The 121896-nt window shown below is 45.7% G+C and overlaps 1 protein-coding gene across 5 annotated transcripts; it reads right to left on the bottom strand.

Annotated features, from left to right (window-relative positions):
* Positions 1 to 497: 497 nt before the first annotated feature.
* Positions 498 to 114090, bottom strand: PCNT (pericentrin). 5 transcript variants are annotated; one of them, XM_044303371.1, is made up of 51 exons: positions 113944 to 114090; positions 110959 to 111132; positions 109682 to 109831; positions 108215 to 108364; positions 104327 to 104491; positions 102448 to 104217; positions 98380 to 98463; positions 98138 to 98287; positions 95570 to 97304; positions 94311 to 94372; positions 94119 to 94230; positions 93688 to 94016; positions 93385 to 93601; positions 78863 to 79044; positions 76840 to 77054; positions 69907 to 70576; positions 66164 to 66382; positions 65933 to 66082; positions 65696 to 65842; positions 62664 to 62815; positions 60511 to 60677; positions 59035 to 59249; positions 58753 to 58915; positions 58363 to 58569; positions 57709 to 57938; positions 56928 to 57041; positions 55274 to 55294; positions 54813 to 55049; positions 53943 to 54113; positions 51701 to 51853; positions 51482 to 51622; positions 50096 to 50959; positions 48690 to 48860; positions 46048 to 46476; positions 45761 to 45854; positions 45182 to 45294; positions 44003 to 44200; positions 43336 to 43500; positions 43006 to 43201; positions 37140 to 37374; positions 36636 to 36777; positions 18096 to 18812; positions 17494 to 17729; positions 16866 to 16959; positions 16314 to 16478; positions 14142 to 14297; positions 4616 to 4854; positions 4248 to 4321; positions 2326 to 2476; positions 2114 to 2241; positions 498 to 831 (listed from the first exon to the last, which is right to left on the bottom strand). In XM_044303371.1, the coding sequence occupies exons 1-51, from the start codon at positions 113998 to 114000 to the stop codon at positions 788 to 790; spliced, it is 13320 nt and encodes a 4439-aa protein (XP_044159306.1). In that variant the 5' UTR covers positions 114001 to 114090; the 3' UTR covers positions 498 to 787. The 5 variants fall into 5 exon arrangements, with proteins under 5 accessions (XP_044159306.1, XP_044159307.1, XP_044159308.1 ...); XM_044303372.1 differs by having other exon boundaries at positions 16314 to 16475; XM_044303373.1 differs by having other exon boundaries at positions 58363 to 58557.
* Positions 114091 to 121896: the final 7806 nt, after the last annotated feature.

Raw genomic sequence — 121896 nt, 5'->3', positions numbered from 1 at the left:
CTCATCTGAAGAGAAGAAATCACCTGCTAAGGCCTGTCTGGATTCTCTATCCTTGTCCTCCCCAGAAAAATCTGAATCAGAGTCCTTATTATAGGTAGACCTTTCTGGAGACCTTGGGCGACTCCGATGTTATGGAATTGGTATCCAGTATTGCAATACTTTTTCTTGGTATCGAAATCAAATTAAACTCCTGGTATTGTGACAACTGTACACTGTGGGAAGAGAGCCTTGTTGGATATGCTCAACCAGTCACACAAAAGCAGATAACATGGAGTTTCTATGTGCGATCAAAACATCTAGACAAAAACTTTTATATCCATTATGTGTATATGTGGAGTGTATGGCCTTGACAAGAAAACTTTGATGCATTTAATGGTCCATCATATCAGTGATCAAATGTTAATAGAAAGTTTTTTAATACTTAGAAACTTATCATTAATTGCACAAAAACAATTTTTTCTTTTTAAAAAAGGCAGGAAAAAAAAGTAACTACACAATATCAAATAAATGTGGATAAATGATTTATTTTTTACAAAATGACAAAAATATAACACATAAAAAGCATTGACCACCCAGTGATCACTCAAATTAAGGAGTCTCTCTGAACCGAGACTTAAGTGATTGTGCTCTCCTCCATATACAAACTTATTACATTAAAAAAACAAACAAACATACTTTATACAAAGTACTAAAATATTAAGTGTATAAATAGATTTATTGATAGTAGAAAAATACAAAATTAGTTTTTGCATATTAAAAATAAAAGCAGGAAAAAGGATCGATGGCCTCATTTCCAGGCATATTTACCATGAGTTTGTTCTAGTGAGGGACCTGTAGAGAAAGAATAAATGCTTTTAAACTTCAGGAGATTTCCCCTCTATGTATCTGTCGAAAGTTTCTGGATGCACAAAACGCAGCCACTAGAGAAAGCCACACATTCCTTATTGGATTTTATTTGCATTACACAAGTTTCTTTCTATGGGTTAAGTGAAAAGGAAAGTATCCGCTGTGATTTTTCCACAAATCAGTGGCAAAATCCACGAGTTACATTGCAAATCAAGTTGATATGGTATGGACTTTAGATCATATCAATTTCCAGGCAAATTTTTTATGCAGTATGCAGATGAGATTTAGTAAAATGTCATCCTTTTGACTGGTACTGTATGCTGTGGATTTTGAATAACCAATATTATTGCGGATCCGCAATTACGGTCGTGTGAATATACTCTTATACTGACATGATACCATCAGTGTAAGGCTACATGCACACGAACCAATTTAGTTTCTGTGTCCGTTCATTTTTTTTTTGGGGCGGATAGGATGCAGACCCATTCATTTCAATGGGTCAGCAAAAAATGCTGACAGCACACCGTGTGCTGTCCGCATCAGTATGTCCGTTCCGTAGCCCCGCCAAAAAAATAGAACATTTGAACTTTTCTTGTCCGTTTTAGGCATTGTTACGATGGATCTGCAAAAAAAATTATGGCATACGGATGTCATCCTTTTTTTTTTGCAGACCGAAAAAGACACATACGTTTGTGTGCATGTAGCCTAATTTTGCAGAAGTAAGATCATGCAGAGCATTATAAATCATTATAATGCCATGCGATCCTGTGAAAGGAACAGTGTTTTTAACAGGGAATCACGCTTCCACAGTGTGTTTTCTGCACTGGACACGCTTGTCTGAAAGAGGTCTTTCCCTATTGAGTGGGTAGGCAGAATTATTTGAAGAATGTTCTACAGCATACATCTATCTGCTCTCTTGCTAAATTAGGACTGTTAAAGACTAGTAAAAAGAATTTCACATAACTGTTTTTGCCATTATGAACAATGTATCAAATCAACAAAGAAAACTGGTGTACAAGTGCGGCAAAGTTCTGCGGTATCATGTGATAAAATTCGCAACTTTTAGGATTTTCACAGCTCACAGCACTTTTAGAAAAGTGGGCAGAGATTAGGGGGAAGGTAATAGAAACCCCTATCTCAAACCTGTCCCATTATTCTTTCATCAGTGTTTAAAAAGGGACTTACTTGCACAGATCTTTGTAATAGGAAACAATGTCTCATGTTCCAACCATCTTAAGTGCTGATGTTTAGTTTATTATAGACTTACCATTCTGAAGTCCGCCCAGTCTTCGTTGGACCAGCTCCAGATGGTGGATATACTCTGTAATAGATTGCTCAGGATCTTGAGAAGAGTGGCAAGATCTTTCAGTGGTTAAGGCTGGGGAGTGTCCGGCCCTGTATAAAACAAGAAAAACAAAATCACTATCACTTTAGTTCTTAAAAACAATTAAGAGAGATCATGAACCTTTTTTTACTAACCATTTTGGTGTCCACTGTGATGGCTTTACAGATATCGTACCGGTACTAGTATTCGGACTGCGAAAGATGCTAAATGGCAGGTCTCGGGTTGGAGGGGAGCTCAGTGTTGTACCACTCTGCTGTTGTAAAACATCCATTTTGTTCACTGGCACTTAAAAAAAAAAAAAAAAAAAAAAAAAAAGTATTGTAAAAATGTCACTGATGCAGGCCCTTATGGAATTTTGCATCAAAACCTAATGCTTAGCAATTCATGTCTGGTCAAAAGTCTCAGCAGAACCAGAGGTGCATAAAAACTTAAAAAAATAAATAAATAAATAAAGGTACCACTTATTCTTACATGTCTAGATCTTCACAAAAAAACATTAATGCTACCTGCATACATTATTTGCCGAAAAAAAAAAAAAACATGAAATCTGCACTATTAATCACGGTATTGCTGCATTTGCTGGTGCGGATTTCCTCTTAGATTTTAACAACCCCACTGACGTCTATGGGGAAACTCCTCTACAGACGGTATGGAATCGCACAAACTATTGATAAGATTTCAAAATCCGCCCGGCAGGTCAATTTCTGCACGGAAGACAAAAAGCAAAGTGTGCATGAGGTTTGCCAAATCTCATTCACTTTGCTGGTACTGTATTACACTGCTGTTTATCCGCACATAAATCGAAATTGTGCGCAGTTGTCATAAAGAGACCAAAATTTCCACAATCAAGATGCCAGTAAAAATCTGAGACACAAACGGGCACTGGTTTATGCAATGTCCCTTATTCCTACCACCCACAACTTTAGTGGAAACAAAAGCCCTCCTGAAGGCTTATTCAGACAACCGCGCTGCGTTTTGCGGTCTGAAAAACACAGATGCCGCCCGTGTGCGTTCTGCAATTTACGGAACGGAATGGGCAGCCCATTATAGAAATGCCTATTCTTGTCTGCAAAATTGACAAGAATAGGACATGTTATCTTTTTTGTGGGGCCACGGAAAGAATCAGCACATCGCGTGCATTTTTGGTGGCCCCACGGTTGTGTGAATGAGCCCTAAATGTGACAACACATACTCATTATCAAAGGGTAACGGTAGGTCTCATCAAAGCATAGCATGTGGATGTGCGATCTATGTTTTGCTCCTTTTTTTTTGATAATTCATTAGCGTCTTTCTTTCTCCCATGGTATCAGCACTCCTCCATTTGGCCCTGTGGATTCTAATTAGCAGACTGCATAAGGGTTAATAAATTCCTACCAATTCTCAGTTGGAGTTCCTGGTAAGGTGAGCTTTTGACATCTTTTCACATTGTGTGGTACTGCGTGGTCGCCATTGTTGCTCTGTGGCGCCATGCTGGCAGGGCCCAGTGCCAGGGTTGCTTTGACTAGCAGGGGTGCTGATGGACTGCTCGGTCCTACCGTCTGCTGTTGTGGTTCTGCAGAGTCGGTGGTAGCAACGTGGTGTGGCACCAAATTAGAGTAGGTTCCACTTAAGGGGGCAACCTTGGAGTGGCGAGTGGGCTTTTGCATTTTGATCAAAACGTATACCAATGCCTCATGTACAGTACGTAAATCAGGGGGCTGTATACTATTTTTTACACCGAGACGCGGTGTTCACACTTCAGCTATATGGTCAGTTATTTCCATCAGTGATTGTGAGCCAAAACCAGTAGCGAAACCTAGTCAAAGGTTTTTGACCCGCACCCGATCTTGGCTCACAATAAAAGGCCACTCAGACGACCGTAGTGCTTTGCAGATCCGCGAAACACGGGTACCTGCCGTGTGCGTTACGCAATTTGCGGACCACACATGGCAGCAACCATAATGGAAAATGCCTGTCCTTGTCCGTGATTGCGGACAGTAGGACAATCTTTTCCACAGAACGGAACCACATATAGGGACAGCACACGGGGTGGACAGGTACATTGTAGGATTCTTACCTTGCCGTGTCCCTGAATCTTCACCACCACTTTTACGATTTACTTTATGCCATTTCCTGACCAAGAACTTTAACCTGGAAAATATTTTTTTTTTTTAAAGCAAACACGAAAATGGTCATGATAAACTATGGAGTACAAGTCACAGGATACAGTATGCATTGTACACACACTTTTCTAGAAGCCTCACCAGACTTAATGTTTCTTACAGTGTCCATCACTAACTCAATCTGGTTTTCTGTCAGAATATCTATCTAGCAGTATAAATCTGTACACAGAGTCATGATTGACAGTCACATGAGCCAATAGCAATCCATCACTCAAATAAGCTTTAATAAAATAGGCTTCTGTAAACCAAAAATGATGTGTACCTAGAAATGGCAATGACCGCCCTCACAGCTGAACGAAATTTTCCGATGCCAGACTGGCATTTACTGGGAATCTGCAGATCCGCAGGAGAAGGATATACACCCATGCGTGCAATCAGAGACAGGGTTGCCTTTTCACATGCTTGAAAGCCCCCAAGGAGGAGGAGTAAATATTTCTTTTGGTAGACTAAGGCTTTGCGGAAACTTTCAGCTCTGAGGTATTTTCGGTAGAGACGCTGCATCTACGAAAAAAAAAAAAAAAGATTGAAGTGGATTTTAGAGGAAAGTATATGACCGCATTTTTCACGTTATAAGATGTACCGGATTATAAGACGCTCCATATTTAGAAACAGAAAGTTAGAAAAAAATATTTTCTAGGTCTATTTTCTTTGCACTGCTATACACACACACAGCCCTGATACACTCTTATCTTTAAAGGGGTTGGCCACTCTATTAGCACTTATTAAACTGTAATAAAAAAAATGGGAAATATTACACTTGGGCCTCATGCACACGAATGGATTTTGTTTCCGTGTCCGTTCCGTTTTTTTTGCGGATAGGATGCAGACCCATTCATTTCAATGTGTCCGCCAAAAATGCGGACAGCACACAGTGTGCTATCCGCATCCGAATGTCCGTTCCTCCGAAAAAAAAAATAGTGCCGCAAAAAAAAATTGTGCCATAGCCCCGCAAAAAAATAAAAAATAGAACATGTCCTAATCTTGTCCGTTTTAGGCATTGTTATAACCGATCCGCAAAACACATAAGGTAGTGTGCATGTAGCCTTACTGATATCTTCTTAAGCAGATCTACCTAGTTTCCTTGCTATTGGCAGCCACGCCCCCCTCCTCTCACCACGCCCCCCCTCTCCTGCTCTCACAGCTGCCTGTCTGGTCTATCCCTGCACCTACCATGGAAGAGCAACCTGGTCCATGCCTGAAGGAGTGCTGCTGTCTGGGTCCTAGAAGCACCCTGCTTGTATCAGAGGTGCCTTCTGCCTGTGCGGGGCTGGAGGGGCTTAGCAGGAAGATTCTTAAAAGCAGAAATAAGGAAATTTTTTGTGAAACTCACCTGTAAAATCCTTTTTCGTCTTTTCCATTGGGGGACACAGACCATGGGTATAGCCTAGGTCATTACTAGGAGGAGACAATATGCAAATAAAAAAAGAGAGCTCCTCCTCCCCGGGCTATACCCCCATGCGTGCAAAAGCAGTAGGAGGAGACCAAAGCAATAGAGACCAGAACAAAGGAATACCGCCATCGGACCGAAAACCTTCAGGACCCGAAGAACTAAACCAACCCTTCCTACAACATGCAAGAATGGGAGGGAGCTGTGTCCCCCAATGGAAAAGACTATAAAAAGATTTTACAGGTGAGTTTCACAAAAAATCTCCTTTTCTCGTACATTCCATTGGGGGACACAGACCATGGGACGTCCCAGAGCAGTCCATGGGGTGGGAAAAACCAGCACCTCCAGGGGGAACGCCCAGTGGTCAAACAGGAACCACCGCTTGCAATACCTTGCGCCCAAGGACAGCATCCGCCGATGCCAAAAAGTGCAATTGGTAAAACTTTGTAAAGGACCAGGTGGCCGCCTTACAAAGTTGAGATGCCGAGGCACGATTACACCTAGCCCAGGAGACCCCCACCGCCCTGGTGGAGTGCGCGGTAACCCCGGCCGGGGGAACCCTGCCACGGGCAAGATACTCTGTGGCAATAGCTGACCGAATCCACCGGGCTACTGAGACCATGGAAGCCGCCAGACCTTTGCGAGGCCCCTCCGGAATCAGGAAAAGGGAATCCGTAAGGCGGAAAGAGGCAGTAACCGACAGGTACACTCGCAAAGCCCGGACAACGTCCAGGGAATGGAGAAAGCGCTCCTTGCGGTTTGCTGGGGATGGACAAAAAGAGGGCAGGACTATATCTTCATTAAGGTGGAAGGCGGAGACCACCTTGGGCAAAAATAAAGGGACCGGGCGTAGCACCGCCTTATCCTGGTGGAAGACCAAAAAGGGCTCCCTACAGGAAAGCGCGGCCAGCTCAGATATCCCCCTGATCGAGGTGATCGCCACCAAAAAGACCACCTTCCAGGTGAGAAGATTCAAAGAAACCTCCGTCAGAGGTTCAAAGGGAGCTGCCTGGAGGGAAGACAGATCCAAATTTAGGTCCCAGGGGAGGAACATACGGAGGGACCGAATGCGAAATTCTGGTGAAAGAGCGGTCCTTGAGACAGTAGGTCCTCCCTGAGAGGAAGAGGCCACGGAACGTCTGCCAGCATCCGAGTGACGTCCGAGAACCAGGCACGGCGAGGGGGAAGCCTCACCACAGAGACACCAGCGCGTCCACCCCGTACGCCTCCGGATCCCAAGCACGGGCCAGAAACGTGGGAACCTTTTTGTTGAGCCTGGACGCCATCAGGTCGACGTCCGGGCGGCCCCACCGGCGACAGATGTCCTCGAAAACTTCTGGATTTAAGGACCGCTCTCCTGGATCCACAGTGTTGCGGCTGAGAAAGTCCACCTTCCAATTGTCGATCCCCGGGATGTACACTGCCGACAGTACTGGAACATGAGTCTCCGCCCACTGGAGGATCCTTTCCGCCTCCTGCATCACCGTCTGGCTGCGGTTCTCGCCCTGGTGGTTGACTTAAGCCACGGCTGTGGCATTGTCCGACTGGACCCTTACTGGGAGACCTGCCAGGAGAGGAGTCCAGTGAGAAAGGGAGAGGAAAATTGCTCTGAGCTCCAACACGTTGATCGGAAGGTGGGCCACCGCTGCCGACCAAACCCCCTGCACCATCCGGGTCTGAAGAACACCACCCCAACCTAGGAGGCGAGAGTCGGTGGTGACGACTGTCCAGGAGATCGGAAGAAAGGACCTCCCTGAAATCAGGTTTTGGGGGGACAGCCACCACTGGAGTTCCACCCGTACCTGAGGAGGCAGACGGACTCGAGAGTCCAGACCGCACGACGTCCTGTCCCAAAAAAGGACAGAATCGCCCGCTGTAGAGGCCGAGTGTGAAACTGGGCAAAGGGGACGGCCTCGAAGGAGGCCACCATCAGCCCCAGAACCCTCATGCACTCCCGGATGGAGAGTCGTTGAGAGCGCAGTAGGAGAGACTCCTGAATTCGAGAGGACTTGGAACCCGGAAGGAATATCCGAGCTGCCATGGTGTCCAGAACCATCCCTAGGAAGGTCAACCTCTGTGAGGGGTGAAGAGATTACTTCTGGACATTGATCAGCCAGCCGAACTGCTCCAGAGTCTGAACAGTAATCCGGACTCTGTCCCTGGCCTGGGGAAGGGAGGAAGCCTTTATCAGTATGTCATCCAGGTAGGGTAACAGAGATATGCCCCTGGTACGGAGGAGCGCCAAGTGTGGTGCCAAGATCTTTGTGAATACCCGAGGGGCCGTAGCCAGCCCAAAGGGCAGGGCGACAAACTGGTAATGCTGCCCGCTGACAGCGAAGCGCAGAAACCTGTGGTGAGATTCTGCTATAGGGACATGCAAATAGGCGTCTTGTATGTCCACCGACGCGAGGAATTCCCCTGGAAGAAGAGAAGCAATAACGGATCGGAGGGATTCCATCCGGAACCTCCGGACCCGCAGAGACCAGTTTAACAGCTTCAGGTCTAGAACAGGATGCACCGATCCCTCCTTTAGCACCACAAATTGGTTGGAGTAGAAAACTGCGCCTTGCACCTCCAAGTGGACTAGAACAATCACTCCCCTGTCCAAAAGGGAAGAGTCCGCCTGCAAAAGAGCCGAGGCCCGGACCGGATCCCCCGGAACCCAAGAAGAGAAGAAACGCTCCGGAGGCCTGGAAGCGAATTCTATTTTGTAACCAGATGTTACAATCTCCAGGGCCCAGGCGTCCTGGATATGCGCTCTCCAAACCTGTTAAAAGGAGAGCAATCGGCCCCCCACCGTAAGAGTTGGGGGCGCCCCTTCAGGCGGAGTACTGCTTGGGAGCCGCAGGGCGGGCTGATTGTGGCCACAGGCACCAGGAAGGCTGGTGCTTAAAGGCAGGCTTCTTACGGGAGTCCTGAGAGCCACCCAGGAAGGGGGCTGCCGCAGATCTGGAAGAGAAGCGACAAAAGGACTGGTTCCTAGAACCAGAGGACCGACCTCCAAAAGGTGCGCTTGGATCTAGATTGGTACTCTTGCCCCCCGTCACGTCCGAGATGATCTCGTCCAACTCAGCACCGAAAAGCCTGGAACCCGAAAAGGGGAGGTTAGTGAGGGAACGCTTAGAGGAAGCGTCAGCGTCCCAAACCTTCAACCAGACTTCTCTGCGCTGTGTGACCGAAATCCGCGCAAGGAGAATGCTAACATCAAAGGAAGCTTCGCAGAGAAACTTCGTCACCTGAGACATCTGGAGGATAAAGTTTAAAGGTGTCCGCAGAGGCATCCTGCTCCGCCAGGTCCTGATGGTGGCGCTGCAACCATTCGGAAAGCGCTCTGTATACCCAGGCCGAGGCGAAAGCGGGCCGCAGGCCAGTGCCTGCCAGAGTGAAGATGGCTTTGGACAGAGAATCCAAACGCCTGTCAACTGCATCCCGTAGAGACGAACCGTCCAAGACAGGAATGGCTGTATTCTTAGCCAATCTGGCAACCGGCGGGTCGACCTTAGGAGGAGAAGACCACTGTTGCACATTTTCTGCAGGAAATGGATAAAGAGTATCCATACGTTTCGTGGAAGAAAACTGGTGATTAGGGCGGTCCCAGGCCTTAGAGAGGACCTTGTCAAACTCGCTATGTATGGGGAATACAACCGTTTGAGGTTTCCTCGAGTGGAAAAGAGGGAATTCCTGGCTACCAGCCGAAGGAGATTCCCCCTGGATATCAAAAGTATCCCGGACCGCCGCCACCAAGTCTGCCACCATAGTGGACAGCTTGGGCGAGGGCTCCAGCTCTGTGTCCTCGTCAGAACTGGACCTTTACCCTTCCGATCTATGGTCCCTGCTAGGAGGGGAAGTGTCTGAACAGGCCTCCAGGCGAGGAGGGGAAGCAGTCATCCGAGGAAGGATGCTGCTGTGTACGCTGCCTCTTAGTGGCCGAGCGTCCTCTGTGGGAACCACTGGGAAGCGGTATGGTGTTAGCCGCAGGATCCGTGGACGCCATGCGTTCCATGAAGGCCATGGCAGCCCAAGAGACTTGGGCTAAATCAGCGGCCACTCTTGAAATGGCAGAGGCAAGCGGGTTCCGCGGGCTCCGACAGGGCGGAGGGAGGACTGGGCTGAGTGAGAGGGGGAGGAGGAGAGGACGATACTGTCCAGGGGCAAGGCAAAAGTCACAGGATCCCGTGACCGAAAGTGGCAAGCAGCAAATCATAGCCGCACTGGGGCCGACTTAAATTTTTGTGAGGCCCCTGCAAAGGAAGGGGTCAGGGTCTCCTACCGTTCCTGCAGCACGCAACCGCGACAGAGTAGAGCCGTGAGAAGCCGAGCGCTGAGCCGGAAGTGCGGAGCAGAAGAATAGGATGCCGCCCACAAATAGCGTCAGGTGGTGCGAAACCCGCACGTGCGCGGGAAATATGAAAAATAACAGACGCGGCTGTCGGAAGGGTAGGAGGGCCCGCCACCTAGACACCGCTGAGGGAGAGCAGAGGAAGTTGCCGCTTCTGTAGCGATGCCCCAGACAGGGATTCTTCCCTGTTACGAATAAGAACCTTTCGAAACGCGTAAACAGCCCACACCAGAGAGAATGTGAGTCCTGTATTGTCTATGCACAATTGTTTAATAAAGATGGAGAGCCTGACACTTCAAAAAATGAGTGCTGGAGCCTGAAATTTCTAAGTTTGTTGCTATACCTGAACAAGGGATTCTTCCCCCCTTCAAACCCCCCACCAAGCGGCCCAAAGTGTCACACCGGGAGACAGTGTACTTATCTGCGCCATGCAGTCTTCACCCCTCAAATCCACACCAGAGGAGGTCACCTCTCAGTCAGCTGGCACAAGGAGTGGCAGTGATCTGGAGGAGCTCAGGAAGGTGACCCCGAATCCGGTAGGCCGCCAGAGCTGCAGCTCGAGCCCGGTTCGACTTAACTTCTGGGGGAGGGTGGGAGGTAGTTGGGGACGTCAGTTCGACCCCGGCGCTTGCTCCACCGAGAGACCAGGGAAGCAGAATTGCGACCCTGCGTCCACTGCTGAAAAAATAATAAACAGGAGTAAAGTAGAAAATTTCACCTCCTTATCCAACAATAAGCAAAACTGGGGTCCTCCCGATGGAGCATGGGGGGTATAACCCGGGGAGGAGGAGCTCTCTTTTTTTATTTGCATAGTGTCTCCTCCTAGTAAAGACCTAGGCTATACCCACGATCTGTGTCCCCCTATGGAATGTACGAGAAAAATTAACTTTTGCAGGAGGAAGGAAGACTGTGAGGAGAAGCTGTATATTAAAGAATGGAGTACCGCACACTGTTTTGGGTCTTCCCGGTGCCAGCAAAGACCTGATGGTCATCCAACAGTAGTATAAATATGCGGCACACAGAATATTTTTTGCAATTTAAAGGTAATTTTATTTAGTGACTTTCACAATAAGAGGTTCATGATCCAGTTTATAGGAAATTAAATGCTGCGTAACCACTATTCATATATCAGCCGGACGTTTCGGTCCATAGGGACCTTCCTCAGCGGCTTAGGGTTTCTGTGGTCAGGGATGAAGGGATATCAGGATCCTGATATACAAATTACCATTAAATTGCAAAGAATATTTTATGTGGTGCATATTTATACTACTGTGAGGAGAAGCTGTGATAGGAGCTCACTGACTGCAGACTCCGCCCCCTGTCTCTCCTGTATTAAGAGGATCCTGCTGTATGTGAGAATGTAGCAGAGCCAGAAAGGTGCTGTGGACCACAAACTGTGAGCAATCCAAGTGTCTGTCCTGTTTATGGCCCCTCTGCTCTGTGATCACAGACATGTTTATTACAGCCAGACCAACAGACCTTCTGAGCAGTCAGTATGGCTGAGGTCAGTGATATCAGCAGCAGTCACTAGTCACCATCTGTAAATGTGTGCCCTATGCTTCCTGCACCCTATCCTTCCCCCCCCCCCCCCCCCCCCTCCCCTCATTTATAGAGATGTGTGCTCCCTACACTGGAGGGTCACATTATTATTATACAGTGTACAGGGAAGGGGGTGTCACACATCTCTATATACAGTGTACAGGTAGGACACATACAACTATATAGTTTATAATGTACCCTTGTACACAGTAATGTGTGATCCCCGCCACTGCATATAGAGATCTGTGACCCCCTGTATACTGTATATACAGATGTGTGACCCCCTGTACATTGTATATAGAGATGTTTAACTACACAGTTTTGCCTTTTTCCCCAGATGTAGGGTAGTCATATATTCATAGATGATTTCTAGGTTGTCAGCTGGGAATAAGTCGTGTGATGATAGGAGGCTCCTCGCTAAGTGAGCAGATTGATTTGTACAAATTTATTCATCCGAGTTCTTGTGCAACAAAGATCTGTCCCCCCCACCTCAACAGACCCCCCTCCTCCGGCAGTCCATGCAGAAATCTATGACCGGTCAGAGCTGCCATTGATTTCTGGCTTTATTAGAGTCAGAAAACTGGCAAAAATGCACAAATTTGTTGGGGCGACTGGTCACGTCCCCTCCCTGCCATGCCTTTCTTTTTTTAAAGGCACAGTTAAAAGGTCGCAAAAACACATAGGGCCAGATTTATCATTAGCTCAAGTCAGAATAATGGAGGGAAAAAGTCACCAGTTTTCTGAAAGTGGGCGTGTTTTCTTATGTAAATGACTCTCTAGACAGATTTACTATTGGGACTATTTAAAAAGTCGCAAAAAAGTCGCAATTTCACTCCAGTGAAGACCATGCTTATCTTATGAGACTTTTTAATAGAACATGCGACTTTTTCATAAAAACGTGCAACTCGTAAAGATGTGCGACTTTTGTAAAGCTGCTTACTGACGGATAAACTGCTACCGTCAAACCACATTTATTACAGTCTTAAAGGGCCGATCATAAATCTGACTTGGCTAAAACTGACTTTAGCCATATGTTAAAGTGGAGTGAGCTGTCAGAGTCATGATAAATCTGGCCCATAGTTTGCAACTTTTTAACGCCACTTTTCAGAAACAAAAAGAAATTATAAATCTCCCTCTCTAGCCATTCTGTTCATGGCTTCCATCCAGTGGCACATCTAGAAATAACTGGGCCCCACAGCAAATGAACAAGGCACCCACCACAGTAAAATCTGTATGATACATTAGCACTAGTGTTAATGGTCCGTGGTAGCGGAATCCATAACGCGATTCTTCGATAACCCGAACTTTAGACGCCGAACTTAAAACACAAGTTCGCTCATCACTAATTAGCACATTCCTGTGTGGGACGGGTAGTGGCCTCTCTCTACTGCTGGGACTGGGGCGTACTTTCTATTGCTATGTGTGTACAGGCGTCATTCACTGAAGACTGAGTTATTGGTAATGTCTGAGGGACTCTGGTGGGCAGGGATGTCATGTGACTGCTCCTCTGCTCCTGCTGCACTGCATGCTGGGATATTTGCTTTCACTTTGCAGCTGGTCTGAAGAGCTCCTCCAGGGAGGCGCGTCATGTGAACAGGTTAGAAAAATGATATATAGTCTGTACATTTATTAATACTTCATAGTTTTGGCTAGTGTTTGGGGCACTTTGGATTTTTGATACTTAAGGTGGCCAACCAATTTAATAAAAACTCACATTTCCCTGCACTAGTGCCAGCTGTAGAGTTCTTCTGTTCTGGCTCCTCCCATTGATGACATCAAAAGGTCCTTAAAGGGGTATTCCCATCTCAAACAATGGGGGCATATCACTAGGATATGCCCCCACTGTCTAATCGATGCAGGTCCCACTGCTGGGACCCGCACCTACAACGAGAACGGAACAGGGAGAGCTGTGGCTGGAGAACCCTGGAATTCCCAGGGTCCATCCACCACCAAGCACTGCTCTCATAGAAGTGAATGAGAGAGCACCGTGCACGCGCGGCCCCTGCTCCCATTCATCTCTATGGGGCAGACTGAAATAGCCAAGCCAGTGCTCGGCTATTTTCGGCAGCCCCGTAGAAATGAATGGAGGGTGGCTGAGCATGTGTAGTACGCCCTCCATTCATGGGACCCGCACCTATCAGACAATGAGGGCATATCCTAGCGATATGCCCCCATTGTCTGAGATGGGAAAACCCCTTTAAGCTGTACTTGGAGTTTACATTTCCTTTCAGTACAGCTGTAGGACCTTCCTCCCCATGTGCTGATCATACTGATCGGTGTCAGCATGGAGAGAGAAGAGAGTGCAGATGCACAGCTCTCTCACTGATTGGGCAAAGTGCTGTATTTGCGCTCTGCCGGATCATTAAGGAAGCAGTGAGGGGGTCTGCTCATGTGGGATCTCCCTACTGTTGTTTATAACAAGCAGGCACTTTTTAGCAATAATTTTTTGTGCGTCTTATAAAGCGAAAAATACGGTAAGTGTCTAGGCCACTTCTCGTGAAGTGCAGAAGCGGGGAAATTCACCTTGGAATTTGGAACATCTTGCAGGGGCCTGTTTTCCAGAGTTGCTTTCCCCAGTTCCGATTCTGCATGTTTCAATGCAATCTGTAGGAGGCGCTTTTCACGAAGCCACACAGCACGTTCTGCCTCCAGGACTGAGTCTACAACATCAGGATGCACCTAGTACGAAAATGTGCAATCAGTAATTCTTTATAGTTCGAGTCAAGGAGACCTACTTCAGACAATTGGCTATACAAAGTGGAGGTTGCCCTAAGACAGAGACTCATTATTTGGCTAAAACAACCCACAAGTCTATTCCTGTTAGGCAGACAGTAAGACCACAGCCAAGAGTAGGTAAACTGACACACCTGCGATGAACTGCACACAATGCACTTTTATAGGTTAGAATGTCACATGCTACTGGGCAGCTAACGTTCATGATCCATATTTGCTGTGTCTGCACCTAGAACCTGTCTAAAAAGTGTTGCAAATTGACGCAGTTAGGGTTTTGTGTAGCTACGCAGGGATGGGGCTTTAGGGTGGGTTCACATCATGTTTTATGCCTCCGTTTGACGTATACTTTAGGAAAAAAAGAACACAAAAATGCAGCACATCACGTTCTTGCATCCTGTCCAGTAAAAAAAAAACAAATTTTTATTTTTTTTGTTACAATGGAACTCTATGGTGAATGGATGCCACTGTTGGGCATCAGTCTGAGGCATCTGTTTAACGTATACGTTTTTTTTGTATATGCTAAAAGGATGGGAAAAATATGATTTTGATGATTGTGAGAATGGGGTGTAAACTATTACCGGTATGCGCCATTTTGCAACACAATTCTGATGTAAAAATCTGTCCTAAGGTATGCCAACCAATAGTCAGAGAAAGGTGTCTGTCCCTGCACCACATTTATCATTTAGAAAGCCTAAGTTCACACCATCTGTAGGTTTGGTAAATCTGCCCCTTGTCTAGTCCTTTACTAAAACATGCAATAAAACTGAAGAGCCGCTTAAAGGGTTTCTACCACTTCGGTTTAATTAGGTGTCAGACACTAGCGATCCGCTAGTGTCTGCTCTGCCAAACAATCCCAATATAATAGCTTTTGGGGCAGCTGTTTCGCTAAAAAAAAAGAACTTATATTGATATGCTAATGACCTAGGTGCTATGGGGCGTCATTAGCACCCAGAGGATCGGTCTGGGTGCTATGGGGGCGTCATTAGCACCCGGAATGCGATCAAGCGGACGACTTCTCGCGCATGCGCCGTGCCCGTCTGTATTCGGCGCATGCGCAGTGAATATCTGACCGCTTCCCTGCTCAGACATCTCCACTGCGCCGATGGAGCACTATGACGTCATCGGCGCAGTAGAGATGTCTGAGCAGGGAAGCGGTCGGATATTCACTTGATGTGCTTGATCGCATTCCGGAGGAGATGGGCGGGCTGGAGGGACGTGCTGGGCGGCGGCATCTTGTGAAGGTAGACCGATCCTCTAGGTCAGGGGTGCACAACCTGTGGCCCTCGATACCATTCTGTGCGGCCCCCAAACATCTGGTAAAAAAAGGCATGTAGGTCTATGTCTTATAGCTTCTTACATGTATCTTTCATGTATTCTTTTATTAGATGGGAGTCCTAGAACGGTAACTAGACATTTATAGTATATACTGTATGTTCAATATGCCAAAAATACAGTATTTTAGTTGGTAATACCCCTTTAAGTTTTACTTTCGGCCCTTGGAATTGGTTCAGGCTGACAATGTGGCCTCCAACCAGAAAAGGTTGTGCACCCCTGCTCTAGGTGCTAATGACGCCCCCATAGCACCTAGAGGGTCATTAACATATCAATATAAGTTCTTTTTTTAGCGAAACGGCTGCCCCAAAAGCTATTATATTGGGATTGTTTGGCAGAGCAGACACTAGCGGATCACTAGTGTCTGACACCTAATTATGTGAAACCGAAGTGGTAGAAACCCTTTAAAGGGGTTTTCCCCACAAAGGATATTTACAACCTACCCAGTCTCCGCTGGCCCTGTAGACATTGAATCGAGCAGCAGTCAACATGGAGGACTACCACTTTATTCAAGCTCCTCCTTACTCTGGATGTATAGTGAGTAGGAATGGAGTCTAGGGACCGCTGAGCCTCTGCTTGACCATCAGCATGTCCACATGGATTGTGTACTACTTTTTCTTTTTTATTTACCGGATCTTTTGTCTTCTGGAGCGATTGTTGTAGGCTCTTGGCAAGTTTGGATAGTTGACTTTTCAGCTCTATTTTCTCTTTTGTCAGCTGTGATACAGAGCTTGCAAGCTCCTCATTCTCACGTTTCAATACATCAATTACGCTGGATGGAGAATCTGAAAGCTGCTAAAGGAAGCAAAGGTTTATGAACATCCATGCATAGGTGTGGCATTAGATCACTGTACACTTGTACACAGCAATCCATAGATGTAAAAAAAGCTGCATCTTATAAGACATGCAATAAATTAATTCACTGGAACGATTTCACCCATGCATCAGGTCATCGAGTTAAATGTCACTGGTCACATGACCCATGTCAAACCAGATGTTGACGTGGGGAGACCCAGGACCTGCAGAGTCAGCGATGGAGCCGGAACCCAGCAGCAGGGATCAGGTACATATAATTATTACAACGGGTGTGGCCGTGCTGAGGGGCCTATGGAAAAAGGTCTTCCGAAGGGAGCAACCCCTTTAATGCTAGAAGAAATAAGTTTCCCATAATAAAACACTGACCTGTACATATCCTTTTTGCAGTTCAGACTTCAGCTCTGATAGAGAGTCCAGCAATGCTGTCACTTCAGCCTCATCAGGGAAGCCTCCATGTTTTCTGAAAAAATAAAAATAAAAATCTGTATATTAATGGACTACTAAACTCATAGCTCAAAGTTTACCGCCATCCTTACACAATCAACGCATTTAAGAGGGAGTGGAGGTTTTAAAGGAAATGTGTCATTTTTTTATGTCTTTACACTACACAAAGCAATGTGTTAAAAAAAAAAAAAAAAAAAAAAAAAAAAAAAGGCCTCAACATAGAAGCGGCGGTGGAGCCACCGAAGTTAAAACTACACTAGCTCCCTTGCTAGTGTAGATTTAGATAATTTTCTACTCCTAAAACAGGCATAGTAAACTATGAATGAGACGGGCCTACCGACTCGTGTGGGGAAAAGAACCTCTGTGCCGCAATCTGCGCCAGAAATACGCCTGATGTAGATGTATTTCTGTAAGTAAATGACCCCCATCCTCTATTACTGATTTCTACACAGGCATCTCTATCTTTGCAGCAGTCACGAGGAAAGAAACCTGAACTACTTTTCCCTAAATCTTACAGTATACACCACTCTTTACACCTAGTACTGCTTACCTGTCACTCTTGTTCTGCACCCATTTCTTCACTTGTGGCACAGTGTGAACCAACTGCTGCCATACTCTTTGCATGTTGGTGGTTAAGTAAGCAACGTTTTTAGGAGAGGTACTGCTGTCATTCCAGAGTCTGCTCTTTCGGGACGCTAGTGCACGTTCTTGTTCTTCTAGGTCTACAAGCATCTGCTGAAGTTCCTGAATACGACGTTTGTCTCGTTCATGTTGTAACTGTAAGTCCTATTTTAAGAACAGAGTTTATGAAACCAATATTTTGCCCTTTCCAAGCTGCATAATACACAATTCAGATTTTCCCATCAGTAGGTATTCAGTAACCTCCACAATTGAAGTCCAGATAACAAAGTTGAGAGAGCTCACATTACATTGTTTTGTGGAATTGGTGACAGGGGAAAATTTACAAAGTAAGATGTAACCGACTTCTATGAGCTCATACTTCGATTCTGTTGACACTGCAAAGCTAAACTGAAGTCTACAATATGTGTGAAAACAACACTTTGAAGAAAAGGTCATCTGCACATAAAGAAACAGGGAAAAGACTCACTATATAACATTAAATTGCCACAACTTGCAATGCTCAGGACTCACCATCATTTTACGATCCTGCTCCTCTTCTCGCACTTTGCTTGCTTCTACTTGTTTTAATTTTTTGGACTCTTGTTCAAGTTCTTTCACCCAAGTTCTTTCCTTTTCTTTAAGGATCAAAACTTTATCTTGGTACTGATCACGCTCCTTCTGCAGGCAAAGTTCACGTTCTCTCTGTTGCTCCAAAACACCGTCCAGTTGTTGCTTCTGACTCTGCAAGGACTCCAAGAGCGCTCGCAGCTTGACTCCAGCCTCTCGCTCTCTTTGCATTTCCTCACGACAGGCTTGTACTTCAAATTCTAGTTGTCGTTTGGCATGTACGGCCTGCTGTTGGGTCTTCTCTATCATGCCAGCAAGGTCCCTAGCACGCTTCCTCTCGTCTTCCAATTCACATTTTACTTTCAGTACCAAGTTGTGCTCCTGTTGCCTCTCCTCCTCTTTTTTGGAGAGTTCTCGGGTATGCTGCTGTCTGAGCTGTTGAAGATTTCCACGCTCAAGAGTCAAAGTATTTGAAAGACTTGATGTGTGCCGCTTCTCTTTCTCCAACTCTTTTGCTGCCTCTGACAGTTTGCTGTGCTCCTGAGCAAGAAGAGCTTTACAGCGAGACTGTTCTATTTCAAGTTCTTTTTTCAGATTGCTACACAATGTTTGTTCTTGAGCAAGAGCTGCTGACAGTTTGGCATTTAGCTTTTGGTGCTCCTCAAGAGATACTGAGGCTTCCTGACATGACAAGAAATAAGAATGTTAAACTGAGGAAACGAGCAAGAAAGGACTTTTAGACAATTTATGGGCCAATTATTGGGAACGAGCGTTAGGAATGCTTGGCCATGACAAGATGTGCTGCCAGTAATTAACAGAACTGGATGAGGGAGGAAGGGCTGTGGTACCAATCGTTACGAATACAGTTTGCATCTGCCTGTGTAATCTGGCTGGTGCAAACAAATGCTGATGGATGCGTTATCATTAATGAGTGCCGAAACATCAGTGTAATAGGGCCCTTCCACAGTTTTTCCCACTACTCACAGCTATTAGCCAACCCACTCCCTCATTCCCCACAATATTGTATGGAGAAAGACATATACATCAGTGCGGCAGAAACCTATTGGCTCATTTGTATTTTTAGCTTGTAAGGGTGGCCACCCAGGTCTATGCTTAAAGGGGTTCTCTGGAAATTAAGAAAAAGAAAATACCTAAATATTACTTCATTATAAATATATTCCCAAATACTTTACATTAGTTATAATGGCTCATTTTGTCTGGGGAGCAGTCATTAGGAAAAATAAAATGGCCGCTGTCCTATTAGCACACACAAAACCTGCCCTAATCACACAGCAGGAGAAGTTACTTCACAACACTGAGGTAAAAGAGTTACCTCATTCTCCTCTCCTGCTTGTCAGGGATTATCATCCTGAATACAGTTTAATATGGTCATCAGCTGAATCTCTGTAGGAATGGAGTTCATGAGCAGATGTGGCTAATGAGCAGCAGTACTTGTATGCAGTCTCCATTACCACAGCCCCTCATTACCACAGTCTGTCCTGTCCATCCTCTCTGTACTCCATTTCTGTCTTCAGCTGAAGATCTTCTCATCTGTATCCAGGATCATAATCCCTGACAAGTAGGAGAGGAGGCAGCTCTTTACCTCAGTGTTGTGAATTAACATGTCCTCCAGTGTGATTAGGACAGGCTTTGTGTGCACTAATAGAACAGCGGCAATTTTATTTCTCCTGATGATTGCTCCCTAGACAAAACCAGACATTATAACGAAAGGTATATGGGAATATAAGTAATATTTATATATTTTCATTTTCTTAATTCCTGGAGAACCCCTTTAATAAAATGGATCTTCTGCCATTTGGTGTCAGAATGGGAAGACTCAAATACCACTAAGAGTCAAGCCTTATCTACAAGTCAGTCTTTTGGTCAGTGATTTCCATCAGCGATTGTGAGCCAAAACCAGGATTGGATGCTACACAGAGATAAAGTAAAATGGAAAGATCTGCACCTGTTCTTTGTTTAGAGCCGCACCAAGTTTTGGCTCAAAATCACTGATGAAATCACAGACCGAACACCGACTTGTGAATAATGCTACTTTCACACTGGCGTTTCTGGGTCCGCCTGTGAGATCCATTTCAGGGCTCTCACAAGCGGCCCAAAACGGATCAGTTCAGCCCCAATGCATTCTGAATGGATAAGGATCCATTCAGAGTGCATCAGTTTGCACCCGTTCAGCCTCCATTCTGCTCTGGATGTTCATCTGACGAAACTGAGACAAACGGATCCGTCCTGACTTAAAATGTAAGTCAATGGGGACGGATCCGTTTTTACTAACACAATATGGTGCAATTGAAAACGGATCCGCCTCCCATTTATTCATTTTTTGTTCATGGTAATGCAAACGGATCCGTTCTGAACGGATACAAGCGTTTGCATTATAGGTGCGGATCCGTCTGTGCAGATACCAGACGGATCCGCACCTAAACGCAGGTGTGAAAGTAGCCTAAGGCATCAGGTCTTCTCATTCTTTTGCCCCTAGACTAAATTTTAAGATTTGAAGCACCGCAGACTAAATAGATCCCTTGTTAATTTATAAAACTTAATATATCAAGACACAGGTGTAACATATACGAACATTTTATAAATATTTTAAATAACTAGATTTTTGTACTTGCCGTAAAATCTGTTGTTCTTCCGTTCATTGGGGAACACAGGCTTTACCTTGGGTATAGCTGTTGCCACTAGGAGGCGAAACTAAGCACAAAAGTGTGAGCTCCTCCCTCCAGCTATACCCTTCCTACAGGGACTAAGCTAAAACAGTTTGGGAAAAAGAAGCAAAAAAAGCAAAAGGAACAGGAAAACCAATGTACAAACCCAGAATCACGCAGGCCACAACGAGGCCCGTAACCAGAGAGAATGGGTGGGAGCTGTGTCCCCCAATGAACGGAAGAGAAACAGATTTTACAGTAAGTACAAAAATCTAGTTCTCATCCATATCATTGGGGGACACAGGCTTGACCTTGGGACGTTACAGAGCAGTCCCAGGGGTGGGTCAAACAAAGAAGCCACTCGGCCAATCAGAGAACCGCTGTCTGCAAAACTCTACACCCCGGAGAAGAGTCAGAAGATGCAAAGGTGTGCACTCCGTAAAAAATTTGGAAAAGGTGTGCAAAGACGACCAGGTAGCAGCCATGCACACCTGAAGGGCCGAAGCACCATAACGTACTGCCCAAGTGGCCCCCACTGCCCAAGCAGAATGAGCAGTAACCCGGAAGGGTGGAGCCCGGTCACTAATGCGGTACCCTTCCACAATGGCCAAATGAATCTATCGGGAAATAGAAACTTTGGACGCAGCTAGCCCTCGTCTCTGTCCCTCTGGAATGACAAATAATGAATCAGTCTGTCGGAAAGAGGACGTCTGAGACAGAGATGAGAATGGCCTGAACCAAATCCATAGTGTGGAATATCTGCTCATGAGGATGAGATGGGGCCGGACAAAAGGAAGGGAGAATAATTTCTTCAAGATCGGTCCCTGCGACAAGGGGTCCTTCCGAAGGGGAAGACGCCAGAGTAGGGAGACTAGGGATGCATACTCTACGTGGCCAGTCCGGGGCCACGAGAATGACGGTTAGACCTTCGGACCTGATTTTCCAAAGACTCGGAATGAGCGGAAGAGGAGGGAACATGTAAGGAAACAAGTAAGGAAACAAACTGCGTCCATGGGATCACAAGGGCGTCCGACGCGACAAAGTTCTCTACCTTGCGGTTGAAGTGGGAGGCCATGAGATCCACATCCGGCCGACCCCATCGCTTGCAGATTGCGAGAGACTTGTGGGTGCAGAGCCTATTCGCCGGGATAGAGTCTCTCTCGGCTGAGACAGTCGGCGATCCAGTTGTCGCATCGGGGATATGAACTGCCGACAGAGCTGGAACATGGCTCTCCGTCCAGAAGAGGATGAGCGGTGCTTCCAATATGGCTGCGGAGCTCCGGGTGCCTCCCTGGCGATTTAGATATGAGACTCCTGTGAAGTTGTCGAATTGGACCTGAACTGAACCAGAGAGAGGCGAATCGCCCGCAATTCTAGAATATTGATCGGAAGGGAGCGTTCCTCGTGGGACCAGGTGCCCTGGACCGAGAGATTGTCGAGAACTCCCCCCCCCAGCCCCGGAGACTGGCGTCCATCGTCAACACTATCCAGGGAAGGGGGAGGAAGGCCCGATGTCAGCATCGGAGACATCAACCACCACCAAAGGTCTCAGCGCATTGGGGCAGGGAGACTGATGAGTCGATCCAGCAAGGCCGGGGGAACGGTCCCAAAAGGTCAGAATGTGTCGCTGAAGAGCCCTGGCATGGAACTGTGCGTAGGGCACTGCTTCGAAGGAAGAGAACATGTAGCCCAGAGCCCTCATGCTCTGGCAAAATGGTAAGAGGCTGAGGCCGCAACAACGTGTTATGCTTTTTCATAAGTGTATAAAAGATTTATCTAAATATCCTAGTTATAGTGGATTTAATTATATATACACACCTATAAGAGGCCATATGGTTATATGTTATGTATATATATATTTTTTTTCCAAAGATTTATTGGAATGTCTAGTAAGATGCACATACAGAGAATAATCTATACAGTAAATAATAATAAAGAACCATACAGGAACAATTTACAAAAAGATGGTACATTTGATTCTACAATGAAATGTTAACCTATCTGAGGAGTCGCGATTCAGATTAAAAATCATACTTTAAACTTTCTAAATTCTTCCCAATCCTTCCACTTAGCTTTAAACTTAGCATGTGTACGGCTTTCCCAGGATGCCATTTCATCAAATCTATATAAAGAATCAATCTGGTTAATCCAATGGTCAATTGAGGGAAGGTCTGATGATAACCAGCGTCAAGGTATCAAGAGGAGAGCTGCTAATAGTTTTTTAAATAAAAATGGGACTTTAGTCGCAAAGTCAGGAGGAGACAGGTGTAAGAGAGCTAATTGGGGAGATAACACAGATGATCTGCATATCCCATTGCTTCTCTCAAAAATTTCAGACCACCATTTTTTAACTGGTGGGCAATTCCACCAGACGTTATAGAAAGTACCTTCCTCCTCCCCACAGCGCCAGCATGCTTCTTTCTTGGTCCTATTGTATCTACAAGTAATGTCAGGGGTCCTATACCACCTCGTGAGCACTTTATAGCAGTTTTCCTGTATTCTCACACACCTTGAGGAGGTGTGAGGGCTTATGAGTATTCTGGATTGATCTTCAGGTGAGAATGAGGTCTCCAGGTCTTTTTTGCCATTGTGAGTTGTCCGAGTAATGTTTGTAAAGGAATGTGTTTAGTTATGTAAGAACGCCGGAAGGAGACCAAGCTGGGGTATAAGCGCGCTCCAGGAAGTGTTAAAGTAAGGGAATGGCCATCTCTCAATACCCCTTTCTCATCAAAATATGGAGAGAACAGGTAACTCAGATTTACATAGCGAGCTCAGGAGACTGTTTCAGCTCAATAGGAGCTAGGTCAATAAAGTCTCTCACCTGTATGAGGGGGAGGGCAGTAAAACCCCATGCTGAGCAGTGGAACCACCTCTATGTCTCAGTAGTAGCTTTAATTGTTGGGCATGTGGTTTGTGTGGTGATAGGGTTGTTTAGGGTCCCAACCAATAAACCTCTAAAAGATGAGTGCGAGATTGATGATTCAATTTCCACCCATGACCTGTGTGGCGTCTGTCTAAACCAATCTAGGGCCCTTGACAGCAAAATTGCTCTATTGAAAAGTAAGGGAACAGGGAGGCCCATACCCCCAAATGCCCTAGGTCTTTGTAGGGTAGCTAGTGCTATACGTGCTTTCTTCCCTCCCCATATGAAAGAGCGAATATTTTTAGCTAGTGTTTTGAAGTAAGAGTTAGGGATAGGAAGAGGCAGTACTTGTTGTAGATAAGTTATATGTTATGTATTTTAAAGATGGCCGAGAGAGGGTCATGGGAAGGGCACTGTTAATAAGATTTCTTCTCATGGATGTACCAGTCTGAAAAGAGGCCTTCTTGTCTCCTTATGGATTTATGGCCGAGATAAGGATATTCTCTGGACGCAGCTGGTGCTAATTACCTCTACAGTTTGGTATCTATTAATGAAGCAGAAAATCTGTAATATCTATATACACTTCTAATCAACCTTAGTTTTGTATAAGAAAATCGATAAGACATATGTATTGTTTTATATTGTTACGTATTAAGGACGTTTATGTATTTGTTATCTATATGATATTTCTCAATAGGAACGCATATATTCTTATTATATGATGAAAACAGTTTAAGTATGGACTTTGTTAATGAGTATCTGTAAAGATGTGTTCTTTTAACTAATAGTCAATCACCCGTTGGTGTAGCAGAGGAGGCACAGATATCTCTGAGAAAACAAGGCTCATCATAATCTTATCTGTAACATAAATTTGGGAGTATAGGAAACATTCAAATGGTGACTAAAAGTCTGTGCTTAATTAGTAGAAGTGTCAGAGTTAATCCCTCTAGCTTTGATTTAGGTTCCAGAGGTCATGTGTATAGAATGTGAGATAGTCATACTTGGATATTTAACCCCTAATAGAATGATACTAATAGCTTAGGTAATCGTGTCGCCTAGGGGTAAATGAGTAACATTACACCAACAGCAGAAGTGCATTTTGGGCAATACAATGACATAACAGTAATTATATGTACACGCCTAGCCGACAATGGAAAACTCCAAGCTAGGAAGATGTATCTAACTGATAAGTTTTTGGATAAGAAAGGACACATTAGAGTGAGGGGGGCCACAAGAACAAGAGAGAAAAAAGACAGGGAAACACAGAGAAAGATCCTAATGACCAGAACAGACTTTGGAGCCGACTTCCCTTAGTCTCTGCACATCATTTGCATTATCGGATAATGTATAACTTTATTCCGTGTAGTGTTGAGATAAATTCAGATATTTAGCAAAATCCCCGGTGTAGTGTGGATGTACAGGGAGTGCAGAATTATTAGGCAAGTTGTATTTTTGAGGATAAATTTTATTATTGAACAACAACCATGTTCTCAATGAACCCAAAAAACTCATTAATATCAAAGCTGAATATTTTTGGAAGTAGTTTTTAGTTTGTTTTTAGTTTTAGCTATTTTAGGGGGATATCTGTGTGTGCAGGTGACTATTACTGTACATAATTATTAGGCAACTTAACAAAAAACAAATATATACCCATTTCAATTATTTATTTTTACCAGTGAAACCAATATAACATCTCAACATTCACAAATATACATTTCTGACATTCAAAAACAAAACAAAAACAAATCAGTGACCAATATAGCCACCTTTCTTTGCAAGGACACTCAAAAGCCTGCCATCCATGGATTGTGTCAGTGTTTTGATCTGTTCACCATCAACATTGCGTGCAGCAGCAACCACAGCCTCCCAGACACTGTTCAGAGAGGTGTACTGTTTTCCCTCCTTGTAAATCTCACATTTGATGATGGACCACAGGTTCTCAATGGGGTTCAGATCAGGTGAACAAGGCGGCCATGTCATTAGATTTTCTTCTTTTATACCCTTTCTTGCCAGCCATGTTGTGGAGTACTTGGACGCGTGTGATGGAGCATTGTCCTGCATGAAAATCATGTTTTTCTTACCTTGCAGACTTCTTCCTGTACCACTGCTTGAAGAAGGTGTCTTCCAGAAACTGGCAGTAGGACTGGGAGTTGAGCTTGACTCCATCCTCAACCCAAAAAGGCCCCACAAGCTCATCTTTGATGATACCAGCCCAAACCAGTACTCCACCTCCACCTTGCTGGCGTCTGAGTCGGACTGGAGCTCTCTGCCCTTTACCAATCCAGCCATCTGGCCCATCAAGACTCACTCTCATTTCATCAGTCCATAAAACCTTAGAAAAATCAGTCTTGAGATATTTCTTGGCCCAGTCTTGACGTTTCAGCTTGTGTGTCTTGTTCAGTGGTGGTCGTCTTTCAGCCTTTCTTACCTTGGCCATGTCTCTGAGTATTGCACACCTTGTGCTTTTGGGCACTCCAGTGATGTTGCAGCTCTGAAATATGGCCAAACTGGTGGCAAGTGGCATCTTGGCAGCTGCACGCTTGACTTTTCTCAGTTCATGGGCAGTTATTTTGCGCCTTGGTTTTTCCACACGCTTCTTGCGACCCTGTTGGACTATTTTGAATGAAACGCTTGATTGTTCGATGATCACGCTTCAGAAGCTTTGCAATTTTAAGAGTGCTGCATCCCTCTGCAAGATACCTCACTATTTTTGACTTTTCTGAGCCTGTCAAATCCTTCTTTTGACCCATTTTGCCAAAGGAAAGGAAGTTGCCTAATAATTATGCACACCTGATATAGGGTGTTGATGTCATTAGACCACACCCCTTCTCATTACAGAGATGCACATCACCTAATATGCTTAATTGGTAGTAGGCTTTCGAGCCTATACAGCTTGGAGTAAGACAACATGCATAAAGAGGATGATGTGGTCAAAATACTCATTTGCCTAATAATTCTGAACGTAGTGTATAGTTGTTAAAAGCGCTACATCAATATTGTTAATATTCAGTAAAAATGCATATTAATGAACAAAAGACCTAAATATTGATTTTAGAGGTAACCCTCTGGTTGGAATAATTTCTTTCCATAGTTAATACCAGGCTTGATAATTGTTCGGCATTGCTACTCTATTATCAGAGATTTGTCATAGTTTGAGCAGAGCAAGGGTTCGTATCTTTTATTAACATTATTGAACTTATATCTAAAAATTGTGGTCGAGACGGATTATATTATATTCTTCTGTCTGAGAGGTACTGTGTATACGCTGGTATTTGTGTTGGTGCCATTTAGTGGCAAATTTTGGGTACTGCATATCACTGTATATCATTGCAGGTTATTGAGTTTCACATTGATTAATCTGACTTTTAATTATTGTATAATAAATAATTTATATTTTTGCATAGACGCTTGTACCAGGTTTTACTGATTGCACAAGATAATTAACCGATCAAACGCTTTTCGAGGTGTTTTATATGTCCCCCTTGAGGATCTTTGATCCTTTCTCTTAAATAAAGCCTTTTGCTTTATATCCCCGACAAAGGAAAGGATCCGATGATGGAGAGTGGAGAGTCTGTCTGGGGGCAAAAATATCTTGGCCCAATCGATGTTGAACCGCATGCCCAGAAACATCAGCTGTCGAGATGGGTGAAGACATGGCTTTGACAGGTTCAGAACCCACCCGAAGTGTTCCAAGGTGTCCCGGACAACGCGTAGGCTGTCCGCCATTGTCCGAAATCACGGACCCTTGATCAGGATATCATCCAAGTACAGAATCACCACTATCACCCTGGCATGAATCAGAACCATGACTGAGGCCAGAAGCTTGGTAAAGACTCTGGGAGCTGTGGCAAGACCGAACGGAAGGGCCACCAACTAGTAATGAAAAGGTCCCACTGCGAACCGAAGATATTTCTGGTGACTGACGCAGATGGGAACATGGAGATAAGCGTCCTTGATGTCTATTGAGGACAGATACTCCCCCGGTCTATTGATGCATTGACCGATCACAGGGACTCCATCCGGAAACGGCAGAGGCAAAGAAAGCAGTTGAGGGCTTTGAGGTCCAGGATGGGATGGACAGTACCCTCCTTTTTGGGGATTACAAAGAGATTGGAGTAGAATCCACGAAAACAGTCTTGAAGCAGAACCGGAACAATCACTCTCTGCCGCAGAAGGGTGAGAATGGCCTGAAAAAAGAAGTGGGCGGTGGAGGGAGAGGTCGGGACGAGTAAAAAAACCGGGGCGGAGGTGGAGCGATGCTGGCGAGGATGCCAGGGAGGGCGAGGCTTGAAAGATGGCTTGCGCTTATGCTCTGGGGCAGATTTGTCAGCTTGCCGCTTAGAGGAACTCTGAAAGGGCCGAAAAAAAATTGGATTTTTTGTACTCACCGTAAAATCCTTTTCTCGTAGTAGGCATTGGGGGACACAGCACCATGGGTATATGTCCAACTACCACTAGGAGGCACTAGACACAAAAAGTGTTGGCTCCTCCCAGGTGGGCTATACCCTCTCCACAGGCACGAGGCTATTCAGTTTGTACCAAAAGCAGTAGGAGAGAGAAGAAAAGCAAGGAACCAACAACTCCCGTACCGGGAAAGATCAAGAGACCAGCCCGGAGAAGCGGAAGTAAAAACATAGGGCGGGATCTGTGTCCCCCAATGCCTACTACGAGAAAAGGATTTTACGGTGAGTACAAAAAATCCAATTTTCTCGTGCATGGCATTGGGGGACACAGCACCATGGGACGTCCCAAAGCAGTCCCTGAGGGTGGGAAAAGAAGAGACGTGCCACCGGCTGGGCATACAGGTGCAGGAGAATGTGACCATGTGACCCAACAGGAAAAAACACGGAATGGGCAAGAGGTCTCATAACAAGGAAGAAACCTCAGAAGAAGCAGGGAAGACTGCCAGCACCCCAGGACAAATGTCTGGAAGAAAATCCCAAATGCAAGAAGGTGGCAAAAGGGAACACCAAGCGCAGCCAAGGGCTGGAGAAAAAAATTAGGACAGCACTGCGTGTTGGATCGACCCAACGCCCTACATTGTCTCAGACCCATAAACCTGTGGCCATCCCCTGAAAGGCCAGGGGAGAAAAGAAACAGGGAAGCACTGGAAACCAAACGAGTGAGGGAAGCCATAGCAAGGCTCACATGTGAAGGGAGAGGGACTCCCCTCACCGCAAGGCCAGGTGAAGAAGCCAAGCGCCCCATGTAAAGGCGAAAACCCAAGGCTGCTAGAGGAAACTGCCAACCCTTGGAGAAGGAGGGGGTTGTAGGTAAAAGCCAGGAACAAAGAACGATCGCTCCTGCGTCCCCAAAAACAGGAAACGAGGCACAAGCCTCCGAAAACAAGATAGCACTGTAAAGCGCAAGACCAGAGGAAACTCTGGGCATGTGAAGTATCATGGAAAAAAGGAACCAGAGACAGGCCCAGGCAACCTTGGCAGGAACACACTGGACTGACAGACATGGGAGTAGAAGAAGAGCACTCCAAACAGCCTAAGGAGGAAGGGGTCTACAACAGGAGGAGGTCCCTCCCGAAGGAGACCATACGGTGGAATTGCAAACCGTAGCACCAAACCACTCAATACCAGGTACTTTACGTGGGAGGATGGAAAAAAAAGACAAATCCCAAGAGGACCTCAAATGAACAGGGACAGGGACTCCAGAAAGGAGTACCCAGATGGGGTCACAAGGAACCAGGAGCTGAACCACCGGAAGACAACGCAAGCCAGCATATCCAGGAAAGGCGAAAAGAAACCGCCATAGGGGAAGGGACATTGGCCATGGACAACTAGCCGCACCAAAAACATTGACCAGCAAACCGTAAACATTGTCCCAGAGAGGGCAAGTACAGCAGCTCGGAGGTACCACAAAACGACAGACATCGATATGCATAAGGAATGCAGAAGTCGCCATGAAAAAACCGGGGTAGCCTACATAGAAATGTAGAAACCAGCTGCGACCGGCATACAGAAAACTTCCAGGGGGGAGAAAGTACCAGACAGGTGCAGACGACAGCAAGGTCCAAGAGGACTGCCCCTTCGCCATGTAGCACAACTAAGCAGAAAATACAAGGGAATACCGAAAACACCTGGACCCAGAAGGAACTACGGGGCCCTGTCCGATACCAGAGCAATCAGCTGAAAATTCAGACAGGTGTGTGTGGCGCTCAGAGGTCCTGTCCTTGACCCGTCAGGGAGGACGTCCAGCAATGATAAAAGCCGTGGACCCAGAAGGATACCGTGAGGCGGACATCCAGCGATGACCGAAAACCACTGCCGCGGCCGATGCTCACCAGCTACATGTCCAAACAAGGTAGAAGATCCAGTGGAGATCCTTGTACTACACCAGGAATGGCCCGCTCAGCAATAGGAAACAATGTGAGTACTCCCCTATAACATGGGGTAACGCGGAGCACAGCATACCGTAGGACCTTAAAGAGAAAGCAAGAGCAACTCTAGCACAAAGGCCAACAACCACCTGGCCATGGAGTAGGAGGTTGAAGGAGGACCACCCGCCGGACCAGACAGATCAGTCATATACTGGAGCTACCAGAAGCAGCACTAGACCGATAAGGTGGGGGATGGGCTGACCCACCCCTGCCAGATATGGTAACCATGCACATGCTGAACAAGGGTGACCTGGTGCTGACAGTGCCTTGAGCGGCACAAGGAGACCAATGAGGACGACAGTAACGGAGTGGCAGACGTACGGAAGAACCAAACGGATGGAACCAACATCTGCAGCACAGATTAGAACCCGTGGGCAGAAAACACCTAGTAAGAAAGAAACTGTCTGGGCCACAGATCGCACCACAGGGCCCAGCACTTGGGGTACTACAAACACACGCCTAAAATAAAGGTAAAGTGGCTGCATGTTGCCGACCAAGGAGAGTGGAAACATAGCCACAGCATCTGGGGATGCGACAGCATTCGAAGGGTACAGGTACACAACCTGTAAAGTAGAAATATGGCTGTGAAGAGGAACTTCATTTAAGATCGAAGCAATGTGGCCGCATGGTGCACCCCAGACCCAGAGAGGTGCAACAGCAACTGCGTTAACAATGGAACCCATAGGGCCGCACGGTACCACAAAGAACAAGACAGGTGCACACTACAATCAGGTAGGTGCAATGGCAACAGAAACAGGGCCGCATAGTACACCATAGAAGCCAGACAGGTGTAACGGCTGCAGCATCAAAGACGGTTCAGGAACTCTACCTATGAAGGAAGTAAGATGGCTGTTTGGTGCACACTATGATGAGGTAGGTGCAATGGCCACGGCAACTGGAGGAGGCCTCAAAATCTCGTCCTGTAAGGGAGAGAAAATGCCACATGGTACACCATAAAGCCGGACAGGAGGAACGGCTACCACATCCGGAGATGGTGCAGGTACTCTACCTGTTAAGGGATCAAGGTGGCAGGGAACAGACAGGTGTAACTGAACCGGACAGGGGCAACTCTATGGCAATAGAAAGTGGCCTCTATATCTCGCCCGTAGGGAGAAATGTTGCCGCCTGGAAGACAATAGAGCCCGCCAGGGGTATCGACCACAGCACCGGAGATGGCGTAGGTACTCTACCTATGAAGGGAGCAAAATGGCTGGGAATAGACAGGTGCAATTTCAACGGCAATTAAAGGCGGCCTGTAAATCTCGCCAGAAAGGGAGAAATAGTGCCGCACGGAACACCATAGCGCCAGCCAGGGGAATTGGCTACAGCATCAGGAGATGGCGTAGATACTCTACCTATGACGGGAGCAAAGTGGCTGGGAACAGACAGGTGCAATTGCAACGGCAATCGAAGCGGCCTGTACATCTCGCCCGGAAGGGAGAAATAGTGCTGTATGGAACACCCCAGAGCCAGCCAGGAGTAATGGCTTCAGCATCTGGAGTAGGTGTAGGTACACTACCTATGAAAAGGGGCAAGGCAGCTGTACAATTGCTCTTAACTCCCCAACCTACAGGAGGCGATAGCCGAGCTAACCGCTTGCCCAGAACAGGAACCCCCTGTAATGAGGTAGAGTGGCGAACACCACCACCAGGATGGGGACCCTGTGGAAACACTCTCAAATATGTAGAGGATAGCCCCTGGTATAGGGGAACCAGGAAGGCTTGTCAGGGACAGCCTATGGCAGTGGTGCAGGCATCCCCCTGTTAAGGAGAAGGCGTACGTATCAGAGACACCGCGTAGGTGACTCAGTATGCTAAACACGGGGACGGCTGCCTTACCTGTGCGGTTGAATACCTGTGTGGTCAGGGGAGCACCATCCGAAAATCCACTAGAGGGGATACCAACCCTGGGTAGGAAAGGTTCCTCCGTCCACATTCGTCTTGACCTCCCAGAGGGCTTCTGTATGGAGGAAGACCGCCTGATGCTCTGTTCCGAGGGAATCGGCGCAGAGGTGTCCCCAGAGGCAACGGATGGGGTGACAGGAAGGATTCGTCACCAGCCTCAGGCCTGTCCTGGGGGGGATCCGAGGATGCCGAGGAGGGGTGGTACCCCGTTGAGACCACCCGAGGGAGTACCGTGAGCTACCCCTAGCCGAACCCGGGTGCAGGTACCCCTAACTGAGCGTGCCCCATCTGCAGGGAGGACCCTGGGAGGGCAGAGGTGGCCGCAATTTGGATTGGTAGCGGCCAGCGACACCGCCAGGGAGAGGCGGTCAAGGTTCCCATGGCATTGACACGGAGGGAGCCCATTCATGGGGGACCGACACAAAGGGATTGTTCGGGGAAAGGATCTGGGAAGAGGTACTGCACCCAGCAGGGACAGGCTGACCGCACGGCAGCCATTGTTAGACCCAGAGAGGTGCAGACAGCGGACGCACGTGAAAACACGTGGCGACCGAGGAGAGGCTGGGAGAGGAGATGCTCAAAAAGCAGCCAGCAGAGGCTGTCTATCCTGACCCGGACGCCCTGTTCCCCCAAAGAGGCGCTGCAGCAGCTTGTCCCCCCAAAAGAGGTGGTCAGTAGGGCTGCAGGGGACATAAAGCAATTGAGGGGAGGGAAGGGGTTAACCACCCCCTTCAGCAGAAAAAACACGTTAGCCCAGGAAAGGGTGAAGAGATAGCCCCTCCCAAGGGCCGGGCGGGGCTCAGAAAAGCCCGGGAAGCAAGGAGGAGGGGCCGGGAAGATTGCGGCCTAGCAGGCCCAAAAGCCGGGGCCTCGATTTATTAAGGCGGCCGGGAATGGAGCGAGGGGGGCGGGGCGAACCGCGGCCGACAGAGGGCCCACCGAATCATAAAAATAGGTGAGGAGGGTAGGGGGGGAGAAGCGACACCTAGGGACAGGTGGATCAGGGCAAACGGAGCACCTGGGAGCCGGGAACGGGCCACAGAAGATGAGGCCTAGTCCCGGCAGAAGCCGGGGACTAAAGTAGCGGAGAAGCCAGGGAGAAGACTGTGTGGCCAGGGAGGAGAGAAAAGACCAACCAAGGGGGAAGAGAAGGGAGGGGAAACAAGAATATAACCCCCCCCAGAAAAAAGGGGGGGTTGGCTAGGGGGAAGATGGAGGCTCCCCAGGACCCCCAGCTAAGGTGGATCCCATCCCCCTGGCCACAGGAGGGAACCTAACCCTGGGGCAGGGACACAGGGGAGTATACTCACCATCAGATATACTCACCATCCGATGTCTTCGGGCGCAGCAGGGTCACCCCTTCGGCAGACTCAACACGGAAACCGTGGGAATGCCGGCAAGCCACTGCGGATGCAGTCCGTGGGGACTGGGTGACCGGCGATGGTACCGAAGTACGCGCCCGCAGGGGGGCAACTAAAGTGGAACACGATGGAGCCCCAGCCTGCAGCAGGTATAACGGTGGAGAACACCGAGACCTGCGGAAGAGAGAAAAAAGAAAAGAATAAAAATAAAAAACAGCAGAACCTGCAAAAAAGCAGGACAGGTCTGCCTCCTACGGACACTAGACTAAAACTGGGTAGCCTCGTGCCTGTGGAGAGGGTATAGCCCACCTGGGAGGAGCCAACACTTTTTGTGTCTAGTGCCTCCTAGTGGTAGTTGGACATATACCCATGGTGCTGTGTCCCCCAATGCCATGCACGAGAAAGGTCTGCGCTTTTTAGACCTGTTGTAGAGTGTCCTACTCTGCGGCAAATGGGTGCTTTTAGCCCCTGTAGCATCAGAGATAATCTCATCCAGACGCTTGCCGAAAAGCCTGCTACCTGCAAAGGGGAGGGACGTCAAGGCCCGTTTAGAAGCATTATCCACCGCCCAGCAAGATAGCCACAGGGTAAATATCCAAAAAAGGCTGAAGAGCGGGCCAAAACCGCGTCCAGAAAGGCCTCACAGATGTAAGAGCTAGCGTGGGAAAGTTGCACTGCAATATCCGAAAGTTCCTCCGAGGAGTCCCCCGAGCCGAGGCCCTGGCGTAGCTTCTTTACCCACTCGGTCATAGCCTTGCTGACCCATGTAGAGGCAAACACCGGGCGTAGGGCAGTGCCAGCTGCTTCAAAGGCAGATTTAGCCAAAGATTCCAATTTCTTATCCATAGGGTCCGAGAAGGAAACCCCATCCGCCATAGGCAAGGCGGTATTCTTAGCCAGGTGGAATACCAGAGGGTCAACAACAGGAGAGGAGGACCACTTCTTTGTCAAATCCTCTGAAAAAGGATATACTGTAAGACGTCTTAGGATTTTGACAAAGCAAAATGCCTGTCAGGGAAGTTCCATTCCTTGGAAAGGGAGGAATCAAACTCCGGGTGGTTGGGGAAAAACTTTTGGCGAGCAACAGGATCACCTGAAGGAAAAACTAGAACCAGCAGATGAGGGCGTAGGGTCCTCAACCTGTAAGGTTTTTATACAGGCTGCAATGAGATTGTCTACCATAGCGGACAGTTTGGAAGACTGGTCCTCCATTGAGACAGTCAGCGTCTGACAACTTATCCTTAGAACACGCCTCTTCCAATGAGGACGCGTCAGAGCGAGACCTCCTGGGAGGCGGCAGGAAGATTGAGGAAACTGGGGACGCATACGCCCTTCGAGGGGAGGGTGGTCTGGCCGGTTTTCCAGGACAGCCACAATGGGGAGTAGCCGAGGGGTCCCCAGAGTCTGACTGGTCAGAGGGTGGCTGCGCGGCCAAACGCCCCAGCATTTCCACAATGGCCCTGTTGGACTGGGAAACGTCCTGCCCCATCTTAGACAGAGAACGCACCCACTCCAGCTCTACCATGGGCTAGGCAGGGGGCGACTGGGACAGTGTCAGAGACACTTGGCGGTGGAGCAGAGAAAGAGGATCAGAGGGGATGCAACTGACCAGATGGGAATTTTGAGCGACAAGCACATGCAAAATGTCGCACGGAAGTGACCGCCGGCTTTGGGGCCTAGGATCTGGGTTCGGACATGGTGAGTACCTGTAGTGAAAAGGTAGGAGGGCTAAAGTTAGACCCTGTAGGAAAGGGGGGGGGGGGGGGGGGAGAAAGAGAGATTTTCCAGCCTGTGTCCCTTACTGCAGCCTTTCCTGAAAAAACCTGGAGTCCGCAGGGGTCCTCTCGAGCAGGAGATAGGCGGAGTTAGAGGACAAGCGCGAAGAATTCGCGCCAGGAAGCTAGATGAAGGGGGGAAACCGAGGTGAACTCATGCCCCCACCAATGGAGTCAGCTGCCTGCAATAATTAAAAGGAGCGCTGGCGCACCCACTGGAGGTCTTTCCTTCTCACTCCCCGTATAGCGGTGTTGACGAAAGGAGCCCCGGGGTTGTCGGCCGGGTGAGAAGTACCCGCGGCGAGCGGATCTTAAGTAGGCCGTAGTAGAAGCCGGGGCCTCAATTTACAAGCCGCCCCGGCGGAGGAGAGAGGAACAGGTGGGGGTGGGCGGACATGTGTCCCGGAAGGGAGGGGGATGTTGGTTGGCGTTGTCCGTGACAGAAAGAAGTTTGGCAAGCACAGAGGGCCCCCCTTCACCTCCCGCCCCCTACCCCCACAGAAGAGCTGGGGGTCATCCACAGCAAGTAACCTGAGAAGGGGGAGGGGGGGGGGGGGGGGTTGGAGCCAGAAATACTTACCTGTCTGGCATGTTCTGCCCCCCTGGTTCCAGCCAGGTCACCACCTTCGGTGTGCGGCCCCTTGGAAAGGAGTGCTACCCCGGAAACAGAGGGGACTTGTTGTGGGTGGCCGTGGTGACCCGAATGCTGGCGGAATGCAGAGGCTTTAGGAACCTCTGGTCCTCCTCGACTTCTGGAGACCGGGAAGGAGCAGCGGGTTTGGGGACCCCCTGGTCGCCCGTCTCCTAGGACTGCCTGTAATCCCGCTAGAAGAAAAGAAAAAAGGGAGAGAAAAAAAAAAATAAAAAAAAATCAGACCTGCAAAAGCAGGGAGGTCTGCCCCCTACGGACACTAAGCTAAAACGGTTTTAGCCTAGTTCCTGTAGGAAGGGTATAGCTGGAGGGAGGAGCTCACACTTTTGTGCTTAGTGTCGCCTCCTAATGGCAACAGCTATACCCAAGGTCAAGCCTGTGTCCCCCAATGATACGGATGAGAAATTTAGTTTCCCTAGGGTGTTTTATAATTTTTCTACATTGTACGACTGTTGGAATGGAGTCATCACATTTTCTATTTCGTGAGTTTGCAAGTGTGTTTCAATAAAAGTTTTCCATTTTCTAAATACTTGTGTTTTTTTTCTTTGTTATTTAATATATCTATTCTCTCCATACACATCATATATTTCATTTGCGATATTACTTCTGAAGTTGTTGCAGTTGTCTGGTGTATCCAAGAGTTCATGATACATCTTTTAGCTACTAATAGTACAGAATGTATTATTTGTGATGTTTGATTTTCTCCGTCCTGTTCTTTGTAATGAAAAGATATATGATATTGGGTCTAGTGGTATATTTATTTTCCAGCGTGAATCCCTTGTTTTAAGATGATACAAAAATTTTACCATGACATATTCATCACCTATACTGGGAATAGATGGAAAAACATTGACAGGGGGGAAACAAATATACATTTTTTTTAATGCCTTACCTGCCAGGATTTCTCCTTTGTTGCCAAACTTCTTTGAATAAAAGACTTCTCCTCAACAAATCTCTGTTTTTCCATCTGGCTTTCAGTTTGTATTGTCTTTATGTAATTAGACATAGTCATTTCTTTATGTTCCAGTTCATCTCTGAGGGGAGAAAAAGAAAACCTTTACCATGGAAAAATAAGGAACAATTTAAAGTTATAAGGAGATACTGTATGGCTCCAGTCAAAAGTTGTATTCCGGTTGACGTAATCCCCTATCCACAGGATAGGTGATAACTAACAGATCGGTGGGGATCCTAACGCGTTAGGACCCCCACAGAGCATGAGAACAGGGACCCCGTACCTCCTGCAGCTCCTTTAAAATAATCGGAGCAGCCAGTTACACATGCGCAGCCGCTCCATTTCTTTCTATGGGAGTTCTGGAAAAAGCAGAGCGCTATAAGCTTTAACCAACCGGAATACCCCTTTAAAGAAAGTTTAATGAAACTTGTTTTTAAATTATACCTCAGTTTGGAGGTTTCCACCTGAAGCTCTTTCTGCAGTTCCTTTTCAGATTTTTGTAGCCGCTCTATCTCCAGTGCTTTTTCCTCTAGCTCAGAGCGGAGATGAGAAATAGTTGCCTGTTCCTGGAGCAGGACTTTGTACTGTTCCGTCGCTCGTTCCTTCTCACGTAACAAAGATCCTTTTAAGTCTTCAGCAATGGAAGTTTCCTGCTGTAGTTTATACTCCAACAGTTCAACTAGAAAGAAATATATTCCATTTCAGCCATTTGAAATTACACAAATGTTAGACTACATTATTTAAAAAAGTACTGTCACCTCTCCTGCCATGCCTGTTTTTGTAACTACGGTACTTACATTCCCCATGCAATAAATTGTGAAGCATCTATTCTTATTCTTAGATTATGTTGTGAAATTCCTCTATCATTCCTGCTAGAAATTTATGAATAAAGGTACAACTGGGTGTTACAAGTTTGGGGTGTGTCCCTGCACACCCAGCTGTACCTTTCATAAACGTATAAGGCTACTTTCACACTAGCGTTCGATCGGATCCGTTCTGAACGGATCCGATCATAATAATGCAGACGGAGGCTCCGTTCAGAACGGATCCGTCTGCATTATTTTGGCATATAAAAGCTAAGTGTGAAAATAGCCTCGGACGGATCCGTCCAGACTTTCAATGTAAAGTCAATGGGGGACGGATCCGCTTGAAGATTGAGCCATATTGTGGCATCTTCAAACGGATCCGTCCCCATTGACTTACATTGTAAGTCTGGACGCCTCCGCACGGCCAGGCGGACACCCGAACGCTGCAAGCAGCGTTCAGCTGTCCGCCTGTCCGTGCGGAGGCGAGCGGAGCGGAGGCTGAACGCCGCCAGACTGATGCAGTCTGAGCGGATCCGCATCCATTCAGACTGCATCAGGGCTGGACGGAAGCGTTCGGGTCCGCTCGTGAGCCCCTTCAAACGGAGCTCACGAGCGGACCGACGAACGCTAGTGTGAAAGTAGCCTAACATGTATAATAGAGGAATGGTGCAACAAAGTGAAAAGATTAAGTACTTCAGAATTGTCATTACATGTGGAATACAGCTGTTTACTAAAAAATACATGTCAGGAGTGGCGACATGTTCTTTTTAACATGATCCATGAATTCTGAGCAATTATTTTTTGGGATAGGATAGAAAATTCTCCATCTGCATTCATCCGTATCAATGTGGCCATCATAGGGGCAGCTTGAGTATTTATTGGTGCGGTGAGGACTACATACCTTCTTTTTTTTTTTTTTTTTTTTTTAAGGGCATCTGTCAACCCCCAAAAGTCATTTTTAATTTTTGGGCTAATTAAAATCCATATATTGCGATTTTTCAATATATAGTGCTCTTAGGCTACTTTCACACTTAGAGTTGTTGCGATACCAAATTTTTGATTCGGTTTCGATACCATGAAAAAGTATTGCGATACTCGATACCATTCGATACCACGCGAAAAAAATAAACCAAAAAAGCCACGTGCATTCCACATGTTTAAAAATGGCGAATCGCGCAGTTTTTATTAATTTTTTTCTGTTCCGGCGTTCACCACCTAGATTTTTTTTTTATATTTTAATAGTTTGGACTTTTCTGACGTGGCGATATGTAATATGTTTATTATTTATATATTTTATATATGTGAAATTGGGAAAAGGGGGTCATTTATACTTCATATTTTGGTGGGGGTTTTTTTTACACTTTTTATTTAATAACTATTTCCCCCCTTAGGCTACTTTCACACTAGCGTTCGGGTGGTTCAAACGGGGCTCACAAGCGGCCCCGAACGCTTCCGTCCAGCCCCAATGCATTCTGAGTGGATGCGGATCCGCTCAGAATGCATCAGTCTGGCAGCGTTCAGCCTCCGCTCCGCTCAGCAGGCGGACACCTGAACGCTCCTTGCAGCGTTCGGGTGTCCGCCTGGCCGTGTGGAGGCGTGCGGATCCGTCCAGACTTACAATGTTTACAATGGAAGTCAATGGGGACGGATCCGTTTGAAGATGACACAATATGGCTCAATCTTCAAACGGATCCGTCCCCCATTGACTTTCAATGTAAAAGTCTGGACGGATCCGTCTGAAGCTACTTTCACACTTAGAATTTTTGTTAACAATATAATGCAGACGGATCCATTCTGAACGGAGCTACCGTCTGCATTATATGAGCGGATCCGCCTCAGACACAAGTGTGAAAGTAGTCTTAGTTTGAAGGAGCTAACGAGCCGAGCAGAACGCTTCCGTCCAGCCCTGATGCAGTCTGAATGGACGCGGATCCGCTCAGACTGCATCAGTCTGGCGGCGTTCAGCCTCCGCTCCGCTCGCCTCCGCACGGACAGGCGGACAGCTGAACGCTGCTTGCAGCGTTCAGCTGTCCACCTGGCCGTGCGGATCCGTCCAGACTTTTAATGGAAGTCAATGGGAACGGATCCGCTTGAAGATGTCACCATATGGCTCAATCTTCAAGCGGATCTGTCCCCCATTGACTTTACATTGAAAGTCTGAACGGATCCGCTCAGGCTACTTTCGCACTTATAAATTTTTCTAAGTTATTAATGCAGACGGATCCGTACTGAGCGGAGTCTCCGTCTGCATTAATATGATCGGATCCGTTCAAACGCAAGTGTGAAAGTAGCCTTAGATGGTACTTTGGGGGTCACTTACTATTAATGTGAGGCACATGGGGTCCATGCCAAAGACTCCAAAAGCATGCGCCCAGCCTGACATTAAAAATAAGTGACCCCCATCATGTTTAAAACATGGGTAGTGGCAAGATTGGGGTTAATGAGTCACATTAACCCCAAATCTTGCTGGCTGTCTTCCTTATAGATATGGTTTTTGCCTGCCTTTATTTTGAGGCAGGCTAATCATCACTCTTGCACTGGGTCTGGCTGTGGGCTAGGCTAGGTACCTGCTATGCTGGGCTGGCTGCTTTTCAGTCTCACTGACTCTGGGGCTCGGGCTGACGCTCACTCGTCTCAGTCAGACGGCGCAGCACACAAGACAAACGTGAGTGACTCAGTTAGGAGTCAGGATGGAGGAGGAGGCTGCTCCGCTGCCGCTGGTGCCGTTCGCTGAGCTCAGCGCTCACTCGTCTCAGAGTCAGACGGCGCAGCAGTTTATTACCTCCCCCGTCCCTCCTCCTCCTTTAATTAAACGCACAGTCATTGGTGGCAGTGATGCAGGCATCTTCAGAGCCCGCTTACTCCATTGGGCTCAGCGGCGGCAGCGTCATAGGAGGGAGGGAATCCCTCCCTCCTTCTCCCTCTCTCTCTCCCGCCTTCTCCACTGTCTTTCTGGCGGAGCGCCATGTTGTGTCATAGGAGATAATGGGCTGCGCAGCCCAGTATCGAAAAAGTGCAAATCACAGTACCGAATCGATACTTGTAAAAAAGTATCGATTGGGTATCGATTTTTCGATACCCGCAACAACCCTATTCACACTTGCGTTCGGAGCGGATCCGTCTGGTGTCTGCACAGACGGATCCGCTCCTATAATGCAGACGATGGGATCCGTTCAGAACGGATCCGTCTGCATTATATTTCAGAAAAAATTCTAAGTCTGGAAGTTAGTCAGATGGCTCCGTCCAGACTTTACATTGAAAGTCAATGGGGGACGGATCAGTTTGAAATTTAGCCATATGGTGTCAACTTTAAACGGATCCGTCCCCATTGACTTACATTGTAAGTCTGGACGGATCAGTTTGGCTCCGCACGGCCAGGCGGACACCAAATGGTGCCAGACTGAGGCATTCTGAGCGGATCCGCATCCACTCAGAATGCATTGGGGCCGTACGGATGCGTTCAGGGCCGCTTGCGAGAGCCTTCAAACGGAACTCACAAGCGGAACCCCGAATGCAAGTGTGAAAGTAGCCTTACCCTTTTCTGTTGTCTAATTCCGTTAAAAACCGCACTAATTCCGTTAAAAACCCTGAGGAAGGAGCAGCCGAGCGAGCGTCCTCCTCTCAGTGCGCCTGCGCCGACTGAAGACCGGTACGGCGCAGGCGCGAGATTTAGAACGCAGACAGGGCCAGCCAGAGGATGAGAGCGCTCGCTGGCCATGTCAATCAACAGGAGGAGGGGGCGTTTTTTTTTAAAGGAGGATGCGGTGGCTACCAGCAAGTAACCGCCCTACTTGCTGGTAGAGAGGTAATTAACATATTATAAAAGTGCGGTTTTTAAAGGAACTAGACAACAGAAAAGGGTAAGAGCACTATATATTGAAAGATTGCACTATAAGGATTGTAATTAGCCCCAAAATGACTTTTGGGGGGTGAGAGATGCCCTTTAACTATTTGGCCAACCCAAATAGAATCCACAGAGGAAAGAAAAAGGGGATGTGTGTCAATAGACAAACTGGGAAATGACAGTCACCCATATAAGGCTACTTTCACATATGCATTTTAGCTGGAATCGGCATGGACCAGCAAACACGCTTATGTCTAGATAATACAACCAGCAGAATCCGTTATGAACAGATCCGGTTGTATTATATTTAAAATAGCCATGACGGACCAGTCATTTAAACCATTAGAAGTCAGTGGGCGCCGGATTGGTTTTCTTTTCTGTCCGAGAAAATGGATCAGGCACCATACATTGAGTTTTATGCTGGATCTGTCTTGCTATGCACAGCATGCTGGACAGAAAAACTCTGCTTGCAGCAGTTTTCTGTCCGGCATGGGAACGCAACCAAACGAATTCTGGTGCATTCCATACAGTTCGGTTTTGTCCCCATTGAAAATGAAGGGGGACGAAATGAAAGTGTTTTCCTCAGCTATTTAGATCCTCTGCCAGATCTCAATAGTGGAAAGGAAAGACGCAGATGTAAAAGTAGCCTAAGCTCCTCCATAGGGCAGCGACTAGTCATAAGCCAACATCCCCCTCCCACAGCAACTGGCACAATACAGAAGAAAAAAGTTATATAGAGCATAACAGATAAGCTTAGTACTAAAGTAGTTGCAAGAAATGTACTTTCTGCTATGAAAGCCGAATAAGGCTAGAGAGACACGAGCAAGTTGAATGCAAGGAACTAGCAGTGTGTCTCCGTGAGAGGTCCTGTTCTGACCTCTGCTCCTCTGACAGGATCATGCAGTATTAGGCCTCATGCACACGACCGTTCAGTTTTTTGTGGTCCGCAAACCGCGGATCTGCAAAACACTGAAGCCGCCCGTGTGCCTTCCGCAATTTGCGGAACGGAACGGGCGGCCCATTGTGCGGGGCCTCAAAACGGAGCAACGGATGCGGACAGCACACGGAGTGCTGGCATCATCTTTTGCGGCCCTATTGAAGTGAATGGGTCCGCACCCGAAAAACGGTTGTGTGCATAAAGCCTTATACTGATTTTTAATGCTGTGTAAGGCCCCATGCACATGATCGTAGTTTCTGTCCACATCCGATCTGAATTTTTTGCAGATCAGATGCAGACCTTTTCATTTTAATGGGCCTGCAAAAGATCTGTATGTCAACACGCCCATGTGTCTGGTCTAAGCGTTTAGCTGGCTAGAGTATAGGCTTTTCTACATGGGCAGTCAGAGGGCAAACACTGGGGATTACTAATTGCATTCCTTGCTCGTTCGCAGCATTTACATGTTTGTACTTTTATTCTCACACAGTTTTCTTGTTTGTTGGCCACACATTCCTATTTAAACAGGACTATGTCCAGCCAACAAGGATTTTTGGTGCCGTATGAAAGACACAATTACATTTGCTTATTTGTCAGGTGATAGGCAGCACTCTTACACTACACAATCAGAAATAATTGCTTATAGGAAAGCTTGTTCCAGATAACTGTCCTAATCCTGTTTAAAAGGGCTCAAGTCTTTATAACAAACAAGCGATAAAGTCTTACCTTGTCTGCGTAGCTGATGTTCTCTCGTATGTCCTTTTTCCTCAGTGCTTGTAAGAGTATCCTGCAGTTTTTGAAGTTTCTCCTGATTTTGCAGATGGGCCATACGCAACTGTGAACGAAGGTCCTGAATTTCAGACAGCAGACTACTGCGATCAACAGCAAGGACATGCTCTAGGACAAGACGTTTCTGCTCCGCCTGCAAATAAAAAAATAATGATTTTTTCCCTCATTGAAAAACAAAACAAAAAAAAAAAACACTTAAAGGAATATCATCTTCACAGAAGTATTTAAACCAAACCAAAACGACAAGTATTTTCAGTCTTTGCTAACCTGTTCCTTTATTAAATGCTCCACTCTTTCAGACAGTAAGTTTTTGTCTCCTGAGCCATGGCGAATATCAGACTGAAGCTCCAATCGCAAATATTCTCTCTCACTTTCCAAAAGTGCCTGCACACTCTGTAGCAGATCCCTTCTCCAGTCCAAGGTGGTGCTTTCCTAGTATTAAAGAAATGAAAAAAGTTAAGCAATCTCATAATTTAGGGGTGGTGCATTGTAAGTAAAATATAAAATCATTCTGGAAGCTACTGTATGAAACGTCAGTACAAATATTAGTGATCTTTTAGACCACAAACTGTGGGAGGTAAAATTATATCTATAAAATAGAAAAATGCAAGGCATCACAAACCGTACCAAAGTAAGGAGTGCCCACAGTTTAGATGCAACCGTCAAAGCATACAAAAAAGAAAAAAACTGCAGCACTTCCAATAAGTGAAAAAATATGTGGAGTCCTTTATTCACCCATGCGACTGGGACCATTCTCAAGCCAGATATATATCACTATCTATATATCAAACTGTAAAGCAGAGCAGCACTCCAAAGTTGTGATAAAAAAAGGATGTGTTTATTCACCCATAAGTGACGGGACGTTCTGGCTCCAACATGAAGCCTTTCACTTTTATCTATCTATCTGACAGCCACACATTTAGAAACCCTGTACCTTCTCTCCTTTGTCAGCAGCCTGAGCTAAGGCGGAACTCAGTGACTGGATAGTTTCTTGCAAGCGCTGTTTCTCCTTCTGCCAAGTATCCATGTTAATCGCAAGTTCAGAACTGTCTGCAACGCCAGACTTAACCACAGGACGTTCAGACAACTCGAGGATTTTGCAGCTTTCCTCATGCACCAAATTCAGCATTCTCTGCAAAAGTGATGACATACAAGGTGGTTACACCTGACATTTTAACAAGCAAACATTGGCCTGATTTTACCATTGAAGTTACGCCTAAATTCTGGCTTAGGCCTTATTCACATCTAATTTTGTCTTTCCATTGTTTTGCTCTGTTAAAGGAGCCTATGGACTTTAACAGAATCTGCACCTGAGACCGCTAACTAGGCTTTTGACACAGATGTGAACGAGGCCTTAGGGCTCATGCACACAAACGTATGTTCTTTTTGTGTCCGTTTATTATTTTTTTCTGCGGACCGTATGCAGAACCATTCATTTCAATGGGGCCGCAAAAAAACGGAAGTTACTCCATGTGCATTCCTTTCTGTATGTCTATCTCCGTTCCACAAAATAAAATAAAAAAAATAGAACATGTCCTATTATTGTCCGCATTTGCTGACAAGGACAGGACTGTTCCATTAGAGGCCAGTTGTTCCACTCTGCAAAAGACGAAATGCACACGGACGGCAACCGTATTTTTTGTGGATCTGCTTTTTGCAGAGAGCAAAATGCATACAGTCGTGTGCATGAGGCCTTCATTTGTGTCAAAAATTGGAATCATTTTGGCACATCTCATTTTAGACATTTATGAAGTAAGAAAAGGCAAAAAGAATAATCTACTTCGCCTTGCCAAGGGCATGGCTTAATATAAGCATTATAGAGAAGATTAGTAAATTTGTCCCAGTGTGTTTTCAAGATCATGAGTAGTGGCCATTCTCAAATTTATTCTACACTGTGTGCTACCCATAAGGTCACACAAGACATTTGTGGGCATTATAGCAATACATATTTTTTTTTACTGCTGATTTCTTCTGTAACTGATATATTCGCTCACTGCAGAGCTGCAGCTCATTCGCTCACACAAGAGCTGATCTAGGGTTGCTAATACCTGGACCACAGCAAATGTTTTTTTGGTGTTATAGGTATTCCCAAAAAAGTGTAATGAAAGTTTACCTGCAGCTGTGGAGATACCCCAGTGGTGCCCAGTGAATCCATTGTTTGTTTAATATGAAGTAAGTTCTCCATATAATTTAGCTCAGACTTTAAGCCTCCTTCAGGTCTGTAATCTATAAAAAATATATATTTTCAGTAAGGATTAATACACAGAAGGTTTTGTGGGACTGTTTGTTGCAACATGTGCAAAATTGAGGGTGGGGTGAGAGAAAAAGAACAAAAACAAAACACCAAAAGACCTACTCATGTAACTCCACCACCCTAACAGTCCTGCAGCAGTCAATTAAAGGGACTGTCCAAGAGTAACATCAAGTTACAACAAGTTGTGATTACATCCTTGGAGCAATGATGTGCTGTACCTAATGGCACTAATCTTGAGGGCAGCGACTGGCTGCAGCGGTTATGTACCACCAGTACAGCATATCATAGCTCCCAAGATGTAAATGAGGGACTACAAAAGCATTGGCATTAGGGCAGCAGGGGATTTAAGAGGAGCATGCTTTTTGTTCCCTACGGTCAGAAAATCCCTTTAAGTGCAACTATCATTAAAGACCACTATATGTTACAAATGTCACTTACCCAGTTCATCATATTTCTCAGAACCCATCTGATCTTCCCTGGAGCTCCTCAGGTCATCACAAGAACCATAATCTGTGTGTCCAGCATCTCCTGGCTGAAGGAGAAATTTTTTATTAAGACCCCTGACAAAAATAACCGTGTACAATGACATGCGTGTCAAGTTGAAGACGCAGTCTTTCCATCACCAAATAACTTAATGCTGTATTGGAAGAGTTTGACGTTATTGCTAATAGGAACTCTTATGACATGACACTGGTTCATCCATACATAAATAATCTTAAAATTACCGGACTAAGTCTCTCAGCTGAGAAATTGCTTCCAGATAAAGATGGAGTGCTGGACCCCAAAAGATCACAATGTTCAGGTCTTTTGATGCAAGAAGACTTCGATCTCATGAGCTCAGCACTGTGATCAATACTCAGTTCAGAGAAGGGAGTAAATGCCCCCAGACTGTGTATTGCTTCCTCTTGCTTCCGAACCATTTCAGGGGAGTCCCAGGTACTCAGATCTGTAAGGCTTTCAGAGAAGCTTGTAGCTTTTCCAGGTCTTGAAAGGTCAGGCTTATGTTTAAGATCTTCAGAGTTCATTTTTGGTAAATCCACCGCCATCAATGCAATCATGGCTTCTTGGCTGACCAAAGCATCTTGCAATCTCTTAACCTGAGTGCCAAGATTCTGTGAATGTGTCTGTAACTCTGCCACACAAATCTCTCGCTTCTGTAAAAAGAGAAAGCATTGATTGTATACAATTTTATGAAGTCGGGAAGGATTTTTTTCCCCCTTAAGTGGGAAAAATTGGCTTCTACCTCACAGTAGGGGTCGGCGATATGGCCTAAAATCTATATTGCGATATAATTTTAAGCATGTGCGATATATATCGCAATATATTGTTTTCTATATTTGGGGGAGGGGTTAAACTTTTTTTTTTTCTTCTAACTATTAGCCCCCTTAAGGGCTAGAACCCTTGTCATATTCACCCTAACAGATCTCTATTAGGGTGAATAGGACTTTACACTCTCCCTGCTGCCCTGTGCGTTGGGCACACAGCAGCAGGGAGCCGACTATGGTAGCCAGCCTCTGATCCGCCCCCCAGCCTCTCCCTCTTATCAGCCCCCTCTGGTAAGACTTGACTGGGGCAGGCCACGGCGCACGTGAGTATAATGCTGCTCACTGACATATCATGGCAGCCAGGACTTCAGTAGCGTGACTCCTGGCTGCCATAGTAACCGATCGGAGCCCCAGCATTACACTGCTGGGACTCCGATCGGCACTGCCTCTCCATGTTATCATGGTCCGGCGATATAGGCGATATGCACAAAATCCATATCGTGGCACAAATTTATATCGCATATCGCCTATACCGCCCACCCCTACCTCGCAGTTTATATTTTTTTGCCTTCCTCTGGATCAACTTGCAGGATAACAGGTCGAACTGGATGGACAAATGTTGTTTGTTGGCCTTATTTACTATGTTACCAAAAGACAACTAGAAAGTCAAGTCAATTAAATAGTTAACTGCAGGTAAAAGAATATGCCTGTGGCCCCACAAGTTAATATCTTAATTGGTTCCAAGATCACCATTTAAGCTTTGAAACTTAAAGGGGGTTGTCTCACTTCAGCAAGTGGCATTTATCATGCAGACAGAGTTAATACAAGGCACTTAGTAAAGTATTGTGATTATCCATATTGCCTCATTTGCTGGCTGGATTCATTTTTCCATCACAATATACACTGCTCATTTCCATGGTTACGACCATCCTGCAATCCATCAGTGATGGTCATACTTTAACACTATAGGAAAAAGCATCGGATACTCGTAACCATGGAAACGAGCAGTGTATAATGTGATGGAAAAAGAAGGCAATATGGACAATCAGAATACATTAGTAAGTGCCGTGTTTTAACTTTCTATATATAATAAATGAAATTTGCTGAAGGGAGACAACCCCTTTAAAAAGGCTATGAACACCTTTGGGGGCAATTATTATTTTTTTTTATTTAATTTTACTCATTTTGGGTTACAAATGTATTTTAGTTTTCAACAGTTTTTATCATACAGGGCTTTTTTAGCCTAGCTGTGAGCATATTACTTTCACTTTGAGCCGTTACCTGATGGCTATGTATAGCCCTCATCTCTGAACTCTTAACAGCTCATAAACACTTAAAGAGGTATTCCAGTTAGAGAATGTTATTCTCTATTCACAGGATAGGGGATAACTATTAGATTGGTGGGGGCCCCAGCGGTAGGACACCCACTGATCATGAGAACCCTGTAAATTGACGAAGCAGCTGGCCGGAAACATGTGCGGCCGCTCCATTCACTTATGAGGGAGTGCTGGAGATAGCGGAGTACAGTGCTTGGCACTCCCTTAAGGAGCAGCAGCTCTATACATTTTTAGGAGGGCTCCATGTGTACGGGGCCCCTGTTTTCGTGATCGGTGGGGGTCCCAACAGTAGGACCTCTACAGATCTAATGGATATCCCCCATCCTCTTTAAAAGGAGAGTTCACATCACCATTATTTTTCCGTTCATCTGATCTGCCAGAAGAAAAAAAAAAAAAAAAAAAAAATAAGAATGGATCCTGGGCATCAGTTATGCACATTTTGCATTCTGCAGGCAGGACTTTTTTTTAGTCTAGAAAAATGGATCTCAAATGGCTCAAACGGATGCCAAAGTGAGCTATAATGTGTTTATGAACTGTCAGGAGATCAGAGATAAAGGCTTTCCTGATGGGACACAGTGTAGACACACAGCCTGCTACTAGAGAGTCTCAACACTATGAAGAGAAAGGGGCAGAATTTTTTTTTTTCTAATAAAGACCAATAAATAAATAAAAAGATTTTTAGCTTGCCGCAGGCATGGCCATTGCATATTGAAATTATGCAACCTGAGGAACCACTGTACTTTGTAACATTTACTATGTTTGTACCTGAAGCTGCTGCAGAACATCTTGGGCGTTTGCGTCCTTTTGTTCGCACTCAGCGCGCAACTCCTCTAGTTCTTGCTTCATGTTGGCAAGCTGAGTCTGTGCACTATGAAGATTGGCCTCTCTCATACTTGCCAAGTTCTCTGCAGTATTCAGCTGCTCCTTTAAAGCAACCTAAGGAATAAATTGTTTCATAACAAATCAGGAAAGTTATGTCAGTCATTGGTATGTGTAATCTATAGACTGCACCTCTGCCATTTGATGTGGACATTGCGGCGCCCATTGGGTTCTATACAAGGTTGTGTGTGTTTTTTTTAATTTTATTTAAGAGGACCCGTGAAAGGGGTTGTACATTATTTTGATATGGATGGCTTATCCTCAGATCAGCTGTTTGAAGAGGCTTTGGCACTCCAGTAAGTGCTGTGAGCTGTTCCTAGACCAGTGAAATCACGTACTTCAGTCACATGGCCTATGTTCAGCTCAGTCCCATTCAAGTGAATGCGGCTGAGCTGCGATACCAAGCACAGCTTGTATACAATAGATGCCCAACCTATGGCCCTCCAGCTATTGCAAAAGTGCAACTCCCAGCATGCCTGGACAGCCTACAGCTATTAGGGTATACTGGGAGTTGTAGTTTTGCAACAGCTGGAGGGCCGCAGGTTGAGCATCCCTGTTCTATACAATGCATGGCGCTGTGCTTCCTAAGCTGCAAGGAGGCCACAGTGCTCACCGGAGCTCCACTGTCTCCTCAAACAGCTGATCGTGGGGGTGCCAGTGGTTGGACCCCTGCCAATCTGATATTGATAACCTATTCAGAGGATTTTCTTATATTAATGTCTGCAGGATAGGTCATCGGTATCAGACTGTGAGGGGACTGACACTTCCACCTGTTCCCTGCTGCATCTGAACAGATTTGGAAGCACAGCTCTGTTCAAAGTGTTAGGTAAGAGAACAGCTGATCGACAAGGGATTCAGGTGTTGCATCCCCATCGATCCGACGCAGGTTACTATCCCGATGATGGGTCATTAATATCATTTACCCAGAAAACCCCTTTAACCCATCATGCAACTTTCTTAAGGTTTTAAAGCTGTAAATAAAATTGTTAATAGCTGCATGCCTAGTAACAGTCACACTGCTTTTATTTTTTTACTACATGAGATCCACTCCAGATACGGTTATTTTCAAAAAATCTAGCATCACAGAGCTGTTCAGGATACTATAATGTTATGGTGTTTTATATTGTAATATTTTTTTTAACAAATGCTGGAGATCAGAAACTTGCTACTCTTGACAGTAGTAGAATAATGATATTACAGATCAGAGTAATTGCTCATGACACAACCCAGAGGATTAAGGAACCAGATGTACTAGGAGTTGGGCCAAAGTATACCAAGAAATCAAGGCTCACCAAAGCAGGTACTGCTTGCAATTCCATAAATTCATCCTCATCAGTCTGTGTCTGCACGTCTCCAGTGAGGATCTTCGCTTTCTCCTCCCAATCTCTGAGAAGTTGCTCCAGATGCTCTGTGTCTCGCCTGTACTCTATACTTTCTTCTTGCAGTTTTCGAAGTTCCATTTTGGCAGCTTCTAGAGACAACGCACTTTGTGCCAGTTTATTCTCCGACTCAGCTAGCTCAGCTGTTTTTTCCTCCTGCATTGTCTGAACTAATAACTCTTTTTCCATAAGAAAACCATCCTTCTCCATTAATCTGTCTTGAAGTTCTTGCAGCTTAGAGGAGAGGCTGACAATCTGTTCTTCTCGCTCTGACAGACGACTCTGGAGAAGTTCACTTTCCTCTTGCAGATTCCTATGTTGCATTTGAAGACCCTCCAGTGCTTGTTCATACTGCTTGCTGGACTGCTGGACATTGTGTAAATTCCTTTCCAGGACCTCAGTTTCAGTGATGTGCTGAGCTTCTTTCTCTTCCAGTTCTTGTTGTAGAGCTTCCAGTTGGGCCTTGTATGAGAACTTTGTGTCTTCTAGACTGTCTGGTGTTGTGCTTCTTCCTTGTAATTGTTCAGCGCCTTTTCTTAGTTCCCGTTGTAGGTTCCCCACTGGACCAAGCCCCAGCTGATCTAAACTTTCTTGACTGTCACTGATTTCATGCCTGTTTGGACCCAACTGTTCCAGCTCATGTTGCACTTTTTCAATGACTTCATGGAGCTGCTCAACTTCCTCTTCCTTGTCCTTGCGTAATCTGTCTAGGTCGCTTTGAAGAAGTTCAACAAGTGATCTCAATTCCTCCACTTCTGCAGATTGACTGTGTGATGCCTGAATTAAAGAAAAAAAGAAAAGAAAAAAAAAAATATTAAAATTATTTTAGGGGGTGGGCAACTTTCAACTCTCTAAAGGACACATACTTTTCTCTAACAATTTAAAAAAAATATATAAATAGAGATCCATTTTAGGTCAGTAAAAATTAAAAAAAATTAAGTTTTTTTTTAAAAAAACTACTGGGGGAGAAACACCTCAACAACGCTGATCAAGCAAGGTTTTCTTCTGGGACCAAAAACAAATGCAGTGAACAAAAGTGTACGAAAATGAACCCTTAAACAGTGACAGTTTCCACAAACTTTGCATAAATCAACGATACAGAAATATAAAGATAAGATATAAGAAACTTTGTAATATATCTTATTAGAGAAAAAAATGTTACATGCTTTTCTCAGTCCTAATTTTTTTCCCAGTCCTGCAAACAGAAAAAAATATGGCCCCAAAAAAAAATTTGCACCTCCATCACAGCTTTGCAGCAAACAGCAGAAATATGTGGGTGGTAGACAATATAGCCCTCACCTCCTGCTGCAATCTCAAGATCTGCTCATTTAAATGGTCAATCTCTTGGTTTTTCTCCTGAAGCAGCGCCTGTGGAAGGTGCAAGGTGGAGCTTACACCATCTTTGGGAGCATTTTGGAAGTGCATGGTTGACACGTCATTCTGTAACACCAAATAGAAACTGTTACACCCAAAATCAATTATATACATAATTTTTTACTCTTTAGATTATATGCTTGCCTTCAAACACAAATACTCCTCCTGGGATTGCTGTATCGCTTGTTCATACTGCTTACGCTGGATATCCAGCTGCATATTAAGCTGGAAGACTTCCTCTGTTTTGTTCATCAATTCTTCTCTAAACTGGTCTAGTTGCTCAACCAAGCTCTCAGCCTGTAGAGAAAATAATAATAAAAAAAATCTCTACATTTAACATTATGTTTTAGGGTATAGAATGTAGTTCCAATTTAGGCCTAGATCACGTGTCAGTGTTGTGGCCACTGACAATTGTGAGGCAAAACCTGGTACAGATCAAAAACACAGAAGTGCAAATCTTGCATAGAGGTGAAAATCTTTCCATTAAATATTGTCATCTCTGTAAAGGCCCCTCCTGGTTTTGGCGCAATCACTGGTGAAATCCACTGATCAAACACTGACACGTGAACTAGGCCTTACTAGCACATATGTACAGTGGGCAGAGTTCAGCTATTCTGGTAAAAAAGCATCTGCATAGACAGAAGTTTATAGAATTCAGGTTGGCTGCAGCCACCACTAGAGGGAGAGTAAGGACTTACTGCATATTTATACATTGAACTTATAAAAAAAAAAAAAAAAAAATAAAAAATAATATTTTTTAATAATAATAATAATAATTTTAAAAAACCAACAACATTTTGCTTTAAGCTCTCTTGTGGTGTCTGCAAGTAGCAAGAGTACTAGGGTTTAAATAAAAGCTTTATTTTATAAAAGATCTGACCAAAATTAAAGAATTATCAGCACTCAGTTTCGAATCTATATAGTTGAAAAAAAACATTAAAAATAGTTATGTTATTCCTTGGAGAAATTCACTTTAAAATAAAATCGCCAAAATATTTGTATTGGTTTTAGACAACTATGGGACACATTTTTCAACACCACCATTTGGTACACCAGTCTTGATCCCCTGTGCACCAGAGGGAGAAATGCCCAGTTATTAAAAAGGTAGATTGCTCATTGATTTGTGCATCTCTGGCATTCCATGCACCAGAGTAAACTACGCCAGCTGGTGTAGACTTCAGCTATTATTTACACCATAAGTGGCGGAAAACACATTTCACAATTAAATATTTCACACAAACGATGTGTGTGCCAAGGTCTGCAGCTTTTAAGGAGAATCGGTCAAATTGTACAGTGTCTGAGCTGTAGGCGCCACAATATAGAGCAGAAGGAGCTGAACAGATTTATATAGATTACATAGATTTGTGGAAAAAGATTCAGTATATTTGCTCTTTGTGGGCTTTGACGTCAAGGAAGCGGCCCTATCAGTGATTGGCAAGCTTCCCTGCACAGGGTGTATGCACAGAAAGCACCCAGAATGAGCAGGAACTTAAATGAATGAAATACAGGTTATATTGAATATTTTCCCATAAATCTGTATACAGGGTGTGGCAAAACTGTGTTTTAAACATTAAAAGGGGTTCTCCAAGAGTATAAAATATCTCCTCATGTGCCGGGCACCACACATGGAATATACGTAGCCCGCTCCTTGCGCCGCCGCCGATGCTTCTCCCTGCACACGGAGAGGAGGGAGAGGGGGGAGAGGGAGGGGGGGGTGGGTCGGGAAGCAGCCAATGGAAGGCGGGCATTGGGACGAGGACAATGGAGGCTCGTCCCTGTCTGCCATTGGCTCCCACCCCGACACTGGATGTTTTCATCGGTGTGTAGGGAAAAGCACCGACGGCGGCGCGGGGACCAGAAGCGGGATAAGTACATTCCATGTGGGGTGCCTAGCACATGGAGGGGACATTTTACTCTTAGAGAACCCCTTTAAACCATGTGCATCTGGCAGAACGGTGGACACACACAACACATCATATAAAAGAACTTTAGGAAACTATGACCTTGCTTAATGCCTAAACAGGTAAAGTTAGATCAAAACTGACCCCTCCAGTGTGCTTCTGAGTAAATTCTAACCAAGAATAATATATCACATGACCTCCTTCCGATTGGAAAACCCAGAGCCGAATTCAATATGTTGGATTTCAAAATGGTGGCCATAAACGTTTCAACCACTAAATAATGCAGCCTCCCTTCCTAATTAATAGTTTCACACATTAAAGGTGAATTTTCTAGAAATAACACCAGTTAATGGGGTGTGTCCAGACTTCTGCTCTGCTCGGCTCCTTCTGCTGGCAGATTACAGTGCAATTTCATGGTGACAGGTTCCCTTTAATGCCAATGAGAAATCTCCACCTTTATGTTAAATTATTAATAAGAAATGTACCTCTCTCTCTTTTCTTTGCAAAGCCTCCCGCTCTGCTTGCAGCTCTTGTTTTAAGAGATTATCGGGCTCTCCTTCCACAGGTACTCTATGGCGGGTCTCATCAAGCTTTGACTGAAGGGCAGAGATCTGTAGTACATTATTGTACTGCTGCTGCTGTAATGCTTCTTTGTCCTTAACCATAGAGAAAGAATACTCATCAACAGATTTCTAGTCAGAATCAGGTAAACCACTAATCTGTTAATGCATCCTCCAGTCCAAAAATGTGCCAAAATCTAAGATCAGGCTGGCCTGTAATGACAGCTGTCTTTGTGAGGAAACATGGTCAAAAGATATAATTTACATATATACACATATTCTTTTTACTGGAATTTGCAGGATACAAGAACATGGTATGCTATGTTTTTGTATCCTTTTTCTCTAACGTATATGTCCAACGGAGGCATGTGAACCCACCCTAACATGTTGGAGTCCACATACAAACTGTGTATCTAACTTAAGAATTTTGGCCCTTTTACTTCCCACGATAGTTATAGAAATTAGCTTTGTCGCCCCCTGCTGCTCACACCATCCCATCACATTACGAGTCTCAAACAAATCCATAGACTGCAGCACCATCCCCTTCTCCCACATTCCTCTCTTCCCCTTCTTTAGTTACTAAGGAGGTTTCTGAATATTTACAGAGAGCCTACAGGCAAAGAAAGCGTATCTCATTGGAAAGTAAAGAAGATGTATTACACATTTACGAGCACTCGCTGGTATTACTGATCTAAAAAACGAATTATACCAGGCATAAATTCAATTTTCAAGGACTTGGATATATAATGCCTAGTTTTATAAGGGGAAACTATTTTTGGTGCCACAGCGCCTTACCTGTATAATTTCCTTCTCCATCTTCTGCATTTTTAGCAATTCGGCTTCCAGTTGGCTGCACTTTTTAGCTGCATCCGCATTACTCAGGGCAGCCTGCTCCAGCTCTTGTATTCTTACCAACATCTTATCTATTTCTTCATTTCCTTCTGAAATCTGCTGCTCCAAATGCTCTCTTCCCTGAAGCAGTAGTTTGCAGTCATCAGTTTTCTCTTTCATACGAGCCTCCAAACTCTCAATCTACAGAAGACATTACTTGTGAGTATCACTTCCTTGGGAAACCGTGCAAGGAGTTAACTAAAAGCAATTAAACAGGGAATGCCATGCAGCGCTAGGTTAAAGCAAACAAGCAGCTTCTATCTACTACTGAGGGTAACCATGCAGGAAAATTACTGGATGCACGGGACAACATATGGATCATTTAGTCATTAGAGGAGTTCAGATGCAGACATGACTAGTCATACCTGGGCACTCCAGTCATGGAGCTGTGGCATAATTACACAGGAGAGAAAAAAAAAAAAAAATAAAAGAAAAAAAAAAGGTACATTAACATTTAAGTGTTCCAGGGACACGGAAAGAGTCGATATGAGCTAGTCTGAACAAAGAAAGTACACAATACAAGATAAAACTAAGTTAACAGTACCCTCTTGGAGCCATGTTTATTTCCTCCCGTCTCAACCTATTAAAAAGGAAGCCTCCCCAGAAATATGCTAATATCTATGGTTCGGCTTCTGAAAGGCGTGATGACTAGAGGACGCTATAGATGGCCACACTTTCCCCTGCGATTGCCATCTAATATATGTCGGGGCTGAGCTTGCCATAGCAGGAGTCTATTAGCATCTCTTGGCTGCTGCTAATATAAACCTTTATGTTCCCTAATAGGACACACAGCCAAGTGGTCGTCTTGAGACAACACTTTTAAGTTGGCTGCGCGTGCATGGGTTCTCAGAGAGCGCCGTAAAGACACTGCTAGATTCTTCTGGCAGTGGTCAATCTCTGGAGGACCAACTCATTGGGTATATTGAAATCCAACAGCCAAATCCTTCACTCCTTCTGGATACAGTCGGAAGGCCACAATACACATTAGATTGTCAGCCAATCCCACCCAAATACTCAGGTTTAGTCACCATACATCTAATGTGCATGGGCTGCAATTAATAATCTGCAATGCATTTTAATTTACACCATAGATTTTTTTTAATGCTGTCTGTTAATAAGATAAAAGTATAAAAACTTTGCTAGCACTGTAAACACTGCAGATTTTCCACACGCAACTCCACACCAGAAAACCTATTCGCTACATGTTCGATATAATTGACCATACCCTTAGGGGACTGCATTTACAACAAACACTTAAGTACAATAATCCTAAAGGGGCTGTGACAAGTCCGAAAATTATCCATAGGATAAGGGATAACTAACTGAACTGTTGATGTGCGACCACTTGATCCTGGCACAGACCCATACTTACTCATCCATTGTACAGAGGAATATTATCTTGTCTTGCCCAGGAGCAGCAATTTTAGGTTCAGAAGGAACAGATTTTAATGTTCCTCAATGGATTTAGTGAAAAGTAGTTCAGAAAACCATCTACAGGCAGACCTCCAGGACATGTGTGAATTATAGTTACATAGTTCATACAAATGAAAAAAACACAAGTCCATCAAGTTCAACCAAGGGATAGGTGGGGACGCGAATCCCAGAAGGCAGTGGGATTGAGAATTCGACACATTTCCATAAGAATTAACGTAAATTTACTTATAAAACTGTTCCTGCTGTGACCATGCCCAGAAGTAGTCTATTCCTTAGATTCACAGTTCTTACAGTAAATATAGATTATTAACTCTTTCTATAGGTTGCACCTTTATTAGCTGGTGACTATTCACACAGTCAGGTTTCTAGGGCGATTTATCACTACTACAAACACAGTAGCTAGGCAATGCATTTTTGGTTTTTGCCGACCATAGCATTCCTCCATCCCAAAAATGCACCGTGCGCTAGGCATGGTTATTTTTAGGATATTTTTCAGCCATAAACAATTTATGCTGCTTTTTCACATTTGTTGAAGGAAAACGTACTGTAAATAACACATTAAATGTTTGTGATGCTGTTACTCACTCCATATCCTTTAGAGTCGCCATGACCTTTCAATGTCTGTTTCAGCTGCTCCTCTAGATTTCTAATCTCTTGCTGGAACTCATCTCTCTCATGCTCCCGCTCTATTGCTTGCTCCTAAAAGAGTGCACAAATTATAAACAGCACGTCAGCAGCCATAGCAGAATATGTTAAAGAGGACCTGTCACCACTCCTTATATGTCTGTTTTAGTAACTTCATGCATTCCTCATGTAATAACAATTCTGGAGCATCTATTCTCTTGGCTCTGTGTTGTGCCATTCCTGTATTATTTCTACTAGAAGTTATGAATGAATTGCTATTAGCCTTCAGTAAGGGTACAGAGGGGAGGTAACCAGTTGGGGGGGGGGGGGGGGGGGGGGTGTACCTGCACAGACTCTCTATCTAATCCCCAAATGGTTACCACCCCTCTGTACCCTTACTGCAGACTGCTAGCAATTCATTCATATCTTCTGGTAGAAATAATAAAGGAATGACACAACAGAGACAAAAGAATAGATGCTCCAGAATGGTTATTACATGCGGAATGCATGAAGCTATTAAAACAGACATGTCCGGAGAGGTGAAAGGTCCTCTTTAAAATTAATTAGATTCTTCCATGTCAATCTAAGGTAATCTCTATGGACAGTTTGTTAAACGCCAAGAACAGAAACAAGGATATTGGTGGCTTTGGTAAGTAGGTCGGTCGATATGCCATATGGGGACAGGTACTACTGTTTTGATTATGTGACATTACATAAAATGTAAAGAGTCAGAAGATCTTACATCCATGAAATGCCTTTGGCTCTTCAGTTGCTTCTCTAGAGATTGGATTTGCTGTCGAAGGTCAGACATTTCACTTGTTTTCTTCATAAGCTCATGGTTACGAGCCATTTGCTCTTCTAGTTCCATTTCCAACATTTTCATCTGAGAAATCAGGTTTGAGCGGTCTTGCTTTGCTTGACAGTGCAACTCTAGCTCTTCCTTTAACAATCGTTCGGTTTCTTGAAGGAGCTCTAGAGGACAGAAGAAAAAGAAAGGTTCAGGTGAAACAGTTGAACTTGCTGTTCTCATCCCCGCTAGCGTAAAATATGTATTGAACCATTTATCATAGTGCTTGGTAGTATGGATTACTGTATGGGTCCCCTGCAGCACATGCTTCCACTGTGCCGAGTTTTGAGTGACCTTCAACCTAGTCACCAATCCATAGTAAAGACAATTCTAAGACATTAGACCATCAGTAAAAATTAGCTTTTTATTCAGCTCAATATAAAAGGCAATGTTATGGCCGTAGCCCGTATTAGACCTTTAGAAAGACAAGAACTTGTTCTCATTTCGAGATACAGCTAAAACATTGCTGTCTATGAAAAGCTGAATAAAAAGGGTCACCCACGATGCCAGGGAGGCTCGTCTCTGTCCCTGCCTGGCATTGGCTCTCACCAGCTTCAATCTCGCTGCCAGACAAGACCTCCTGTAGTCTCTGCAACACTTCCTTCTCCTTTCCAGATACAGAGGGTTCTTGTGTCAGGATCTTGTGCTGCTCACGTGACCTATCCAGTTCAATAATGAGTTGGTGCTCCGATGTCTCCTTGGACAACAATGCTTCTTCTAGTGCAGTTTTCTCAAGTGCAAAGCCTTCAGTAAGTCCTATGTCATACAATAAGACAAACTTCATCTCCATTTCATACATACAATCAAGGACATGAGATCATAAAAAAAGTGGTCAGAGAAAACCATAAACACAGCAACGACATCCAAAAAGTCAACCTTACGCAAACACATCACAGTATTACATTTGCTGAGTTGAAGGAATCAGCACTCATATTTTACCCCGGGATTTGTGCAGCTCCACTTGTAGTTGCTTCTTTTCCTCCGTCTCTTTTTCCAACTGTTTCAATAGATCCTGATTCTGAATCACCACTTGGGCCATATCTTGGTTCCGGCTTTTAAACTCATCCTCCAAACACTTCTGCATTTCGCGGGTCTGTTCTAACTGCATTAAAAACAAAAAAAAATCCAAAATCACGTTGTAAAAAACATAGTAACTGAGAATGACCATGAATCTTATGCAAATATAACATTTACCATTACGTAAAAGAAGGGGCTTTATACCTGAAGGGTAGAATCAGTAACCATGTCCAGAAGCCGCTCAACTGCAGCACGCAAACGGTGGCCCATGCGAACTATCTTCTCTTCATTCTCCAGACCTACTTCCAAGCTACCAAGTATGCTGTCACACAGGTATTCAGACAGCTCGTAGCCTTCATCAGTAGACATCAGACTGTTCTCAGTCATAGTCTCGCAATCTGGGCTCAGGCGATTTTTATCTATAACGCACAATTTCTTTCGTTAGCAGTGAAAGATGAGATTTTGTATAATCCAACACATTTATCCATACAGTTGCACAAAATGATCGGGCTCATTTACAAACAGATATACGCCATTTGTTGCAAATGATCTTTTGCGCCGCAATCTGCACCAGCACGGGATAGGCATAGATTTAGACAAGTCTAAAGTCCGCCTAGGTTTATGTAGAGGCCAGCGCCTCTATATAACTTAGGTGGATGAACCACCATTGCAGGAGGGAGGAAGACCGGTGTTTAAAATCGCTGGTCTTCATAAAATGTCCCCCTGTGTTTCATTTGGCACAAAATGTAACCTTTTGCACACATTACTAGAAACGGGGGACATTTAACTAAACCTGTGTAAAAAAAAAAAACATAAGGGGGCAGAAGCACTGAGCAGAGTGCTTTGCCCCTTTCTTTGGCTTTTCAAGCTATAGGATACAGATCCAATATACTTTCAACAGATCCATACTCCACAAGCTCGAAAAAGCCGAGCAGTCAATGAAAGCCAAAGGGGCAAAAATCACTCTGAGCAGTGTTTCTGTCCCTTAAAAAGGTACCTAACCTTCTGTCATAAATTTAAGACCTGATGGTCTCAATCTATTTCCTACTGGTGTCAGAAGCACTACAAATGCCATTAATGTATAAGGAGAGAAAGATGGTTTTATTTTCAAATTTTCTATTATTTTATTTGTCCTAGTAAGGGACTTGAACTAGTGATCCATTTTGTATTGCAGTGTATTATACCTGTTAGTCTCACACAGACAGAGAGCCTAATACACTCCGCAGATAGCAGGCCCACAGGCTTTTGCTAGGCCTATGGCAGCCATGTCAGCGTGCCAAAATTGCATTGTTGTGAACTAAACTGCAAACTGCCCCAGTTGTTCCTAACCAAGACCTACTAGAGGTTCAACTGCAATGGTCACCGATTCTTGACAGTAGCACCAGGAGCCTGGCTATGTGCCTCGGCAGGGCTTCTGCTACCGATACAAAAGCAGATCACCAACAGTGATATGTATATGTTTCATGGAACACAAACAGGCCTTCGCTCACAACGGATATATATTATGCAGTGAGCAGGGGTTAAGGTCTAGCCAAGGAGTTGGACATTTTAGGAAGAGAATCCCCTTTTAAACATGCCAAACCTGGGTAAGATCAATGTTAGTGAAAGCTGTGGGTCCTTTCAGAGCAGGAGTTCTCCCTAAAAATCTAATATTTGCACATACGAAAGTGGTTAACATACCTGAGGATTTTGCAAAGGTCTCAATAGTTTTTTCATCATCAGCTGACAAGCTGTTGTCCAAGCAGAGACCAATCTTTTTGCTGATTAAATCTTCGGTGACCAAAGTGCTTTTAAGAACATCTGTAAAAATCTTCAGAAACCGCTGACAGGAGTCTTGTAACTTTCTCCTGGTAGGCAAACAAAAGTGAGGAGTTATGAGGTTTGATTCCTAAACCTTATAGGTTGAGCAGCAAAGTGAAAATAATGAAGGAACCATCCTTCGGGCTGTGAGAAGTCACAGTGACATTTGTATAAAATGTCCATAATAATTTGCAGGATCGCAGCCCCATAAATGCAGCTGCTCACATTGATTAGCTTCTAGAGCAGGGATGCCCAACCTGCGGATCCCTACTCCAGAGCGATCGTCTCACTGCTCAGTCCCGAGACTGCTCAACGGCATAATTTTAGAAACTGTATATGTGAAACGGAACAAATAAACCTTTATAGTGAAATCTGTTAACTGCTTTACACTTTTAATATGCACCAATAGATCATCCAGGCTGGGTTTTATTTATCAAACGTGCCCATATGCCCACAGCAACCAAACAAAGCAGCTTTCATTTTTGTAGAGCCTTAGACGTGTTGTCCAAGAATGGAGAAAAAAAAGAAAAGAAAAAAAGTTAAGTAAAATAAAGAAAATAAAAAACCTTGCCATTTAAATATTTCAGCATTGCAGTCCCTGGTTGTCCTGCACCTATGCCATAAAGTTAATCATTCACGTGACTGCTTAAGCTAATCACCGACATAGCAGTCATGTGCCATTCATGTACACGTGACCACTGATGCCTGCAGCGCCACATCGACACGGTCCAGATCAGCCAAGCAGGACATTTGAAGGGAGAGTAATGTTTCTTTATTTTACAATTTCCTGCTCTTGGTCAATTCACAAAACTTTTTAAAAGAAATTAAAAATTAACTCTTGACTGGTTTGGCATGGGCAACAAGGACAGTTTTTGCTTTAGACAGGTTTGATAACCAAGACCCAAAGGTGCTATTTTGAAGTACCAAAAGTGCAAATCACTAACAACCCATACTTGCATTCTTTAAACTTAAATAGGAGCTGTCCCCTTCTCCGGACATGTCTTTTAGTAACAACTTGCATTTCCCAAGTAATAACCATTTTTGGAGCATCTTTTATCTCGGTTGTGCAGTTCCTATGTTATTCTTGCCAGAAGCTTATGAATTAAAGGCACCACTGGGTATTATCAATTGGAGATGAGCCTTGCACAATCTCACATCGGCATCACACTGGATTGTATCAGACCAACTGGTAACACCCTGTTGTACCTTTATTTATAAAAGTTCTGAAAGGAGTAACAGAGCAATGTCAAAAAAGTTGTTTCAAAATTATTACATGGTGAACTCAAGTATTTACTTAGAAATTTCAGGAGTGGTGGCAGATTTTCTTTAAAAGGGGTTGTCTCACTTCAGCAAGTGGCATTTATCATGTAGAAAAAGTACTAACGTATTGCGATTATCCATATTGCTTCCTTTGCTGACTGGATTCATTTTTCCATCACATTATACACTGCTCGTATCCAGGGGTTAGGACCACCCTGCAATCCATCAGTGATGGTCGTGCTTGCACACTATAGGAAAAAGCACCAACCTATATGCGCTCCTATGGTCCAGGTCACCAGAGAGGCTGGCGCTTTTTCCTATAGTGTGCAAGCACGACCACCACTGATGCATTGCAGGGTGGTCATAACCCCTGGATACGAGCAGTGTATAATGTGGAAAAATGAATTCAGCCAGCAAAGGAAGCAATATGGATAATAATACATTAGTAAGAGCCTTGTATTAACTTTTTCTACATGGTAAATGCCACTTACTGAAGTGAGACAACCCCTTTAAGGCTACAGCTACATGGTGACGTGTGACACAGCAGCAAGTCTCAGTAAAAAGTTAATAAAATAGCCTAATTGCAGAAAGGTCACAGTGACATGCAACTTGCATGGTGGTGCATTCTTTAATGGCAGTCACATGCAACCATTGCAGTAGGCCACGTGGCTGCATTTCAGTAGGCCACGTTGCAACGTGAAACCCCGGCTTAAAATTCCTAAACCCTCAATAACAAAACACACAAAAAAAAAAAAACACAAACATGTACTCACTGTTCCTGGTGTGCTGTTTGCACATCCGATTGCAGCATTGTCACCAAGTGGTCTCCTTCCTGATTTTCTCTCTCTCTCCTCTGCACAAGGACATCCATCTGAGACTGCGAAGCATCCATTTCCTTAGTTAAAGCAGTGACTTTCTCCTGCAGCTGAGAGTTTTGCATCATAGAGAAAATCGTAAGAAAGCTGATCATGACCCAAACATGGTACCCCTGTACTAAAGCTGCTTTTAGGGACAATGTAACCAAGATTGTCCACCCACAGTTAAGTCTCCTAAAGTACTATGCAAATAGGTAGTCATTTTGTCTGCAATACTATGTGGTAGGAAGCTTATTCAAACTCAAGCTGGCAGACAGTCGTCAGCCAGCACTTCTCACTGGTGAATGCAAAGGGCATTATTCACAGCTTCACTTCAGCCCCAGTCACCAAGACAACAGCTTGGAAGCTCGACAAGCCAAAACACAAGAGTTCTCCTCGCCGCCTCCCCGCCCTGAGATTCCTTTTACATGCAGAGTGAATAATTTAACAGTCCGACACCTTTAAACATAAGAGTTTCGTGTTTAACATTATTGTGAACGAGGGTGCAAAAGCCTGGAAAACGTCAGCAAAAGGGGTTCACTGGAGGAGACTCCGTGATTGATCTCTTCACCAGTAAATCAGAGCCCAAAGAGATTTGGAGAAAATGCTTCAGAGAACATTATCAGTACACAAACTATGCAGCAGGTGTAGAGAATACAAAACTATTTTTGATCAGCAGCATCCACATTTCGGAGAAAAACTGCTGCGCGCAGCGGTATTTATCTGGCCGATTCTCAGCATATTTGCAGGATTTCTGCTGGATCCCAGAGTAGTTAAAAGGGTTACCCAAAGTCTAAAAGATCCTACATTATACAGTACTCGCCTGCTCCCCGGCATCCACGTCGCTCCGGATCCCTGCACAGCCGCTGCTGCATCAGGCCACGACCAGGGGCCCGGGCATTGGGGGAGGGGGGATCTTTTACACTTTGGATAACCCCTCTAATGGGGCCGTGCCCCATTTCGGATCTTGTAGGCTGTTCCCGAACCTAACAGTCTGCTGGATCTGTAAACACTAGTGTGAAACTAGCCTTAGGGCTCATGCACATGACCATATTTTGTTTCCGTTCCGTTTTTTTTTTTGCGGATAGGATGCGGACCCATTCATTTCAATGTGTGCTGTCCGCATCAGTATGTCCGTTCCGCCGCAAAAAAAATAGTGCATGTCCTATTTTTTTCTAGTTTGCGGACAAGGATAGGCATTATTACAATGGATCCGCACGCAAAAAAAAACAAAAAACGGATGCCATACGGATCATCCGTTTTTTTTTGCGGACCGCAAAACATACGGTCGTGTGCATGAGGCCTTATACATATAAATATCACCACCTGATAAACCATTTTAATACTTCTTCCAAAAACAGAACATTTATTCCAATCTAAGCAACATGATGCCTACGAGGTGTAACTGGATATTGAGGCCGTTTATTTGGTAGCATATTTCCACCGTACAGAACAGTTACTACTGTGCAAATTAATAGTGGAAACTTTGAGGTTAAATAAACCAGTGACAAGACGCTACAAAGTTCAATAGACTTGCATTACTGTTTAACAGAGTTAAACCTACATTAAAAAGGGTTGTAAGAGTTCTTAAAAATGTCCCCAATGCCACCAATTGTAGTAAAAGGAAACATGAAACTAAACTCATTGGTCACTCCCTGTCCTGGTTTACAGTGCAGCAACTCCAGTCCTCCTCCTGGAATAAAGAATTTTAACAATCCCTTTAACTATATTCAACACTAGTTTGGGGTTGCCGGAAATAACCTAATGCGTGTTAATAGAACTTTAGTGATATTTGTGATTTTCTGATCATGAAAGACAAAAAAAATCAAAAGTAAAAAAAAAAAAAGTGCCTGTGTGGAGAAATAAACTTTCCTCACTCAAGAGCTACTATTTTGTACATCAGTCCATGTGGTTATGCCATGGTGGTTACTGGAGAAGATTTACTAAATCTGTCTAAAATGTAGAAAGTTTTCGGCTCTGGCTGGATAAACTTGGTGCATGGCTGAACACTTCTCTAACTTTTCCCCAACTTTGGGACATGTTGTCACATCTTAAGCCATGCCCCATTGGGGCTAAACCACACCCCCTAAATAGTAACTACGCTTTGTAAACTTTTGACACTTTGTCGGTGATATATAAAAGGTGGGGGTGTCCAAGTGCCGAGACCCCCGCCGATCCCTAAAACAAGGAGTTAGAAGCAATCAACTGAGAGATGTCCCTCTGCTGTCTACAGGCTCAGTAAAGTCTATGAGGTTGTCTTCAGAAGAGGTGAGAAGCAACACTAAGGATACTTTCACACCTGCGTTAGGTGCGGATCCGTCTGGTATCTGCACACACTGATCCGCACCCATAATGCAAACGCTTGTATCCGTTCAGAACGGATCCGTTTGCATTACCATGAACAACATTTTTTTGTTATTTCATGATAATGCAAATGGCTCTGTTTTGTTTGACTTACACTGAAAGTCAATGGGGGACGGATCCGTTTTCAATTGCACCATATTGTGTCACTGAAAACGGATCCGTCCCCATTGACTTACATTGTAAGTCAGGACGGATCAGTTTGGCTCCACATGGTCAGGCGGACATCAAAACGCTGCAAGCAGGGTTTTGGTGTCCGCCTCCAGAGCGGAATATAGAGGCTGAACGGAGGGAAACTGATGCATTCTGAACGGATCCTTATCCATTCGGAATGCATTGGGGCTGAAATGATCCGTTTTGGGCTGCTTGTGAGAGCCCTGAAACGGATCTCACAGGCGGACTCAGAAACGCCAGTGTGAAAGTAGCCTAAGCTGAGCTTTTCTAAGTCCGGGTTTTAGCAATCAGTGGGGGTCTACGTCCCAAAGTTCTTACAACGTACAGTTAAGGGTTTTGTGTGAAGACTGGCTGCTCAAACTTCACATACCCATAGTACAATTGATTTTAATTGCGGAATCTCTCGTTATACACACCTGTAACACTAGTGTGTTTTTATCTTCCAGCTGCTTCTTAAAGTCATCCTTCTCCATCTGATGCTCAGCTCTCACCTTCTCAAGGTCTCTACCAAACTGTTCTTCAAGCTCCTGTATTGCAGACCTTTTCTCTGCTCTGAATTCATCCTGAGAAAACAAATGCACTGCGGCCTAGGACAGATCCCATGTACATGGAGTAAAATATATAAAACTATATCAGGAGTTGGCAGGTCTTACTTTTAGGAGATTGATTTGCTGTTCCAGCAACATCTCTGACTGACACTTCAATAACTCTATCTCCTCCTGGAACTGCAGCTGCTGCTCAGACTTTCTCTGCAGTTCTGTGGACAAGGACTGCCGTTCACATGTAAGATCTGCGATAAACAGCTGAAGAGAGAACAGATCAAACCTTGTACAAGGAACCAAGACTATAGATATTAGCACAAAAAGGGACGGCTAATCACTGACCTCCTGTTTTTGAAGCTCCTCGGTCACCTTCTTCACCTCTTCCTGCAGTCTAGCGGTTTGATGATCAACTCCTACTTTGTGCAGGTCACGAAGCTCTTGCACAGCGAGCCGGTTCTGAGCTTCCATTCGTAGAACTTCCTCTTGTAAGATATCCAAGGCCTGTTTTTTTTCTTCCTCTAGTTGGAAAAGCTGCTGCTCAAGCTTCTGTCTCAGGTCATCCTAAAAGTAATGTTAGATTTAAAAAGGTACAGTCAATTGCTGAGGTCAATCTGCTCCTATGTGGTTACATTTCAACACCATAAGGCCTCTTTCACACAAGAGTTTTCTGCACGGGTACAATGCGTGACGTGAACACATAGCACCCGCACTGAATCCTGACCCATTCATTTCAATGGGTCTGTGTACATGAGCGTTTTTTTTCACGCATCACTTCTGCATTGCGTGAAAAAGGCAGCGTGTTCTATATTCAGCTTTTTTGACGCAGCCCTGGCCCCATAGAAGTTAATGGGGCTTCAGTAAAAAACGCATTGCATCCGCAAGCAAGTGCGGATGCAATGCGAATTTCACGGATGGTTGCTAAGAGTTTGTAACCTTCAGCTTTTTTATCACGCCCGTGTCACCATTAAAGCCCTGCGTATAAATAGATGATGGGAAACATCTGTATTGACCCTTGCTACATTTGTACATAGTTATTCAATTTATTACATTAGATGCCCTCCTTTGAACGCATTTAAGCTCTGCTATGTCCATCTTGTGCACAGATGCCCAAAACTGTACACAATATCCCATGAGTAGTGATCTGTAAAGTGGTAGAGCCATGTTCTCCTCATGTGCATCAATGCCTCCCTTTCAACTTATGTGGGTATGTTCAGCAACACCGTCTTCATTGCTCCACCATTGCAATGGTACGAATATATGTAAAATTGTGGAATATAGGACAGTTTCCCACATGGAAAAATCACTCCATTTGTCTCAAGTACCTTTGCCAACAAGTGTTACAACTATGGGCAGGTTAGACAAACAATTTATTTGGTTTTCCAACCCCTATAATGCCCGGGCACCGCATAGAGGTTATACTCAACCTGCTCCCCGCCACCCGCACGGCTGCAGCTGCATCTCCCCGTCGCGCGGATCAAAACATTCGGCAATGGGGTGGGGGTGGGGTTGGGGCTCCAGCCAGTAGCAGGCCGCAACGGGAATGAGCCTCCCTAGCATCGCGGGTGACGCTAGGTAGGCTTGTTCCCGTCACTGCCCGCTATTGGCTGCCCCCGCCCATATAGGTTTTGATTTGCGCAACAGGGGAGATGCAGCGGCGGCCGTCAAGAGAGACGCAGGTGCCGTGGTAAGTATAACCTGTATGAGGCATTTTGGGGCGCAGTATAGGGATTGGATAACCCCTTTAAATGTTTACACCTAACCCTTCACTGGGCCCATCCTCTGTTATTTCTCCTGAAAGCATACAGTATGAATAACTTGACAACTAGGTGTTTGACAAAGGAAACGGCACATTGCAAGTATTTCCTGAAACAGACATGTGAGGAGAGCTGCCAGGTCCTCTTAAAGCCATCCAAACCCTGGAGGTTGCCATGAAGATCTGTGATATCAACCAAAGACATAGTCACCCAACTCAAAAGGCCTGAAGGCTGCATCACCAACTAACACACACATTATCGGTAGGCTTGAGCGAATCGGGTTCGGACTAAAACCAGATTAGTTTGAAAACTTTATTTAGAATATGCGCTCCGTACCTTAATAAAATGTATGGGCTCCGCTCAGGCCTTGTTCTTCTCGCCACAAGTAATGCGAGACGTGCTACCTGTGATGTCACAGTTAGATTCTGCGAGTAAATTACTGTTTCAAAACCAGAGTTTGGCTTCGGATTTTAAAATCCGCAATGTATGCGCGGAACCGAACTGTAATGTCACAGGCACTAGACTTAGCAAGTCTTGCATTACTTGTGGCGAGAAGAACAAGGCCTGAGCGGAGCCCATACATTTCACAGGAGGTACGGAGCGCATATTCTACACAAAGTTATCAAATGAAATCGGTTTCTGATAGAGCAGTCCAAACCAGATTCATTCAAGCCTAATTATCGGCATCGATGTCTGCTGTGTCTATATTTTATGTTCCATTCAAACACTGTTTTAGGGACATTTTAGAGCATTTGGTATTATATGCATATTCTCTCATCAATTCAAATGAATCTGTCAGCAGTTTTGTATCTATGAAACTGGCTGACCTGCTGCATGTGCCCTTGGCAGCTGAAGGCATCTGTGTTGGTCCCATGTTCATATGTGCCCGCATTTTGGTGAGAAAAATTATGTTTTAACATATGCAAGTGAGCCTCTAGGAGCAACAGGGGAGTTGTCATTACACCTAGAGGCTCTGCAATCTCTGCAACTGCCGTGCCCTCTTCAGTTTGATTAAACTTAGGAGAAGTCAGGGCAAGGTGTGATCACATTTACACTGTCGGTCTGTGCTAGACCGTATACAAAATCATTGTTCCTGGGCAGCAGGGTGCTGTTTAGACATGACTATCTGCTGCTCGGGAACGATGATTGAGGTGTCCGCACCTCAAATCATTTCACCTGATGAGCGCTTTGCTCATTCATCGGGCGATATGCGGCACCTTTACACAGGATAATCATGAATGAGTGTTCATATAAACTTATGCCATGCATTAAGCTAGCCTTCGCCAACATCCCTAACATGCAGACCATCACTCTCATGTCATGGTTATTGCATGCACAGCTCACACGTCACAGCAATGGTATTATTGATTTAAAGGAGTTTTCCGATCCGATTAGTGGGTGTCCAACACCCAGGATCCCCACTGATCAGCTGTTTGATAATAGGTGATGAGCGAACTTGTGTTTCAAGCTCAGCGTACAAGCTTCGGGTTATCTAAGAATTATGTTATGGATTCAACACTATTTGAGAAGGCACAAGCGCTGTGGCCTTCTCTGTCCCAAAGCTTGGTGTTGCAGCTCAGCCCCATTCACTTAAATGGAGCCGAGTCTAGGCCATGATAGCGATGAAAGTGACGTCACATGGCCTAGGGAAGGCTGCAATTAAGCAGCGGCACTACTGTGAACGCCAATGCCTGCTCAAATAGCTAACTGGACACCCATCGATCAGATACTGATGACCTATAGGTAATCAGTAAAAATATCTCTGAAAACACACACACACACATATATATATATATATATATATATATACACACACACACACAAAAAAAAAAACACAACAACAGCTCAAAAGAGGTAAAAACACATGCTTTGTTATGGATTTTTTCCAACTTGTTTAAAAAAAAAAAAAAAGGTGTAAACCGGGCCTTAATAAGTCAATGTGCACCACAGCTTAGGTTTAATGAGCCACCTGCTGTGACATTCGATCCTAGCAACGAGATGCTTGGGGAGTGTGGAGCCACCTGACAGCTATGGGGCTGGGCCTGAAACAAAGGTGACATGCTGGAGCTGGCCAAGAAACAAACCTGATGAATCACTTTGACAGAAAAAGAAGCGAAACAAAACACTTCAGGTTAAGAGAAAAGCACACTGAGGTAACTCACCCTACCATCTTAAGATTCCATGTTTGCAGTGTACAATGTAAGAAAAAAATATTGTTTACTTCCTGCATCTAAGAGATCAGTCATGTAACATGTACATCACACACTCCAATTCTACTTTTCTGTATATAAAACAATGTATAAGAAAGCAGCAATGTAAGTTTCTCCTCACCCTGTGGGCAGCTTCCAACTCTTGTGCCATAGCCTGGAATTTTTCCAAGTGTACTGATGCCAGGTCTTGGCGTAGATGTTGCAGTTCCAGCTCTTGCTGTTGTAACCACTGCACCCTGGACTTTTCCAACTGGTCTTGAACCTCTTTTTCCTTCTCTTGGAGTTTATTATACAAGCACTTCTCCAGATCTTCCACCGCAAGGGCATGTTCATCTCGGATCTTCTGTATCTCTGTCAAATAGGAGGACTCCAAAGTGTCCAGCTTTACCAGTTGTGAAGCTTCTAGACTTTGAATGTGTGCTTCGTTGTCTCGCTCACGAACGCGCAGTTCGTCCTGATGCTTTTGGAGCAACTCGGCTACCCGAGTGTACAATTCGTTGTTGTGAAGGCTTTGCAGCTCTGACAAGCAGGCATTAAGATCACCAACAGAACACAGATTGGATGAACAGACAGTATTTTTCTCTGTATCTGGACCTTTCAGGGGCAAGTCTCCAACACCAGATTCTTGATCGCTTTTCTCCTCAGATATACAAGAAATGTGATTCTCTTCTGACTGCAGGTTGGGATCATCATTACCAACCTCCTTATACTCCACAGAGACTGTTCTTATTAGCGGCTGTCTCAGGAGATCCTTCTGGAGGCTTGCATTTTCCACACGTATTTGGGCAATCCTAGACCAAGACAATGATGAATCATTAAGAACACGTTTCTGAAGTAAAACACATGATTCTTGAGGTTTAAACTTATAACGAAAAAAATAAATAAAATGCAGCATTAAAAAAAGCTTTTCCGTTTCAATTTTTACTACAATTAGTTTGGAATTTGTAGAAGTTAATGCACAAGCTTTATGCAATATTAAAAAACACCCCTTTACACCCATATTACAAATGTGATCCCTTATCTTGAGGAGTTAAAGGGAACCTGTCACCGGGATTTTGTGTATAGAGCTGAGGACATGGGTTGCTAGATGGCCGCTAGCATATCCGCAATATCCAGTCCCCATAGCTCTGTGTGGCTTTTATTGGTCAAAAAACCGATTTGATACATATGTAAATTAACCTGAGAGGAGTCCTGTCCCTGACTCATCTCACGTACAGGACTCATCTCAGAACCAGGACACATCTCAGGTTAATTTGCATATGTATCAAATCGTTTTTTTACACAATAAAAGCACACAGAGCTATGGGAACTGGGTATTGCGGATGTGCTAGCGGCCATCTAGCAGCCCATGTCCTCAGCTCTATACCCAAAATCCCGGTGACAGGTTCCCTTTAAGTAACCAATTTAACCACCTCCGGACCGCCTAACGCACATGTGCGTTCCGGAGGTGGCAGGGCTGCGCACAGTCACGCATATACGCGTCATCTCGCGATACGCGAGATTTCCTGTGAACGCGCACACACAGGCGCGCGCGCTCACAGGAACTGAAGGTAAGCGAGTGGATCTCCAGCCTGCCAGCGGCGATCGCTCGCTGGCAGGCTGGAGATCCGAATTTTTTAACCCCTAACAGGTATATTAGACGCTGTTTTCATAACAGCGTCTAATATACCTCCTACCTGGTCCTCTGGTGGTCCCTTTTGTTTGGATCGACCACCAGAGGACTCAGGTAGGTCAGTACAGTCGCACCAAACACCACACTACACTACACCCCACCCCCCCGTCACTTATTAACCCCTTATAAACCCCTGATCACCCATGATCACCCCATATAAACTCCCTGATCACCCCCCTGTCATTGATCACCGCCCTGTCATTGATCACCCCCCTGTCAGGCTCCGTTCAGACGTCCGCATGATTTTTACGGATCCGATCCATGTATCCATGGATCCGTAAAAATCATGCGGAAGTCTGAATGGAGCCTTACAGGGGGGTGATCAATGACAGGCGGGTGATCACCCATATACACTCCCTGATCACCCCCTGTCATTGATCACCCCCCTGTCACTGATCACCCCCCCTGTAAGGCTCCATTCAGACGTCCGCATGATTTTTACGGATCCGATCCATGTATCCATGGATCCGTAAAAATCATGCGGACGTCTGAATGGAGCCTTACAGGGGGGGTGATCAGTGACAGGGGGGTGATCACCCTGATTACCCTGATCACCCCCTGTCATTGATAACCCCCCTGTCAGGCTCCATTCAGACGTCCGCATGATTTTTACGGATCCGATCCATGTATCCATGGATCCGTAAAAATCATGCGGACGTCTGAATGGAGCCTTACAGGGGGGGTGATCAGTGACAGGGGGGTGATCACCCTGATTACCCCCTGTCATTGATAACCCCCCTGTAAGGCTCCATTCAGACGTCCGCATGCGTTCTGTGGATCCGATCCATGTATCCATGGATCCGTAAAAAATCATGCGGATGTCTGAATGGAGCCTTACAGGGGGGGTGATCAGTGACAGGGGGGTGATCACCCTGATTACCCTGATCACCCGCCTGTCATTGATAACCCCCCTGTAAGGCTCCATTCAGACGTCCGCATGCGTTCTGTGGATCCGATCCATGTATCCATGGATCCGTAAAAAATCATGCGGATGTCTGAATGGAGCCTTACAGGGGGGGTGATCAGTGACAGGGGGGTGATCACCCTGATTACCCTGATCACCCGCCTGTCATTGATAACCCCCCTGTAAGGCTCCATTCAGACGTCCGCATGCGTTCTGTGGATCCGATCCATGTATCCATGGATCTGTAAAAAATCATGCGGATGTCTGAATGGAGCCTTACAGGGGGGGTGATCAGTGACAGGGGGGTGATCACCCTGATTACCCTGATCACCCCCTGTCATTGATAACCCCCCTGTAAGGCTCCATTCAGACGTCCGCATGCGTTCTGTGGATCCGATCCATGTATCCATGGATCCGTAAAAAATCATGCGGATGTCTGAATGGAGCCTTACAGGGGGGGTGATCAGTGACAGGGGGGTGATCACCCTGATTACCCTGATCACCCCCTGTCATTGATAACCCCCCTGTAAGGCTCCATTCAGACGTCCGCATGCGTTCTGTGGATCCGATACATGTATCCATGGATCCGTAAAAAATCATGCGGATGTCTGAATGGAGCCTTACAGGGGGGGTGATCAGTGACAGGGGGGTGATCACCCTGATTACCCTGATCACCCCCTGTCATTGATAACCCCCCTGTAAGGCTCCATTCAGACGTCCGCATGCGTTCTGTGGATCCGATACATGTATCCATGGATCCGTAAAAAATCATGCGGATGTCTGAATGGAGCCTTACAGGGGGGGTGATCAGTGACAGGGGGGTGATCACCCTGATTACCCTGATCACCCCCTGTCATTGATAACCCCCCTGTAAGGCTCCATTCAGACGTCCGCATGCGTTCTGTGGATCCGATACATGTATCCATGGATCCGTAAAAAATCATGCGGATGTCTGAATGGAGCCTTACAGGGGGGGTGATCAATGACAGGGGGGTGATCAGGGAGTCTATATGGGTGATCACCCCCCTGTCATTGATCACCCCCCTGTCATTGATCACTCCCCCCCCTGGTAAGGCTCCATTCAGCCATTTTTTTTGGCACAAGTCAGTGGAAATTTTTTGTCTGTTTTTGTTTTCGTTTTTTCTTACAAAGTCTCATATTCCACTAACTTGTGTCAAAAAATAAAATCTCACATGGACGCACCATACCCCTCACGGAATCCAAATGCGTAAACATTTTTAGACATTTATATTCCAGACTTCTTCTCACGCTTTAGGGCCCCTAAAAAGCCAGGGCAGTATAAGTACCCCACATGTGACCCCATTTCGGAAAGAAGACACCCCAAGGTATTCCGTGAGGGGCATATTGAGTCCATGAAAGATTGAAATTTTTGTCCTAAGTTAGCGGAAAGTGAGACTTTGTGAGAAAAAAAACAAAAAAAAATCAATATCCGCTAACTTATGCAAAAAAAAAAAAAATTCTAGGAACTCGCCATGCCCCTCATTGAATACCTCGGGGTGTCTTCTTTCCAAAGTGGGGTCACATGTGGGGTATTTATACTGCCCTGGATTTTTAGGGGCCCTAAAGCATGAGAAGAAGTCTGGGATCCAAATGTCTAAAAATGCCCTCCTAAAAGGAATTTGGGCCCCTTTGCGCATCTAGGCTGCAAAAAAGTGTGACACATCTGGTATCGCCGTACTCAGGAGAAGTTGGGGAATGTGTTTTGGGGTGTCATTTTACATATACCCATGCTGGGTGAGAAAAATATCTTGGTCAAATGCCAACTTTGTATAAAAAAATGGGAAAAGTTGTCTTTTGCCAAGATATTTCTCTCACCCAGCATGGTTATATGTAAAATGACCCCCCAAAACACATTCCCCAACTTCTCCTGAGTACGGCGATACCAGATGTGTCACACTTTTTTGCAGCCAAGGTGGGCAAAGGGGCACCTTTCAGATTTCGCAGGCCATTTTTTACACATTTTGATTTCAAGGTACTTCTTACACATTTGGGCCCCTAAATTGCCAGGGCAGTATAACTATGCCACAAGTGACCCCATTTTGGAAAGAAGACACCCCAAGGTATTCCGTGGGGGGCACGGCGAGTTCCTAGAATTTTTTATTTTTTGTCACAATTTAGCGGAAAATGCTGATTTTTCTTTTTTTTTCTTTTTTCCTTACAAAGTCTCATATTCCACTAACTTGCGACAAAAAATAAAAAATTCTAGGAACTCGCCATGCCCCTCACGGAATACCTTGGGGTGTCTTCTTTCCAAAATGGGGTCACTTGTGGGGTAGTTATACTGCCCTGGCAATTTAGGGGCCCAAATGTGTGAGAAGAACTTTGCAATCAAAATGTGTAAAAAATGCCCTGCAAAATCCGAAAGGTGCACTTTGGAATATGTGCCCCTTTGCCCACCTTGGCAGCAAAAAAGTGTGACACCTCTGGTATCGCCGTACTCAGGAGAAGTTGGGCAATGTGTTTTGGGGTGTCATTTTACATATACCCATGCTGGGTGAGAAAAATATCTTGGTCAAATGCCAACTTTGTATAAAAAAATTGGAAAAGTTGTCTTTTGCCAAGATATTTCTCTCACCCAGCATGGGTATATGTAAAATGACAGCCCAAAACACATTCCCCAACTTCTCCTGAGTACGGCGATACCAGATGTGTGACACTTTTTTGATGCCAAGGTGGGCAAAGGGGCACATATAACAAAGTGCACCTTTCGGATTTCACCGGTCATTTTTTACAGATTTTGATTGCAAAGTACTTCTCACACATTTGGGCCCCTAAATTGCCAGGGCAGTATAACTACGCCACAAGTGACCCCATTTTGGAAAGACACCCCAAGGTATTCCGTGAGGGGCATGGCGAGTTCCTAGAATTTTTTATTTTTTGTCGCAAGTTAGTGGAATATGAGACTTTGTAAGGAAAAAAGAGAAAAAAAAAAAATCATCATTTTCCGCTAACTTGTGACAAAAAATAAAAAATTCTAGGAACTCGCAGTGCCCCTCACGGAATACCTTGGGGTGTCTTCTTTCCAAAATGGGGTCACTTGTGGCGTAGTTATACTGCCCTGGCAATTTAGGGGCCCAAATGTGTGAGAAGAACTTTGCAATCAAAATGTGTAAAAAATGCCCTGCAAAATCCGAAAGGTGCACTTTGGAATATGTGCCCCTTTGCCCACCTTGGCAGCAAAAAAGTGTGACACATCTGGTATCGCCGTACTCAGGAGAAGTTGGGCAATGTGTTTTGGGGTGTCATTTTACATATACCCATGCTGGGTGAGAAAAATATCTTGGTCAAATGCCAACTTTGTATAAAAAAATGGGAAAAGTTGTCTTTTGCCAAGATATTTCTCTCACCCAGCATGGGTATATGTAAAATGACACCCCAAAACACATTCCCCAACTTCTCCTGAGTACGGCGATACCACATGTGTGACACTTTTTTGCTGCCAAGGTGGGCAAAGGGGCGCATATTCCAAAGTGCACCTTTCGGATTTCACCGGTCATTTCTTACACATTTTGATTGCAAAGTTCTTCTCACACATTTGGGCCCCTAAATTGCCAGGGCAGTATAACTACGCCACAAGTGACCCCATTTTGGAAAGAAGACACCCCAAGGTATTCTGTGAGGGGCATGGTGAGTTCCTAGAATTTTTTATTTTTTGTCGCAAGTTAGTGGAATATGAGACTTTGTAAGAAAAAAAAAAATATAAAAAATCATCATCATTTTCCGCTAACTTGTGACAAAAAATAAAAAGTTCTATGAACTCACTATGCCCATCAGCGAATACCTTAGGGTGTCTACTTTCCGAAATGGGGTCATTTGTGGGGTTTTTCTACTGTTTGGGCATTGTAGAACCTCAGGAAACATGACAGGTGCTCAGAAAATCAGAGCAGTTTCAAAAAGCGGAAATTCACATTTTTGTACCATAGTTTGTAAATGCTATAACTTTTACCCAAACCATTTTTTTTTTGCCCAAACATTTTTTTTTTATCAAAGACATGTAGAACTATAAATTTAGCGAAAAATTTATATATGGATGTCGTTTTTTTTGCAAAATTTCACAGCTGAAAGTGAAAAATGTCATTTTTTTGCAAAAAAATCGTTACATTTTGATTAATAACAAAAAAAGTAAAAATGTCAGCAGCAATAAAATACCACCAAATGAAAGCTCCATTAGTGAGAAGAAAAGGAGGTAAAATTCATTTGGGTGGTAAGTTGCATGACCGAGCGATAAACGGTGAAAGTAGTGTAGTGCCGAAGTGTAAAAAGTGGCCTGGTCATGAAGGGGGTTTCACCTAGCGGGGCTGAAGTGGTTAAAGAAACTTATCAGACTTTTCCAATGGCTTTTGTGTCCTAACAGACACAATTTTAGAACCACTTCATCCCTATTGAATATAGATAATATACAAATTCTCTTAGTAAAGACAACGATCACACGAGTGAAAATATTGCATTTAGCTTACATGTCATCAGCTTCCTTTAGTGCATTTTCTTTCTCTTCTTTCAATCTTTTTGTAATTTCCTCCAAGTCGTTAGCCACCTTTTCTCTGGCATCTGCCAGCTCCTTAGCATGCAGAGTCTGCAATACTTCGAGCTGTGACAGCCGTTTATCTTGCTCCTGTTTTCCACCACCAAAATCTGACACAAACTCAAAATCTGTTTGGCACATTTTAGCATTCTGTTTGAAATAAAGGGATATATAATGATAAAAAACAAAACAACAACAACAAAAAAAAACACAATTATAGATGTTCTTACTGTATGAAATGATTGTCAGTAATGAACTATCCTAGCAGGCCAACCCCTTTAAGCCAGTAGTCTCTGCTCTGCATGGTTGAGGGTTAAATCGACCCCAAACAGCTGTATGCAGATCAGATGCTGGCTTTATCCAAGTCATGTCTCAAGGCCTGTTTAAAAGGTTGATCATTGACTTACAGGATAGCTGCCTTACATCTGGTGGCTTTAGAGGCAGAGCCTGCAAAGAGCTTCCTTGCATAACCTCTTGTAAGTAGATCAGAAAAACAACAGAACAAATTCATGCGTTTAGGAGCCCTTAAAGAGGACCTTTCACCTGAAAATGCAAGTTAAACTAAAGATATACCCTTACTTGCCGGCCCCCGGTGGTGCTTATTCTGTTTGTCCGCGATGCCCCCCGCAATATTTCCTACCTTCTATGCTAATGAGCCATTCGGCTCAACTGGGCGGGCCTGCAAAAGTTCTCCCGGGCGTGTCTTTTTCTCCCTGGCACGGAGTGCATCCAATCAGCTAGCTCTGCTCTTAGCCAGGGAGAAGCTTTAGTTCTCGCAAGATTCGCGAGAACTGGAGTGATTTCATCCATCCTGAGCCGCTGCCTGAGCCGCTGCTCCAATGCTCGCCGCGGGAATCTAAGATGGCGCCGGCTCAGGATGGATGAAATTGCTCCAGTTCTCGCGAATCTTGCGAGAACTGGAGCTTCTTCTCACTGGCTAAGAGCGGAGTGCGATGATTGGATGCGCTCCGTGCCAGGGAGAAGAAAGACACGCCCGGGAGAACTTTTGCAGGCCCGTCTAGTTGAGCCGAATGGCTCATTAGCATAGAAGGCGGGAAATATTGTGGGGGGCATCGCGGACAAACGGGGGCACTGAGTGCAAAATAACTGAATAAGCACCACCGGGGGCCGGCAAGTAAGGGTATATCTTTAGTTTAACTTCCATTTTCAGGTGAAAAGGTCCGCTTTAAGTTGGAAGGCAGAGACCACCTTTGGAAGGAAGGCACTTGGAGAAGAACCACATTGTCCTGGTGGATAAGGAAAGGAGAAACAGTAAAAGAGAGTAGCAAGAAAAGAGACTCTTCTGATGGAAGTGACAGCAATCATGAGACACAGTGTAAGGAGAGGACTCCAAAGTAGAAACCCTGGTCCTGTAGGAAGGAACCGCCTGCAGGACCCCCGATGAAAAGTGCTGACCTGAGATCTAGAGGTCTATGGCTTCTGGAAAAGGACATAAAAGGGCCAAGACCTGACCCTTCAAAGAGATGAGGGTTTTGAAGATGAACTGAGGGACATGTGTGGTTCAGGTGGGAGACTGAGCTCAATGATGAGAGTTCCTTATTGTTGATAGTTTAAAGACGAAGACTTTGGTATGAAGGGACCATTTTCGAACTGCAGTAGTCGGAGACCCAGTTGTCAACCACTGGGATGTGGACTTCAGATATTGCTGGAATGTAGAGTTCAGCCCAACTGAGGACCTGAGCTGCCTACTTTATGACTGACTTGCTGCATGTGATGTCTGATCCTCATGCACCCTTCTGCTCCAATTAAATGTCTATGAAGCTGACTGAAACAGGCAAGTGATCTGGTGGGGTCCCAATGATGCAGCTCACCTGATAACATTTATTAACTATCCATGGGATAAGTGTTAAATATTTTATTTGTGTGAAAGTCCCTTTAAACAGGGTTACTATGGAAAAATAAAGCAATTCAAATACAAGATTGTTTCCCAAACCTACCTTCTCTGGTTTTAAAGGTACACAACGATCACTGAAGGGAAACTCTGAACTCTTTACACCTTCATCACATGGACACTCTGCATCCAAGTTCTGATCATTTTGGTCCAAAGTCTGTGTTTTTTCAATTTGTTCACCATGCCACGTAGCTTCATGGATGTTCTGAAGTTGCACCCTTGTTATGCCTACAAAACATAACACGTCAGCATCTCTAGTCCCTACTGTCTAAGGCTACTTTCACACTAGCGTTCGATCGGATCCGTTCTGAACGGATCCGATCATAATAATGCAGACGGAGGCTCCGTTCAGTACGGATCCGTCTGCATTATTTTTAGCATATAACAGCTAAGTGTGAAAATAGCCTCGTACGGATCCGTCCAGACTTTCAATGTAAAGTCAATGGGGGACGGATCCGCATGAAGATTGAGCCATATTGTGGCATCTTCATACGGATCCGTCCCCATTGACTTACATTGTAAGTCTGGACGGATCCGCACGGATCCGCACGCCTCCGCACGGCCAGGCGGACACCCGAACGCTGCAAGCAGCGTTCAGCTGTCCGCCTGTCCGTGCGGAGGCGAGCGGAGCGGAGGCTGAACGCCGCCAGACTGATGCAGTCTGAGCGGATCCGCTCCATTCAGACTGCATTAGGGCTGGACTATTAACCTACAACAAGGCAGCTCTGTCACTTAAGACAGCTATAGTAACCACTTGTACCACGTCCAGAGTAAACCAAAAACAAAACAAGTGGAATATTGTATCAAAAGATATATTATTTATTATAGAATATAAAAAATGGGGAACACGGAATGTTGTAAACAGTACACGGAGAAGCACAGAGTGAGTCAATTCAAAAAGACACCATGAAATAGCGCAAAGTAATGTGCATTCGGGTACGGTCAATTGTGAGGCAAAGCTAGGGCTCTGGGCAACCAATAAAACACTAAATGTGCTGTTAACCTAATTACAGGTATGGCACAACCAGTACCACAAACAATTTATAACCCAGAGTCGTAGCTACATACACTCGATGTAAACAGCACCATCAACCCCATATAATCATATTAATGACAACCTGGGGTGAAAAGATTAAATGTAAATAATGCAATTTTATACATGGTGGTACCATAGGTGTACGCCTAAGTGCATGGGACCCGGCAAAGACCGTGCAGGGGAACCGTACACAAAAGTAAAGCTAAATGCAGACCGTACCTGAGGTCATGGTGAAGATGAAAAATGACAGACCCTGGCGCTGGACCTCGACGCGCGTTTCACCTCACGGCTTCGTCAGGAGGTACTAACTAATGTGTGAGCAGGGTATATATAGGGGATGTTGGGGGAAGGGGCAATGGACTACAATTACCTACATTCGGCGCATCTGAGAACCACACAAGCGGGCGCAGGAGGCTCCATGATAGGCGGCGTCATCACTCTGCGCGTCCACATCCGCACACCGCGCATGCGCGGCGAAAGTAGCAGACGTATCGGAGCGCATCGTGATGACGCCGCCCAGCGCATGCGCGCCCCGCGACCCCCGTGGAACGCAGATGGACCGCAATCTGTGTCTCCCACAGAGGTAAAGGGATAAAGCTGGATCGCATAATTACCAAAATATGGTTAAAAGTCCACCTGTCACGTTGTCACCGGGCCCCATGCACAAAAGGACTAATATATAAATGGAAAAGGATTACAAGACATAATACCTGACAGCAATAAAAGTAGCTAATAACTCAATGTGACTCTACGTGTATATTCATATTCACCAGTAGTAGTGTAAATTTAAGAAACATACGGATCCATTAGGGCTGGACGGCTGCGTTCGGGTCCGCTCGTGAGCCCCTTCAAACGGAACTCACGAGCGGACCGACGAACGCTAGTGTGAAAGTAGCCTAATTATTTTCTTCCATACGAGTATAAAAGTTTAAAAAGGGTTTTGCGAGACTGGATGGGTCATCAATATCACAATCAGCTGTACGAACAGGATTCTGCATTCCAGAACAACACAGCTATGTACACTGGAAAGTGGCTGTGAATGGTACTGCAATGCTGCTCCCTTTCAAATTATTGGACCACCACTGATCTGCTATTGATCCTAAGGATAGGTCATCAATATTACAGCCATGGAAAACCAATTAACCTGCTTCTGTGCTATTCACCAGCACTTGGCCAGAGTAGCAATTGTTTGCACAATGCTACCTATTTCCATGAGACACAAACCAGTTGTCTTTAGAGGGAATCTGTCACCAGTGACCTACCTATCCAACCTTTTGCATAGACACAGTTGTGGTTGACCCTGATTAAAGGTAATTTTTCTTTAGTTAATCTGAGGCTCAAATTCTGGAGTGATATTTTTCTCAATATGCAAATTGGGTCTTTGGTGCAATGAGGGCGTCATTATTGCTTTTGTTGCATCCAGACTCCACCCCTTTCTGTGGCCAACCCCTCCCTGACTGCTTTGACTGGCAGGCCAAAGCAGTGGCAAAACAACGAGAGAGGAACTTGCCACCGAAAAGAGTGGCGCTTGGGTGCAAGAGCTGTTCGAGAACTCACTGCACCAAAGGCCTAGTTTGCATATTAACCCCGTCTACCCCGGGCCAGTTGTTACCCCCCTGCCCAGACCATTTTTTGCAAATCTGACATGTGTCACTTTATGTGGTAATAACTTTGAAACACTTCTTTATCCAAGCCATTCCGAGATTGTTTTCTCATGACACATTGTACGTCATAAATTTGAGTCAATATATTTATTTATGAAAAAATCCCAAATTTACCCAAAATTTCAGTTTCTCTGCTTTTAAAACAGAAAGTGATACCTCAAAATATTTATTACTTAACATTCCCCATAGGTCTACTTTATGTTGGCATCATTTTGTAAATGTCATTGTTTTTTTTAGGACGTTAGAAGGCTTAGAATTTTAGAAGCAATTCTTAAAATTAAGAAAACGTCAAAAACCCACTTTTTAAGGACCAGTTCAGTTCTGAAGTCACTTTGTAGGGGCTTACATAGTAGACACCCCCCATAAATGACCCCATTGTAGAAACTACACCCCACAAGTTTCTCAAAACTGATTTTACTGTGGTTTACAGAAACCCCCCATATGTGGTTATAAAGTGATGTAAGGGCACATGGCAGGGCGCAGAAGAAAAGGAGCACCATATGGTTATTGGAAGGCAGATTTTGCTGGACACCATGTCCCATTTGACGCCCCCCTGATGCACCCTTACAGTAGAAACTCCCAAAATTGACCCCATTTTGGAAACTACGGGATAAGGTGACAGTTGGGTACCTATGAGTCGCTCTATATTATGTTTTTTGTAAGGAAAGGTACCCCCCAAAAAATTGCTGTTTTGGCACAGTTTTATTTTTTTACAACGTTCATCTAACAGGTTAGATCATGTGCTATTTTTATAGAGCAGGTTGTTACGGACGCAATGATATTAAATAAGTCTACTGTCTTTGTTTCAGTTTTACACAATAAAAGCATATAATAATAATAATAATAATAATAATAATATATATATATATTATATTTATTTATTTATTTATGTTTTTGTGTCTGCATTTTCTGAACACCATATTTTTTTGCTGATCGTCCTGTGCAGGGGCTCGTTTTCTGCAGGAAGAGTTGACGTTTTTATTGGTACCATTTTTGGGTAAATTTTTTTGATCATTCAATATTACACTTTATAGGGCAAGGTGACTAAAACATTGGTTGTTTTGGCACAGTTTTTATTTATTTATTTAATTTTTACAGTGTTCATCTGAGGGGTTAGGTCATGTGATATTTTTAGAGCAGGTAGTTATGGACACGGGAATACCTAATATGTATACTTTCTTATTTAAGTTTTACACAATAATAGCATTTTTTAAACCAAAAAAATGATTATGTTTAACGCTGGGTTCACACCTGAGCGTTTTACAGCGCGTTCCTACGCGCTGTAAAACGCACAACAGGCAAGAACCAATGATTCCCTATGGGAATGGTTCTCACCTGGGCGTTTTACAGCGCGTACGATCGCGCTGTAAAACGCCCGACGCTCAAACAAGTGCTTGAGCTTTTTTTTGGGCGTTTGTCGCGCGTTCCCGCACATAGATATTCGGGAACGCGCGACAATGTGTGCACCCCTGTCTCTGTATGCGCGATTGTAAACGCCCGTACAATCGCGCATACAGAGCGCTCGTTTCAGAACGCTCAGGTGTGAACCCAGCGTTAGTGTCTCTATAGTCAGAGCTATAGCTTTTTTTTTTTTTTGGCAGATTGCCTTAGGTAGGGTCTCATTTTTTGCAGGATGAGGTGACGGTTTTATTGGTACCATTTTGGGGGGCATACACCTTTTTGATCGCTTGGTGTTGCATTTTTTGTGGTGGCAGTTTTTTTTTACGGTGTTTATCGGACAGGGTGGATCATGTGATATATTTATAGAGCCGGTCGTTACGGACACAGCGATACCTAATGTGTGTTTTTTTTCTATTTTTTTTTATATAAAATCTGGGGAAAGGGGCGTTTTTTTTTTTGTTTTGTTTTTTAATTCAAAACACTTTTTTTTCCACTTTATTTCTGTCCCACTCTGGGACTTCAACTTTTGGGGGGTCTGATCCCCTCTGCAATGCATTACAATACCTCTGTATTGTAATGCATTGCCTGTTAGTGTATTACACTGAGTAATACACTAACAGGTTTTGCATAGGAGATCGGGCCTGAGGCTGGATCTCCTCGGCCCCCTGTAGAAGGAAGGTCCACAAGCCGTGCAAGGCATTGGGTAGCCTCTGCACGCCATCGGGCTGCCTTGTCACCCATAGGGTCCCCGCCACAGCAGCACGGGGACCCTATGGGCTCCCTCACCCACAACATGCACCTTCTATGCCGTGGTTAGCGCTGATTGTGGCATAGAAGGGGTTAATCCACCGGCATCGGCTTTTTAATCAAATCTTTTTTTATTGTTACATATAAGGTAAAATTATGAAACAATATTCACATGACTTTGTTTCCAAATCATACCATTACACTACAGCGTATAAGTACATGGTAGCATAAAGACATAAAAATATCTCTATTACATGTGTACATATTAGGGATCGACCGATATTGATTTTTTAGGGCAGATACCGATAATTAGTGAACTTTCAGGCCGATAGCCGATAATTTATACCGATATTCTGGGAATTTTTATTTTTGAAAAAAAATAAAAAATTCCCACAAATCTGCTGAAAATTAATGTTTATTGTTAATGTGTATTTTTTTTTGTAAATCTTTCTTTATTATTTAGATTTAATATTTTGGTGTTTTTATTTATATTTTTGTAACTTTTTTTTTTAACTAACTTTTAGCCCCCTTAGGGACTAGAACCCTTGTCCTATTCACCCTGATAGAGATCTATCAGGGTGAATAGGAGCTCACACTGTCCCTGCTGCTGTGTGCTTTGTGCACACAGCAGCATGGAGCTTATCATGGCAGCCAGGGCTTCAATAGCGTCCTGGCTGCCATGGTAACCGATCGGAGCCCCAGCATTACACTGCTGGGGCTCTGATCGGAGGAGCAGGGGAGAGGGGATCCTGTGGGGGGGTGGGCGCACTGCGACTGGGGTGGGGGGGCCCTATGCGCCACCACTGCTTAATACTGGGGGGCAGGGGGGGCGCACTGCGCCACCACTGCTTAATACTGGGGGGGCTTGGGGGGAGGCGCACTGCGCCACTAATGCTTAATACTGGGGGGGAGGGGGGGGCGCACTGCACCACCAATGTCTAATACTGGGGTTGGGGGGGCGCACTGCGGCACCAATAAAGATTAATCTCTTATTTATTCATATACAGGAGGCGGGAGCTGGCTGCAGGATCACATAGCCGGCTCCCGACCTCTATGAGCTGTAGCTACGATCCGCGGCACCTGAGGAGTTAACTACCGCAGATCGCAGCTACAGCTCATAGAGGCCGGGAGCCGGCAATGTGATTCTGCAGCTCCCGCCTCCTGTATATGAATAAATGTGAGATTAAGCTTCATTGGTGGCGCAGTGGCCATAGCTCCTCCCCTCCTGTCCTTTCATTGGCTGCAGTGGCAGCAGCACAGGGGGAGGAGACACTGCTTCCTTCTCCCCTGTGCTGCTGCTGAGGGAACACGGAGAGCGCTGTCAGCAGCGCGATCTGTGTTCCCCATACGCTATCGGAATATTGGCAAAATAAATGCCGATACCGATCAAAATCCTGAATATCGGCCGATATTATCGGTAAATCCGATAATCGGTCAATCCCTAGTACATATTATTTCAAAAGGCAAGCAAGAAGACTCCTGTAAACCCCCCCTTCCCCCCCAAACATATAATTAACTGGAATGCCTGGTTGTCGCTCATTCAGGTTTCTTAAAAAAAAATAATCATACAACTATAGGGCTATGCGCCAGCCAATCGCCCCAAGTTTTATCGAACTTTTGAGGGCATCCTCTCTTAGTGAAAACTCTCTTCTCTGCCATCAACATATCATGAACCTTCCTTACAAATTCGCCTAGTGCCGGTGGGTTACTCTGAATCCAGTGTAGCGCCACTAATTTCCTGGCAACATACAACAGTCTACCTATAACAAATTCAGTAGTTGCGAGTTCCGAGACATATCCCAATATACATACTTTCGGGTCACTTTGCACCCTTGACTCCATATGCTGGTGTATCAAGTCTAATATCTCTTCCCAGTAGCATGCAATAACTGGGCAAGACCAAAGCATATGCAGCAAGTCCGCAGGCTCTTCCGAACACCTAGGACACTTTGCATCCGCCCTACATCCAACCCTATGCAAAAACACAGGTGTTTTATACACTCTGTGTAGGATAAAGAGTTGCGACAACTTGCCCTGCTCACTCAGGGACACCTTTGGCACTGCTTCCAGTATATCAGCCCATTGATCTTTCGGAATCTCTCCTACATCTCTTTCCCATTTACTCATCCTCGACAATGGAAAAGCATCGAGAAATTTTTCCAACAACAAAGCATACACTTGGGATATCAAACCTCTCCTGCTACCTCCCATCAAAATCAACTTTTGAACTGCCTCCACCTTAGCTACTAAGCAGCCAGTCCTTATAGTGGTCTCATACGCATGTCTAAGTTGGAGATACTGATAAAAGCAGTTACGTGGGATATTAAATTCTTCCTGCATATCCTGGAACGACTTAAAGACATTTCCCTCAAGTAAGTTCCCTATTCTCCACACCCCTCTAGACTCCCAGTTCTTAGCTGTAGAAAAGTGTAGGAACTCCGGCAATAACGAGATTTTTGTGAACTCGCCTTGTAAAATCTCTTTCTCGCTTTATTCATTGGGGGACACAGGACCATGGGTATAGCTTGCTGCTGCCACTAGGAGGCGACACTAGGCTGAAAGCTGTTTGCTCCTCCTCTGCAGGCTATACCCCCTCCAGCCTGGAGAGAGCATATCAGTTTGTGCTTCAGCAGTAGGAGAAAGTACCGAAACAAAACCAAAAAACAGGAAGACCACAGTCCAACCAAACAACCGAACCTGACCTCAGTCCCAACCGGCAACTTGGACCACTGGTCTCCGTAGAAACCAACAACAATGGGTGGGTGCTGTGTCCCCCAATGAATAAAGCGAGAAAGAGATTTTACAAGGTGAGTTCACAAAAATCTCGTTTTCTCGCTCATATCATTGGGAGACACAGGACCATGGGACGTCCTAAAGCAGTCCCCAGGGTGGGAAAAACCGCTGACTCCACCTCCCACAGTCGAGCCACTACACTGCGGCCTGTAAAATCCTACGGCCAAGAGCAGCATCCGCCGAAGCGAACGAATGCACTTTGTAAAACTTGGTGAAGGTGTGCAACGAAGACCAAGTTGCTGCCTTACACAGTTGAGACGCCGAAGCGTTGTGAAAATGTGCCCAAGAAGCCCCGACCGCCCTGGTAGAGTGAGCCGTTATACCAGGCGGAGGAACCCTGCCTTTGGAGTGGTAGGCCTCGTGAATGGCCAATCTAATCCACCGAGCAATCGCCGCCTTGGATGCCGCCAAACCCTTCCGAGGGCCCTCCGGAACTATGAACAGAGAATCCGCACGCCTAAAGGAGGCTACTGCGGCCAGGTAGATCCGTAAGGCCCGCACCACATCCAAACGATGAAGCGCCACTTCCCTAGGATGGGAAGGTTTAGGGCAAAGCGAAGGGAGGACAATGTCCTCATTGACATGGAACGCCGACACCACCTTCGGCAGAAACGACGGCACCGTCCGGAGCACCACCTTATCCTGATGGAACACCAAGAAGGGCTCCTTGCACGACAGTGCCGCCAGTTCCGAAACCCGACGTATGGACGTAATGGCAACTAGGAATGCGACCTTCCATGACAACATGCGGAGGGAGACTTCTCGCAGGGGTTCAAACGGCTCGGCCTGAAGTGCCACCAGCACCAAATTCAGGTCCCAGGAATGCAATGGCGGCCGATATGGAACCGCTGTGTGCGCAACCCCCTGCATGAAGGTCTTGACGGGCCCCAGCACCTCCAGCGTACGCTGGAAAAATATAGAAAGGGCCGAAACCTGCCCTTTCAACGAACTTAGGGCCAGACCCAGCTCCAACCCCGCCTGAAGAAAGGCCAATACCGTAGGGAGGGAGAACCTCCTAGCGGGGAGGTCCCTGTCCTCACAGAACTTCAGGAACGACTTCCACGTACGATAGTAGATTCTCGCGGAGGAGGGCTTCCGAGCCCTAATCATCGTGCGAACGACCGCATCCGAGAAACCCCTTTTCTTCAGCAGGAAGGTTTCAATAGCCACGCCGTCAAACGCAGCGTATGTAAACCCTGGTGGAAGACTGGGCCCTGTGAGAGCAGGTCGGGCCTGAGTGGAGCAGAACCAGCTCCGAGTACCAAGCTCGGCGCGGCCAATCCGGGGCAATCAGGAGCGTCTGAACACCCTCCATCCTGACTCTGCGAAGAATCCTTGGTAGGAGCGGCAGCGGCGGGAACACATACAGAAAACTGAAGTCGTCCCACGGTGCCACGAGTGCGTCCACGCCGTAGGCCATCGGGTCCCTGGCGCGAGACAGGAAGCATGGGAGTTTGTGGTTCAACCGAGATGCCATTAGATCCACTTCCGGGCGACCCCACCGGAGACAAAGGTCCTCGAACACCTCCGGGTGGAGAGCCCACTCCCCCGCGTCCACAGTCGTACGGCTGAGGAAATCCGCCGTCCAATTGTCCACGCCCGGGATGAAAAATCGCCGAGATCACCGGAACATGGGCCTCCGCCCACTGCAGGATCCTCGCGGCCTCGTCCATCACCGTTCCGCTGCGCGTCCCCCCCTGGTGATTGATGTAGGCAACCGCTGTCGCGTTGTCCGACTGTATCCTTACCGGACGTCCCCGCAACTCGGTGGTCCAATGGCAAAGGGAGAGGTAGATGGCCCGGAGCTCCAGGATATTGATGGGTAGTTTGGACTCCGACAGAGACCAGACACCCTGGGCCGTCCGAGTACCGAAAACCCCTCCCCAACCGCGGAGACTGGCGTCTGTCGTGAGCACCGTCCATGACACCGGCAGGAACGACTTCCCCGACGACAGGTGGTCCGGAACCATCCACCAGACGAGAGCCTCGCGAACAGGCTGAGACAGCGAGATCCTGCGGTCCAGAGAATCCCGGGACTTGTCCCAGGAGGACAGAATGAGCCGCTGAAACTCCCTGGTGTGGAACTGGGCGAACGGTACCGCCTCGAATGAGGCCACCATCAGCCCCAGAACTCGCATGCAGTCGCGAATCGACACCTTGCGACGCCGGGTGAGCAGATCCACTGCATTCCGAATGCCCGAGCTCTTGTCCAGAGGGAGACGCACCACGGCAGCCTCGGAATCCAGAGTCATACCCAGGAACCTGATCCGAGTGGTCGGAGACAGGCAAGACTTCCCCCGGTTGAGAATCCACCCGAAGCGAGTGAGCGTGCTCATTGTAATCCGAAGACTGTCTGCGCATTGTGACGCTGAAGGGGCCTTGACTAAGATGTCGTCCAGGTACGGGAGAAGGGTAATGCCCCTGGACCGCAGAATCCCCAGAAGGGGTGCCAGAACTTTCGTGAACACACGCGGGGCCGTCGCCAGACCGAATGGCAGAGCGACGAACTGGAAATGATTCGACCGGATGGCGAATCGGAGGAACCGTTGGTGCATGGTAGCGATAGGTATGTGGAGATACGCATCTTGCACGTCCAAGGACGCCATATGTTCCCCCTGCACCAACGAGGCCACAACAGAACGAAGAGATTCCATTCTGAACCTCTGAACCCGTAGATAACGGTTCAGAAGTTTGAGGTCCAGCACCGGTCTCACATCGCCCTCTTTCTTGGGGACCACAAACAGGTTGGAGTAAAAACCTGTGAAACGTTCCTCCGGAGGTACCGGAGAAATCACCCCCCGCAGAAGTAGGGACTGGACGGCGTTCAAGAAAGCCGCGGCCCGGACGGAATCCCTGGGAGGCTGGGAAAGGAAAAAACGGTTGGGGGGAAGAGATCTGAATTCTATTTTGTAGCCTGAAGAAACTACCTCGAGCGCCCCTGCGTCCGGAATGTGGGCGTGCCAAATGTCCTGGAACAGGAGAAGACGCCCCCCCACCTGCGAGGGTGGGGACAAACCTTCATGCGGAAGGCTGCTTACTTGGGGCTGTGCGAGGCTGCTGGGCCCGCGGACGCCAGGCCTGCTGGGGCCTAAAAGACGGACCTTTCCGCCGATCCTGGTTGGACGGCCCCGCCGCGGAGGCGGGAACTGAACGGGTGCCCGAGAAACGGCGAAAGGACTGAAAGCGTGAAGACGCGGACCTGGACTGAAAGGGCCGCTTCGCTTTGGGTTGGGGCAGATGGGTGCTTTTCCCACCCGTCGCTTCTGAGATTATTACATCCAGTTTCGGCCCAAAAAGCCGAGCCCCAGAAAACGGAAGCTTTAACAGAGAACGTTTAGAGGAAGAATCGGCCTTCCAGGCCTTGAGCCATAACTCCCGGCGAACCGAAGTGGTGAGAGCCGAGGCACGGGCCACCATCGACCCAGCGTCCAGTGCCGCTTCGCATAGATATTTCCCCGCATGGGAGATTTGGAGCGCAGACAACTCAAGTTCCGCGGGCGGGAGGTTGGATAACACGTCCTGGCTCAAACGGAGGGACCACTCCGAAACCGCCTTGGCTACCCAAGCGGATGCGAAAATCGGACGCAGCGCCGAACCGCTCGCCGTAAAGATGGACTTGGAGAGCGACTCCACGCGACGGTCCACTGGATCCTGGAGGGAAGAACCATCCGCAACCGGAATGGTCGTAGATTTCGCCAAGCGAGCCACCGGCGGGTCCATCTTTGGCGGGGAGGACCACTGCTCCACGGCCTCGCGTGGAAAGGGGTAGAGAAGGTCTAGGCGTTTCGGGATAACAGAACGCAAACCCGGTTGGGCCCAAGCCTTGTTAACCACAATAGAAAAATCTTCGTGCAACGGGAATGCCTTAGGAGTCTGTTTCGCACGCAGAAACGACACCCCTTGTTGACTAGTGGAGGGAAGATTCTCCTGAACCCGGAAGGTGTCCCTTATCGCCGAAATCAGGCTATCCACCATGGAAGCAATCTGAGAAGAGTGCTCCAGATCCATATCCGCATCCGAATCCCCAAGCTCACCCTCTGACAGTGCGTCACCTAACAGGGAGGACGCCTGTGACTGGGATCCAGGAGCAGGGGGGGATGCTGAGGCGTCAGAGGAGGAACGGTTACCTGCTCTGGGGCGCTTACTAGGAGTTCTGCCTCTGGTTTGTGTGCAATGCGGTTGCGCGGATTGCACCGGTGGCGATTTCTCTACCAAACGACCCAACAGAGAAAGGGTGGAATGGGAGATCTTAGAGAGGTCCTCCACTGCCCGAGACAGGGACCTTGCCCAGTCTGGTTCCCCCTGAACAGGGCGATCTAAGGCTTCTGTGGGCTGCAGTGTTCTAGGGGGATTGCTCTGCGCAGGCTTCTGACAAGCCGAGCACAGTGAAAGTGACTGGCCCCGAGGGAATTTAGCTGAACACACTGAACAGGCATAGTGAGTGGTCATACAGGTTGCCTGAGGGGGGTCAGTGGTCGGGTCAGACATGGTTAGATATCCTGCTGAACAGGGTATCTATCTCCTACCAGAGTGGAGCAAGAGCCAAGGTCCTGTGTCCACCACGCTGCGCCGGGAGGAAGAGGAAGTTTCAGCAGGGCGGGAGAATAAGCCCCGCCCCCTGACAGCCCGGGAGCGGCAGGATAATTGAAGCAGGACACAAGCGCCGCCCACCCCTGTGCACGTGACCGCAGCCGCGGCCAGCGTGCCTAATGTCCCCGATAATATGGCTGCCCAGAAGGGGCCGCTACTCTGCAGAAGAGGGGAAGATCCCGACACCGCCGTGCGGCAACATAGGTCCCGGCACGCCGCGAATGGCGCATCTGCCCTGCGCAGCGCCGGCTGCGATCGCACTAAAAAGATACTGCTGTGTGCGATGCAGCGGCGAAGAACGGAGGGAGACGGAGCGGACGGCGGATAGGCCCGAGACAGGTGCCGGCGGAACGCACACGGGTGCGGGGGCGCAGGCAGGCGGGCGGGCGGGGGGGGGGGGGGGGGGGGGGGCCGGGGGCGCTCAGGGGCACTGGTGCTGCCGAGAATGGGGGCCTGGGAGGCGAGTCACTTACCTATCTTCATCTGTAGACTTCACCCTCAGATGTAACACCAGCAGGACCACCCTACGACCGCTGGCACCAGGCATCAGGGGTCCGGGCAGAAGAGGGCTGAAGAGAGGGTGGTCCTGTAGCTGGGGGGAAGCAGGGGAGCGAGGCTGCCCTGGTCCGCTTTTTCTTCTTGGGGCGGCAAGGCGGTGAAGGTGGTACACCGGCCCGCCTCCCGGGGATGCAGGGACGCAAGCGACCCTGGACCCCCCATCCGGATTCTGGAAAAAATATAAAAATAAAATAAAAAAATCATAGCGCCACCCTGCAAAGCAGGGAGGTCTGCCTCCTACGACACTAAGCTAAAAACTGATATGCTCTCTCCAGGCTGGAGGGGGTATAGCCTGCAGAGGAGGAGCAAACAGCTTTCAGCCTAGTGTCGCCTCCTAGTGGCAGCAGCAAGCTATACCCATGGTCCTGTGTCCCCCAATGATATGAGCGAGAAATATTGTTATTCCAAATTGGCGAGAGTTCACTTAAACCTCCTATTCCTCTCAGTTGTTTAATTTTGGCCCACGTTTTTTTCATGAGATCTATCAATGACAATTTCTCTTTCCTTAAAGTAACCCCAGCTCCTTCCAGGATACACATAAGGTCTCTTTTACCTAGCCATTGTTGTAATATTTGGCACGTAGTCTCCTGAGGGTTGCCCTCCATCCATCCCTGAAAATGTTGGCTCTGTGCAGCAAGATAAAGCCACGCGTTGGGCACCGCCAGTCCCCCCTCCGTCTTAGGGTATTGCAGCGTCTCCAACTTAATCCGTGCCTTACCGCCCTTCCATAACAATTCCCTAAAAATAGTGTTGATCCTCCGGATCCTGTCCAAAAAGGTATCCAGATCGGAGCATTTTTTAATATATATAGTAATTGTGGCATCAACACCCCGGCATCGGCTTTTACAGCGATGCCGGCGGCTACAGCAGGCACCCAGCTATCAGTGACTGCTGGGCCCCTGCAGTGATCGGGCGGGCACCGCTCAGGTGCCCGCCCGATCACCATGACGTAATAGTACGCACAAATGCGGGAAGTCACTTGTGGCCATGACGTACTATTACGTCATGTGTCGGGAAGGGGTTAAGAAAAAGTATCATAGCTGGGGAACGGAGCCTCAGATCAACAAAAGGGAAACAGTGTTTTAATCAGGTGAACCAAAGCTATGCAAACAGTTGGATAGGAAGGTCGCTAGTGAGAGATTCTTTTTAAAAATTACTAAGTAGACATTGGATTCAAATTATAAATTTGTACCTTTGAGCATTACTACATACAGTTGTATGAGATGAAAGTGTACAAACCCTTATATAACCATATATGTTTTCTATGGTTCCTTTATACATGTATATTCTTCAACACAGATTTCAAGAAAAAAAAAAAAAAACAAGCAAGACAAACCACGTATTTTCTGGACTACAAGACACTACTCTCCCCTCAAAAAAATGGCTGTGCGTTTTGTAGTGCGAATCCCAATTACTGCTTCCATTACAAAAGTGGTCATCAGCATGCAGGAGGTGCGGGAAGCACTGTGCTAGCTATACTCATCACTCCCTGGTCGTCTTCCGGGTGCCTCACTGCATGTGTCCTGACTGCGTACAGCGTCGGGGCATAGTGCACATAGACACGCACTATGACCTGACGCTGTGCGACGTCAGGTCACAGAGCAGTGCAGGCCTGCAGAAGAACAACAAGCTTTTTACGTTTTTAGCACGGTCAAGAGGCAAGCTAATTTATTTGTGTAATTGGGCTTGGGGGTCTGTTTCCTCAGTCTTACCCCCTGCAAAAATACGGCAACTCTATATTCAATTTCTAATGTAAAATTGACAGATTACAGATCTCACCTCTGGTATGCTCCTCAGACAATCGGGCCCTCAGCTGCTCTAGCTCTAAACAGTGCTTCTTCTTAAATGTCTCAATCTCAGAAGAATATTTTTCCAACAAGTCATTCCTTAGGTTTAACATATCTTCCTTATACTGCAACGTAAGCGCTGCACGTAGGTTGTCCAGCTCCTGCTTGTGCCTCTCTTCAACCTGAAGTCGCGAATAAGCAAGCTCATCCTGTCCAAAAATGAAAAATGGCAAGTATATAGGTGCAAAATAAAGCAGCGCAATCCAATTATAGACTAAAATGATATAAGACTAACCTTGTGTTCCTCTAGCTGGAGTGTCAAATGTTGCAGAAGATCTAGCCTTTCACTTTCAAAAGAATCTTCTAAAGTCATAGAACAGTTCAAAGAAGTCATTTCCACCTTTTCATCCTCATTCATTTCTCGAAGACGTTGATGCAGGATCTTCAGCTCCTCTCTGTACGTCTCTTCTGCAGAGCTGGACTTCTGTTCAAAGTAAATTCTAAGCTCTTCCATCTCCTTTTCATTTTCGGCTTTAAGCAACTGCCGTTCCTGCGCAAAGTCTTTCCTCATCCTGTCAATTTCTTCTAACTGTGTGGAACGAGCAATTAGCTGCTCCTTTAATTCTACAAATAAAGAGATGTTATTTTAATACAATTGTCTACAGGAATAGACTAGCACGCCATGAAAGTGGTCAGTAGGACTACAGCCTGGAACAAAGTACTTACCATTTAGTTCTTGGCGACTTGCTCTGGACCTGTCAATCTGGGACCACAAAAGTTTAATTTCTTCCCTGGACTCCATTTTAACCTCGCTACAATTAATCTGCAATGCGTTTGGCTATTGAGAGAAACTGGCGGTTATGAAAAGGAATTAAAGGTGTATACCATGTAAAACAACAAGAACATTTAAGTCAATACCTGAATTGCATTCTCCTGTTGTAGCAGAATGACCTTGCCCTTCTCATAGTTCACGTCTGGTACTAAAGAATAAGTAAAAATAATAAAATACGCATAAACCAAAAGAAAGCTTCAGTTGGGGAATAATGCATCCAAATTATATTTATTGCAAAAGGTATTTCATAGATCATGAATACTGTATCTTAAATATCAAATTACAGAGTCCCCTCACCACTGTATGCCACCATACAGGGTCCATGCACTTATCAATGTCTTGCATATGTGCCTGAAGTGTCAAGTGTTTCATGCTTCCCATACAGTTGCTGTGGAACTGCATTTCACATACTTGACTGCTGTTCTGCACACTACTACTCTCTGCAGAAGTGCTGGAAGGGCAGAAAAGGGCAATTGGATCTCCCATTCCACCATAAGACCTCCTTCTCTCCTCTTATCACCTCATCCCCCATACTCTGGAACTCTTCCCCAACATATCAGATTCTTACATACAGTGGAATCCTTCAAAAGAAACCTGAAAACCCACCTCTTCAGACAAGCCTACAACCAGTGACCCTGCTGCTGGTATACCACCATGACCAGTTTTACCCTCACCTACTGTGTCCTTCCTCCATACCTCGTAGATTGTAAGCCCTCGCGGACAGAGTCCTTTCTCCTTCTGTACCAGTTTGTAACTTGTCTTGTTCGCGCCAATTGCAATGGTCTGTATTATGTATGTATACCCCTTTTCATATGTACAGCACCATGGAATGAATGGCGTTTTAATAATAAATAACAGGAGGATTTAGCTAAAATTTATTCCTTCCCAGTATTATATGCGTGTACAGAAATGCTACTGCAGCCTACAGTATGTGGCACCACCAGGATATGGGTGTACAGAAAAAGTGAATAGATGATAAATGTTTAATCGCAGGTGATCCAAAGCCACATGTTTCTGAGAAAGAAGGGGCAACTCCCCTCTCGGAATGCAGCAGTAGTCACCCGTTGGTCTACCGCTTCATTTCCTTCTATAGGAGTGAAGTAGACATAGCCCCATCAGCCCCATGGAAAAGAATGGCTGTGCACTACTGCTCCATTTGAAGAGGGGACTTAAGTATCCTGCATTCTTGGGACCACTGAGGGTCCTGGTTGGATCACCACCGTCTTGATTCCACATTTATCATCTAGCCTTTGGATAGGTGATAAATACCGACCATGGCATAACCCCTTTAATAAATGCTGTGATGAGTGTCGAAGTTACACTCTGATTATATTTTATACTGTACCCATATAATGGTGACTGGACTCGCTTGTTTGTTCTTGGTGCCCGTGTGCAGCTTCCGTCTGCTCCCTATGTTGATCCTGTAGCTCCTCCAAATCTGTATCCTCTTTTTTAAGCAGTTCTTTCTCTATACATTTGAACTCTTGGAAGTTGCTATCATTTTGCTGCAGAGTTTCATTAATACATATTTGCTGCAAGAGTTGGTTGACCTCTTTCTTCCATTGTTCTCTCTCTTGCATATGGGTTTCATTCATGTTCTGGATTTCAATAAGATGTTGTTGTTGCAACTCGAATATCTGTTTAGAACATTCTTCTCGAATTAGTTCCAATTCCTTGGAATGCTCTTCCCGTTTCCACAAGGAGTCTTGTAATAGTTCCTCTCCAATACGTTTCAGCTCTTGCGAATGCTGATTGACCAGGAGATCCAATTCCTGACAATGCTGGTCTCTCTGCTTCTCCCAATCCTCATTTTCCAGGATATGTCGCTCTTGTATTTCTTCGATTGCCTTGTTGTGTCGCTCTTGTAGTAGCTTCACTGCTTTTGAATGCTCTTCCTGCAGCAATGAAATTTGTTCATTCAAACATTTTTGAATTTCTGACTGCGTTTCTGTCTGCTTCTCCCACTCATTTTTCTCCTGAAGATATGTATTCTGCTGCCTTGATAACTCCTGTTTTTCCAGGGTTAGAAGATTCTGAAGCTCTGTTATTTCTTTTGAGTGAATGTGCTGCATGTTCAATAACTCACCTGAGTGTTTTTGTTGAAGCTGGTCAATTTGATTTGAATGGAGCTCAACCATCTGTAAAAGCTCCTTTTTCAGTTGTTCCAGCTCCAGGGAGTGTTGGTTTCCTTGCCTCCCCCAGTCTTGCTTCTGGTTAAAATGATCCTGCTCCAGGATTTCTATGTCTTTCTTATGCTGCTCTTGCAGTTTTGAGATCCTCATTGCATGCTCCTCAGAAAGCACCTCAATCTGCCTGGAAAGTTCTTCATTTTGCTGTAAGGTGTCTGATCGTTCTTCCTGCATCCGTTCCAGATCTTCATGATGTTTAGAGATGGTTTCTTTCAATGCAGTCCTCTCATCATTTTGTTCTTCTAAATTTAACATCTCCTTTCTATGCAGGTCACTTTTCTCCACATTAGATTTGAGCTCTTGACAGAGTGTATCTTGCTTTATTTCCCACAGGTTTTTCTCCTCCAGATGCAGAGTGAGCATCTCATCTTTCTCCACAGTATGTAGTTCTTTTAAGTTTGACAACTTAACTAAATATTCCTCTTCCACCAATTTAAGTTCCTCTGTCTTTTTCTCAAACTTCTGGGCCAGCTCCTCTCGTAGCATCTCTTCTTTCTGCTTGAATTCCAATTTTCCATCTTCATACATCTTCTGCATCATCTCAATTTCTCTCCTGTGCCTTCCTTCCAATTCTAAGGTTTCCGCGACACGTTTTTCCTTCAGAAGCTCAATTTCCTTCATGTGTTCCTGCCGCGACATTCCCTTTGAAAGCTCGTCTCGTAAACTCTCTAGAGCCCGACTATGCTCAACACGCAAATGCTCCATGTCAAACTGATTCTTGCCCTGGAGAATTGCTAGATCTTGTGCCCACTTTCCATTCAGCTGTTCACGTAGCTGTACCAAGGCATCCTCCTTCTCTTTGAGTAGGTTCGACTGACTTAGTTCAAGGTGTGCAGTGTGCATGTTGTTCAGACTAAGACGCAAGGCTTCCATTTCCATATGATGTGCTGACTGCAAATGGAGGAGAAAACAGAATAAACCAAATACTCCATAAACATTTGAATCAGAATAAAAACACGAATTAAAGCGGTTGCAGGAAATAGATCAAAATAACTAACCAATATCTCGCCACTGCTCTCCACCAGTCCTGCAGAGATGATCAGTCACATGATGGTTACATGAAAAGTCATACATGCAGTCACCACTTAAAGAGGACCTTTCACTACTCTACAAACGAAAAACTAACTATACCTGTGGGCAGAGCGGCGCCCAGGGGTCCCCCTGCACTTACTAGTAAGTCTGGGCGCCGCTCCGTTCGCCCGGTATAGGCTCCGGTGTCTGCGCTCCCTCTGACTGATTTCTTGTAGGAGGCGTGTCCCTTGCTGCACTGCTGGCCAATCGCAGCGCACAGCTCATAGACTGGCTATGAGCTGTGCGCTGCGATTGGCCAGCAGTGCAGCAAGGGACACGCCTCCTACAAGAAATCAGTCAGAGGGAGCGCAGACACCGGAGCCTATACCGGGCGAACGGAGCGGCGCCCAGACTTACTAGTAAGTGCAGGGGGACCCCTGGGCGCCGCTCTGCCCACAGGTATAGTTAGTTTTTCGTTTGTAGAGTAGTGAAAGGTCCTCTTTAAGTCAATGATGGGCTGCAGCAGTCATGTAGCATCACTACTGTAGGATCAGAAAATACAACTGAAGTTGTGGCAGAATTAAAAGGTGGGTAATGGCTAATCTGTTATTTTATACTACTTCCTGCAACGTCTTAAACCCGGATAACCCCTTTTAATTCAATCTTAGTACAGCAAGCTGATAAAATCTATACTATGTCTAGCATTCACATACCTGGATCTGCTCAGTCTCTATATGATGGGCTTTCTCTAGCTGTACTTTAATTTCCTCCAGTCGCTGTTTCTCCACGCTCCGTTCTGAACACGTCTTCTGTAGTTCTTTCTCGTGACCATCTTTGAGAAGGACAATTTTGCTTTCATGCTCCTGCAGCAGACACGTTATTGACGCTTCAGTTCAACAAAACAAATGGTCCCAAACAAAGCCATGTGTACAGATTACTGCTCGGCGGTACATACCCGATTTATTAATGCAATCTGCTCCCTCCAGCTCTCTCCAGAAACCTCCATCTGCTTTTCAAACTCTGCATTCAGACGATTAACCTGAATACCAATAAAGATTGCAGAGAATCAGTGGAGAAAGAAAAAAAAAACAAAAAAAAAAAACACAAGAACACACATCACAACTTACTTTCTAAGCAATGAACAATAAGAAAAAAAATCCAACCTGCATGTCATATGGAAGAGTAACTAAACCTTTTTACAATTCTCTTAACCACTTAAGGACCTTGCCATTTTTTGCAAATCTGACATGTGTCACTTTACGTGGTAATAACTTTAAAACGCTTTTACTTATCCAGGCCATTCTGCGATTGTTTTTCCGAACAGTGGTAAAATTTATATTTCTCTACTTTTATAATAGACAGTAATAACTGCAAAAATAGTTATTACTTTACATTTCCCATATGTCTACATGTTTGGATGATTTTGTAAATTCCATACATTTTTTTGGGGCACATTAGAAGGCTTAGAAGTTTAGAAACAAATCTTAAAATTTTTCAGAAAATTTCCAAAACCTACTATTTAAAGAGCAGTTCAGGTCTGAAGTCACTTTGTGAGGCTTACATAATAGAAACCACTCAGAAATGACCCCATTTTAGAAACGACACCCCTTAAACTTTGTTAACCCTATAGTTGTTCCACAAGAATTAATTGAAAATGGAGATGAAATTTCAGAATTTCACTTTTTTGGCAGATTTTCCATTTTAACCCATTCATTTCCGCTAACAAAGCAAGGGTTAACAGCCAAACAAAACTCAATATTTATTACTCCGATTCTGAAGTTTACAGAAACACCCCATATGTGGTCATAAACTGCTTTACGGGCACACGGCAGGGCGCAGAAGGAAATATGTTTTTTGGAAGGCAGATTTTAATGGGATCATTTTAAGTTGCCATGTCACATTTGAAGACCCCCTGATGAACCCCTAGAGTAGAAACTCCAAACAAATGACCCCATTTTGGAAACTACGCGATAAGGTGGCAGTTTTTTTGGTACTATTTTAGGGTACATATGATTTTTGGTTGCTCTAGATTACACTTTGTGAGGCAAGGTAACAAAAAAAAAAAATATATAATAATAATAATAATAAATAAATCGTTTTTATTTTTTGTTATTTACAGTGTTTATCTGACAGGTTAGATCATGTGGTATTTTTATAGAGCAGGTTGTTACGGACGCGACAATACCAAATCTACTACTTTTTTGGTAGTTTGTATCAGTTTTACATAATAAACCTTTTTTTTTTGTGTCTCCTTATTCTGAAAGCCATAGTTTTTTTTTTTAGTTTTTTTTTGGGCGACTGTCTTTTGTAGGGGCTCATTTTCTTCGGTACGAGATGACGGTTTGATTGGTACTATTTTAGGGTGCATATGACTTTTTGATCGCTTGGTGTTGTACTTTTAGTTATGTAAGGGGACCAAAAAAAAATTTGTTTTTGAACACAGTTTTTATTTTTTACTGTGTTCAGCTGAGGGGTTAGGTAATGTGATATTTGTATAGAGCCGGTCTATATGGATGCGGCGATACCCAATACATCTACTCTTCTTTTTCTCCCAATTTTTTTTTTTTACTTTATTTTGGGAAAAGGACGCTTTTTTTTTTTTTTTTACTTGAAAACATACAATTTTAATTTTTTTTAAACTTTATTTACTTTATTTTTTGTCCTACTCTGGGACTTCAACATTACAGGGTCCGATTTATTTTACGTCTGTATTGTACTGCATTGACTACCAGTGTATTACACAGTGTAGTGTAATACACTGATAGTTTGCCTATGAGACCCATCCTGGGGGCTGGGCCTCATAGGCCTCCGTACATGTCGGGTCCCAAGGCCCTGGAATGGCTTGGGGCTGCCATGGCAACCATCGGCTCCCCACCACAGCAGCGCAGGGACCCGATGGCTAAGGTGAGGGAGTGCAAACCTCCCATATTCCGCGGTCATCGCTGACCGCGTCATATGAGGGGCTAATCCACCGGTGTCATCACCAATGCTGGTGGATGCAGCAGGGATCCGGCTGTCAGTAACAGCCGGATCTCTGCTGCTGATCGCGGCACCGCACGTGTGGGGGGGGGGGGGGGGGGGAGATAAGGACCGCAGGACGAGAATGCTCGTCATAGGTCCTGAAGGTCTCTTTCACACGAGCGTGGCGGATTGGCGTTCAGTTTTTTCTGCGCGGGTACAATGCCTTTTGATGCCTTTTTCACACGCGTGATAAACTGAAGGTTTACAAACAACATCTCCTAGAAACCATCAGTGAAAAACGCAGGATGTTCTATATTCTGTGTTTTTCACGCAGCCCTGGCCCCACAGAAGTGAATGGGGCTTCAGTGAAAAACACATTGCATCCGCAAGCAAGTGTGTTTTTTCACTGATGGTTGCTAAGAGAAGTGGTTTGTAAACCTTCAGTTTTTTTATCACGCGCATGAAAAATGCATCAAAACACATTGCACCCGTGCGGATTGGAGGTGGCTCTATGAATGACAGGATCACCCGATGAACGAGCATTTGGCTTGTTCATTAGGCGATTGGCTGTTCTTTTAGACTGGCAAATTGTCAGGAACAAGCATTTGCAGGAACGTTCAGATTTTTTTTTTCTTGTATCCACTGCTGTTTTTGAGTTAAAAAAAACACACACAACACTTCAGAGAAGGAGAATTTTCCATATACAAAACCCCTCCATGGCTTTACCACGGGTATTTCAAGTGTATTTGTAGTGGAATCCGTGGAAGAAATGAGAGGCTGATCCTTGGATTCTGTCACAAATTAGCAGTTTGTCATGCAAAGGATCCAAAGGCAGACTAGTCGCACTTTTTTCTGCAGTGTGGATTGCAAATCAGTCCTATATGAACTACAGTGGGGATTCCCAATCAAATCTTTGGGATGCTAAATACATGCATATTTCAAACTGATTTTGGCAAAGAATGAATCAGTGTGAAAAATACACTATGTGAGCCTACCCTTAGGCCCCTTTCACACGAGCGAGTCTTCCGCGCGGGTGCAATGCGTGACGTGAACGCATAGCACCCGCACTAAATCCTGACCCATTCATTTCAGTGGGGCTGTGTACATGAGCATTTTTTTTTTTTTACGCATCAGTTCTGCGTTGCGTGAAAAGCGCAGCATGTTCTATACTCTGCGTTTTTCACGCAGCCCTGGCCCCATGGAAGTGACTGCGGATTTAGTGAAAAACGCATTGCAGCCGCAAGAAAGTGCATTTTTCACTGATGGTTGCTAAGAGATGATGTTTGAAAACCTCCAGTTTTTTATCACGCGCATTAAAAACGTATCAAAACGCATTGCATCCGTGCAGAAAAAACTGAACGCAATCGCAGACAAAACTGACAACTTGCTTGCAAAATGGTGCGAGTTTCCCTGAAGGCATCTGGACTTAATCCGTCACGCTCGTGTGACAGAGGCCTTAGGCTGGACTAACATGAGGTTTTCGGTGCAATACATGCAGTTTTTGAGCCAAAACCAAGTGGAGTAAAAAGGGTAGGAAATATAACAGAAGGACTTAAAGGGGTTTTCCTATTTAGACACTTATGGCAAATCCACAGGACACGCTGTAAATGTCAGATTTGTGTGGGATCCACCTATTTTGAGAACAGGCCCCTTCTCACACTGCTGTGAATGGAAAGGTAGCCACGCATGTGCGGCTTTCTCGGTTTATTTCTATGGAAGTCCCCAAAAAGTGCATAAATGTCCAGATGGGAATACTCTAAGCCTGTGATGGCTAACCTCAGGCACTCCAGCTGTGGTAAAACTACAACTCCCAAGATGCACACTTGCTTGGCTGTTCTCAGAACTCCACAGAAATGAATGGAGCATGCTGGGAGTCGTAGTGTCACCAAAGCTGGAGTGACAGAGGTTAGCCATCACTGATCTAAGCTTTCCCTCCCTACTGGAATCACTTCTGGGTTTGGCAAAAAAATATAAGCATGTATGATACCAACCTTAAATAGTAAAATTAGTTATAAAAGGTGGAACTCACAAACAGTGAAAAGTGATACACAATTCTACTAACCTCCTCTCGCAACTTGTTCTCTAGATCTTCCTTTACCTGCCTTAGTAAGCAAACTTCCTCCCGCAGGCTCTCCTCCCTCTGAAGGAATTCAGTTTCCTTAGCCCAAATTGATTCTTGTAGTAGCTGCTGCTCTACACCTTTGGCGTTTAGTTTATTGTCAAAATCCTGACGTTCAGACTCTCGAGCCACTTCAGAGTTCTGCAAATTCTGCCCAAGATTAAGATGGCTAATCTCTTGATTTTTATACAGTTCAAGGGTCTTTTCCAGCTCTTTCTCCACTACAGCCAGCCTTTTTTCTAGAGTGGTCTTCTCCTCTACAAGATGGGCTAAATGTTCCTCATTCACAGATTTCTGCTCCTCGACCTCTCTCATAAGTTGTTCTTGATCAGTTATGTGCTTTCTTAGATCATCCCTCTCGGACTTTATTTCCTCTAACATTCTCTGTTGCTCTTCCCAGTGTTCATTCTTATTTGCCTGTCCCAGTTCTAGTTTTGCAGCTTCAAGCTCGGCTGTCACGTCTCTCCACTTCTGTAAAGCTTCAGCTAGAGCCTCAGAGCTCGCCTGTAACTGTTCTTCTTTGACCTGAAGCCTCTCCTTTAAAGCTGAGCATTTTTGAACCAAGTTGTCTGCTGGCACGGGGCTAAGTTCAGCATTATCACTAGGCTTCGTATTACCGGAAAGATAAATAGCAAAGGACTCTGGGTCTAAAAGAGTTCCTAAGGCAGCACCACCTGCTAGAACACCAGTAATCGGCATTGGAGAAGAAAGAAAATTGATATTTCCTTCAAAGGTAGAGTTCAAACTTTGTTCCAGTATAAAGTCACTATCAAGCTCAAATTTACTGTGGTCTCTGCATTCATCTTCGCTATTGTTAAAATCCAAATTCTCATGCGAGAGGCTTGGGATCAGGTATTTGTCCAGTGACGTAAAAGCTGGTGTAGAAACTTCATCTTCTGCTTTGTGAAGTTGGACTGCTTTAGAATTCTCAAGTTCCTTTCTGGCTTTAACTCTGCTCAGGTTTTTCTTAAGATCTTCTAACTCATGTCTAAAATGATCCACTCTCATATCTTTATCAGTTATTTTAATATCAACAACCTCTTCTGTGTCCTGATGTTTCCAGGTACCAGCCAGCTGTTGGTTCAGTTTAGTTTTATCTTCTTCCAAGCTCTGTAGCTTAACGTCATACATATGCAAGTCTCTCTCATGCTGCAGTTTCAAGGCTTTGCTGTTTTCAGCTTCCACTTTCAGATTATTTTTAAGATCACGGAGCTCTTGGTTCAAATGGTCTTTCTCGTGTTTGTCCTGGGCTGCAATCTCTTCTGCTTCTTGCAATTTAAGAGTAAGATTTGCCACCATGTCATTGTGCTTTTGCTCCCAGGAAGATCTTTCCATTTCGAATGCCTGCATTTGTTCTTCCATCTTCATGCGTAAACTCTCCCGAAGGGTTTCTGATTCTGCAAGTCTTTCTTTTAAATCTATAACTAGTGCAGTTAGTGACTCCGTGTCCATGTTACTGGCATTATGTGTGGATTCTCCACCACCTCCAATGTCCCCATCAAGACTGCTGTAGGACCATACTGATTGAATGGGCACTGTAACCTTATGTTGAAGCTGCGTGATTTCCTGATTTCTATCAGAAAGTTCTTGCTGCAGGTTGCACACTGAATTTTCAGACTTTTCCAGCTCTTCTTGTAAGAATTCGAGTCTCGACTGTTGCTCCTGCATCAAATTTTCAAGTTGTGCCACTTTATTCTCATTTTCTTTAGTTTCCTATAAGAAAACAAAAAGGCTTTTAGCATTATTTGGAACGAGTCATACTTTAATAATTTCACTTGCTGTATAGAATTAGTTTATGACCAGACCGTTGAATTAATCTTACCTTCTGAGCAGTTTCCAAATCCTTTTCCAGTTCTTGTGCTTTTTGGTCTAACTGACACATGCGCTCTGTCTGGTTCAAGAGACTGTTCTGAAGCACAGAAAACTGTTGTTGAGCTTCATACAACTCCCTTTTTCCTGGACTTTTGACTTTTAAAAACTTATTTGCCTTAAAAAAAATAAAAAATACAAGTATATAATTTATTTGAAAGGTAAGTCTAGGGCTTTAAGGGGTTGTCTCACTTCTGCCAAGGGCATTTATCATGTACATAAAGTTAATGCAAGCCACTTACTAATGTATTGTTATTGTCCATATTGCCTCCTTTGCTGGTGTGATTAAAGGGTAACTGTCATTTTTTATTTTGCTAGTTTATTAGAGCTAGGCATGTATACCCGAGTTAGTCTGTCAATGATTGCCAAAATATCTGTAATTACCTTATAATAACAGCTTTCTTTAATGTCCCCTGTCCCTTTCCACTGCTCCCTTAATAAAAGACAGTTGCTATGGCTTGTCTGCCTCCGGCTAAGGCTACTTTCACACTTGCGTTCGGAACGGATCCGTCTGGTATTTGTACAGACGGATCCGCTCCTATAATGCAAACGATGGCATCCGTTCAGACAGAACCGTTTTGCATTATATTTCACTTAAAAAGTCTAAGTACAATTTGTATTCAGACGGATCCGTCCAGACTTTACATTGAAAGTCAATGGAGGACGGATCAGTTTGAAAAATGCACCGTATTGTGTCACCTTCGAACTGATCCGCCCCCATTGACTTCCATTGTAACCCTGGACGGATCCGTTTGCCTCCGCACAGCCAGGCGGTAACCCGAACGCTGCAAGCTGCGTTCGGGCGTCCGCCTGCTGAGCGGAGCGGAGGACAAACGGTGCCAGACTGATGCATTCTGAGCGGATCCGCATCCACTCAGAATGCATTGGGGCCGTACGGATCCGTTCGGGGCCGCTTGTGAGAGCCTTCAAACGGAACTGACAAGCGGAGCCCCGAACGCTAGTGTGAAAGTAGCCTAAGACGACAGGACGATGGAGAGCCGGTCCTTCACACTGCATGCCTGCATTAGGCTTCAGAGTGAGGAGGCGTGTCTCTCAGTAATCCAATCTGATTGGCTGGCAGGGAGCTGCTGGCTACAGCAGGTGTGTATGTGAAGTGAGGGAAAGCAGTTTTGGCCTCTCAGAACTGGCAGAGGAGCCATTTTGAGAAGGTCCTCATATTGTAAATGTTTAAATTGCCATAACGAAGGGAAAAAAACCTCAAGTAAAACAGTGGTATGTGAAGAAACTAAAGATTGCTTTATGCCTAATGCTGCTGCAGCAGTAACATATGCTAACATGACATTGTACTTACATTTTTTCATCACATTATACGTTGCTCGTTTCCATGGTTATGACCACCTGCAATCCACCAGTGATGGTCGTGCTTGCACACTATGGGAAAAAGCACTAGCCTATGCGCATTCCCAGTCCCGACCACCAGAGAGGCCAGCGCTTTTTCCTATAGTGTGCAAGCAGGACCACCACTGATGGATTGCAGGGTGGTCGTAACCATGGAAACAAGCAGTGTATAATTTGATGGAAAAATTTATCAAGCCAGCAAACGAGGCAATCTGGACAATCACAATACATAAGTAAGAAGCTTGTATTAACTTTCTCTACATCAGGGATGCTCAACCTGCTGCCCTCCAGCTGTTCCAAAACGACAACTCCCAGCATGCCCTATTAGCTGTAGGCCATGTATGTTCAACCTGCGGCCGTCCAGCCGTTGCAAAACCAACTCCCAGCATGCCCGAACAGCCTACAGCTATCAGCCTGCAGCAGAGCATTTTGGGAGTTGTAGTTTTACAGCAGCTGGAGGGACACAGGTTGAGAATGCCTGCTGTAGGCTGTCCAGGCATGCTGGGAGCTGTAGTTTTGCACTTGCTGAAGTGAGACAACCCCTTTAAGTAAAATAAAAGCTACAGAAGAGTTCAGAATATTATGGGGGAGGGGTACTTACCGATACTTTACAGAATTTTCAGTCTCTATTCGGTCCTTCTGTTAGACCACATGACCCACACTGACTATCGAAAGCCTGCAGCATTTTATATGTGGACATATGATTACTATAATAAAGGCTCAGAGGAATGCATAAAACACTGTAGCATACAGATCAGAGTGCGGGTCACGTGGTCTAACTGAAAGAGGAAAATTAAAGAGCTCGGTAAGGTTTCTTTACTTGTTTTTTAACCACACTACCATTTTCCTCCTCTGTTGGTAAACCGTATTTAGGGTGTCTTCCAACATGACCGTTTTTTTCTTGCTGAAAAAACTACTATTCATCAGAACGGGGGTGGTAGAAATCCACGTGCTTGCCGCCAACGCAACCTCATTCAACAAAACCTCCAACAGTAAAACATGCCACTTGTGATGGCACACTTAAACACCAGAAGCCCTCCCTTTAAAGTCCATTCACACGGCGGCATTTTGCGGAACGGAATTGCGAACCCATTCCATTTCCCCCTAAAACTAGAACATGTCCTATTGTTGTCCGCAACACCCCCACAATCAGCAGTTTGAGGAGGCCACTGCGGTGAGTGGCCTCCACAAACAGCTCTTTGCAGGGGTGCAGGAAGTTGGAGCCCGGCAAATTTGATACTGATCACCCATCCTGAAGATAGGCCATCCATATCAAAATCTTGCACAACTCCTTTGAGGATGGGGCAAATCACTTGGAGTTTGTGGAGCAGATTTGTAGTGGCTGATTTTCCTTGAAGACATGTTCACACAGCTAACATTCACAGCAGAAAAATCAGTAGCTGAAAAGGTCGTTTTTGGCGGTAGATTTGTAATTTTGAGGTGGTTTCAGTGGCGTTTTTACAAACATTTTAGAAGAGAGGTTTTTCTGCTTCCCTACTGATTTCTATGGAATCCATAATAAAATCCGCTGCACGATAGTAAACATATCACTTCTCAAGCGTTCTTCAAATCCGGTACTGAAACTGCACAAATTTGTATATATAATATATGCCCATGCCTGTTTTTTTTTTGTTTTGTTTTTTTTACACCGTTAGGCTGGGTTCAGACCTGAGCGTTTTACAGCGCGTTCCTACACGCTGTAAAACGCTCAACAAGGAGAAACCAATGATTCCCTATGGGAATAGTTCTCACCTGGGCGTTTTACAGCGCGTACGATCGCGCTGTAAAACGCCCGACGCTCAAAAAAGTACATGAGCGACTTTGGGGCGTTTTGACGCGCGTTTATGGCCATAGGACACTGTAGTCAATCACACAAACGCGCGTCAAACGCGCGTTTACTATTACAAAAACCGTGCATAAAAATGCGCGACAAAAACGCGCGTTTGCGCAACACTCAGGTGTGAACCCAGCCTTAGGGTTTTGAAAGTGGATTTAGCAGTGGATAATGTCCATTTTCCGCTGCTCAATCAGTGGCAGATTTTAGCCACGTGACCATACCCTGAAGGTTCTAGTGAAAGATCTTACTTTTTGATGCACTTTTTTTCAGATGATAGAACATACAGCAGCTGAAGGTCCCACATTGCAGTATTGGCTACAAAAAAACTGCATGCAAAAAACAATCAAAATGCAAAGCGTGAACGACATTATATGAGTGCAGTGGAATTTCTTTGCATTTAAAATGCGGTCATTTTTTAGGTGATGCAATCCTTGTTTAGAAGTGTAGAGTGCTTGATGTTTATTCATTTTTAAAAGTGAACTTGAAACGTGTAGCTGCTTGCCTATGTGCCTTCACTTTCGGAAAAAGTATGTCTAAGTTTCTATTGAATTAAATGAGACAATGGCGGCAAGTACTGGTCAGTCACCACTTCTGCAGACCTTCAGAGGGGATATATAGGTGAAACATCATTGTTGTAATACTCACATTTTGAAGCTGACTTTGAATCGCGTGGATCTGACTGGAAAAGCCTACAGTCTCCTTTTCTACTTCCGCACGACTCAGTAGAGCTGTTTGCAAGTTACTGGATAACTGAGTTATGATATCATCCCGATCACGAATAGCCGTCTGCATCACCTATATGGACAGTTATTGTGTTAAAGAGGTTGTCCGGGTTCAGAGCTAAACCCGGACATAACCCCTTTTTCACCAAAGCAGCCACTCAGATATGAGCATCGGCGCATTTCATGCTCCGATGCTCTCCTTTGCCCTACGCTGTATCGCGCAGGGCAAGGGCTGTTTGTTTATATTTTTGACACTGCTAGGCAGAGGCTTCCACCTAGCAGTGTTGCCGATTACGTCTCTACCACTAATAGGCGGGCTTTAGCGCTGCCCTAGGCTGTTTTACAGGCTAGGGCAGCATTAAACCCCACCCATTAGTGCCAGCAACATCACCGGGCTCACTCCGCCTAGCATTCCCATTCACAGACTTGGTACATCATCGGATCTGCTGAAAATGCCCTTTTTCCCTAGAAGATTCAGCAAAGCGCAAGGGAGAGGATCGGAGCATGAAATGGCTGCCGGGGTGAAAAAGCTGATATGTTCGGGTTCGGCTCTGAACCTGGACAACCCCTTTAAAAGGAACTTGTCACCATGAAAATGCAGCAAAATCTGCAGGCAGTGTGCTCTAGAGGAGGAAGAGCCGGGCAGATTCACCTGTAGTTTTGTGGGGAAAGATTCTATCAGTAACTGACAGCCATCTCTGTGTACACAGTCATAGAGGGGTGGCTGTCAATCACCGATAGGACCGCCTTCCAGACTTCGGAAATGAATGAAGTACAGGTTAGGGTTGATGAATGAATCTTTACCCACAAAACTGCACAGCTTCTCCTGCTCTATAACTGCACTTTCATTGTGACTGGTTCTCTATCAGAGAAAACTGCTTACCCTAAGCAAAAAGAAGAAAAATGGAGTAATGCATTTATTCTTTGGACTACATAGCAAACTTCATCAGACATGGAATCCAACTGAATTTTAGTTCAAGTTCTTGAGCTCTATAGCATCCTTCTACAAAAAGTCAACAGCATCCAACTGCTGACCTCCATTACCTGAATCTCTCCTATTCACAAAAGGAGCAATTTAAAGGGGTTGTGCCATGATTAAAAGTTAGTCCCTATTTACGGGTACGACCGTTAGGACCCCCATCGATCCTGAGAAGGTGGTCCTGTTCACACCATACTGGTGTTAGGGAAGGACCCTGTGGTGTGGTTAGGCACACGCCTACCCAGAGCATCCAATGGTCGCAGAATTTTGTGGTAAAATGTGAATATCCTTTTAAGGCTGCAGTACAAAAAAAAAATATATATATATATAAAAAAAATCTGTATACACAAAGCTCTTTCAATTATCTTCCCTAATCAGACAAAAAAACAACCTACTGCAAAAGTAAAGTACCTCATGTAGGAGATCTGTTGACAGATCATCTTCCAATTGAGTTTGTAGCTCCAAGACCCCCTCTGCAATGTCATCTGTCAGTTCAAGTCTAGATTCCAAGTCTGTCATCTTGTCCTGATATTCAGGCGCATGCAATAAACTGTTCATGCTCTGTTAAAAGGAATATGTTAGGAGAAGTAGGATATATCAGCAGGAAAAAAAAAAAAAACACACAGCAATGTGAAATTAAAAAAATAATACAATATCTTTTTAAAAGTACCCAAGTCTATATATGGAAGTAAAATCCTCCCACACTCCCACATCCAGTGACCTCCAGGACCCCACCCCAATCAGCACAATAAAGGGACCACAACAGTTAGACGAGTTTTCAGAGATTTTTTATTTATTTTTTAACGGATGACCTATCCTCTGGATAAGTCATCAGTATTTGATCAGTGGGGGTCTGACACCAGGGACTCCCCCGACGATTAGCTGTTTTCAGAAGGCAGCAAGCAGTGCAATGGTTAGCGCTGCAGACCATCAGTAAAAGAAAAAAAAAATCTCTGAAAACCCCTTCAAGTTTAAAGGGGTTTGCCGAGTTTTTTTTTTTTACTGATGTCATCAGTATCTGATTGGAGGGCGTCCAACAACCAGAACCCCTGCTGATCAGCTGTTTGAGAAGGCAGCGGCGCTCACAGTAGTGCCATGGCCTTCTCTAGCTTTTAATAGGCCATGTGACATCCTGTTGATTGGTCACATGGCCTAGGGCACAGCTCAGCCCCATTGAATTGAATGGAGCTGAGCTGCAATACCAAGCAAGACCGTTATACAATGTACGGCACTGTGGTTGTTGAGTAAGGAGAAGGCCGCACCACTAGTGCAAAGGATAGGTAGTCAGTATAAAAATAAAAACTCTCAGAAAACCCCTTTAAATGATTACTTTGGCTGTACATACAGTACAGGCTTCTGTGCTCACTCCAATAAAGTAAATGGACAAGTTTCAGCAGGTGCCGCTCGTACTGGTAGGCCGCTCTGCCTATGTAAACAATGAAAGGGACTCTTCACTGTGCCTGGAATTACAGCTCAATCCCATTCAGTTCAGTGGGAGCAGCGCTGCAGTTACCAGCATTGTCCATTACACTATGGATGGAGCTGTGTAGTTCAGGCGCTGGAGCCGCAAGGTAACAGCAGATCGACAGGTTGCAGGGTGTTGGACCTCAGCCTATCTGATATTGATGATCCAAGGACATCAATATCAAAATCCTGGACAAGCCCTTTAAGCTTGGACAGCGACATACCTCCGATGTGACGTCTTCAGACACATTGTCCCTCTCTGCATACTCTACTTTGACTAACGCGTCCTCCTCCTTCGAAACGTCATTCGGGTGCACAGCCTTAGTCTTCCTCTTCTGCGCCTTTTTCTGCGCCTTTGAGCTTTCCCCTTTTGTTTTGCGCTGTCTGAAGTGAGCAAGCTGCACAGGAAGGTAAAGGAAAGATAGAGCGAGAGGTAGGTGAGGAAAAGGTAACAGGGCCACAAAACGGTCATCGTTTTCACATAAGGCGGGGCGCAAGGACGTGAAGGAAAACCGCTGAACGTCGCTGAAGGGACGCCGTCCACCAGTACGCATTGTCAGAGAGGAGGTTTCACGGGAAAAATCCCAAACGAACGGGCAGAAAACATCGCTCAGGAAGTAGGGGGGAGAGATACAGGCTCCATATGGTAACCTGAAGATCTCACTACACTTGTCATAAGCTCATTGAGAGGGATTAGGACTTACACCTGCTTAAATATTACACAGACAGGGCTCGCGCAATACGGAAGAGAGCTCGGAAACCAAGCAGGAAATGCGATCAATTATTATTATAATTTTTTTTTGGGGGGGGGGGGGGGGGGGGGCCTAAATGGGTATATACAACGGGGGAGATTTATCATCTCATTTGTGCCAGAAAAGTAGCTTTAAAGTCACAAGCTGTGTACAGTATTTGTGATTCTTTTTAAGCCGCCCTCGCCACTTAAAAAAAAAAAAAAAGGGGCGTGGTAAGAGTGGAAAAGGGGCGTGCCCAACAGCAGAGACTAATGGATCTTCATTTTTCTGGCTAAGACAAGGAGAAGGTCCAAGACACGAGACACGCGTGTTTTCATTATACCTTTTCTCTGTAGGTTCAACTCGTGGTTTTAGCTTACAAATACGGATATCAAATACTGACCATGTGAAAGTGGCCTAAGGGCTCATGCACACGCCCGTGGCGTTTTTTCCAGTCCGCAAAAAAACGGATGCTGCCCGTGTGCCTTCCGCAATTTTCGAAACAGAACAGGAGGCCCATTATAAAAATGCCTATTCTTGTCCGCAAAATGGACAATAGGACAGGACTCATCACTTTTGCAGGGCCACGGAACGGAGCAACAGATGCGGACAGCACAAAGAGTGCTGTCCACATGTTTTGCGGACCTAGAGAAATGAATGGTTCCGTATACGGAACGGAAAAAAACATTTGTGTGCATGAGCCATAAGGGTGATTCTTTTCAGCAAACGCCTTTTTATCAAACTGGTGTAAAGTAGAACTGGTTAAGTTGCCCATAGCAACCAATCAGATCCCACCTTCAATTTTCCAGAACTGCTTGCCGGTGTAGCGTTACATTACCCTACTTCGTGAGATTTCCCTACCTCCTGAATTCCCGTCGCACTGCTAATGACGTGAGGAGGCGTTGCTGAGTTTTGACGATCTGCGCATGCACAAACCGACAGTTTATAAAATCTCAGCGGAGTTCAGCTTCACACCGGGCGGAGTTAGTCGCGCTTGCGCACTGGGCCGTAATATTTCCCTGCTGAGGCTCTCCTGCGCATGCGCAGTGTCCCGGTGTAAAGCTGAACTCCGCTGAGATTTTCCATAAACTGTCGGTTTGCGCATGCGCAGATCGTCAAAACCGAGGAACGGCTCCCACGTCATTAGCAGTGCGACAGGAAGTCAGGAGGTAGGGAAATCTCACGAGGTAGGGTAGTATAACGCTACACCGGTTGCGGCAAAACGTATGCCAACTGATGGCATTAGTAAGGCTACTTTCACACTAGCGTTCGGCTGTCCGCTCGTGAGCTCCGTTTGAAGGGGCTCACGAGCGGACCCGAACGCTTCCGTCCAGCCCTGATGCAGTCTGAATGGATGCGGATCCGCTCAGACTGCATCAGTCTGGCGGCGTTCAGCCTCCGCTCGCCTCCGCACAGACAGGCGGACAGCTGAACGCTGCTTGCAGCGTTCGGGTGTCCGCCTGGCCGTGCGGAGGCGTGCGGATCCGTCCAGACTTACAATGTAAGTCAATGGGGACGGATCCGTTTGAAGATGCCACAATATGGCTCAATCTTCAAGCGGATCCGTCCCCCATTGACTTTACATTGAAAGTCTGAACGGATCCGCTCAGGCTGCTTTCACAATTAGAATTTTTTCTAAGTTATTAATGCAGACGGATCCGTACTGAACGGAGCCTCCGTCTGCATTAATATGATCGGATCCGTTCAGAACGGATCCGATCGAACGCTAGTGTGAAAGTAGCCTAAGACTGATCTGATCAGAATCCTGATCAGACTTAAAAATGCCTGATCAGTCAAAAAAATGCACTGAAATGCCGGATCCGTCTTTCCAGTGTTATCCGGCAAAACGGATCCAGCATTTACTTTTCTTCACCTTTATTTCAGTCTGCGCATGCGCAGATCGGAAGGACAGAGACGGCATTCCGGTAAAAGAAAATGATCCGGCATTCCTATGGAAAAAAATGCTGTATCCGGCAAGTCTTCAGATTTTTTCGCCGGAGATAAAACCGTAGCACGCTACGGTTTTATCTTTGTCCTGATCAGTTAAAATGACTGAACTGAAGACATCCTGAACGGATTACTCTCCATTCAGAATTCATGGGGATAAAACTGATCCTAGGACGGAACTCAGTGCCGGAAAAGAAAAACGCTAGTGTGAAAGTGCGCTAAGGGTGCAAACGCAGCCCAGCGCTAAGGGTGCAAAGTCTGAACAAGCCCAAATACTAAAAGATGAGAACAGAGCCCACTACAAAGACTGATCGAGCCCACTAGAATGGGACCCCCTTTATAATGGCCAATAAGTCACACATATACAGTCAGCGGGTATATACTGTATGCTGTGGGCAGTTCAGTGCACTCCACAGGTTAGCAGCAGCACATCAGCTGGCGGACACAGCACTAATGTGAGGAGAACAGACTGCAGGGCCCACAGCAGCACAGAGGAGCCCGGCTCATCAGTACATTCCAGCACAGCCTCACCTTCTCCCGGCCGGCCTGCAGCTTCTTCTTACGTTGCTCCTCGTCGGTCCCCTCCATACTTTTGCACTAACTGTCACTCAAAAGACTCAACATGGCGCTAACAAGCCCGCCTCATCCGCACAAAAAACAAGACCCAATCGTTACAAAGTTTCCGCCAATCAACTCCGAGCCTTTAGCAATGGTCCCGCCCACAAAACGAACTTCTACACCAGCCTTCGGATTGGAGAAGCTCAAACTCACACCGCCCTCCAGTAGAGGGCGTATCCCGGTTGCTATAGTGATTGGATTCCTGAGGAACGAGCTCACGTCTCTTTTTCTTCCGCGTCTTGTCTGTGCCCAGTAAACGAAACCAGAGCGTAGACACGCCCCCTTGAGCCCAACGACCAATAAAATCAGCGCATACTGCAGGCCGCTAAATACAAGTTCTCTGTGTGGAAGAGGCGGCGGGTTTGGCTGTGGGGGAAGCTGGTTGCCGTGATGTGACCGCCACATTACTTATGTACCGGGAAGAGCGGAGTGACAACTGCCATAAGCCATAGACTGGTTACTAGGGGCACAGAGTACACATTTGCCATTCAGGACTGTAGGAAAGCTGGGTTGGCGGCTACTGTAGGGCAAGTGGCATATTTGCTGGTGACATTTCTCAGTAGACCCTGATCAGCTCTGCCTTGTACAAAACTAGTGAAAATAGTGCAAAAAAGTCTCATTATCTTCTAAGGCCTCTTGCACACGCCCGTATGTATTTTGCGGTCCGCAAAAAAACAGATCCACAAAAAATACGGATGACATCCGTGTACGTTCTGTATTTTGTGGAACGGAACAGCTGGCCCGTAATAGAACAGTACTATCCTTGTCCTTAATGCGGAAAATAATAGGACATTCCGTTTTTTTTGCGGACCCCTTGAAATGAATTGTTCCATATACGGTCCACAAAAAAAAAGTGGAACAGACGTCTTTCAGTGACCTCTTGGGGACAAATTATGTGGGGGGGGAAATACCGTATTTTTCGCTTTATAAGACGCACCTAGGTTTTTGAGGAGGAAAATAAGAAAAAAATATTTTGAACCAAAAGTTGTGCTTTTGGTGAGTTTTGAATTAACGGTGGTCTGTGGATGACACTATTATGGGGGACCTGTGGATGACACACTGTTATGGGGAATCTGTGAATGACAATGTTATGGGGGGATGTGTGGATCACGTACTGTTATGGCGATCTGTGGATGACACGGTTATGGGGGATCTGAGGATGATGCACTGTTATGGGGAATCTGTAGATGACAATGTTATGGGGGATGTGTGGATGACACTGTTATGTGATTATAACCCCCCTCATCCATAGGAATCCACCCATATAATGCAGTACATGAGTGGATTCCTATGGATGAGGGTAGTTGTCATATTTGGCACACATTTTTTCATTAGCAGTGCTCCAGACAAAAAAAAATTACCAGGAGCCATTGGCTCCTAAACTAAAAAAAGTTAGGAGCCAAATTACATTTTTTAGTCGCCAAACTTAATGCATATAATAAAAAAAAAAAGGACTTTGAGAAGATGAGACGCAGGTCACAGTAGTGAGCCAGCACTACATATAGGAGAAAACAGCACCACATACCTCTCACATCCAATGACATCTTCTGGGGGACAAGGTGACTTAAAAATGGCGAATTGCGTGGTTTAGAGTTTTTTTTTTTTTTTCTGTTACGGCCTTCACCGAGTGGAAATATTTTTTTATATTTTAATAGCTCACACTTTTTGGGACGTGGCGATATGTAATATGTTAATTCTTTATTGTTTGTAAATTTTATATGTAAAACTGGGAAGGGGGCCATTTAAACTTTTAGTATTTTGGTGTTTTTTTTTGTTTAACTTTTTATTTAATAACCATTTCTTCCCTTAGGACTAGAACCTGGATCTTTTCATCCCTTGTGCTATTCACCCTGATAGAGATCTATCAGGGTGAATAGGATCTCACACATCTCCCTGCTGCCCTGTGCTCTGTACACACAGCAACAGGGAGCTGAACATGGCAGCCAGGGCTCCAGTAGCGTCCTGGCTGCCATGGTAACGATCTGAGCCCCAGCAGTGTAATCTGCCACTGCCACCAATGGAGGGGATGGGACCCTGTGGCCACCATATAACAATGGGGGAGGGGGGGGGGGACTTGTGGCCAGTGATAATGGGGGGGATGAGGCTTTGGGAGGGCGCACTGCATCACCAATGAATGTACGGTAATTAAAGAGGACCTTTCGTGGGTCCAAAGAATATTAACTTATTAGTAGCAGGCTGCATAGAGCGGCGCCCAGGGATCTAAGTGCACTTACTATTAGTCCTGGGCGCCGCTCAGTTCACCCGCTGTGGCCCCCAGTAATTTCAACATTCAGAGCAAGGAGGAGGAGACGCCAGTGTCTGTCCTTCCCCCTGACAGCAGCGCTGAGCAATCACAGCGCAGAGAGAGGAAGAAAAAAACAACTCCCTCTCTCTGCGCTGTGATTGGTCAGCGCTGCTGTCAGGGGGAAGGACAGACACTAGCGTCTCCTCCTCCTTGCTCTGAATGTTGAAATTACCGGGGGCCACAGCGGGTGAACGGAGCGGCGCCCAGGACTAATAGTAAGTGCACTTAGATCCCTGGGCGCCGCTCTATGCAACCTGCTACTAATAAGTTAATATTCTTTCTACCCATGAAAGGTCCTCTTTAACTCCTGTCGGCAGCGGTATAGCAGACCCGGCACCCGGCCTCAATAACAGGGCATGCGATCTGTGGCACCTGAGGGGTTAATTACCACAGATCGCATGCCTTGTTATTGAGGCCGGGTCTGTGATAACGCTGCCTATACTTATGTTTTACATTCATTGGTGGGGCAGTGGCGACAGCTCCTCCCCTCCTCCTCCCTGCTATCTGCCCATTGGTGGTAGTGGCGGCCGCGTCACAGTGGAGAGGGAGGGACTCCTTCCTTCTCCACTGACTGTGCTACGAGAACATAGGCTGCGCAGGATCGCGGCGGTACAGTCGCAAATGGCGACAAGACTAAAAAGTCTTGTCGCCATCTGCAAATTTTAAGGCGCATTGGCGACCGTTTTGGTCGCCATCTGGAGCCCTGATTAGGGTACCGTATATTGCCCCTGAGCTGTCCTCACGCCTTCCGCGAATGGGGCACACTCTGCTAGGTCCTGCAGACGACCTCTGGTTGTCACAACCATGTCCCGCTCCTCTTAGGCATTCTCGGGTCACTCCCAGGACAAGTCTGAGGCTGGTGACAAACCCTTCCCTGCCATTCCATCCGCTGCCTCGGGGGACACCTCTGCTCCGATTCTCTCTCGGTAACAGAGCATCAGGCGGTCTTCCACCATACAGATTACCTCTGGGTGGTTAAAGACAAATGTCCGCTGAGGAACCTCTCCTCTCCAGGGTTGGTATCCCCTTTTGTGGACTTTCAGATGGCGCTCCCCATGCTACACAAGGTAAGTCAACCCGCCACGTGGTTAGCATGCCAGCACACTTATGTGGTGTCCCAGGTATGTACGCCTTCCCCTTAACAGGGGGGTACTTGTACCACTGCCAAAAGCTGTACTGGCACTGCAGCTATTTCTCCGTACCAGGGGCTATATTCTACACCCTCCTAGTCGGAGAGTGTTCCCGCCAGGCGCTGTAGCCAAAACAGCCAGTCTGGTGCTAGCGTGCAACACACAATATATACAGAGGGAGCCCTGGTTCACCAGAGAAGTGCCTGTAGCCCTTACAGTACACTATGCAGCCGTATCCGAGCAGCTACATTACTCCCTTCATAGGTAGAGTACCTGTACCATCTCCAGATGCTGTAGTCATTACACCTGTCTGGTTCTCTGGCGCTCCATCTCCAGGGGCTGTAGCCATTACACTTGTTCTAGGTACACCATGCAGCCACGATGCTCCCTTCATAGGTCGAGTACCTGTACCATCTTCAGATGCTGTAGTCAGGACACCTGTCTGGTTCTCTGGTGCTCCATCTCCAGGGGCTGTAGCCTTTTCTTATGCCTGGTTCTAGTGTGCACTAAGCAGCCACATTGCTCCCTTTAGAGGTAAGTACCTTTACCATCCCCAGATTTGCTGTAGCCGTTACACCTCTCTGGTTCTATTGTGCACCATGCAGCCCTATTTCTCCCTTACCAGGCGAGGTATAGAGCCCCTTTTCTAATGAGGTAGCTATTGCACTTCTCTGGTTCTAATGCGTGCCACGCAGGCATCGCTCCCCTCTGACGTGAAGTTCCTGTGCCATCTCCAGATGCTGTACCCTTTACACCTGTCTGATTTTAAGTCTGCGCTAGACAGCCATATTTCTCCCTTATTAGGTAGAGTACCTGTACAGCCTACATATACTGTAGCATTTCTAAATGCTGTGGCTATGTTCCACTCTCATTATAATGAGCTCCATGCAGCCACATTACTCCTATTATAGGCAGAGTTTCTGCAGTATCTTCAGGAGCTATGCCCTATTGGTACAATCTGCGGCCCATACGGCTCCTGCATTACTGGGCGCATCCCTCCCTTCCCTGGCTCTGATCTGTGATAGGCAATCATGTGGCCCCCCCATTCACGTGGAGTGATGTTTCCATCACCTGATGCTGTATTCATCACTCTCTTTTCTGCTTCTAGCATACATGGCATACCTGGTATCCAAGTGTCTCCCCCTTCCTGGGCAGAGTAGAGTTGCTTTGTTAGTTTCAGTCTATGGCTGGCCTGTCAGATCTGACACCAGGTGCAGTTCCTCCTGGACCAGGCCCTCTAGTCTTCTCTTTGCCTCGGTAATAGGAAGGATTTTTACTTCATTGCCTGTTGCACTATTTAACAAGACTTCGCAGTCCTGTTGTGCACCAGACGATTGCTCTCCCCCCGTGGGCAGGCTGTTGGCTGGCATGCTAGGATTGTTCTTTGTCAACCCTGTAAAGTACTACTGCATGCAGCACAGTCGCGTTACCCCATTTCATGATGAAATACTCGCATTGTTGGTACTGCTCTTCTGCTTTCTTTTCACAGAGTTACATGGCACAGGTCCTGGCAGAGTACAGGGATCTCCACTGGATGTTCTTTCCTGCAAGAGTACACAGCGTTGTGAGCACCAGCCGCCACTGAAGTTTTGGGTCATCGCTGGATGTCCTCCACCATACAGAATCCTTCTGGGTGGTCAATGACATGCGTCTTTGCTGGACATCCTCTCTGTTATGGCTGTGACAGAACCAGTGAGTGCCACACTCCTGCCGGCGGGTGGACTTTTCCGCGGCTTGCTCTGGTATCGGACGTGGTCCCGTACCTCTTCCATGGTCCGGGTGTTCTTGGTACTCCCTTATGTTTTCTGATTAGTTGTGCTACATGACAAAAGGGCCGTGCCCTGGACGTGGCCGTTGTCTGCACCTGTCAGTTCCTTCCCCCTTCCCTGGGGGTTTCATTGTGCTCTGCTGGTAGCTGGTTTCTACATGTCAGTGTAGTCTCTCCCAGCTTCCCATGCTGACTTCTGCATCTTTTTGGCATATGGATGTTTGGTGATTCTTTTACTGCTGTACTTGCCCCTTCTGGGACAGTGTTATACAGTTGGCTGGTCACTACACTTAGGATGGTTAGTCCCCCATGACCGATGTTATTTCCTTGTTTTTCTGGCTATTATTGTCCTTAGGTGGTCCGGTCCTTTGGACCCTTCTTGAGTCCCTGTCCGGGTAATCCTGCTTGGATTCCCTGACCCCACTCTTTCTTAGACCATCTAGCTGGCCGCTCCCTTCTGGGGAAGCTACCCATGGCTTTTTGACCACACAGGCTCTGTATGACAGCTGCTTCTTTGGGCCCAGTTTTGTTTAGTGCTATGGTTTTCAGTTTACATCGTATTGGTCACTTTTGGGACGGAGTTTTCCCTTGTTTGGAGAACTGTTTCTCCTTAGGCTGTTTGGAGTCCTCTCCTTCTACCCCAATATCTCTCACACCAGTGGGTCTCCGCTTGTATTACCAGGGCTTGTGACTGGATTTTATGTGGCCAGGGATTTCTCTGGTCTTACATTTCACAGCGATATTATGTCTTTCAGAGGCTTGTCCCTTTGTATGGGAAGCAGGTCTTTACCGTCCCTTCCCCTGACCATTACCTAGATCCCCCTCCTCCGGGGGTTGGCTGTTTTCTCTGAGAGGAATATGTTTCCTCCTTCTCATAGGGTGTTTCCTTGTGGTGAAAGGAGGCTTGCTCCCTTCCCTTGCGAGTCTTTGTTATGATTTCTCTCAAGCGTTTAGCCTCCAGTGCTTTGTTGTTTTCTCTCTACCCTGGCCTTTACATGTGGTTGGCCACAGACTGGCCGTGTTTTGGTCTGAGACAACTTAAGGTTTTAGTCTTTGGTTGAGGACTGCTTCCGTCCTTTTTACAGGCATTTTATCTCCCCACTCATAGTCTATTTTGTCTTGTTGGGTCTGTCCTCTTAAAGGGATTCTGTCACCTCCCCTAAGCCAAAAAACTATTTTAAAGCAGCCATGAAGCACAGCTTACCTGGATTAGGCTGTGCTCTTTTATCTTGAAATCCGTCCAGCAGTTACTGCAAAAAACGACTTTGATCGATAAGGAAATGTGTCCTGAAGGTGCCCAGAGGGGCGTTTTTTTCTTCTTAGTGAGCCCAGTACCGCCCCTCTTTCAGTGCCCAGCCCGCCTTCCTTGTACTTTCTAACCGCCGCCCCCAGCCTGCCACAGCCTCCCCTCCCTCTCCTCCCCCTCCCTCACGCCGAACGAAGTCTCGCACAGGCGCAGTACCCACTGAGGGCTGCGCCTGTGCGATCATCAGGAGGATTGCCGATCGGCTAAAACAATACAGCTTTACTTAATATAATAATACCTAATTTGCCCCAACAAATACTTATTTCTTTCCTGAAGGGAGGGTGGGGAAAGAAATCGCTGGCCGTCTTCACTGTGGCAGGCAGACTGGAGAAAGCGCAGGATGCAGCAGCCGATCGGCAATCCTCTGCGCTTCCTACCAGGCTGACTGAGGGAAAGAGCTAACATCGGACGTCACTGGGCTCGGCGCATGCCCAGTGACGAAGATGAAGCTCCTGCCCTCAGTCTCCTGCTGATCGCACAGGCGCAGCCCTCAGTGGGTACTGCGCCTGTGCGAGACTTCGTTCGGCGTGAGGGAGGGGGAGGAGAGGGAGGGGAGGCTGTGGCAGGCTGGGGGCGGCGGTTAGAAAGTACAAGGAAGGCGGGCTGGGCACTGAAAGAGGGGCGGTACTGGGCTCACTAAGAAGAAAAAAACGCCCCTCTGGGCACCTTCAGGACACATTTCCTTATCGATCAAAGTCGTTTTTTGAAGTAACTGCTGGACGGATTTCAAGATAAAAGAGCACAGCCTAATCCAGGTAAGCTGTGCTTCATGGCTGCTTTAAAATCGTTTTTTGGCTGAGGGGAGGTGACAGAATCCCTTTAAGGAAGCTCCAGGAGGAGAAGCCCCATCTATGCAGAGCGCTATGTTGTTTCCAACAGACAATGCTGTGCTACTCTCCTGTTTCCTCAGGGGGAGCCCTGGTTCTTCTAGTTCCTTCCTCAGGCTCTCTAGTGCACTCTTGGTCAACTCTTGATTCTTGCGCAGGACAACTGGTCCTGTCCCTTATCCTCTAGCGCTTTATTTTTTCCCCACCTTAGGTGGAGCTGGGTGTTTCCCTTGTTCCTTCTTGCAGGCCTTGTTTCCCAGGCACCTGTCCTGACGGTCTCCCACTTTTTTCTTTGGGGAACCATTTCATGCTAGGGTCTCTTCTGGTCCTGTTGGGTCACATGGTTCCTCTGCACCTGTGCACCCTTTTTGCATGAGATTTCTATCCCACCCTCGAGGACTGCTTTTGGACGTCCCATGTTACTGTGTCCCCCAATGCCATTAATGGGAAAATTTGATTTTTGTACTTACCGTAAAATCCGTTTCTCGTTCAATGCATTGGGGGACACAGATCCCACCTTCTGTTTTGCT

This window comes from Bufo gargarizans, chromosome 8 (assembly GCF_014858855.1).
Source record: "Bufo gargarizans isolate SCDJY-AF-19 chromosome 8, ASM1485885v1, whole genome shotgun sequence".
NCBI lineage: Eukaryota > Metazoa > Chordata > Amphibia > Anura > Bufonidae > Bufo > Bufo gargarizans.
The sequence above is the reverse complement of the archived record's forward strand: the minus strand, read 5'-3'. Positions and strand labels throughout refer to the sequence as shown.

Bases quoted from the DNA above. Each gene is read 5' to 3' on its own strand.
- PCNT (XM_044303371.1), bottom strand. From the start codon at position 114,000: ATGGAGGGGACCGACGAGGAGCAACGTAAGAAGAAGCTGCAGGCCGGC. The intron at 98,288-98,379 runs GTATGTACCGCC...TGTCTGCTGCAG, and splicing joins AGATTGCATTAATAAATCGG to GAGCATGAAAGCAAAATTGT. The intron at 65,843-65,932 runs GTAAGACCTGCC...TTGTTTTCTCAG, and splicing joins AGCAAATCAATCTCCTAAAA to GATGAATTCAGAGCAGAGAA.